Source organism: Aythya marila (genome assembly GCF_965140915.1).
Source record: "Aythya marila genome assembly, chromosome: 30".
NCBI lineage: Eukaryota > Metazoa > Chordata > Aves > Anseriformes > Anatidae > Aythya > Aythya marila.
This window is the reverse complement of record NC_139071.1, coordinates 2,324,260-2,446,236: the sequence shown is the minus strand read 5'-3', so window position 1 is coordinate 2,446,236 and position 121,977 is coordinate 2,324,260. Positions and strand designations below refer to the sequence as shown.

General features: G+C 56.0%; 3 protein-coding genes across 8 annotated transcripts; 1 reads left to right on the top strand and 2 right to left on the bottom strand.

Annotated features, from left to right (window-relative positions):
* The first annotated feature begins 571 nt into the window (after nt 1–571).
* TARBP2 (TARBP2 subunit of RISC loading complex) lies at nt 572–5,938 on the top strand. The gene is made up of 8 exons (XM_082781208.1): nt 572–760; nt 1,672–1,777; nt 2,604–2,687; nt 2,838–2,910; nt 3,727–3,844; nt 3,927–4,054; nt 4,785–4,974; nt 5,666–5,938. Exons 1-8 carry the CDS (start codon nt 601–603, stop codon nt 5,821–5,823), a joined length of 1,017 nt encoding a protein of 338 aa, XP_082637334.1. The 5' UTR covers nt 572–600; the 3' UTR covers nt 5,824–5,938.
* A 3,721-nt stretch (nt 5,939–9,659) lies between these two features.
* LOC309888751 (cyclic AMP-dependent transcription factor ATF-7) lies at nt 9,660–74,675 on the bottom strand. Of its 6 annotated transcripts, XM_082781276.1 has the most exons (13): nt 74,623–74,672; nt 70,534–70,642; nt 54,123–54,191; nt 30,266–30,362; nt 27,763–27,881; nt 25,071–25,205; nt 24,141–24,298; nt 21,694–21,793; nt 20,342–20,455; nt 19,157–19,303; nt 17,735–17,932; nt 16,094–16,202; nt 9,660–13,481 (listed from the first exon to the last, which is right to left on the bottom strand). In XM_082781276.1, the coding sequence occupies exons 3-13, from the start codon at nt 54,168–54,170 to the stop codon at nt 13,264–13,266; spliced, it is 1,443 nt and encodes a 480-aa protein (XP_082637402.1). In that variant the 5' UTR covers nt 54,171–54,191; nt 70,534–70,642; nt 74,623–74,672; the 3' UTR covers nt 9,660–13,263. The 6 variants fall into 6 exon arrangements, with proteins under 6 accessions (XP_082637402.1, XP_082637401.1, XP_082637404.1 ...); XM_082781275.1 differs by lacking the exon at nt 70,534–70,642 and having other exon boundaries at nt 74,623–74,675; XM_082781278.1 differs by lacking the exons at nt 70,534–70,642; nt 74,623–74,672 and adding an exon at nt 72,681–72,699.
* A 959-nt stretch (nt 74,676–75,634) lies between these two features.
* On the bottom strand, nt 75,635–77,805 carry ATP5MC2 (ATP synthase membrane subunit c locus 2). The gene is made up of 5 exons (XM_082781464.1): nt 77,744–77,805; nt 76,668–76,746; nt 76,355–76,417; nt 75,966–76,126; nt 75,635–75,871 (listed from the first exon to the last, which is right to left on the bottom strand). The coding sequence occupies exons 2-5, from the start codon at nt 76,701–76,703 to the stop codon at nt 75,757–75,759; spliced, it is 375 nt and encodes a 124-aa protein (XP_082637590.1). The 5' UTR covers nt 76,704–76,746; nt 77,744–77,805; the 3' UTR covers nt 75,635–75,756.
* Nucleotides 77,806–121,977: the final 44,172 nt, after the last annotated feature.

The window sequence follows — 121,977 nt, the reverse complement described above, 5'->3', positions numbered from 1 at the left end:
CCCGCCCTCCCTCCCTTCCTTCAGGGCCTGGTGCCCCCCCCCCTTTGGTGTCCCCCCCGCCCCCGTGGCCCCGCCTTTGGGTTCCGCCTCCCTCGGGTTCCGCCCCCCCTCACCCCGCCCCCCCCCCCCGCTGTCCCTGTCCCGGTGTCCCCAGGAGCGGCCACTCCGTGGCCCCAAGCGCTGCCACCCCCTCCCCGTGTCCCCCACCCCCCTCCCCATGCCCCCAAACCCCCCTCCCATCTCACCAGCCTTGTCCCCATGTCCCCAAGGCCCCGTCCCCATGTCCCCAAGCGCTGCCACCCCATCCCCACGCCCCCAAACCCCCTCCCCTGTCCCCCACCCCCCTCCCCGTGCCCCCAAACCCTCTCCCCATGTCCCCAAAACCCCTCCCCGTGTCCCCAAACCCCCTCCCCACACCCCCAATCCCCCCAAACCCGCTCCCCTGTCCCCCCATCCCCTCCCCGTGTCCCCAAACCCCCTCCCCATGCCCCCAAGCCCCCTCCCCGTGTCCCCAGACCCCCTCCCCGTGTCCCCACGCCCCTCTCCCCTCCCGTGTCCCCTGACGGGCCTGGTGGCAGCCCTGTCCCCAGCCTGGAGCAGATGCTGGCCTCCAGCCCCGGGAAGACGCCCATCAGCCTGCTGCAGGAGTATGGCACGCGCATAGGGCGCACCCCGGGCTACGACCTGCTGAAGGCCGAGGGCCAGGCCCACCAGCCCAACTTCACCTTCCGCGTCACCGTCGGGGACGTCAGCTGCACCGGTGGGTGGCCATGGAACCCCACGGAACCCCACAGAGCCCATAGAGTCCCACAGAGCTTCACAGGACCCCACAGAGCCCCACAAAGCCCCACAGAACCTCACGGCACCCCATAGAACCCCACAGCACCCCATAAAGCCCCACAGTGCCCCACAGAACCTCATGGAACCCCACAGAGCCCCATGGCGCCCCACAGAACTCCACAAAACCCCATAGAGCCCCACGGAACCCCACAGAACCTCATGGCACCCCATAGAGCCCCACAGAACCCCACAGAACCTCATGGCACCCCGTAGAACCCCACAGAGCCCCACGGAACCCCACAGAACCCCACAAAGCCCTGTGGCGCCCCACAGAACCCCACAGTGTACCACAGAGCCCCACAGAACCTCATGGCACCCCATAGAACCCCACAGCACCCCATAAAGCCCCACAGAACCTCATGGCACCCCTTAGAACCCCACAGAGCCCCACAGCACTCCATGGTGTTCCACGGTGCTCCACAGCACCCCATGGAGCCCCACGGCACCCCACAGCACCCCCTGGCACCCCACAGCACCCCAAAACTCCCATGTTACCCCACAGAGCCCCACAGCACTCCATGGAGTCCCCCAGGACCCCCCAGCACCCCATGGCACCCCACAACTCCCCACAGCACCCTATGGCACCCCACAGTGCCCCATAGCACCCCACAGAGCCCCATGGCACCCCCAGCACCCCACAGCACCCCACAACTCCCCACATCGCCCCACAGCACCCTTCCCCTCCCCCATACTCAATTTAGGGCCCCCCCATCCCATTTCCCCTGGTTTCCGGGGCTCCCCCGCTGCCCCACCCCATAACTGGGGTGCGAGAGGGTTTGGGGGGCCCCAAAAACAAGCCCACCCCCCCCCCCCGTGTCCCCCTCCCTATAGGGCAGGGACCCAGCAAGAAGGCGGCGAAGCACAAAGCGGCCGAGGTGGCCCTAAAACTGCTCAAGGGGGGGGACATGCTGGAGCCCAGCGCCCCCGAGGAGCCCAGGTTGGGGGGGGGCACCCCAAAAGGCTGGAGGGGGGTCGGGGTGCGGGGTTTGGGGGTGTTGAGCAAATGGGGAGGGGATTTGGGGGTGTCCAGGAAGGGGTTGTGGGGTTTTTGGGGGGGCTTTGGGGGTTTGGGGGTGTCCAGGAAGAGGCTGGGGGGGGGTTTGGGGTCCTTTGGGGGTGCTGGGCTAATGGGGTGGGGATTTGGGGTGTCCATGAAGGGGTTGGGGGGAGGTTTGGGGGGGTTTGGGGGTGCCCAAGGGGTGCTGAGCAAATGGGGAGGGGATTTGGGGTGTCCAAAAAGGGGCTGGGGGGGGTTGGGGGGCTTTGGGGGGGGTTGGGGTGCCCAAGAGGGGTTTTGGGGGGTGCTGGAGGGGGTTTGGGGGCGCTGGGAGGGTTTGGGGGTTTCTAGGGGGGGGTTTGGGGGCACCTGAAGGGAGTTTGGGGGTGCCTGGGGGGGTTTGGGGGTCTCTGGGGCGGTTGTAAGTGCCCCGGGGGGGGTTTGGGGGTCCCTGTGGTTGCCTGGGGGGGGTTGTGAGGGTCCCTGAGTGGGTTTTGGGGTGTCTGGGTGGGTTTTGGGGTGTCTGGGGGGGGTTGGGGGTGCTTGGGGGGGTTTGTAAGTGCCCCTGTGGGGTTTTGGGGGTCCCTGGGGTTGCCGGGGGGGGGGTTGTGAGGGTCCCTGGGTGGGTTTTGGGTTCCCTGGGAGGGTTTTGGGGTCCCTGGGTAAGTTTTGGGGTGCCTGGGGGGGGATTTGGGGTACACGGGGGGGGGTTCGGGGTTCGGGGGGGGCCGGCTCGGCCGTTAACGTGTCGCCTTCTGTTCCCAAGCTCTCCTTTCCCCCCAGACCCCCCCGTGGAGCCCGGCCCCGCCGCCGCCCCCCCGCCCCCCGCCGTGCCCCCCCCTTCACCCAGGTGAGGGGACGGGGGGCACCCAGAGCCCCCCCCCCCCCATCCCCCTGCACCCCCAGACCCTTCCGAACCCCCCCAAACTGGGGGTGAGTGGTTTGGGGGGGGGTTTAGGGCTGCCCCCCCCCTGACCCCATACCCCTCTGCCCCTCGTAGGGGCACCCCCCTGGAGGCAAAGGCGCCCGTGCCCCCCCCCCAGTCGGAGTGTAACCCCGTGGGGGCTCTGCAGGTGGGTGCTGGGGGGTGGGGGGGAATTTTGGGGTCGGGGGGGGCTTTCTGGGGGCTGCCAGCCCTGCTGGGGGCTGTTTTAGGGTGTGTGGGGGGGCTCCTTTCAGGGCTGGGTGTCCCCGTTTTGGGGGGGCGGTCCTAGTTTGGTTGTGACCGTGGATATTTGGGGGGGGGCTCGTTTGGGGCTGGGGTTTGGCCCGTTAGGGGTTGGCTACCCCCATTTTGGGACTGGTTACCCTCATTTTGGGACCGGTTATCCTCGTTTTGGGACCGGTTATCCCCATTTGGGACTTGTTTTCCTCATTTTGGGACTGGTTATCCCCATTTTGGGACTAGTTTTCCCCATTTGGGACTGGTTATCCCCACTTTGAGACCAGTTATCCCCATTTGGGATTGTTTATCCCCATTTTGGGACCATGTATCCCCATTTTGGAGCCAGTTATCCCCATTTGGGACCGGTTACCCCCACTTTGAGACCAGTTATCCCCATTTTGGTGAGCGACCGCATCCATCTGGGTGTGAGGAGCAGATTTGGGGCCAGCCATCCTTGTTTGGGACCACTTTGGGGTTGGGGGGGGACCCTTTTGGTGCTGCCCATTCCCATTTGGGTGCGCGTGTGACCCCCCGAGCCTCGCTGCCCCCCCCTGGTGCCCCCGTGCCCATTTTCACCCCATCTGCCCCTATTTCAGCTGCACCCTCTCCCATTTTCAAGACCGCAACCCCTTTTTTGGGTCAATTTCTCCCCGTTTTGAGGTTCACCCGTGCCCGTACCCAACCCTAACCCTTTCCCCGTGCCCCCCCCGTGCCCCCCCCCCAGGAGCTGGTGGTGCAGAAGGGCTGGCGCCTGCCCGAGTACACGGTGACGCAGGAGTCGGGGCCGGCGCACCGCAAGGAGTTCACCATGACCTGCCGGGTCGAGCGCTTCGTGGAGATCGGTACGGGGCCGGGGGGGGACCCCAAAAGGCCTGGGGGGGGGTCCATGGGACGCAGGCTCACGGTGTGACCCCCCCCCTGCAGGCAGCGGCACCTCCAAGAAGCTGGCGAAGCGCAACGCGGCCGCCAAGATGCTGGTGAGGATCCACAACGTGCCCATGGAGCCGCGGGAGGGCAGCGAGGCCGAGGTGGAGGAGGATCAGTTCTGCATGGTACGGGGTGTGGGACACCCCCCCGGGACACCCCGAGGGGTTAATGGGGTCGTGGGGGGGGAATATGGACACCCCGAGGGGTTAATGGGGTCATGGGGGGGGGAACGTGGACATCCCAAGGGGTTAATGGGGACATGGGGGGGGAATATGGACACCCCAAGGGGATAATGGGGTCATGGGGGGGGGGAAAAGGACACCCTGAGGGGATAATGGGGACATGGGGGGGGGGAACGTGGACACCCCAAGGGGATAATGGGGTCATGGGGGGGGGGAAGGACACCCCGAGGGGTTAAATGGGGTCGTGGGGGGGGAATATGGACACCCCGAGGGGTTAATGGGGATATTGGGGGGGAATATGGACACTCCCAACGGGGACACGGAACCCCCCCAAGACACCCCGAGGGGTTAGTGGGGTCATGGGGGGGGAGCATGGACACCCCAAGGGGATAATGGGGACATGGGGGGGAGTGTGGACACCCCAAGGGGGGCACGGAACCCCCCCAGGACACCCTGAGTGGGGCACAGAACCCAAACCCCAATATCCCCATGGCGGGGGGGCGCCCTGCCTGGGTGTCCCGGCAGCCCCCATATCCCTGGCAAGCCCCGATCCGGAGACCCCAAAAAGTGCCCCAAAAGCATCCCCACATTTAGGGACCCCTCCCCACGCCACGTCCGTCCCCGCGGGGGGGGTCCCTGCGGCCCCTGAGCCCCCCCAAATTTGTCCCCCCAGGCTGGCCCCCGGCTGGAGGGGCTGCGGGGCCGTGCCGCCGGCTGCACCTGGGACTCGCTGCGCAACTCGGCGGGCGAGAAGATCCTGCAGCTGCGCAGCCACCCCCTGGCACCCATGGGTGCTGGCGCCTGCGCCCTCCTCCAGGAGCTCTCCGAGGAGCAGAGCTTCGCCATCAGCTACCTCGACATCGGTGAGCGCCCCCCCCACATCCCCTCCTGCCACCCGTGGGTGCCCCAGCCAAGGCTTTGGGGTGCTTTGGGTGCTGCGGGAGGGGCTGACGGTGTCCCCTTTGTCCCCCCGTGTCCCCCTTTGTCCCCCCATGTCCCCCTGTGTCCCCCCATGTCCCCCTGTGCCCCCCGGTGCCCCCCTGTGTCCCCTTTGTCCCCCCATGTCCCCCTGTGCCCCCCGGTGCCCCCCTGTGTCCCCTTTGTCCCCCTGTGTCCCCTGTGTCCCCCCTGTGTCCCCTGTGCCCCCCTGTGTCCCCCTGTCCCCCCTTTGCCCCCCTTTGCTCCCCCATGTCCCCATGTCCCCCCGTGTCCCCCATGTCCCCCTGTATCCCCCTGTGTCCCCTCGTGCCCCCCTGTATCCCCCCGTGTCCCCTGTGTCCCCTTTGTTCCCCCTTTGTCCCCCTTTACCCCCCCGTGTCCCCTGTGCCCCCTTTGTCCCCCTTTGTCCCCCTGTGTCCCCTTGTGCCTCCCTTTGCCCCCCCATGTGCCCCGTGTCCCCCTTTATCCCCCTTTGTCCCCCCTGTGCCCCCATGTGCCCCCCTGTGCCCCACTTTATCCCCCTGTGTCCCCTGTGCCCCCTGTGTCCCCCTTTGTCCCCTGTGTCCCCCTGTGCCCCCCCGTGCCCCCCTCTGTCCCCCTCTGTCCCCCCCCCAGATGCGCTGAGCCTCAGCGGGCTGCACCAGTGCCTGGTGGAGCTGTCGACGCAGCCGGCCACCGTGTGCCACGGCGCCGCCCCCTCCCGCGACGGCGCCCGCTCGCAGGCGGCCCGCAACGCCCTGCAGTACCTGCGCATCATGGCGGGGGGCAAGTGAGACCCCCCCCCCCCGGCCTCACACCCTTCCCTCGGCGCCCCCCCCCCCCGCCACCCTCGGCTGGACGGACCCACGGACGCCCGGCCGGACCCACGGACGCCCGGAGCCAACGGGGAGACGCAGGCGGAGCCGGGGAGCTCCAGGGGGAGCCCCGCAGCCACCCCCACCCCCACCTCCACCCCCCCCCTCACGGAGAAAACCTGGACCCCCCCCCCCCTCCGCCGCCACCGACGGACACCCCGGTGGGCGCCCAGCCCCACCCACGGACACCCAGACGGACGCCCGGACCCACGGACGCCCCCCCCCCGTGGGCACCCGGACGGACTCTGGGACGCACGGACAGACGCACGGACAGACACACTCAGGCCCCAGACGGACCTCAGGGCCGGGGGGGGGGAAACACCCCCCCCCCCCAAAAAAAAAAAAACCACAAACTTGCCCCCCCCCTCCCTACGGGCGAGGCGGGTCCCTGGGCAGCAGCCAGCCCCCAGGAATAAAGCTGGGGGGTTTGTAACCGCCCCGCCTCGGCGTCTTTTTGGGGAGGGGGGGGCGCGGGATGGATTGGGGAGGGGGACGCAATTAATGGGGGGGGACTCTGGGGTGACACCAGGGCAAGCGGTGGGGGCTGAGCGGCGTCGGTTTATTGGGGGGGGGGCTGCGGAGCGACGGGCACGGGGCGGCGGCGCTGGCACAGCCCCACGGACGGACGGACAGACGGATGGACGGAAGGATGGATGGATGGACAGACGGACGGATGGACAGACGGACGGACGGACGGACGGACGCTCAGCGGCGGCGGCCGAAGCGCTGCGGGGTCGCCATGGTCCAGAACGGGGCTGTTGGAGGGTCCCAGCTGCGGGGGCTGAGCCGGGCCAGGGCCCCCGGCCCCCGGGGAAACCTGGACGGGAGGGGAGGGAGCAGCCGCTGGTACCCGCCGGGGGGACAGACGGACGGACAGGGGGATGGACAGGGGGACAGACGGACAGGGACGCGGACAGACGGACGGGGGGCACAGGTACAGAGGGTGACGGGAGAGCGGCTGGGGACAGAGGGATAAAAGGAGAGGGATGGGGACGGAGAGGGACAGACGGACAGAAGGGGATGGGGATGGATGGACGGAAGGGGACAGACAGAAGGGGACAGGGACAGACGGACAGAAGGGGACAGGGACGGATGGACGGAAGGGGACGGGGTTGGACAGATGGAAGGGGACAGACAGAAGGGAACAGGGACAATGTAGGGGATGGACGGACAGGAGGGGACAGGGACAGACAGACGGAAGGGGACAGGGACAGACAATGTAGGGGACGGACGGACGGACGGGAGGGGACAAACTCCGTGCCAGGGACGGGGCCAGGAGGGCAGGCAGGGACAGACGGACATCGGGCTGGACAGACAGACAGACAGGGAACAACCTGGGGGACCGATGGGGACACACACGGCGGGGCGGGGGGGCACCGACGGGGACAGACACAGCACACAGACGGACAGACGGACACCACCGGGACCCCTCGTCCTTTTCCTACCCCCACCCCCCGGTCCCCCCCGGTTCCCCCCGGTGCCCCCCGGTCCTCCCCGGTGTCCCCCAACCCAGGACCCCCCCCCCGGGACCCCCCCATCTCACCTCGGGGGCTGCAGGAGCGGGGCCGGGCTGCGGCCGGGGCGCTGCAGGGAGCGGAGCAGCGCCCCCAGCGCGGCGGGGCCGGGGGTCCCCGGGAGGGGCTCGGGGCCGCCACCGGGGGCACCGGGGGCACCGGGGGCACCGGGGGTACCGGGACAGGAGCGGGTGGGGGGCAGGACCCCCCCCAGCAGCAGCAGCAGCAGCAGAGCCGCCGCCGAGCGCGCTGCCATCGCCGCTGCGCCCCCCCCTCACCCCGCTTCGCCGCTTCTTATAGAGGGACCGGGGCTCGAGGACGGCCCGGGGGGGTCCCGGGGGACCTGGGGGGGGGGAGGATGGCGGGGATCAATCCCGGCCCCGCCGCTAATTAAAGTCATTTAGCAGCCGCGACAGCCGCCGCCGCCGGGGACGGGCTGAGACGGGACGGGCTTTGAGGTGGGGGGGGGGACACAGGGGAAGCGGCGGCCCCCAGCCCTCGGTTCCCGGCCCCAGACGCCCCCCCCCCCCGGTCCCGGAGCTGCCCCGGGTCCCTCCCGGACCCCCCCTCGACCCCGACCCCGACCCTGGCCCCCCCCGGCCCCCCCCCCGGCCGCTCTCTGCCGCCATCCCGTGGCCCCGCCGCGCTCCTGCAGCCCCGACGGGGCGGCCCCCGCTGCGCCGCTCCCCCTCCGGCCCCGATCCGGCTGAATTCGCCCCAAAAATTCCCTTTCTGGGGGGTAGGGGAGGGGGCAGGGCGGTTGTTCACCCCCCCACACCCCCCACCCACGCACCCCAGGCTGGGGAGGCGGCGCCCACCCGAGGGCCGTCCCCGAGGTCACCTAAAAAGTGCCACCGGGGAGGGACGGTGACACTGCTGGACCCCAACCCATCGAGGCGGGGGGGTCCCCACCTAGGGGGGGGGCCCGATGGTGGCACCCGGCTGCCACCCAAGCAGTGTCCCCCCCCCCTCAGGCAGCTGTGACAGCCAAGTGCCATCCCCAAGCGTCCCCCTCCCCTTACAGGTGATGCCCAAGGGGGTGTCCCTCCCCCCCCCGCACCCCGTGTGTCCCCCCCCCAGGGTGACACCGCGGTTGTCCCCAAGCAGGGGGCGGCAGCCACCATCTCCTCGGTAATATTTTAATGTTATATCTGCAGCATAAATAAAAGGCACATTACATGTTTGGTACGAGGGGGCAGGCGGGGACGTGTCCCCCCCCCACCGTGTCCCCCCCCACCTCCCGGCCACCCCCCCCTCCCACCCCCCCACCCCGGTCCCTGGGTCCCCGCGGGGGGCTGTGAGGACCCGCTCACAGGAGCCCCTGCGGGGGCGTCCCTGGGGGGGGGCCCTTGGGGGGGCTATGGGGGGGGGGGGGAAAAACCATTTCGTTGCATAAGGAGCTGCGCATCCGTTCAGGACGTTGCTATATGTCTATATAGGTCTGTATATACTCGTAGATATGCATTTCTTTATAGATACTACACCCTCGGGGTACGCTTTTTTTTTTTTCTTTTTTTTGGGGTGGGGGGGCAAGGGGGTGTTTTCCTTTTTCTTGGCTTTTTCCCTTCGTGATCGTCAGCGCTCGCCCTGCGAAGCAGCTCAGGGTGGGGACGGGTCCCGCGGGCACCTCCTGGCACGGGGCTGGGGGCTGCGGTGTCGCCACCGTCCCCGCGTGCACGAAATTTGGGGGGGAAACCGAACAAACGGGGCCAAAACCAACCCAATTCCCGTCTGAGCCCTCGGCTCCGGCCCTGAGCAGGAAGACACGGGGGGGGGTTTGGGAGGAAAAAGGCCCCGAGCCCCGCCGGCTGCCCCCACCCCATCACCAGCTGAACCCCATTCGGCCCCAGGTGGGGGCTGGAGATCCCGGGGGGGGGCCCAAAAACGCTGCTGCAAAGCTGGGGTTGGGGGCAATGCGTGAGACTGAAGGGGCACAAAGCTGTTTATTTTTAAGGCACCACGGCCGGGGGCTGGCAGGGGAAGGTGCACGCGCTCGGGGGGCTGCCGGCCCCCGGGTGGAGGCCAGAGCTCCGGCCCTGGGGCAGAATTTGGGTTCTCACCCCCTCCTGAAGCTGTCTCTGTGCAAGAGCTGAACCAGGAGGGTGAGGAGACGCCAGCTCTTCCCTTGCCTGTCCACACGGGGGGACCCCCTGTCACCAAAGGCCACTGACTTGCCACAAAGTCCGTCCTCCCAGCCGAAAAATCCCCCAAATCCCCCCAAAACCCCTGCACATCCCCTCCAGCTACCGTCACGCTACCCCAGGGAACAAAGCGCCTCCAAGCGATGCGGTTACAAAGGGGCTGAGCCCAGCAGCGGTTCAGCTCAGCAGGCTGCTTGGCTCCGGGTTACAAAACCACGCTGCCCTCCTGCTTTTTGGCAGCCAGGTTTTAATTAATTAATTAGGCAGCCCAACGCGTCCTCACGCAGCCGCTCCATCAGCACGGAGGTACTGGAAAAGCACGGGGGGGAAAAACTTGCTCTCCGTGTACCCGTTTCTCCAAAGACCCTGGAAATGGTCATCTCTTAAAAAAAAACAAACACCCACAACTCTTAAAAAAAACCCCTACAACCAACCCTGACCCTCGTGCTGGAAATGTGACCGGCAGCCCGGGTTCGTGACATCGAGCTCTGCTGGGCACCTTTTGCAGCCCTAAGAAGTGATGAACCTCTCCGTTGTGCCCCAAATTTATGGCTTGGGATGCCCGCCCATCGCAGCAGGATGGGAACGGAGCCTTGCCCCACTGCTTGGGGAGATGTTTTAGCTAAAGATCACGCTGGATTTTTTGGCTACCTTCCTCCTGAGGAGCTCAGCTTGCCTGCGGTGGGAGGATTCAGCTTTGTCCCTCCCTGCAGCCGGGGACACTGTCACAAACCAGGACCTGGAACCTGCTCCAGGACCTGCCCTGGGCACGGCTGAGCTCCGCAGGGTACAAGTACCAGGGTACCGCACCTGAAGGGGCACAGGACGGCTGCAACCCTGGTAATTAAATGAAAAAACAACACAAATGTTAAGGTCTCATCACAAACTTGTTCCCTGATGATTGCTGCCCAGGTCTGGAGCTTTACAACCTTTTCTTTTTTTTTCATGGCTTTCTGGGTCTGTTCAAGGCACTGCGCGTGGAGGGGAGCTGGGGTGGGGAGATGCTGGAGCTGGGCAGCAAAGTGGGGAGGCACAGGGAGAAAATCTGCAGGGCCCCCGCCTCACCTGCCAGGTCTGAGCGACCCGGGGGTGTCCGGTGATGCCACGAGGCCGGGATTTCAGGGGTTGGGGTGGTCACTGGTGGGGGGGGAAAGCCCTCCTGTGGGACGTGAGCAAGTTCCAAGCGAGCTGCGAGCTCCCAGCTCTGCCCTCACCACGTGCTTTTTGTCTGAGCCGGGTCACTTCGAGTCCCTAAAGGGAAAATTTGGGGGTCGGGGATGCTTCTGCACCCGACGCCAGCGCTGCCCTGGGCTCGCAGCCCCCCAGCACCGCTCTGTGCTCCCTCCTGCCAACCCCACCAGCCCGTGGCGAGGCCCCCGGCTGCTCCTTGCCTCAATTCCTCCTTTCCCTGCTCTTCAAGGCTTGGACTGATGCCGTTCCTGGACGGCGCCGCAGCGCTGAGCCCTCTCTGCAGCCTAGGAGGAGCTGGCGAGCCGCAGTCAGCAGCTCCAAGGCGCTGCGCACCGAGGGGCAGGGGCCCAGCTGGGCGACGAAGCCAATGTTTTACAAGACATTTTTGTCATTACAAGACGTTTTTTGTCATTACAAGACGTTTTTGTCATGCCTGCTACCCCTGGGCGAAGGGAGACGCTTTCGCTCAACGCTGCCCAAAATCCAGCGCAGGTTTTGGCAGGATGGGGCACAGGGAAGGGGCTGCTTCACCTGACCCCAATCCTTCCCGTGGGGATGTGGGACCTGCTGAAAACCCCATGGACCCTGCTGAAAACCCCGTGGGCCCCGCTCACAGCTCGATCTCACCGCAAAAACACGGCCTTTTGGGGCAGTGAGAGCCACGACACCCGTCTGCGGGCAAAATCCCTGCAGAAAGAGCGTTAGGGAAACAAGGGGGGAGCTGGGGGCTGCTGCGGGGTCTGAAGCAGAAGGGCAGTGGTTGAGGCCAGCGAAGCACGAGACGAGCAGGACAAAGCAGGGAGTGAGAGCAGCGGTGGAAAAAACCGAAACCGAGCCCAGGAGCTGGAGCTGGCACTGCTGAGAAAGGGCGAGGAGAAGCCGAAAAAGAGAGGGGAGAAGACAGAGCCCATCCGTGGGCAAACCAAACCACCCGCCCTGCCCGGCCGTAACGGGGCCGGGCGCTTTGCTTTGGGTTTTGCTGTCCCTGGGGACCTTCCAAGTGCAGGAAAGCCAAAGGGACGAATCGCTTTGACAAACCAACTTGGCTCAAAAAGTGGCGAGTGCGACCTGAGGCGGGCGGGAGCTCGGGTGAGGAGGGGGGCGAAGGGGTCCGGCAGGGAGAGACCCCCCCCCAAGGGGGAGGCCAGGAAGACCGAGGGCTGACGAGCTTTGAGGAGGGTTCTTGGAAGAGCCCCAGCACCCCCAGTGCCCCTTCCAGCTTCCACGAGACGAACTCCAGCCCACAAGCATCACCTGCCAAGGGCCAGCGAGGGCCCCGGGAAGCGCACACAGACCCAACATCGAGGCCGGCTGTTAGGCTGCCCTGGAAGCAGTACGAATCCTTCATTTGCTCTGGCTCGGAAGCATTTCGTGCGCCATCATCAAGAGCAGAAGACAATCGTGACGAAGAGGTAAAGGCCAGGCAAACAGAAACACCGCCGGGCGCTCCCTCCCCTCGGAACAGGCAACGATCCACGATTTAAGGCCACCATTCTTAAGGTTACGTGTCACGGAGACGATCCTCGGAACCGGAGGGATTTGTTCTCTAAGGCGTGCAGTGGGGCTGAGACGAGCAGTGACGAATTCTGGGGCTCACATTATCACCGGAGCTGGGGCAGCTCCTCCGTTCGCGTACCTCCCGGCTGTGTGGGTCCCCGCAGGTCCCCGCAGGTCCCTGAAGGCGCAGTCGGCGCCACGTTACCGTAAGGAAGAGCAAGAGCAGCCCCGGTGCTGCTAGAGCAGCCGGTGCCTGTCCATGCTGCTGGAGAGGCCCGGGGACACCTCCCGGGGCAGCACGAGCGACCGGTGGTTTGCAGGGGTTCGGCTCCGGTAACGTCAGCGTGCTCCAAAAGTGTCGCCGGCATCTTGCGAGTTCCCGCGAGGAGAGCGACCTCGATCCCTTTAACCTCGGAGCTCAAGGAGGCTTCCTCGTCCGAAGGTGCAATGTTTCAGGTAGCTAGAGTGGTGGTGGTGGTGGTGGGGGGAGAGCAGATGCCTGGAAGCAGCATGCTGTTAAAAATAAAATACACTGACAGCACGACTAAATGTCACAGCCTCCCAGGAGCTGCGTTTTCCTTTGCTGAGAGCGGAGGGCGAGGGAACGGGGAGGGGGGGGCACTGGGACGAGTGAGAGCGCCACGGGGATCCGCCGAGCACGGAGATTTAGTGTTAATGGAACTGAGAGCTGAAAGCAAACCATCCGAGGTGCTTTCAAAGTGAGGCTCCGCGTGTCCGGGTGGCTCCGCACGGTGCCGGAGGCTCGAGAACGCGCTCGGTGCGAAGCCGCCCGGCGGGGACGGGTCGGGCGCGCACGGCAGCGGTTCGGGGCCGGGATCTGTCCAGGCTACGCAGTGTCAGAAGCGCCATATAGCTGCCCTTAACTCACTTTAAAAAAAAAAAAAAAATAAAAGAAAAAAAAAAAAAATCCATCTCCGTCCCCACCGCTCGGGGACTCGGGGACGGCCAGAGTCCGCGCTTTGCTTCGCTCCGTGTCCCGCGCGGGGGCTGCGCCATCATCTGCCGGCAGACTGCGACTGTGGGGCCATGATGACGTGGGGCTGCAGCGGCACGGCCAGTTCTGTCCTTTGGCTCGCCATCTGCGTGAGCACCGAGGTGGCCACGGCCTCGGCCGCCGAGCGGACGCTGAGCCCGTTGGGGGAGGCGGTGACGGAGCTGTGCTGGATGACGGGAGCCGGGGAGCCGGTGGGCTCCGAGCTCTCCTTCGGGCTTTCTGCTCGAGGAAAAGGAGGGGAAAGGAGAAAAAAAAAGTGGTTAGAGAGAGGCTCTGCATGCCGATCCTGGTGGCAAGGGAGAGGTGATGGGATGGGAGGCTTCTGCTGCTGCTGCAGGGGCAGAAATCGGTTGGGTTTTACTTAACGCTCCCCTTTTTTAGCCAAAGCAGCCCGGAATAGAGGGGCCGATCCCTCCAGGAACCACGGCTCCCCCCACCAAATCGGGCACCCCTTGAGGCTGAGCCAGAGCAGCTGTTTGGCAAAAGCGGGCGAGGCCTGGAAATAAAACTGATTAGTCGGGCCGTAATGACCCAGCGGGCCCCGGCCCTCGGAGAACCCCCCCCCAAACCTCACAATATTCACGCCAGGAAGGCGTAAAGTGCCGGCTTCGCCCCGAGGATGGCAGAGCCAGCGTAACCTTCCTGGTAATAAATCCCTTCCCTCATTATAACAAATGAACTCTCCTACATCTTGTTTCCTGGCATGGTACTTGGTTCAAGGCCATTTAGCCCAGAGACGGAACGGTTCCTTCGGCGTCCTCACCATCTGTTGGGTGAGCGCTCAGGACCGCGCGCAACGGAAACCCTTCTGCAAAGGCACTCCAGCAGTTTGTTTGCCCGTTTTTTTTTTTTTACACAAATCACCTGGCCTGCTCGTTATTGTGCTCTAGAACATTAAAATCAATTAGAGCCCGTCACAAACTGTTGGCTTGCTCCATTTCTTCCGGGGCCTTGCAGGGGTACGATCGGAGGGACGGGAGGCAAACAAAAGCAGAGACCTTCCCCCGCGCCCCTTTCGGAGCTTTCCGAAACTTTGGATCCTCTCCCACCACCAGCCCCCCTGCGCCCAGGCAGGGCTCCTACGGCGGAGGATAATTTGTGACCTATCAAATGCCAAGGCGAGAGCAATCAGACCTCTCCTCTTTGGGGGTATACACTCATTATCCGCAGATGTCAGGAGGAAATTCCCTCCTGTGCACTTGGCGAGATGAATTACGGGTAAGATGCGGTCACCTTCCTTTAACAGAGCAGAATAATGGCAGGAGCCGGGATACTTCTTCCACGTCGAGAGGGTAAAACCCCAGGACGCCAGAAAATCAGAGGAGAGGTTTGCAGCCTTACTGGGCACGGGCAAACGTAGCCGAGGGCTCAGCTTTCCGCCAGGTGCGTGGATATCGCGCCCCTTTCCCCTTTTACCTTCCTTCCTGAAACCTTGGCGTGGCCTCTGCTGGCACGCCGAAGGATGCGGCTCAGCACAGCAGATCTGAAAACTGGCTTGGCGGTGAGAGAGAAGGTCGAGCGGAGCAATATAATAGTTTGGCATCCCCAAAAGGAGATTTACAAGGTATTACGAATAAAACAACCCGACTGTACATGAGGCAGCTGTAATTCCATCGAGGGAATCTGGCATTTTGGTTTAAGGGGCTGCTTAGTCACAAATCTCAATAATAAAAAAAGGCAGCCAGCGGGTGGGGGCGGGGGGGGTGCGTGGGGAGGGCGGCGTGAATTTTGTGTTTATTATTCAGCTGCGTGGCGAATTCCTATTACTGGAGCAGCCGGGCTGCGAGGAATAATAATAGGAACTGTAAACTTTGGAGGTTAACAGGAAAAAAATCCCGTCGCCTCTCCCCGTTATACGCAGAGCCAACACCTGTCTGCGAGGGCTGGGGACAGCGAGGGCTTTCACGACCACATCACTCAAGCTCTGAGCTCCTGTAATGAGTGAAAATAAAGCAGCAGTGCCAGGCCCCGTGCAGCACGTATCTGTGCCTCGCTGCGCAGGAGAAGAGCCCTGCAGAGACCCAGGAGATGGGAAGCAGGAGGCAAGCGTTAAGGACGCTGCCTGAGATCTTTGGTTTTGGGTTTTTTCTCCTTCTCTCCCTGCCTCTTGTCCCCTTTATCCAGGCAACGCCCGGGGACACCAGCATCTTCCAGAGGCTCTGCACAAACGCCACAGTGCGGAGCTGTTATTGCAGAGATGACAGGAGAGGCACGAAGGAGCCAGACGTAATGTTTAGCTCCGGGGTTGATTATAATGAAATAGGCAGCATAAAAAAAAAAAAAAATGAAAGAAAGAAAGAAAAAAAAAAAAAAAAGATAAAAAGAGGCCTTCTAACTTCCAAAGGCAATTTGATGTGAATTGCAGAGCACGAGATACAGAGCCCCATGATGTCATTTATAGAGTCTGGCCTTTCCTGACTCTGGCTTTGCTTGCAGAGCAGCAGGACTTGGTAACTTCAAAGAGAATTCAAGCTCCTGGCACGCCGCCTGCCAGAGACGCTGGCCTGCACGCCAGGGAGGAGCGGAGACGTGGATCTCTGTCAAATGCTCCACGCTACGGAGACGCTGAGGGAGATGCACTGCCTCCTCCCCCAGTGCTTTCACCCCTCGGCTGCAAGATCCCGGGTTAAAATGATGATTTGCAGGTCCCTCCCCAGCAGGACCCTTCCCGGTACGGATGCTCCGAGGCCGTACCGAGCAGGAGGCAGAGGAGCAGGGAGGTGATGGAGCAGAGGCTGAGATAAAGGCTCCCTTCCTGAGTGCCTTATGCAGGTTTCTGCTGGTTCGACCTACTTCAGGGGCAGCAGGGACCGGCAGAAGCCACTACTCACCGAGATAGCCCTGTGTTTTCTTCTGTAGTGCAGTGACGGGGCAGTCCTTGTGAGCCAGCAGGAGCTGCTTCAGTTGAGCAACTTCGTTCCTCAGTAGCGTGACTTCGTTCTGAGAAGGAAACACAAGCACGGGGGGCTGCATCGCTCACAGCCCTGCCAGCAGCCTCTAGCAACAGCAGGACGATAATTCACGTGCCCTGCAGGCTTACGGCTTGTTAGCTGCTTTGAGATGCCCGAGAGTTCCTGCTGACCAGCAGGAGAGCCCCTCAAGGTGTCCACCACTGAACCCTGGGCACATTTTTGCCCAAGCCCTCCTGGTAATGCCAACAGCTTGAGTCCAGCACGCTGCTGGGGATGGGGGAGAGCTGAACATAGCTCAGAGATGAGCAGACGCTGATCAGCTTGGGGCCATCCCTGTCCCTCTGGGGCAGCAGCCAGGCTACGACCACATCGGGCCATGCCAGGCTCTGGGGAACAGCAGAGCTCCTCCAAGCCCTCAGAGCCTCCCTTAGCTGTTTCGTCCGACAGGTGAAGGTGTTGGACCTTTAACATGATGTGTTTTATAGGTGAGGAATGGTGGCACAGAGGGAATAACTCACACAGAGCCCCAGCGATCTGCGGCTGTGCTTGGTGCTCTGGCTTTGCTAACCACAGAGCCATCCTCCCTCCCCAGAGCCTCCCTGCTGCCAAGGAGAGCAGTTAACTGTTACCCAGCCCGCTCTGTAGTCCTCTCTGCCTTCTCTCTGCAACTCCAAGATAACCTTTCCTGAGTCCCCGAGCCTTTCAGATTGACTTTGTGCCGTGAAAACAGGTCCGCTTCCCTACGAGCTTTGTGTAGCACATTATTCCCCTATTGAAATGTTTGGACAAACAGCTGAAAGTCAGGCAATTGTGTTTCAAAGTTGCCCAAGGAAACAGCTTCTATAATTATCTTGGGAAGAGAATAAAAATACCATGATCGCTGCTATTGAAAAAAATCCCGCTGCGTGAGTCACCAGCAACCAGGGGAAGAAAAAGCCCCGAATGGACACGAGTTCCATTTTTTGCAGACCAATCCTTGGCCAATGCTGAGTGCATTAACAAGGGGGCTAATTGCAAGTGAAATTCCGTTCAGCTGCCCGTGTTTGTAGATTTGCTGCATTTCTGCTCGGCAGGCGGGGGGTGCAGCCCAGAAAACCCCAAGTTCTCCCTAAAAATCAGCCCGGCTGCAGCTGCTAAGCCCCCTCCTCGCCCCTCTGCCAGGTCTGACGTGCAGGGAAGGGAACTGGGGCTGCTTCTGGCGCCCCTGTGCCAGCAGAGAGCTCTTCCTCGCGCAGGAGAGGCCTCAGCTCTGTAAATACAGCTGCTTCCTGAGGCCTCCAGCTCCCCTCCCGAGGCTGGCACCGCTCCTCGTGCCGCAGCGCCGCCTTGACGGGGCGAAGAGGCAGAGCAAGGGGAATGGGGGAGAAAGAAGAGCACTGAAGGGCTCCTCCGTGGCTGCTGGGAGTGAAATGGCTCAGAGGCAGCAATCCTGCTCCAGAGAGCAGCATCCAAACACCTCTTGGCTCCGCGGCACGGGGAAGACGTTCCCACCGGAGCGACCGTCCCAGCGCCGCCGGGCTGGCGAGCGGCTGCGCTCGGCCTCCCCGGTTACATACTCACGCTCAGCTGGATGTTCTGGGTCGTGAGCTCCTCGGCTTTCTTCTCCAAGGAAGACACCCAGAGCTTGCGTTTCTGCCGGCAGCGGGACGCGGCGGCACGGTTGCGCTCCAGGAACCGCTGCCGGCGCTCGTCGGGGTCTTCGTCCACCGTGCGCCTCCGCCGCCCGCCGGTGCTGGGCGTGGGCTGGGCAGGGGAAACCTGGAGATGGGGGCGAGGGGAGAGAGATGTTGAGAGGAAGCTCTGAGGCAGGCAGGTGGCTAACACAGCCCGGTGTAACCCGGTTGTTTCCACTAGGTTTGGTAAAGAGGTCGGATCCTGCAGCTGGAGCAAAAAGGGGGTTGCTTTCGCACGCTGCGGGGGGACCACGGGCAGCCCCTGCTGCAAGGGGGGAGCTGAACTGCTCTGTAAGCTTAAGGTGTGAATCCACCTGAACTCCCTGAGATCCCAAAAGATGTGAGGACATCAGGGGAATGAGTTAAATGCCAAGCTCCTTCGTGGAGATGCTGAGGGCCCGGCCAGCTGATGGCACGTAGCCGAGAGCAGAAGCTTCCTCCCTGCAATGCCGAGGAGCTGATGCGGTCAATGACCACGGGCAGAGCAAAAGGCACAGCCTTCCTCCTCATCTCACTTCGGAGACTCGAAAAGGAACTTGGTGTGACTGGGGAGGTGCCTGCACAGCCAGCTCCTGCTCGTCAGCCGGCGGAGGGCGACTTCCAGCTGCAGGGCTGGGAGCGCGCGGCCCCGCTCTGACGCACGGCCCCGCTCGCGGTCTCCGTTCGGGCTCAGTTCCGAGCGGGCAATTTGCTTTAAAAATTCATTTGGGTTGAATTTTCCCTGCACGTCTTCAGCTCCACAAGCTCTGGGAGGCGAGTGGCTGAAAAGATTTCGTCGCGCCGCACAATTTCCCCGTTTTATTTCGGGAGAACAAAGGAAAAGCCGGCGAGGGCAGAGGGTCCTGCAGGCACAGCCTCGGCGGCGCTTCTGCAAGGGCTCTGTAATTACACTGCCACCATCGGGGAGTGCAGTTACACTTCGGTACTCGCTGTCAGGCAGCATATGGATATTAAACTTTTGGAAGCCTATCTAACTGACAGAGCAGGTGGCGATCCTGATGGAGGGCTGGCATTTGGTGAGCTGGCAGGAGCCGGTGCAGTTGATTGCCTAAGAGGGGAGCATTTAACCCTAGTAATTGAGCAGGGAGAAGAGAGCAAAATATTCTTTCGAAACTCCAGACCTTGCCACGCAAATTAACACGTTGCTGAAGTTTTCTGCCTGGTGCTGTTTGAGAGCATTAGTGTTGAAGCGGCAGTGAAAAAAAAACAAGGTTTTTAACCCATTCTGCAAGCCAGGAAGCCGCAAGGTTTTCCTCCTCTTTCCCTGAAGCCCAGAACCCCCCAGCACGTAGGCTGAGCAGCAGCAGACCTGTGGCTGAGCTGGGGAGGGGGCGTCGGGGTGCTGGACAAGGATCTGACTCTGCTCCGGGCGCGCGGTCACCATCGTGCTGGCCGAGCCCACCACCAGGTTGCTGCCGTTGAGCGAGGAAGACGCCGTCAAGCTGGCCTTCAGCCTCTGGAGAAGGAGAAAACGGGACATCAGTGGGGGTGATCTGTGTGCCGTGAAGGTTTTATCCCGCTCCAAATCCCAAATGAGAGCCAGCCCCAAAGGCAGGCTGCAGGGCCCAGCTCAGGCCTGAGCAGGCAGGTGTCTGAATCCCAAAATTGCTCCTGCAGCTGGCACCAGCCCACCCGCAGCCTGCAGGCTCTGCAGGACCACGGGCTCCAGAGCCCCAGGTGCCTCCGAGCACCAGGAGTGAAGAGGGAAGGGGATGGAGAAGGACACAGGCACGACCATGGCCATGTCTTGCAAGTTCCTTCTCTTGGCAGCCACACACAGGGGAGCAGGACTGCTCCGTTTTGGGCCTCAGACATCGTTTAAGATTTTAAACTCCCAGCTCTGCCCATGAACCCTGCAGACACCCAAAGCAGGGCGGGGAGGGAGCGGCGACAACGTGGGGCGCACCGGGAACGGCGAGCAAGCACTGCCCTAGGAGGCAGCTCTGCAAATGCCCCCACCCCATCTCAGACCCAAAACCGTGGGGTTTCGTTGCTCTTTGCTCTGAAATTTAGGTTTGCTTCCTCCCGAGTTCGAGCTGTGGAAGAGCCAGCAGTGGAATTTTTTTTTGAATTTTTAAGGAGTCGACACAAACCCCATTACCGGGATCCTTGGATTGCAGCACAGCATCTCTCCTCTTGGCTCTGCCTCCTCCGAGCCCACCTCCAGCCCATCTGTTACCTTGGAACTGGAAGCGCCAGCTTTACAAAACAGCCGTGTTTAGGACGGGGCTGAGGTTTGTCTCGACAATAGCGTGTGCCTGCTCTGCCTGCCAGAGCCCCAGCGCTGATTAGTCTAATATTCCTGCTGGCATTTCCAACACCTGCTCTCGGTGCGAAGCAGCGCTCCGGCGGCTGCGCGGGGCTTCAGGCAAGCAGCAGCTCTTCAGGAAAGCCAGGGGGGGAAAAAGCCTCCAGACACCTTTTTCTGGAGGAGCCGGGGACGATGGAGGGACGTCGACGTGCCGCCCTCCCCGGCGTGTGTTTGGACACTTACCATTTTGGCTTCCGAGTGCACGGGGAGGCCCGACGGCGAGATGGAGCCGCTGCTGTTGATGGGAGGCCCGGGAATACCAGGAATGTTGGGCACCATGGACATGGGCCGAGCCAGCTGTCGGGGAGGGAGCAACACGCAGGGGCGTGAGAAGCTGCGGCGCCGCTTTCGGTGGCGAGCTCCGTGAGGTGGCTGCGTAATAACTCCCCAGCCGGGCGCATTTATAAAGCTCGACGCACGTTCAGCACTTAACTGCTGCCATCCGTTACGTCTGCTGTCACCGAAGGCCAGCAGCCACCCCTTTGGTGGCCACGCCGGCTGCTGAAGAATTGCCCAAGCCACACCAGCCCGGAGCTCGGGACAGGGAGAAGGGTGGGTGGCCCGAAGCCTCCCTCCTTTCTCTCCTTGGAAGGTTTTTCCTCACCAGAAAACGAATGCAGACGGAGAGGGAGGGAACGAGAACCCCTCTGGTTCTCTGCCCAGCTCCGCTGCAGAGCTGCAGCAACACCAGGGGTAAAAGCATCCCCTCTTCCTGAGCAGGGTCAGCCTCCTGCAGAGGCTAAAAAAAACCCACCAGGGTTTGCACTTGCGCTCACAAGCCGCTCAGGTACGCTGCTGCAAAGCTCTACAAACGCAAGCCTTGTTCCCAGCGAGCAGGGAGGTGTGAAGATGTTTCCGTGCCCGCGAGCTACGCCGAGCTGCCCGTGCATCTGCCTCTTTTGACGTCAACGTTCCCGTTACCTGAGGCTGAGGGTTTGGGCCATTACTCCCTCCGAAGCCAAAAGCCGTGCCCAGCAGGACGGGCAGGATTCACGCAAGCTGCCCGGCAGGGAGCTGAAACGCTCCGAAGCCCGACCAGCCACCCACCAGGCAAATCTGCTCATGAATTTTGGACCACAGAAAATTCTCTGCGTGCAAAAAAAGCACAACCCGCAAGGCTCATATTCCAGCAGCGCTTTAGCACGGTGGCGGGGCCAGGGTGGCTTTCCTGGCCTGCAAAGACCAACATGTTCCCTGCAAGCTCGAATGGTTTCAATTGAGGCACGCTGTTCCAAATGGAGGCAGCTAATCAGGGATCCTACAGTTCCCAGCCCTGGATCAATGGCATGAGCCATCTGTCTGGGCATGGCTTTGTTTTTTTCCAGACTTATTGCCCTCTAGTGTGATCGACACGTTATTACTACCTTGCCAGAGCTGGCCCCCCCCTCCTACTCCTCCTCTTCAAGTCTTATCTTGCACAGAGGGGGAGAACCATTTTCATTTTTGCAAAATGGGTCTGCCTGCACGTATTTGGCAGGGGGAAAAACTCCGTCCCCTCCTCTGCCTCGCAGAGCCGTGCTGGAAGCGTCCCTTACCGATATCACAGAAGGCATCTGCACAGGAGGGCCTGGGAGGACAGGCATGGTCTGCCCGTTCGGAAGCTGCACGACAAGCGGGAGGGAACCCGTGGGCGACCTGGGGAGACAATTCAAGCTCTCGTGGATTATTTCAAGCTTATCTTTCATCGTTACATCACCCCGGCAGCCCCACGAGCTCGGGGAGAGAAGCACGAATTCTGGTCAGCGAATCTGGGCCCATTCTCCCGTTCCTGCTCAGCCCCTGGCCAACCAAAACCCCACGGCTGCCAAAGCCTGGAGGTGTGCTGCCCACCTGAATGCAGAGAAAAACACATCCAGACGCTGCTGCCTGGGGCTGGGGCTCTCCAGAGCTGCTGCAGCCACTCCCTGGGGAGCCCGAAGTGCTCCAGCAGGCAGAGGGGTGGGCTGGGCAGCAGCCCCTGCCTCCTGCTCGCTTCTCAGCCCCTGAGCCACATCTGCTGGGCTCCCACGGCAGGGCTGAGCTCCCCATTAATGCTTCTGACTCTTATGACTCTGGAGAAAACCTCCTTGATATGGAGCTGGCGTGGGGCTGGTTCGTGTCTGCCTGAGGAATGGCTCTGGGGAAAAAACGGGGCCGGAGCCCATCGCAGCAGGCTGGGGAGGGGGCGACCCCGCCAGGGCTGGTGGTTACGGATGACAAATGCCCAGAATTTTTTCCCTGCCTCCGTCTCAGAGTGCTGCCAACCCCACCGCAGAGCCTGCGACCCTCCAGACCCAGCCTGCCCTAGGAAAAGGGAGGAAAAACCAGAGCTGCTCTGGCTCTGGCTGCCGGGGAGGGGAAGGAAAGGGTCCCTGCCAGAAAGGGCTGCTCCTCCTGCTCCTCCTCGCTTCACGCCGGCGCCGCGGGGAGCCGAGCGGAGGCAGAGCCGAGCCAGGAGGAGAGCAGAGCTGCTGGCAGCTTGGCTGGGGGGGGGGAGAAGAGGAATAAAAAAAAAAAAAAGCCCTGCTGCTGCCTTGCTGCCTCCTCCTCCTCCTCCTCCTCTGAGCCTGGGGAAGGGGGCAGAGGAGGCTGGGCTGCCTGCGACCTCGGAGGAAGCTGGCACGGAGTCGTAGCGGGGTGGGGAGAGGCAGGGAGCGCGGCTCGGAGCGGGGAGCTCGCCACGCCAATAACTCAGGCAGGAATTTTTAAGGCTGCCCTGGGACCGCCAACGCTCGGCTCTCATTCATTTCTATTGGGCATCCCAAATCCTCCAGGCTGCTCTGAAAAGCCCGGCCTAACAAGGCGAGTTACGGGGAGGTCACAGCCTCCCCTCCATCTCTGTCACGCCGACGACCCCACCACGTCTGCCGCGGCCCTAATGCAGGGACCCTCGTTAAAGCTGCAGCCTGACCCCCCCCCCGTGGAGCCTGCTTCAGCTCCGGGAGGGATCTGGCCCTGCAAGCTGCAAAGGGCACACGAAATCCCATTAAAAGTCCAGCTCCCCCCAGTTCTGATCTCCTCATGTCTCCAAGCGAGGGGGGGGACCCGGTGCCAAATGGCCCCGCGAGCCTCTGCCCGTGCTGGGTTCCTGGGGGGGGGGTTTAAGGCCTTTTTGGAGCCCCAGGACAATCACTTAACCCCTTAATGCCTCAGGACAGGATTTAAAACTTTCCGTCAGGAAGCCTGGATTGATGGTGCCACGGGGTCAGAGCGAAAACACACACAAAAATATGAAGTGACAGCCAAAAAAAAATAAATGGCCCGGTTAATGCAAGGAGCCAGCCTCCACCCAGGGCAATTAGAAAGAGGCCAGGAGCACGGCAAGAAAGCAGCATCCTGACACCACAGAATGGAAGTGGGGCTAAAGAGGTGTCTCCTGAGGGCTCATTGTCATGGGCTTCCTGCATCCTTCGGGCTCCTTCCCTTCATGTGCGGGGCCGGGGCTGCCTCACCGAGGGCTCTGGAGCCTCCAATCCCGATGGCGAGGAGGAGCAGGTCATTACATCTGCCGAAACAAACAGCTCCCGAGGCAGAAGCTGACCACGAAGGAGGCCAGCAGGTTGGAGCCGGGGTTACGCTTCAGCGGCCACGGCTGTCTGAGGAAATCCCAAAGCCATTAAAGGAGCAGACGATTTCCTAGCCGAGCTCTCTGCTCCGCACCAGGCTGGAGAAGCGAGCCGGGAGTCCCCCGGCTGGCCACGTTCCCGTCACAGACACCAAGCGTGGTGTCACCGTGGTTGGGGACCGGGCTTCATTTCTCCCCGCGGTGCTTTCTGCCTCGTTTCGTTCCGCTACGACAATTAGTTCCTGCTTTCTGCACTTCCACCCCATCCTGCTCGTGCAGGCGGCGCTGCCACGAGGCCCTAATGCTCGAGCAGGGGGAATCGTGGCACATCAGCAGGGCTGGCAATCAAGGGGCTTATTTAGGGACCTAATTAATGCCCAGGAAGCTTGACGGTGCGGGAGGAAAACCTCGGCGCAGGTCTCTGTCCTCCGTACTTACCCGAGCTGCCTGTTGGAAGGGGGAGCCTGGGTGATGACGGAGGTGGGGGACGGCAGCGTTGGGTGCAGGGGGTCGTAGCCCAAGTGCAGAGGCAGCGAGCCCGGGCGCACGATGGTTGGGGTGGGCGTCGAGACGATGACGGGCTTGGAGGTGATCTCCTAAAGAGAGGACCGAGGGACAAAAGGAGGAGTCGTGCTGTTAGCTGTCAGGCTGATAATCGCCCGGCTGTCCCTTCTAGACACCCTCTGATGGCTTTAAGGACATTTAGGGGCAATTAGGGGAATTTTGTGTCACGAATGGAGGGGAGCCACGTACCCAAAGGCACACTGAGCTGAAGTCGGTGCAGGGAACGGGGCAGGGAAATTCAGACTCCTACTGCCTGCAGCAGCCGCTGGGAAATAATCCCCCTCTCCAAAATAATCCCGAATCCTCTCCGAATTACCACCCCGGCCCCAGCCGGGAAATAATCCCCCTCTCTGAAATAATCCCCCTCTCCGAATCACCGCCCCCCGGCCCAGCTAACGTCCCTACAGTGGGAAGTTATTCGGATGGAGACCGTGTCACCCGGGCTCATCTCCTGCTCCCAGCCACCAGCCAAAGCCCCTCCGGGCACCAGGAGCCAGGCTCGGGGAGGATGCTGAGCTCCTGCAGCACTTTCTCCCCACCAGAAGAGCATTCCCAGTGTTACCCCAGGGCACACAGCAAGGTTTTCTTCATTAGCCAAATCCAGGCGGAGATTTAAGTGCAGGAAACGTGTATTTGAGGAGCAGGGGGGGGGGGAGGGAAGGGGGGCACTTTTCTCTTTGTTTCTCAAACGAGACGAGAACCTCACGAGCCCAAATCGCAGCCAAACGGAGCGGAGAAATGGCTCGCTTTCCTCCGGGGATGGAGGGAACGACACCTCCACAGGGCACACCGTTGGAAACTTACCTTCTCCTTGCTCTGCGGCGACGGCGGGTTAGAGGCAGGACTGTCTGGGGGGGAAGAGTCCACCTCCACCGGCTCTTCCTCCTTTATTTTGATGTCTGGGGTTGAGGGCAGAGACATGTCCAGGGCTCCAGCGCTCTGCGGGAAAAGCAGCCCCGGATCGAAAGGACAATTAGCTCACATTGTTTGTGAAACGTTCGGCCGGTCCCAGAGGAAGAACCCCGGCTCTGAGCCCCGGCCAAATTATTATTATTTATTTGTGCTGAAGGAGCAGTTGGGAGCCCGGAGCGGAGAGCGGTGCCGCGCCGCGCTGGCCCCGTCCAAACAGAGAGACGGAGGCCTAGGCAAGACGGTCTCTGCCCCAGATGGCACCATTTTGTGGTTTCTCAGTAACACAGACACGATTCTTTCCACTGGGCTCTTTTTTTTTCTTTTTTTTTTTCCCTAAAAGGGCTCCGCTAAGGAGAACAGGTAACAAAGCCAAACGCCTGCGAGTTACAGAAGGCACTTTCATTCACAGAAGAGCTGTAAAGCATTGTATAAATCAGCCTGAATTATTTTATTACCTGATTATCAAAAGCAAACAAAGAGCCATGCAAGTTATTAAATATCTATGAGCGCCCCATTAAAATAAAACCCAACCATATGCCTGGAGCTGGCAGCCTGCCACCCCCCCCTGGGTTCCAGCAGTGCCACGTGCCCCGTTTTAACCGGCCGGCAGCTTGCTGGGGACGGGACGAGGGCAGGGTGACAACAAGGTGACACCGAGCTCTTCCCTCCCCAGACCTAAAGGAAGAGAAGAGCTGGGAGGAGACAACGTGCCGGAGGAAGAAGCACTGGAGTGGGGACGACGGCCGCAGGATGGGCTCACAAATCACCCCCCTGGCTGGGGCAGGAGAAACTCCACCTCCATCGGCGCTGACGGCCGTTTGTCCGAGCTGCAATCCCTCCCGGTGCTTTGCTTCGCTTGCCCGAGTGCTGACAGCTCGTCCTAGCGTCTAACCTAAACCTCCCCTGCACTTTAAGGCTTGGGGAAGGAGAGAAAATTGCAGCGAGGGGGAGAATCCGGGCGGCTGCTCTCTGCTCGCAGTGATTTACGCAGGAGCTCTGCTCGGGGTCCCCGCGGTACCCGGTTACCTGCCCTCCTAAGCAGAGATGCTGCACTGGGAAGCACAAAGGAGAAGGGATTAACATGCAGGGAAGTTTCAAGCCGCTTAAAGTGCCTCCAGGGGAAGCCCCTGCTGTGCCTATGTTTTTAATTAACGTGCTGGTGTCGAGACCACCCTTGGAACCGGAGGACAAAACACAACAGCAGCGACTGGGCTGGACGCGGCCAAATGTTCAAAGCATCCCAGAAATGCAGCAGGCAGCTCTGGCCAGGCTCAGGGAGTGACAAGCCATCTGGGCCCGGGGCTCTCGCGTGTGCAGAGATTTTCGGGGAGGGATAAAAATGCTTTCCTTGCGCCCGAAACCACCCCCCAGCTTCAAGCCGCCGCGTTCGCCGGGCTGCTGGCGGAAATATTTTGACTGCAGTCATCCTAAAGCAAAAAAAAAAAAAAAAAAAAAAGAAAAAAGCAAAACATCCAAGAGCCTAAAGGGTCTTAGCTGCAGCTATTAGGTAGCGGAGCACAGGATATGGGTGGTCTTCCCTATAAAACGACTGGCTAGACTGTGGGCTGCTCAGCCATTTCTACGTGAAACCACAAACGAAAAGCTACCTTCTCCCAGCGCGCCCGGTCTGGGCTGCCGAGAACAAAAGGCAGGGAATTCAGAGCATAAAAATGCCCCGGCAAGGCCCTGCAGCATACCAATGAGAGAGATCAATTTCTGCTTTAAAGAGCCCTGTTATTAGGAGAGCTCGGGGGGGGGGGGGTGTGTGTGTGGGGGGGGGGAGACAGTTTTCGGTTTTAATTCTGAATTCCTCCGTTCCCCATCTCGGCGAAGATTTACGCGGCTCTGCTCCCGCAGTTTATTTCCGAGCAGCGCCGCTGACTGCGAGCGTATGTACATCCATACATCAATTTAGTAAATGTATGTGCCAGCCCCAGAGCCCGGTCCGCATCTGCTGCTCCTCCGATCCTGGAGATGGGGAGGGGAGTCGGGGGGGGGGAAATGTCCTTAATTAGCTGCTATCTGACGAGATCCCGTTGTCCTTCAGACCCGGGGTTGGCAGGGGCAGCCTGAATCGATACTGCTTGCATATGAGGGAGCTCTTTGTTAGGAAAAGCCTCTCTCCTGCGCGGAGCCCCTCTCTCTGTTTGCAGCTCAGGCGCCGCAAGAGCTCCGTGCCCTTGCAGGGAGCACAGGAGGAGCCGTCGGGGGGGGCCACGACTGTACCTTAAAGGCAGCAGCACCCAGGATCCCGATCCCCGAGGGCATTTTGCTCAGCCCCCGAGCATTTCATGGTCCCCATTTTCCTGCGTCTCCTTCCCGTGATTCAAGGCGTTTGGGGCACTGCCCTTTTTTTCATTTTTGGAAGCGAAAAGCCGAAGGAATAATAAACCGTTAAAACCCCCTCAAACTCGGGTTGCAGGCCTGCCAGCCAAAGTCACCCGAATTAAAAAAATAAAATCCCACGTTAAATCCAAGACCGTGCCGTGCCATATGCCTTCCATCAGACCAGCTCCATCCCCCCCAGCCCCGAAATATCACACAGCTCGCTTTTAGGGCAGCGCTGGCGGCCTTCGCCTCTTGCCTTTTTCTCGTCATCCTCCGCGGCTTTCTTGAACTCGTGCTCGAAGGAGCTGGCCAGCTCGTTGAAGAGTCCCACCTCCTCGCAGTTCTTCAGGAACCGAGTCGGGGTCGGGGTCTGATCTGTTCGGGAGGCAAACACGGAGCAGCGGTCAGAGAGAGGCCAGAAAATCCCCTTGAACCCCCTTCACCCTCTCCGGGGACGCCCAAAATGCGTGGCCTCTGCTTTGCAGAAGCCTGGCTACTTTGCTGTAAAGGTGTGTGTCGTGTCTGCGAAGCAAGTGACAACTCGGGAAGAGGGAAAGAATTTCTCCTTGATTTTGTCTCGCTGCTAAATGGTGCTGGGAAATAAATCACTGCGGCGAGCAGCGTGCAGTGATTTCGGTGAGATTCCTGCCCGGGTGCTGTCCCATCCCTCCCGTCCCAGGGTTTTGCCCTTCTCGGCTGAAATGTTACCACAAGGAAGGGAAAATAGCGGGGTTTGGTCTCCCTGAACGGGCAGACCTTTAAAACACGGAGGGATCGGAGGGGAAGTGGCCAAACGGAGCGGCCCCGTGGCCGACGCGATCGCGGAGCACGAAGGCGCATCCCGGGACGGGCGTGGGAGCGCTGCTCATCATCACTGCCCGAAGCAATTCCCACGGGGCCCGTTTTCCACCCTATTAACACGTCGAGTCGTGATCCCTCTGGCCATCGCCCAGGCCGTAAAGCAGGCAGGAGGCTCCCGGCGCTGCTGCGAGACGTGAGGTCGGGAGCCCCGCTACGGCAGGAGCCGGCTGGCCGAAAACTTGGCACGTTTGGGAGCGCAAAAGGGGATCCCCAGGTAATAAAGCCCAGACCCCCTCTGAGCACACTCTGCTTCCCCCCAGACCTCTCTTCATTAAGCTATGAAACTTCATCAACTGGAGTTCTCAGTGGGAGGCTGCTTTTGCAGGTTTTTTAGGGCTCTCGTGGCTCTTTTCGGACCGTTCCCCGTTTGGCAATGTCCTTCCGAGGAGTCTCCACGGTGCCACCGAGCGAAGGAGCATCACCTCCCTCGTCCTACCCGTGTCCCACTCCTACCACCAGGAAATACAGCAGCTCAGAACCCCAAAAGTGCATGTCCCCACCTAAATCCCTCTCTGCTGTAATGGGCGGAGGGGGACAGATCCCTCACGGCTCCCTTCAGCTCAAGGGACGCTGAAATCCTGCTGAAATCCCGCTCGTTAACGCGGGGGCTGCTGCCCTGGGCTCAGCACAAAGCAGGAGGGAGGGAGAGAAGGAGAAAACCCAGGGACAAAATGGTGGCTTTACAACAGGAGGGATGCTTGCGATAAATGGGCTCGTGCTGACCACAGCTAAATAGGTTGTTGGTTTGTGTTTTTTTTTTTTTTTTTTTTTTTTCCTTATTTTTTTTTTCTTTGTGATTTGACCTGGAGCAACCCATTGAGCAGCAGCCAAGAAAAGCTCTGCTGGGGGGGGGGGGGGCTCCATCAGCCCTCGCCGCTGTTCCTTGTGCTAAATCTCCCCCGGTTTCATCCCCACGCAGGGTTTTATCCTGAAGGGTTCGCACCCAGGAGAAGCAAAGCTGAGGGCTTTTCACGGTGGGCTTCAGGGGGAGACGGGGCTGTGATCCCCCTCTGCTCCCACTGCACCTCCCAGCCAGCTCCCCCCTGGGTTTACAAGCAGAAGGGAACCCACCCCCCAGCATCCTACAGACACAGGGGGCGAACTGAAGGAAAACTCATCTTTAGGAACCCAAAGACCCTTCGAGTTTGCACCCCAAAATTTTCATCATCAAATCCCGTTAGCCTGATCCCATTCGGAACGGCTTCTCCTTTCACCAGGGGGAACGCAAACCCCGCTCCATTTATTGAGCCCGAAAGAGGAGCCCGACAAGGCAGGAGAGGGTCTGTAAGTGGCAGTGATCTGCTGCCAGACAATACACTTTTTTTTTTTCTCCCCCCCCCCCAATCTTATAAAGGCTGCATTGACCGCGCGCTGCCAGAGCGCCTCGGTCGGGCTCTGCAAACGCGCTCTCGGCAGTAGCCGGAGCACTCGGCGGCGTTTTAATTTATTAACTGCTGGCCCAAAAGCTCAAGGAAATTGACACCTGGGCTGAGGGGAGGAAGCTGGGTTTGTCAGATTTGGTTCATCGTCCTCAAAGCCCAGGCAGGAACGTGAAAGACCTTTTTGTCCATAAATCTTCCAGGCTTAATAAAAAGGGTGAGAGCTTTTAAAAAAAAAAAAAAAAAAAAAAAAAAGGCCAAAAAAAAAAAAAAAAGGCAAACAAAAAACCCCCCACAAAACCTGATACCACCATAAAATAAAGAAGAAAAAAAAAAAAAAAAAAAAGAAACTTGGAAGCCTCTGGCTTTCCTTTCCTCCTGATTAAATGCAGATCACAAGAGCTTTTTATGGGAGGTAGGGACGTTTTTCAGTGCATCTGGTCCCCGGTATTAATCTTGCAGTCATGCTATATTAATGTGCACCATTTTCCGAGTTGGCCTGGATTGAGCGCCGCATACCTGCTATGATGACTGAGTCGGTTCGAGCGGGGCCGAATTTCAATGTCATCTCATGCTTGTGTTTATGAACCGCCAGGTGGTCCTCGTTTGTAAACCTCTGAAATGAAACAATTTAGAAAATGGTGAATAAATGCATTTTGGGTTTTACGGTACATCCTGCAGCAGGCTGGGGGGGTTGGAGGGGGGAGAGAGAGAGAGAGAGAGAGAGAGAGCCGCCCGGAGAGCGGCTGTAACACAATCGCTGCCGAGCGTTAAGCAAAACCAGAGCGGGACAGATTGTTGGAGAAGCGGGGTGTGAACACAGAGCTCGAAACCAAAAAGCCATTAGGCGGCCTTCTGGCGGACGGGGGACAAATATTTGGAATAATCCTTATTTTTTTTGTTGTTGTTGTTGTTGAAGTGGCGGGGCTGCAGCCGAGCTCGGCGACGCAAACGGTCGCCGCCGCGCCGCTCGGCGAAACGTGCCGCTCGATTGCTGGCTGATGGAGGGACAAATTAGGGGAATTAGGGGTCAATCAGCTTTATTTTTTTCGCAGCAGAGCTGGCACCAGGGTGGCCGTTCAGCCCCGGGGCTTTACGATGTGGGATGGACGCGGCTCTCGGTGGCGGTGCCGTGTCGGGGGGGGTGGAGGGGGGCCGCCCTTGGCGTGCCATAAAAACGCCTCCTGAAATTCCACCTGCGGCAGGATCGTGGGCTGAAAAAAAAAAAAAAAACAAAAAAAAAACATTTTTGGGCCGTGCTTTTGGGAACCCCGCAGGGCCGAGAGGCGGACAAAAGGGCTCGCTGCCATCAGAAGCAGGGGAGCGGGGACCATCGCTGCTCTGCGCCGCACGAGGCGGAGGGCGCAGGGGAGGGAGGCAAGGACAGAGTTAAAGCAAATAATAATCAGGAGCCGAGGATGGATTGCGCCTCTCCGAACAGACTGCGACAAAGCACGAGGCGGAGGGCACCGCACGGGCCGTGCTGCAGGATTTTTACGCAGCCAGCAGCCGTGCAGCAGCGGGCTGGCCGTATTTTTTTTTTTTTCCTCTCGTTTCTAGAAAGAGCTGGTGCCGCGGCGGAGAATTTCCGCCCTTTCCCCCGTCCTTTTTTTTTTTTTTCCTCGCACCACCCCAAAGCCACCTGTTTGGGTGGATTAGCTCGAGCGCGACACCCCGCTTCGCCCTCTCCTCCCGATGCTTATTTAGGGCTCGATTTTTTGCTCGGGCAAAGCCACTTTTCTAACCCGGGAGCTGCCACCTCGGTGCCAGCAGACATCGGGCGCCTCCGTGCGCATCCCATCCGCCTCCCCCTTGGGTACAGCACCAGGCTCGTTCTGCAAAGCAGCCTTAAAATATGTCACAACAGACAGGTCCATAAGGTTTTTGAGGGTGACTCGTAACCGGGGCTCGAATTAAAAGGGGTCAGAGCTTTTACACCCTTTCAGGCAGCTCCACAAAGAGGTTTTTGCCTGCTTAACCCCGGGTGCGCACGCAGCGGCTTTCCCGGTCACCTCTCCCCCGTCTGCTCTGCAGCTAAACCTTAAATCCCACTTCCCAACACTTTTGCTAAAGACCCCCACACACTTCTGCCGTGTTTTTTTTATTTTATTATTTTTTCTCCACGTTCCCAGCAGCTTCAGCAACACCTCGGCCCCCAGCTCCAGCCCCGATGTGACTCGTTTCCAAACGGGCGTCGCAAATCTCCGCGAACAAAGGAGAGGAGCGAGCGAAGCGCAGCCCCGGGGTGGGATTTTGAAGCCGCCGCCGCCGCCGTTTCGCCGAGGGAGCCCAAATTTTGCAGCCTCGTTTTGCGCCGCGCCATAAAGCGCTGGCGGAAAGGGGGGGGGGGGGGTACGTGGGGAGGCAGGGTTGGCACCGGCGCTTTGTCACACTTTTGGCCCAAAATACCGGCTGCCAGCCCCCGCTCGACGCGCTGACGAGCCGTTATCGGAGGAAAAAGGGTGGGTTACGGTAAGCGGAGGAGAATAAATCAGGATTTTTTTTTTCGCGAGGACGGAGGAGCAGCCGGTTCCCGATGAATATTGAGCAGGCAGGCGGCCGCTACGCAGACACAGGAGGGGAAAAAAAAAAAAAAAGGAAAATGAAGAAAATGCCCAGTTCTCCCATTTGGGCTTGTGCTAGGTAAAGAAATGAGATTTTCAGGGCGAGAAGGGGGTGAATAGGGCCACATTTCCCCCCCCCCACATCCTCCCCAGCAGCCCTGGCTCCAGCAAGGGGCACGTTTCAGCCCGGACTTGGCAGCGTTGGTACTGCTGAATTTATTTTAATCTTTCATTTTGCTCCGTGCAGGATTTTTATTTTTTTTTCTAGGGCACTTTTGCTGCTTTCGGCGCGCGTTACAGCTCTATTTAACATCTTTATGTGGTCTTACTAGCTGCGGAGCTCTCTCTTTCTCTGCACAGAAATGCTCACAGACACAATATATCTTTCTACATACATTTCCAAACGCCGAAACCTAGAGGCTGAGTCTGGCACTTCAGTTCTAAATCATGTCATTTTACACGGAGAAGAAAGCAGGGGGGAGAGCGGGGGAAAGAAGGAGGGGGGATAGGGGAAAAAAAAAAAAAAAAAAAAAAAAAGGGCGAATGAGTTAAAGCCACAGCACCGGCTTTAATATTTAATCTCCTTCCATCAGCAGCTGACATATAGCAGTGTTATTTCAGCCTGCTAGTTTGCGGGTGTCTGAATTAAAAAGAAGATGTGGGCTGTAAACTCTTTGGGGCGAGGGACAGCCGCGCGGAGCTGAGGATGCCGCGGCCGCCCCCGCGGCGTGCATCGGCCCCGAAAGCAGCGACCCTGCGAGCGGCAGCAGCCCAAAATCAGGTCTAAATGCCACCAACAGCCCCCATTTCAGCTCTTTTCTCCCCCTGTGATGGCTCCGGGAGCTCCGGCCGCTGCCTTCGGTGCGAGGGCTGGAGCACGCCGATGGCATTTGGGGTTTGGGTAAACACGGGGCTGAGTTTATTTACCCAAGAGGCAGTCTCAGCTTTTTGGAGAAAACAGATTTGAGGCAGATTAAGGCTGGACAGTCTGCATTCTTTACTCAACAGGCTGTGACAGCTCGATGAATAAGCGTGCTCATTTAAAAATCTTTATTTAATAGGGCACAATACTTCCAGCTGGAGCGACGTGCCATCTCTGCCAGAACAAGAGCCAGAGAATACACGCAGCGGGCTGAAGCCTGGATCTTCAGGCAGAAACATTTTCCATCAATTTAAGACGCAGGACATGAAAAACAAGGGGTTGCTTAGGGTTTCTCCTCGCTTCTGCATTTGTAAAGCCTTCGACCGCACTCAAACCGCGGGCGAATGGAGCACGGTGTGTCCCCTGACGCAGCCTGGAGACACAGCACGGGCTCCAGCCTGGCACAGAAAGCCCCCCGAGAGCTGAGATCCCCTGGGCTCTGCCTTCAGAGGCAAAATCAGAGCTGGATGTGTCCCATGCAGGATAAATCCCATGCAAAGGGAGGGTTAGGGAGCGCTGAACCCACCGCACCGAGCCCAGCGGCCAAGGTGCTCGCTGGTGGTAGCCACGGCGCACGAGCTCCGTGCCTGTTTTTTAACCTTGACACTCATTTTCGGAGATCACAACCAGTGGCTGCGGTGCTGAGCCAGCCACCTGGCCGAAATTCAGTTTTAACACAGACGGGGTGCGGGCTGCGGGCGGCACAAAGCGCTCCCCCGGCACACGCTCGGGAAAAGGAGGCTTTGCCTTGCAGAGAGCGCAAACCTTGGGATCTAGGAGGGGTGGGGAGCCAAACCTGGCCACATCAGGCTCCTCACGGGGCTGTTAACAGAGCTGCTGTTAAGACGGGGAAGCCCAAAGGCTGCTCCGAACCCTGGCACAGCAGCGTGGCTGAGACACCTGGATAGGATGGGAGACAAAAGGAGACAGCACGTGCCCGGCAGGCGCCGCGCTGGAGGGAAACAGCACGGGCTGAGCTGAGCAAAAAGGCACCGGCTTCCAAAGGAGCCACCCCAGAGCCCACCCTCGGTTCTCGTGGTGTGAGCATCCCACGACAAGGGGGCTGGGGGGTGTCTCGGGGTCTCCACCACCCTCTAAGCACCACCTCGGGGGGCAGGCTGGATGGATTCCCCCCCGTGCGCCCGGCACAGCCGTGGAGGTAACTAATGCAGGGTCACGGGTGCCCAAAGGTGAGCGGTGCCGGCTCTGAGCGATGCGACCCCCCCTGGTTCCCACGTGAGATCCAGGCTCCATCCCCCCCCATTTCCCAGCTGAGCAATGCCCACGCTAATTCCACCCCCCCTTCCCTCGCGCAGAGGCTGGAAGGATTAATTCGCTAATGCGCGTAAAGTGCCCGGCTACCGGAGTGATTCATGGGTTTTAGAGGCCGGGGGGGACCATTACAATTATCTGCCCCGTGAATCCCCAGCTGGGCCCGTTTCCAGAGGAGAGGAGGTGGCACGAGGCAGCGGCGGTAACGCGGCGAAGACTTGTTGGTTCGAAAGAATGCAGCAAGAGCGCGGCCACGCTGCCTTGTTTTACGCTTCGGAGGGACGGCACGCTGAGATTTCGGCCCCATTTTCCCTTTGTTTGTACCCCCAGGGGTGGGTTTTCCCCCAAAAAGGGCTCGGAGCCTGCCTGCTCCCATGGGAAAAGCTGGTGCCACGAAAAAGGAGCCGAGGGTGCTCAGTCGGCACCTTTGGCTGCCTGGAGAGCTGGCTTCAGTGGCGGCATCCTTCCGCTAGAGGAGGGAAGAGACAGCACCTCCGCCAGCCGAGGCCGAATGAAAAGAAGAGCGAAGGTTTACGAGCCCTGCAGAACAAAACCCGAGGTCGCACCCGGCACGTCCCCGTAGCCAGAGGGAGCCCTGCCCAGCACAAAGCCCTTCGGCAGGAGGGGAGCGGATCCTTTGCGGTGCCCTGATGCTTGTTCACGGCCCGGGCTCTGTGCTTGGAGCCCCCCAGCCAAGGTCACGGCACCCTGATCTGTGTAATAGAGGAAGGGAAGACTAAAAGGGGGGCAAGGGCTCATCTCCATGGCCCCACAGGCCAGGGAATGTCAGCTCAGCCCCTTGTCTCTCCCCCGGCACACCCGGCTCTGGCATTGCAGCGGGATGCACCCCTTTTGGTGCCCTTCCCAAAAGGCAGGGGCAGCAGGAAAAGGTTATTTCTGTTTTCCTGCAAAAATCAAAAAGGGCACAGCCAGCTCGATCACCTCAGAAAGGAGCAGGCTTGGACGCATTTGGGGCAAGATCCCCCTGCTGTTCCCCCTGCCCCCCGCTAAAACTGCATCGAGATTAAACCTTGCAATGTTATTTTTGGCTCCAGCAACTCCAGGGACCCATGTGGCTATATGCCTTTTGCTTTAAAAATCTGCTTACATCCTGCCCCGTGATTAATTCACGTTCCTTTCCTTGTTTAAAAAAAAAAAAAAAAAAAAAGAAAAAAGAAAAAAAAGAATAATAATCAGAAACTCCAGCCTGCTCACAGGGTGCTTGGTGTTAGGAACCCCGTCCAAACCACCAGCACAGCCTTTAACAGACGCTTTGTTGGGATTAGCATTGTGCAAACCACAACAAAGCTGCCTTCTTTTTTCCTTCTGGAGGGCACCGTGTGATTTCCCAGCTATTTTTCGGGGGGCTCGCTTTGTTTTCCAGCCAGTCATCGCGGAGGGGAGCTGCGCGGCAGCACCTCCTCCGCGTCGGCTCGCCCGCCCCGCAAATCCTGGCGTGGGGAGGAGAAGCTGGGAGCACCCGGCGGTGCCCAGCTTCTCCTCGTGCATTTCTCCCACCTGCAGCGAGCCGAGAGCCCCCAGCACGGCAAGGTCACGGCGACAACACACGACGCATCCCCAGGACGAGCTGCTGGTTTTGTCGTGCAGCAGGGAGCAGGCTGGAGGAAGGGAGGGGATTTTATGGGTTCGGCACGCTGCTCCTACCAACTCCCCATCAATTAGCTGCCCAGGTGGCTCCCCAAAGTTCCCTGCGATTTAAACAAAGAGTTAAGCAGGTCCTGGAGCCCGTCCCGTCCCCGTTCCTCCTTGGCCAGAAGGGCAGAGCATTTAACTGGGAGTAGGTAAATAATTTAATTTACATTTCTATAGCTTCGCTCATCCCAGAGGGCTTCTCATACACATGCCCCTCCGCTGAAATGCAGGTGTTGCAGCAGGGGGGAAGGCAGCAACCATCTGGCCTACAGCACACCACGTCGCGGCGAGGAGGGAAGCATTCGGCCAAGGACATACGGGGCAAATTCTTTAATAAACTCCGCATTCAACTCTCTTTCTTTCTTTTTTTTTTTTTTTTTTTTATAAATTTTAATCAAGGCTCCCGTGGCGGACGCAGCGTCTCCTTCACCTCCCGCCCGCTGGAGCTCAGCATCACGGCTGGGTGCAGACAAAACCGACCTCAGCCCTCCTGAACGGCCGGGAGCTACCTGCTGGGATGGCATCGAATCCACTGGGATAACTGGGATTCCACTGGGATAACTGGGATAAACGACCCGGCTCGGACACCGGGAGCTTTCGCTGTCGAACCCAAGCCAAAGAAAACCCAAGGGGTTTCTTTATAGGGCCCTGAAGGACCTAGAACCGACCTCTTCCCCTTTTTCAAAAGGGTTCTATGAGGAAAAAGGCAGAGGAGCAGCCGGGTTGCTTCAGACACCGCCACCCTTCTGCGGGCAGGGGCTGGAGCCATCGGCACAAAGCCCGCGGCGATGCACTGGTCGTTTCCTTCCACACGGTGGAGCGTTTTTAGCCTCGTTTCGCCGCCAGTGAAGGTTATTAAAACCCACGTATTAATTACCGCTGCCACATAACTTAAGAGGAGAGGCCCAGCGGTAATTAAGGGAGGTGAGCGAGGGGGTGGAGTTGCAGAGCGTCAGCGGCTCGGCAGCCTGTGCCTACGGATGTGCGCCTGCCCCATGGGATCCCCCAGATAGCTCCAGCGTGGACGTGAATCATTCTTACGTCCCCGGCTCGAATCCCAGCAGCACCACAGGTTTTCAGTGTGACCTTGGGCAAGCCATCAATTCTCCCCCTACCTACCAGACAGAGCAAATAAAAAGGGAAAAAAGGCACCATACTTCACGAGGGCGTTAGGAGAGGAAGCCGAGCGCGCACACAAGCACCGGGAGCCGTGCGAGAAGCACTGCAGGAAAAAAAAAAAAAATATTAACAAAGGCAATTACGGCGGCGCTCCCCCGGCTGTATTTCAGGCGGGGATTCATTAGGAGCTCGGCGTTTCTTGCTATCGCAAGAGCCGGGGGCCACAGACCAAGGAAAAGGGGCAAGGAGTGTGGGCATTCGGCCACGCAGAATTCCTGCCCTGCCCGACCGCGGGGCTGAGCTTTTTGGGGAGCTGGGGGGCATCGAGGGGGGAACGTGGTGCCCTGTAATTCCTGGGGCTCTGCCCTGCTGTGATTTGGAGGAAGAATCACGAACCCCCGGTGCTGGTGGTAGAGAAGAAAGGGGAAGAAAGGGTGAAAAAGGGAAAAAAAAAAATCCCCCCCCCAGTCCCCTCCCAAGCCTTCAGATCTACCACAGAAACCCAATCTGGGCTCCTGCCTTCCCCCTGCAAGCCTCTGCTGTTTACCAAGTGAGTCACCCTTCCTGCCTCGAACGCTCCCCAGCTCCTGAATGAATAATTTGGGAGCAAAGCCTCGTTCTCAGCAAACAAACAGCATCAGCAGCGAGCCCCGCACGACGCACGCAGGCCGGAGATAATTTATAGAGTGAAAAGAAAAGAATAACAGGAAACTCCTTCTCTGCATACCCCGAGAAACAAGAATGTACGCGCAAAAATAATTAAATCCGAACTGGAGTCGATTAATTTGTCTACAGGGCTGAGGATTTGTGCTCTGGGAGGCTGCACGGGGCTCTTAAACAGGCTCTGGACGGGGGCCAAGGCTGTCAGTGAGGCAGGGGCTCGGGGAGGTTTTGGCAGCAGGTGCCGCAGCACATGCAGCTCTGCGGGACGAGTTGCTCCGGCTTCCCCGCTCGCTGCCAAGCCGTAGATTTCAGCTGAGAGCTCGGCCTCGTTGCAAACCGAGCCCCCGAGCCCCGGGTGACAACGGGGAGCCCCGCGCAGAACGCCCGTCGCTGCACCTGGCGGGGACCCCGCGCCGCTCGCGCTGTCGGTGCCGGGAGGGGAGCTCAAAAATGCGGCGAGAGGGAACCCGAAAATGTGCTCGGAGGGAAACGAGGCAGCAGGATCGAGCTGAAAGCGGGACGAGCGTCTCGCTGAGACACCCGAGGCATGAGGGTGGGAGCGAGGAGCAGCCTGGGCACCGCTGCGGGGAGCTGTGAGCCCCGGCACCGTCGCCCTCCGTGGACTTACCCTTGGAGGAGCACAAGGGCAAGCCGTGCCGGGGGAGCAGGCCTCGAGCAGCGGGCTCCCATGGGTGGAAAACCCCATTTACCGCTCCGGACAGCCGGTGCCACAACTCCAATCCAATCCCCTGACGTTAATTTGGGAAGCAAATTCGGAATTGTTGGGAGGGAGCCCGCTGGGCTGAGGCTGATCGGAGAGGTTTGGCCGTGGTCCCCTCGCTAGCGCCGATCCCCTCCGCCGCGCTATTGTCCCGGTGCTGCAAGAAAGCCGGTCCTAAAAACAAAGAGTTAGCTCCAGTGGAAAAAAAGCGCTCATTGTGCCCGTGCGCCGCTGCTTGGAGGAGTCGCCGTGACTCAGCCTTGACCTTTGAGCACCACCACAATTAGAAGAAGGATGCCGTGCTCCCCATTCAGGGTTTTAACGCGCTGGAAGGTTGGTTTCCTTCAATTCATTCGCAGCACTGGGTGGGCGCCCACCCATTCATGCTGTGCGAGCCTCTCCTTTGGCTTTTTGGGCACAAAAACAGGGTGGTGTGTTGTTTTTTTTTGTGGAGCTGAGCTAGAACTGCTCACGGGGAACCTCTAACAGCACCAGTTCGGGGAGGGCATCACACTAAATGGATACAGAGGCTCGTTGCTTTTTTTCCCCTTTAATATTAGCACATTGGCCTATTTCCTCGTTAATATTAGCATTTCCTAGCTAGGAGGAAGAAGCTACGAGGAGGAGTGGATCCTCACAACCAGAGGAGCGTGAGCACGGCTTAGCCAAGCCTCAAGCGGAGAGGGACAAAAAGCAGGAGCCAAATTCAATTCTGTGGATCCTCGGCCACCCTGAGAAGCAGCTGGGGTGTTTTAGAAACGAGGCACAGAAATATGCAGGACCTGGCCCCTTTGTGCCTCCCGAGAGGTGCATGAGCTCCGTGGAAGCTCAGCAGACCCCATCAGCCAGCCGTGACATCCCCAAGCGCCCCAGTGCGAGACGTGGGACGGGACCGAGGGGTTCCCCAAAGCCCTGCAGTGACTCCCTCCTGGCCACAGATGCCCCACGTCCCTTCGGAGCACCCCACGCTACCCCAGCTCCCAGATCCCACTCTTGGGTGTGATTTCCCCCACAGCCAACCCATCCCATGGCACAAAAAGCTCCCTGGCACCAATCTCAGCACCACGGCGCACGAGAGCGCATCCTTTCTCAGCGCATCCCTCGTTCCCAGAAACAGCCAAAACCCCAAATCCCTCCTTTTCTAAGGGCCACGATAAGTGCCGAGGTGTGGCAGTAATTAAAAAAGGAGGAAGGCCAACGGCAGAAAAAAAAAAAATCCATGCGTTTGCCTCTTTTTGCCTCTCGGAAGAGCCACCTGTTTTCTCGTAACAGGTAGATTTATGGGCGTATTAACGCGGCGCTGCTGCTCCCACCCTGATGAGGTTCTCAGTGACCCTCTTCTCTCCCGAGATTTATGGTTTCTCGGAGCAGCCTAGTGCAGAGGGGTCGAACTCCAGCTCTTTGCGCCACTCCATCCCGCGCCCAGAGATCACCTGCGCCAGGGACCCGGATCCTTTCCCCAAATCGGCTGCAATCATTATGCAATCATGATGCCTGCAGAAGGTGCCAACCCTTCCCCAGCAAGTCTGTGCAGGCTCACGGGGAGCCAAATCTCGCTCTGCTCACGTTCTTCTCCAACTCCTGCCACCACCAGAGCTCACGACAGGGAGATTTCAGCCGCCTACACACCAGGATTATGTTTGAGGAGCGCATTAGCACGCTCCCAGCTCTCTGTGCTTGCCGGTGGACTCGGTGACCTGAGCAAATCCCCCAGCAAAAGCCCCTCTGTGCCTGCAGCAGGCTTCCCAGCTGCAATTCGTGCTGGCCCAGGGCTCTCGCTCGCTCCTAATTGCCTCCTTGGCTGCTCCCGGCTAATGGCAAACCCTTTTAACATTGCTTTCCACCTGCAGCCCTTAATAAAAATTAAGTGGAGAAACTCTTTGAGTGCACGAAAAATCAGGAGGGATGGAGGCGAGCATAATGCGAGCCGCGTTTCCCCCGCGCCGTTTGATCTACGGCCTCCTCCCAGCCCCGGCAGCAGAGCTCAGCCCTGCCGGGTGCCACCTGGGCGATGATTCAGCGGCGCAGAAACGCACAGCTGAGGTCACCAAAACCGCTTCGCTCGCACCCTCGGGGTCCCAGCCGTTCTTCCGCCCACCTTAGGGGCTGCCGTTCATAAAATTTCACACGCCGGCAGGGCGAAAGGCTTTGAATTTTTCCTCTAAAGCTCGCCGATGTTTGAGGTTTACGGCAAATGTCGCATAAAAGGGAGACCAGCTAGCACAGCGATCCCAAACGGCTTTTAATACCTGAAGCGTGGGCAGGAAATCTCTCCCCCAAGCACAGAAACAAAGGCTCGGGTTCATCCGAAGCGAGCAGGTGAATGAGGAGATTGCACGAGAGCCAGAGTTGAGATGCCGACAGGGATGCTGTGCAATGAAGAGCTCACACCTGCACCCTCAGCACTGCGAGGACCCGGCGACACGTCGCACGGTGACTGCAGGTGGCTGGGGTGGCAGCAGAAGGGAAAAAGCAGGAGCCTTGCACCAAAAAAGCAAAGAAAAGAGCCAGAAAAATACCCACGAGCGAGACGCTGGTGGGACAGGCTGCTCCTTGCTTTTAGCTCTGGCTTGGATTGCTTCAAATCCGGTCCTTTGAGTATTTATTCTTGTAAAGCTTTTTTTTTTTGAGACTGAGCTGCTCGTCTCCCTGCCTGAAGTCCACGTGAGGAGGGTTCAAGCAGACAAAAGGGACAGGCGATGCTTTCAGCCCCTGACAATCACCCTTGTGACCCTGAGCCCCTCGCCCGTTCCCAAACCCCGCTTCTCAGCCTAGAAGGAGGCACTGCCACATTCACCATTTGTAAATAACTTGAAGAAGTTTAAGAAGCCAAAAACGCTTTAACTGCCCCAAAGACAGACTGCTCCAACGTTTTGCAAGAACTTCATTTTATGAAATGGTTCCATTTAGCAGCCTTTACTGCTGAGATGAATTTATAGCTTGTTTTGCACTGCTGCAGAACTCTCCCACCCCATCCCCTACACACACAATTCTTTATTGTCTAGATGTTTACTCTCAGGGGGAATTTTAGGACTTTAATGTTTTTATTGTTTTAATCCGGCATATAAAAAAATTATTTGAGCTAAACAGCTGGTACAAGTGCTCGGGAAGTGGCGGTGCAGTTTCTCAGCTTGCATCATTAAGCAGGTGTTAAATAAACACGACGCCACGCTCCTCCCGAGATTTACCATCGCTGGAGATTTGCAGGGGACCTTGTGAGAACGGCGGGGATGTTATCAAACATCAGCCCAGCCTCTCCTGCTCCACGGCCCTCTTTATTTCTGCCAAAACTCCCAGGACCTGCCTTACCCAGGCTTATTCACCCTCAATCCCTCCAGCCAGCACCGCTAACTGGAGGAAGGGGCGAATCTCTCGAAGGAAAAATCCCCGTTTGCCACCTTCTGTGCACAAAGGGGACTTCTGCGGATTGGCCACGTGTTCAGGCACTCTGAAAAAACCCCAAAAGGTGCTTTTTCTTCCTGCCTGTAATGCGCTGAGATGCGTGCGCCAGTCCTTTGTGCAGCTGCAGCACCGCAGCCCCCAGTGGCAGAGCACCGCGGCGGCTGCCCGAACCCAGCAGTCCCTTACAAATGCTTCCTCCAGCATTAAGAGTGGCTAGAAATAAATGTAGTTGTGTTTATTGTGAGTTTTTACACCTCGGTGAAGAGCTGAGCCTCCAAGATAAAGGTCCTCGAGCAAAGCAGCAGCCACTGAGGGGAGGAGAGGGGCCAAAAATTAACATTAAAATTAAAAAAAAAATACAAAAAGCCCACCTAGAAATCCCTCCTACCATCAGCTCCGCTGCCGTTCTCTCATCTCACGTGAAGCAGCTCTGGAAAGAACCCGACTTTTACCATTGCTTAGAGCTTTTCCTACCCCTCCTTGGCTCTCCAGCGAGGCTCGGGGGGGGGCTCGCAAAGCGCACGAGGACGCGGCGTCCCCTGCTCGGCATCGCGGCGAGCCGCAGCCACGGCGGAAAGCCGCAGTCAGCCGCAGAGGGGCGGAGCGGCCGCCGCACAATGCCCGGCTCCATCCCGGCGAGCATCCTCGGAGGCTGAAATCTTTCCTCTTCTCCCCTCTTGCCAAGAGCCGGCTCCGGCAGCCGCTTCTGCGGGGCTCGGTCGGGTCTTGCTGGGCTCGGATGCAGGGTCCTGCAAAAAAATCGTGTCCCCCAGCACCTGGCTGCTGTTTAGGGATTGGGATTGAAGGAGGTCACGAGCTGGTTGGGTGCTACTGGCTCCGTGTGGGGTGTAAGGAGGGAAAAGGCGCCTCTCTTTTTTCCCCTCGTGACCCAAAGCAGGCTCCTCAGCACCGTTTTTGCTGGGGAAGGAGATGGGAGGCCCTCACCGAGTCCCCCCCCAGTTGTTTTTTGTCCTTAAATGACAGTTTCCCTGGATTTTATGCAAGAGGTGTGCAGAAAATCCTGCAAATTCGTGCACCTTTTTGGAGATGAAAGGCATGAAAGCAAGGCCTTCGTCCGAGCTGCGTGCCACTTCTGCCTGCATTAACCAGGGAAGCGTTAGCTGACCGCACAACACCACAACCTGCTCCTAAGCTTCAGAAATCAGCAGGCAGGTAGGAAGCGAGCCTCTGAACACCACCACCAAAACCCCAAACCAACCTGTCTGGTCTTCAAGAGTCTGTTTCTAAAATAAGGAAGTATTTGACCACAGAAGAGGCAGGAAGAATTCAATCCTGGGTGCAAGCTTGGACCCCGAGACCTCTCTCACTTCCCATGCACCTCACCCGTCCCAAACCTCCGAGCCCAGAGCCCTGCTTCACATTTGCTTTCCAGGGGAGCAGGGATGAAAAGCAGGTCTGGAGATAAGATGGCACGAGGTTAAACTCGCCGGCCAACGTGGCCCCGGGCAGCTTTCTGCCCCTCCCGAGCTCCAGAGCACCAGCAAGTTTTCAGATCAGTCTAATTTCAAGTTAATAAAAGAGCCCGGCTCGATTTATGGCCTCGTGCTAGCAGCACACGCCGTTTGCATTTTTGATATAGGGCGAGAGCTCTAGGTGAGGACTGGGCTGAGATTATTTTGTTCGGAGCAGAAACTCCGCGGCTGTGAAAGCCCCTTAAATCAAAACGAGAAGAAAGCATTCCCTGCAAGCCTGCAGCCAACGCTCCTTTGTGGGTATTTTTGCAGCCCCGATCATGTTCCCAAGAAAGGGGAAACCCTCCCTCCTCGTTCCCCCCCCCCCCCAACCTTTAAGAAAGTGGAAACCGCCTCGTAATCTGGGAGCAAACAGCAAGGACGGGGCTCAGAATAAAATAAAAGAAATAAAATAAATTGTTAGAAACCTGGCAGCACCTGAGAAACTCCAGATCCAGCTCAAGGAGCTGCGAGAGCCCACACGCAGCTCTCCACGGGGGACCTTTGTGAAAGGGTGAGAACCCTAAAGCCAGCTCCGAAATACCCAAAATACTCTGAAATACCCAAATGCTCGCCGTCAGTGGGCACCCTGCTGAACCTGCACCCTTGGGTGCTGCGCAGGGGCCGCTTTCCAAGCAGGGGGATGTTCTCCCACGTTGTCACCCACAGACATTTCTGCTGGGGACTTCCCCTCCTGCTCTGCTCACGTACGTGGCATCGAATGGCCCCAATAAAAGGGGGCTCCGAGCCAGGATGTGTTCATATTCATACGTCTATAATGTAGATGGACGTGTAGCAGACATGAATAAATATATATGAGAAGAGAGAGGGAGATCCTGGTTCCTCTCTCTTTATATTTTTACCCCTGAGTTTGCCAGTCGCCTGTTGAAAAGCAAAGGGCTCGGCAGCCCAGCCTGCCCTGGAGATCAGGCTGGGCATTGCTCAGCGCCCTTCCTCTCAAACACCAAAGGTGAAATCAAGTTTTGGGCAGCTCCAAAGAAGGTTTTGGCGCTGCCCCTGAGCCCTCGCCCCCTTCGTGGCGGGCAGGAGGGGCTCCCTTTGGAAGCGACCCACCCCAGCGCCGCAGCTGAGCGGTGGGTGCGCTTCGGCTGTGATTTGCGAGCGGTTTGAAGGATCCTCTGGGACGAGAGGTGCTCCAAAAGGGCAATTAGCTCCATCACTGGCTATTCCGCTGCAACACGCCACGGGTTTACTGGTTGCGTGCCGCCTCATATACCCCGGCTGATGCCAAAATGAACAAGGATGCTAATGAAGCGAGCGGCGAGCGTGCCCGGCGCGGCGGCGGATGGCTCTGCAGCACGGCTCGTCCTCCGCCAGCCTTTTTTCTTCGACAGGACCCGCACGAAAGCCGGCTGCTGCATATTTTAAGGCGTTATTAGGCAGCCCGCAGCCTCAGCACAGCATCTCCGAGGCGGCAGAGGGGAAGAGCACGCAGCTATTTCTTCAAATCCAGAGGTGCTATTTCTTCATTTTAATTGCTACAGCAGCCAATATGGCCAAGAAATCCTATTAGGGCTTTTTTTTTTTTTTTTTTTTTTTTAGAATAGGCGTTCACCAGAAGAGATAACTCTAAGAAATGTGAAAGCTGTTGCCAAATCTCATTGCGTCTCCAGCCTGAGAAGCCAGGGTCAGCAGAGATTATTATTTTTTTTTTTAGAAAATCAGAAGTAGGAAGGAACTAAAGCAAGTTTCAGTTACTCATCTCCTCTATGTATGTTAAAACAATTCATTTAAAAAAAAAACAACTTATATTTAATTGGATTTGAGAGGTTTTTAGAGAAATATGCTCTAAAGCCTCATCAAGCACGCCCAGGGCACCTTCCAGAGACCTCTTGCCAGTCCCCCCCTAGTGCTGCACACGCAGGAGGACGCTGCGGTAGATGAAAACATCCAAAAACAGCTTCCAGATAAATTTTGCTGCAGTGCATGCCCTTTCTAGCAGCCGCCTCCCCCAGTGGCCTTAGGCACCGGTGTCCCAAGCCCTGTGCAGGAGGGAAAAGCTGCTCTCGCCCACCCAGCCCTTCACACGTGGCTGCAGCCGCAGAGCAAACCCTGGGGCTCTGGCGAGGAGGGCGAGCAGCACGAGCACGCCTGCAGCATCTCAGAGCCTCCCCTGCAAATGTTCCCAATCCCCAGGTGCCTCCTGCCAGTCGTCCTCTTCCCTAAACAAAGAAGAAAAGCCCCACACGGAACACTTCGCCCCAAAAAATTCGGGTGGAGATCTCACGGGCTCTCAGCACCACCACTACATCGCAAGGGCTGCACCAGAAAGGGGTTTGGCAGCAGGGTTGAAGCCAGGAGCTTACTGGCAGGCAAAAAGGATGCCGAGGAGAAGAAATCCAGGGGGAGAACGCAGAGGACACCCTGCAATAACCGTTACTCTTCCCTGCCTGGTGTCACTTTGAAGCCTGCCATGTGCCATGACGGGAAGCGGGTGTTGCAACGCTCCCTGCACCCCTGGCACTGCAGCAACCAGCCCAGGGTTATTTTTAAACCGTGGGGAGGGTGCAGAGGGGAAGAAAGGCAGCAAAATAGAGGAATTAGCCAGTCCAAGAGAAGGCGGGAGTGGGGGGGGAGCAGGGATGAAAACCAAGCCCGGGCTGGGTGGGGTGACAGCTGCCCCGTGGCACCGGGCCAGCACCGGCACCAAAAGGGCATCGGGGAGGACGGCAGCGCAGAGCCACGGCATTGCCCACGCTGCAGGAGGGGAGAAGAAGCCTGCAGAAAGCCCTTGCAAAAGAAAAGCCTTCCCTCCTCGTCCCTGCAAGGCTGCCTCTCCCTGCTGCAGTGCTCGTGGACGTGGAGGGCTTCCAGATTCGTCACCCGTGCTCTCCGCAGCGTGGCCGCTGCCCAGAGAGGATTTGGGCACGGGCTGGGGGGCACCAAAGCGGCCACAGCACTAAAAGACAGCTCGTGCTCAACACCAAACCAACCAGAGGGGATGCAAAGACGTTTTCTTGCGAAGAACAGAATGCCAGCACGTCACGTTATTGAGAGCTGGCTCTTTGGCACGGGCTTACGTGGCGCTTTCTGCGCGGCCGCGGGGTTTGCGCAAAAGGTCCGGCGAGTCCTTTGGCATCCAGGCTCTTATTTAGAAACGGGGGATTTGGAAAGCTGTCCGGAGCCGTTTCCATCTGACAGACAAGTGTCTGTGTCGGTTCAGCGCCGCGCACGTGCTTCAAATGCAAAGCAGAAGTGGCACTGGCAGAACTGGCAGCGAACCCCAGCCGGAGGAATGATAAAGATTTTAACTTACAGGAAATGCTGCTATTAAATAATATTTAAGTCTTAATTATATTTTAAAACAGCCATTTTATAAAAAAAGAAGTTCTATTATAGTGCTTTTGTAGTTAAAGGTCTGTCAACATTTCCATTTTAAACCTTCATTTCTAGGGGGTTTATAATTTGGTCATAAAAATTCATTCTAGGCTGGAACTTGGCATACAGGGGCTCAGCCTAGGAGCAATATTTTTTATTATCCAATTTGGTTTAAATTGGTTTGGCCGTTTTTAAGTTATAGGAGTGTAAAAAATAAACGTTTACTGGTTTCAGATGCCTTCTCAAGCTTATTATTATTCAAAATTAGCTTTCCCCTCCCCACCTCCAAAAATACCTTCAGCAAGAGGTGGGAGATATCACTTCGCTCTGCCGACAACACATGAGTTACAATTCAAATTAATTCCCTTCTTTTGATGCTAACAACCTCAAGAGTTACTATAACCAAGCACTACTTTGCCACAGACCCATTACGCACTGTAAATGCTCAGAGATTTGTGCAGCATCTGCCATTTTGTGCCTGCTGTACAGGTACTGCAGCTGTAAAGGCCTTAATTTGAAATAAATAATTAACTCGGGAAGCCTGCACTCCTGGAGAATAATGGAAGACCTTTAACCAAGATGTTTCTCTGCAGAATTTTATTTCAGCTGTGGCAGCTTCAAATAAAAAGCTGCAGATGTGAAGCAGGCAGGCACATACAGCTAGGAATTCCTCGCCACGGAGCCTCAGACATTTCCTTGGATTTAAAAACCAGAGGAGAAACTCTAGTTTATGGCTCAGCTCTTCAAATCACTCGGGTGCAGTAGGGACACAACATAGACGTGACTTCGCATGCTAAGTGCAGACGAGGGGTATCTGTGCCCAAGCATAACAAAAAGCTTGGAGAATTATTATTTTTCTTTATCCTGGCTCCATCGTTAACATCCCCGCTTTTTCATTTTAATATTTGGCTGGCACACAGGGGCGTCAGCCTCAGCTCAACCTCACCAGGCTGTGACCCTTTAGGGCACGCAGGGGAGGTCTCTGCAATGCCTCCAAGGGCTCAGAGACGGATGGGAACTGCTTCCCCGAGGATCCAGCCCCTCGTTTTGGTCCCTGGGTGCCCTGTGGCGTTGCGAGGTGCTTGGGTCACCTCGGGCAGAGACCCGGCGTCGGTCCCAGCACGGAGCCCCAAATGGGGAGCTTGTGAGTCCTGCTCTTGGCTTCCAGCTCTCTCCAGTCCTGTCCAGCTTCTGTGACTGCTACCATCCACCCTGCTCCACAGAAGCTGCTCTCCTGCTTATTAAGGCTCTGATTTCCAAAGCCGTAACGGCTCCTACCTCATTAAATCGGGGGGCGTTAGGAGCCGGGATTCTTTACGAAAAACACCCTGTGCCTGTGGCCAAGGCTAGCCCCACTCAGTTCCCGTGCCAGGACAGTAACAATCTCGATGGGAGGACGGGGTGTCATAACTCTGCTTAATCACCGTTTAAATTCCTGCTTGCTCTACCAGCAGGTAGCCAATTGGGCTGAAGTTTCTCCAGGACTCGATTTTAACCCTCCGAGTGTCTCACGCAGCTCGTCTGCCTTCCCTTCCCGAGCGCCAGGAGCAGAGTCTCAAGAGGCAGGCCCTGAGGAGGCTGTTAAATCAATGCACAAATATTTCTTTCTGTACGTGCTCATATCCAGAGCAAACACCTCCGTGCCCTGCGCACGCGTGGCCCCGGCAGCAAGCTCCAGCAGGGCTCACACACCCCTCTGGATCTCCTCCTCTGAGCACCAGTGGCTCCTGGCCCCTCCGAGGCAGAGAATATTTTCTTACCTTGCTTCACCCTATAACGGGAAGGACAAAAGAAGGACGGAGACAAAGCCAGCCTTTGGGACTGCCGTGAAAGAAAGATGCTTTGCTGTAAAGCAACGGGCACGGGCACTGCCTTCCTCTCACCTCTGGGCTGCTCTGCGCACCTACCTACTGGCTCCTCTACATTATTCTGCCTCTTCCTATCACACCAGCTTGTCCTGACTGATCTGCTTCCACCGAGGACCTTCAGCCACCGCGACACCTGCAGGAACAGGGACAAGACTCATTTCTCCTAGCAGCAGAGCTGGGATAAGGAGGCACCAGCACAAACCACGTCTGGGGCTGCCGCCAGCATCCATCAGTGGGAGGCTGTGACTCCAGGTCCCAGGTCACCCGAAAGTTTGGAGCACGACAAGGAGCACTCACCGCTGGAAAGCTGCTCGGAGGGTCGTGCTTTGCCCCCTCTCTGTACCAGGCCTGGTATAAAAGGGATCATCTATATTCGTTTGGATTATACAAGCTCCAAAACACACCTTAGCTTCAGTTCCGCATTTAACCAATCGCCGGAGCCATTTGTTGCCTCGTATATTACAAAGCAATAGAGATTTAAGGGATAATGGTCATGGCGGCAGAGTATACAAAGCAATAAACTGCTTTTGAGGTTGGTTAAATGCCAAGTGATGCTGAGGCCTCAATGCCATAAACATTATTTCTATTATATGACAAGATAAGAGGATACAATAAACCACAAAGAAGAAAAATCATTTTCTGGCCTCGTGAAAGTTCTGGGCTCTGCGTTTCTCGGACACTGCACGAGCATCACCTCAGCGGCGTGGGTTTAAAGGGAATAAATTGTTAAATTAAGGGGGGGTTTAAAAAGCAAACGATTGTTTGAGGAAATGGCCTGTATAACTGTAGTGCTGGAATTAGGACCCGAGCGATGATTTGTGTCACTTATAAAGAGGGGAATGGCACCGAGTGGGGAGGCAAGGGCCAGGCAAAGTCTTGCTCCCAGTAGAATATATTCAGGGTTATGGGCCCTTCATTAGTTTGGGCACCAGGAGCGGGCAAAATATCTTTATTAATAAAGATGGCCCTCTGTTACGACGCTTCATAAAACCTCCCGCATCCAGCGCTGCCCAAGCCTTCAGGAGAGGTTCTGCTCCTCTCCTGGAGTTGTCGGAGAGGCACGGCCATCCTGCAGCATGCACAGCACCAGCTTTCTCTGCCCGGATCAGGCTCTAGGCACAGTCAGAAGTCTTCAGCACAGCTTTCCAAGGGAGAAAACAAACCCAGGCGGTGAGCGACTTCCCCCTGCAGCCACCAGATCACAGCAACGAAGCAGCACGAGCCCAGCCGAAGCCCCTGCTTTCCTCCCAGACCTTTGCTCTGGATGCCTTCAGCATGCTGGCCGAAGCTTTAATTACCCCGTGTTAATGAGTCAGAGCTGTATCATTACCCAGACTTCGTTAACACCTTTCAACTTTAACGGCAACGCTTTGCTTTACAGCTCACCCTCGGGTTGCGCCAAGGCTGTCTTTCATCACTCAGAGTGTTTTAAATGGGATTAGGAGATTTTGCTAACGATTAGCAGCGCGCACCACCTCCAGATTAGTTTCACCCAAGGTGTTCAATGAAAGCCTGACTCGGGGCACAGCTCCATGCTTCCCTTGGGTATTTCGAGGCAGCAGCGCGGGGCTCACGGCCCCGTCGAGGTGCAGAGGGGGCTAGGGGAAGGGGGCCAGGGAAAAACGTGCCAGCTGTCCTCTCGGAGCAGATACCGGCTAAATGACCTTGAGAAGAATCCTCTTTAAAAGCAGTATATGCGGCGCATTTAGGAGTCAGCTGTGTCGCAGCAGCCTCGCCGTTGGGAAGCGATCGCATGCAGAATCCAAAAATAACACCATTAAAGACCTAGCAACCAAAACATGTTTACGTGCCCACTGAAAGCCCACTGCTTGTGATGATACGGGAGGGCACAGCAAGACCTGCCCGTCTATTTTTGGTGGCTGCTCCCCCTTCCCCCTCCGCACTTCCCTGAAAAATTCGCTTTATGGCCTTCTTCTCCACATAGAAGGGACAAAGGGAAAGCAGAAAAGAGGCAAAAAGCACTGCAGACAGGGCTGGTACTAGCTATAGAGGGGAAGAACCAGCTAATGATACAAAGGAATTACACTGAGAAGCAACAGATTTATTTTTTTTTCCTTTAAACCGAAGTGGGAAAATCTCCACCGGCTTCCCAGTAATTGCCTGCAGTCTCCTGTTCAAATTAGCCTGGCTCTGCTCTCCCTTCTCCCGTGACCTCCCACGTACTGTGTGTCTCAAAGCAGCGTTTGCAGGAGGCAGATCACTGATTTTAGGGAGAGGAAAAGGATTTTTGATTTCCCTGTGCCCGCTCCCCCAGCTGATCATAAAGCCTGAAGCCCATCGCAGCCTGCTCAGGACCACGGTGGCATGGGAAAAGGGACTCCCTGTGCAATGGGAGCAGCCCACCAAAAACAGATCACACCCCTCAAACAGGGAAATACCCAACAGAGTAGAATCTGCAGGGACCAAAACATGCCAGCAGGTCAGGCACGGGGTCAAAGGTTTAAAGACAGAGAACAGAACAGAGGCATTGGAGCCCAAAAACGATGACTGTGATGACCGAAGAGGCAGAGAAGCTCAACAGCCAACGGCACCCTCCCTTTCCAATGTCTTTCTTCCTACACAAGATGCACACAGAGGTCTTCAAGGATCAGAAAAAAACCTGCAAGGAAGTCTCCTCCAGTGCCAGCCGCAGCCTGGCTCATTTTTGGGCTGGGAAACGTCCTCCTGTGCTTTCAGTGATAACACACTGTTTGTGCGCTGGGGTGAAAATCAAGTTACCTTCCAAAAAGCTCAAAACTCTGCATCCTGCCGACTCTCACGGGTGCCAGAGGCATTCAGCACCAGTAGGAAGGTTGGGATCCTGCGGATTTCACTGCCCCTGACACCTGTGTTTGAAGACAAGCGTTTCAATCTTTAGGAAACAAGGGAACGAACTGAGAGAGGTGCAGCCACCTCTGACCCTTATTAAGGCTTCACTTTAACATCAGTCCACACGAATAAGCCATTTTTGATGGGATGATCCACGGCGGCTTGTCGAGGGTCAGGTTTTAGTGCCAAAAGGCACCACAAGCTGCTGGGGAAACAATGCAGCACGTGCTCGAGAGCTCAAGCCCTGCAGACAGCTGCTGGCAGCCATCATCCCCCCAACATCGAATATTAAAAATAAATCCAGATCTGAAGCAGCCAACTGCACTTCCCTGTCTGGCTCTTCTCGAGGATCCAATTTTACTCCACTTGTCCACCGAACACTGATTTAGGCTGATCCTTCCACCATCCTTCCAGCTGGTACTGCTGCGTTTTACTGGCGAGCAGAATTTGTAAAGGCTCTAAAAAGCTTCAACATGAAGCTGATGCAGAGAATAAAGGACAAAAAAAAAACATGCACGCAAGATACTAGGACTTGCAGGGAGAGGTTTGGGGCTCTACGTATTTAGTTAGCCCAAAGGACCGTTAAGGGGTGACTTGACCTGTCAGTAAACACCCACAGACATCAGACATTTGATAGAAAGGATTTTCTGTCTAAGAAACAAAAATTAATAAGATCCACAGCCTGGAAGCTGCAGCTGAACAGGTTCAGACTGGAAATAAGGCATAATTTTTCCTTACCAGAGAGAGCAATTAACTATTAGAACAACTTAACCGAGGGCTGTGGTGAATTTTCCATCACTGGAAATATTTTAAATCAAGCTTGGATCATCATTATTTAATACATGCTCTGGTTTGAACAGGTATTGAAGGACGTTCTAGGAAACTGTGCACGAGGTCAGGTTAGATCACAATGAATCATACCGGTATGAATTACCCGGATTCTAACATTTCAATATTAACATGAAGAATTGTCAGAATTACCCATAAGCAGCAGTCTGGAACAGCGAAAGGAGGAAGCAACCACCTTTATATGTCATTTGTGGGAGATTGTGGGAGATTAAATTTAAATACATTGTTGTTTGCCTTAATTGCTTGTTTGAATCCGATTTTAAGGTTGTATGATTGAAGTGCTCACATCATTAAGTGCTCAAATACAGCTAATACATTTTATAAATGACTTGCACAATTTCACAGGCAAAGAAGTTCAAGATAAAAAGCAGCTTATGAAAAAAAAAAAAAAAAAGGAAGATCACCTGCAACGGATAGAAAATGCTTCAGATGAGACTAGTGCCAGAATGACCAAAATGCTAAGGAGTCGTAACTGTGTAGTTTTTTTTTAATATCCCCAGTCCCCAAGAGTTTGCAGATGAGGTTTTTGACCCATTTCTGTGCTGTAAAAATAAATGCTTCACGGTATTCACATACAGTCTCCAAAGACATGCCCCGGGGATGCAGAATTATCTTTAATTCCAATTAAGAGACCCACAAGAGGCACTAAAGGATTAAATACCCCAAAGAATCGCGTGGGGGACAGGAGTACCACCCTGGGATCGGTCAGACCTCCCAAATGCGTCACAGCCACAACAATTTGGCAACCTGGCATCCAGTGGTTGCAGACAGGAAAACGAAGTGCTTGTAGACCACTTACTATCTAATTAAAACCCACAGTTCCCCTCTCCCTCCACCCTAAGAGGTTCAAATGCTTTGGAACAGACAAACCCAATTTTCCTTGGACTCCGTACAGTTCTGTATTTCCACAGAAGCCCCGGTTCCTAATAAATCCCATTAAAACGGCCCCAACAGCGGTTGCACAATCCCCCTGTCCCTCCCGTTACTATGGTGGGAAAGGTACCAAGATGCTACGCCACCGAGAGACCCCAAACTGGGCTTTGGGAAAGCACTAATTTCATCAAAATTCAACACAAAGGTGCCTTCCCCAGCAGGCACGCCGACAAGAAGGGTCCTTTTGCTGCAAAGGGGATGTGACTCATTCAAGGATAATCGTTTGCCCTAAGAAAGCCAGCAAAAGTTTTGCAAGGCCGTAGCCAACCCCAGCAAGTTGGCCGTGGAAGAAAAAAATTCACAATGGGTCTTTTTTCTTTTTTGGCAAGCCCAAAATAGTCCGTGGCAGTTTGGGGTTCGCATAACACGAACCATCAACTGTCACATTCTCAGCTGCTTTACAGAATATGCCACAGCAGCTAACTCATCCTGACAGAGAGCGAATGCCTGTCCTTTGGTTAAACAGCCTTGAAAGAAGATGAGCAACGTTATCAGAAAACATTAACGGGAGATCAGCATGTTTCCTCTGGGCTGTGTGGGTCTCAGGGAAAACACCGACAGAATAACAACACGCTGCAGAGCCAGGCAGCTTTCATTACTTTGGAGTGCCTGCACTTGCTCATAACCTGGATTTACACACTGCAAATCCTCTGATCTGATTACCTCCAGTGATCACGTAAAACACCGGCTTTAAACTCTTTGCCTCAGTGATAAAACAGCCACTTTGATTCACAACGACACATTCACAATAAAGTATACTGTAAACGTACCTGTCCGCAGCCGGGGGCATTGCACACAAACGGCCTGTCGTCTCCCATATTTCATGCAGCTCAGCTAAGCTGGGGAGAAAGAAGAGAAGAGGAAATTGTTAAATAAGCTAAAAAAAAATATATATATAATATTAAAAATCTCAAGAGCAGAAGCAGCCCTCTGCAGGACCATCATTAATCACAGGGAAGGAGGATCTCCTTGTGCCCTAGATCGCCATCAGGGAAGAGAAATTAATCCAACCCGAGTTTAAGTAAGGTTTCGGAGGGCCTGGCTGATTTTTCACGTACAAAGTGGAAGAGGCAGCGTGGCTGGAAGGGCTCATTGGGAACCGTGACAGTGCGACAGCGCGGGCCACCGGCCAGGACACGAGCACTTGTCCATGCCTGGGCTCCCTCCATGGCCCCACCAGCAGCTCTCCGGAGGGCCCGGCCACTTTCTGCTCTCCACGTCTCAGTTTTGTAGAATCACAGAAAGGCCTGGGTTGAAAAGGACCTTAAAGATCATCTAGTTTCAACCCCCCTGCTCCAGGCAGGGTTGCCAACCACTAGAGCAGGTTGCCCAGAGCTGCATCCAGCCTGGCCTTGAATGCCTCTAGGGATGGGGCATCCACAACCTCCCTGGGCAACCCATTCCAGTGCCTCACCACCCTTTGAGGGAAAAACTTCCCCCTAATATCTAAACTAAATCTCCTGTCTTAGTTTAAAACCATTCCCCCTTGTCCTATTGCTATTAACTCATATAAACAGGTGTTCCCCCTCCTGTGTGTACGCTCCCTTCAAGTAGGCCGCAATGATGCTCCCTTCAGGTACTGCAAGGCCACAATGAGGTCTCCCCAGAACCTTCTCCAAGCTAAACGAGCCCAATTCCCCCAAGATTTCCTCAAAGGAGAGGTACTCCAGCCCTCTGATCATCTTTGTGGCTCTCCTCTGGACCTGCTCCAAGAGCTCCACATCCTTCTCGTGCTGGGGGCCCCAGGCCTGCACGCAGTGCTCCAGGTGGGGTCTCACAAGAGCAGAGCAGAAGGGACGATCACCTCCCTCTCCCTGATGGCCACCCCTTTTTTAATGCAGCCCAGGACATAGTTGGCCTTCAAGGCCAACCTGCTGGCTCATGTCCAGTTTTTTGTCCAGCAGGACCCCCAAGTCCTTCTCCACAGAGCTGCTCTCGAGTTCTTCACCCAGTCCATGTATTTCTATATATTTCATCCCCTGCAGGACAGGGACAACGCTCGTCTCTCACAAATTGGTGCCCAAGCCCAGCAAAGATGCACAAAACATCCCAATAGCCACAGGTGGAGGGTGTCAAGGCTGCTGCTTCACCCTCCCCTCAGATTGAGGGTAGGAAGCACGGACACACGAGCAGAGACGGTGACAATCTCCAGAAGGAAAAAAAAAAAAAAAAAAAGAAAAACGCACAAGCAAGAAGCGAGCAAATAAATCCAAGTCCTCTCTACGTACAAGTTATATTTTCAATGGGAGAGAGCTAAAATTTGTCATTTAATTAATTAAGGGATTATAGGAGTGGTGCTCCGTTTTACAAGGCAATAATCTGGCTCCCTAGTGGGTAAACTACAAGGCTGGTGGCAGGGGTAGTTTATCACAGATTATAGCCAAGGATAACAAAACACTCAGTCCTATTATGCTACAAGTGAAGCTATTCTTATTAATAATAATAAAAAAAAAAAAACTAAGAGTAAATAAAGTAACCCCCACCACCTCAAATTCAAGAAATAATGGTTCCCTCCACCCACTGATATTTTTACAGCAGGATTTTAAAAAGCCATAATAAACCAAATGCTATCTCTTCGGGGGGTTTACTGCACGAGCACGTTCTGGCTGCTCGCGTTGCTTCCAGCATCTCCTCCTCCGAGTTCAGCGCTTGGCTCCAGCCACGCATGTCAGCCTGCTACAGCCAAGAGCAGAAACGAAACCAGACCGCGGCCAGAAGGCATTCACGGAGACACAGGCTCTTTTAGCCAGCCTTTTGCATTTCTAACCATGAATGCATGCACGCACGCACGCGCCGAGCGGCGGCGGGAGGGTGGGGAGACTTGTTATTTTTAGGAGCTATATGAGAAAGTGTCCGAAGAACGCGACTTCATGGCACAGGGCGAGCGCATGGGCTGCAGAGAACAGCCCCCTTTTGCTTTTTGTAAAAAAAGACACACATATACATCTTGCTTCATAATAAAAAGGCTATTTTTCGATGCTTACAGCTGAAGTGGGTGGCGACACGAGGCGGAATTCCCCACCCCGAGCCCTGGTTCGGCCACGGCACAACCCAGCAACAACCAAAAGCTAGCAGCAAGGAGCTGCCAGCCCTTCTCCCCCAAAAGGGAGAGACGTCCACGACACCAGGCCGTGTTTGGATTTATTAAGCAAAACGCTAGGGCCTGTGCAAACACGGGCTCACAAAGGATAAATAGCCCTCTCACAAATGTAACGGGCGAGCGGCCAAAACCTCCCTAGCACAGGGCAAACTTCACAATACAGGCAATGAACACGGCCAGGAACAGCCCAGCAGCCCCCCAGAAAAGCCCCCAGGACTGGGATGGGGCTGGCAGAACTCGAGGGTGCCACCAGCCCTGTGCTAGAAGATTAAATCCTGACGAAAGCCAGCCTTGAGGTGACCCAGTGATATGGGTCTCAATGAGAACTCGTGAAAAAAGAGGAGTTGGCACCATCCTGAACTTCCCCCAAGCTTCCCACTGGGTAGCTTGAGTAGTGGGTGTGCTGAACCATTGCTTCTGCTGCTAAACAAGCAGGGACCTCACCTGCATCCTTCCACAACCCACTGCATCTCTTCCAAGTGGAATTGCTTTGGTGCACCTGCTGCATCCTACTGGAGGTAACCCAGCAGCTGCCACCGCCTGCTCCGAAGGCACAGAGAAGCCCAGGGAGTTCTACATGCAAAAGCAGCCTCTACCAAGGAGAGACGAGGAGGTTAAGTGTTCCTGTACCACCGAACCACTGCTCAGATCAACTCCCTGATGCTGCAAAGAATGAAAGCAGAAAACTCTCGAAACAGATTTTATCACCAGCACTTGAGGTCCAGAAGGATCGTGTCTAGACCTTCAGTTAGTGGTGCAGAAAGCTGCAAGCTGGAGTCAAGAGACAGGGCTCGAGCCTTTACTACGGAGTCCTAGCAGAAGGTAACCCAATTAACACTTTTTCTGTAAGAAAATAACAAAAATCAGATCAGACATGAAGGACACATCAGCTAGAAAACTACTAGTTATTTTACTGTCTGTGTAGCACAGCAGGTGGTAAGACTCCTGTATAGGGATACAGACCAACTGAAGGTCCAACAACTGCTCTTTTGGGCAGTTTTGGGGCTTGTTTTTCCCCTCTCAACAGCCAATCTTCCTTTGTGCCTGTCTTCTTTGCCCATAAGGGACAAGGATGTGTCCCACAGCACTCGGCACAGCCAAGGCTCCCAGGAGCTGCAGGCAGCGTTGTCCATCACGCTGGAGGGAGAAGAGGCATCGCTTCCAGCCTTCTTAGTCTGCATTTAGTCAATGACACATGCAGGCTTCAACAAGTTGTTTCCTGCCTCCAAAGCGAGGGGCACAAGTTTGCACTCTTGGGGGCTCCTGGGTTAGTGTTTGAGCAGCACTCTGGGGGTGTAAATAGCAGGGAGCATCCTGAGAGCTGGCAACACGAGAGCCTGGGAGCTCCTCCTGGAGTCCTTGCAGCCAGGTACGCCAGTGATGAGGTCTGCAAGACGAGGCTGTGCCGTCATGCTTAGAGCCTGCTCCCCCCAAAAACCTCAAACCTCAATTCCTCTGCCAGTCCACACCGCAGTCAGCAACCGTCAGCGATGACGATGCTCCAAGGCGAGAGCTGTGGCACAGAGGAAGCAGCGAAGTCACCGAGCTTTGAAGGAGAGTTGCAATGCCCCTTGCTGTCAGAGGCAGCCTGGTGCTGGAAGACTTTAAATTGCCCTCGAATGTTTAAGCTCCGGCATGTGGGATGAGGTTGGGGATGGATTTGTTTCATCAACAAACAAAGCTTATTGTTCAACACGTAGCATAATTATCGCAGAGGGAGACTGCTGTATTTCGCAGGGCAGCTGATGCTGTGCTGCTTTAATTAACACAGGTCAGGGATCCGTCCTTACCACTGTCACTTAAGCAGCTTGCTGCCTTCCCCAGTAAGAAAAACACAAGGTAGGCAGACCCCGAAGTTCGTGCTTCTGATGCAGATAAAAGCTGTTTGAGAAGTTAAAGAAATGGATCAGCTGTCACTTCTCGGGGTTTTGATAACCCGAAGCGAAACAGAGGCAGGAAAACAAAACAAAAACCCAGCGGCGTTTCAGGCTGCCTGCCAGCTCCTTCTGATAGCATAACAAGCAGCTCTATTAAAAAAAATTGGGGACTAACACGCTGCAAAACCCTCAGTTTACTTGATCTTGCAAAGTGTCAAGAGGATTCACTCATTCTTTACAGAAAGATTTAGCTGCTCGTTCACTACGGAATATGACTGGTATGTACATACATGTGCTCAGATTTATATCACATTTAGTCAGGATAAATTGCTTCAATAAATTCTTTTCTTAAGAACAGGCAGAATAAGCAGATGATTGGATACTGGGAACACATTCTCATCCCTCTTCCTGCAGCCGCGGGACAGTATTTCACTGTTTTGATGATTTTTAGCATGTTGGAAACAGCAAGGGGAAGCAAAGAAATGCAGACAGATTACTGAAGCGTGCTTCAAAGTTCTGTCAGCACAGACCTGACAAGCAGCTGCCGTCTCATGGAAGACTAAAAAGACACTTTCTAGCAAAGGCGACCGCGCTCCACGAGCCCGTATGTGTTTTTCTCTCTCTGGCATCACTAACTCACGCTATATTTGCATGCAAATAACCTCCAGGCTGTCTGCAAGGAAGAAGTAAACCCAAAGCCACACTTCACAGCAGTCTCAAGTGTGTGTCGTGCTGGTAATCGAGCACCCCTTGGATTTTGCACAGGGTGTTTAAGAGCACAAATTTTCTGAAGAGTAGCTGGTACAGAGCAGCGCTCTCAAGGGGAGCAACTCCTCTGCAGCACGCACAGCAGGCAGAAAAACAGAACAAACACGAGCTTTGCTTCCAGGGCTGCACCTGCCCTACAGCAGACCTCATTCCCACCTGCAGTTACAACTTGTAATCCCTCACCAACTTGTAATTCCTCGCCAGAGCAACTGTAGAGGATGTTTGCAAAGGGGCCAAGCACAGCCAGAACAGCCACAACTCCACCACTTCTCCAGCGCCGCTTATCCACGGGTGTCAGCACTGACAGAGCAATGACGACTTTTTCCTGAAGTTAATCTTGTTCTCTGTTCATCAGGGACATCGCCTCTTCCTCCTTCTGGCAGGGAGATAAATGAGGAGTATTACGTGAAGTGGCTCGGGGCACGCCAGGGCTGACATCAAGGTGACACAGGAGGCGCGTGCTGCGATAGCGCCCGAGAGACGAGGGGCTCTTCTGCATGAAGTAAGGCACAGCCCTTGTCCTATTCCCAGCTCTGCCACTGCTTTGTGTGATGATCTTGGGCACCCCGCTTCCAAGTGCTCCACGGCCTGAGAAAACGAAGCCTCGGGAGGTTAAACACTTGGCCACGCAGGCTCCGTTTACTCAATTGCTGCACAAACCGTGTTTGCAGGGCATGGAGATGTTTAAAGCTGTGGTTCCACAAGGAAATCGCCCACAGAGCCTTTTGTTACTTCGGATCCTTCGCTGGGAGGGATTGCATGCGTTTGTAAAAGCAAAAGCAATCAAGTCACAGATGATGCATAATAAAGCTAAGGATTTTGTACGCGCTGTGCTGCAGTGTGCTTTAAATGTCCACTAACACGAGAACATTTTGGACAGCCTGAGGCCTTACTGATAGCAGAGGGCTTCCATTAAGTTCTGAAGAACTAGGAGACATTGTTTTGGAGATGATTATTGGTCTGATGACGAAAGAATAGGAGACGATCTACTTGATTTTGAGGTTTTGGAAAATCTGAGTCAAGAGTGTGAACGCGGCGATGCAGCCACCACATCACTTCTGTGTGCAGCACGCCAAGCCTGCTGCAGATTGCCTAATAAATAATTCCGTCAGCAGACCCACCTGAAACTTGCCGGGAGAATTCCCTCGCGAAGAGTCGAGAGAATTAAAAAAGAAAACCCTCAAACAAATCAAAATATCAAATTAGCACCTACAGAACTCAAACAGCACAAAATCCCCTCAGAACCGTTGAGGCTCCCTCAGTGACAAATCTATCACGGGCTCAACCCGGGCACGAGAAGGCTCAAAGCTAAGACAAAGACAGCAACTCACCCCTATAATGGCCTTTAGGAACCCTACAGGCTTTGATTTAGCTGCACTGAAGAGGAAGCTACTTACCACTTTCGAAGCATTTTGTCCTCTTAAAGCTTAAACCCAGCAGCAAAAGGTCTCAGTGTTTCAGAACACGTACTGCAGATGAGAAGTATTTAAAGCTGTGTTTTAATTAACCTGGTTCCAATGCCTGCTGTGGGCAGGCTCAGCTGTAACCCAGGCTAGCCGTGAGGATCCCTGCTCTAGGCAAACCCCTGCGAAGGGAAGGCAGACGGGTGGGAGTGAAGAGTTTTGCCCTCAGCACCAGAAGCTGCGGATGGAGAAACCTTTGCCAATTCTGTGCTGCCAAAGCACGTTGGATTTCGGAGACACACGACCACGATCCCCATCATTTTGGGGATGGAAAGCTCCACGGGCTTTCCAAACTGCTGCTTTGGAGGTTGCTTTGCTCTTCCCCTTCCCTGTGGCTCTGCTGAATAACAAGAGGAGGCGCTGGGATGGGAAGCCCTCCTGCTCTTGCATGTAAATTTTTCCTGAAAACAGGAAAATTCAGCCTTTTCCCAACGAATTTCTCCATCACGCCTGCTGCCCACCAACATCCACACGTCATCGTCACAGCCCCATACCACTTCCCTTGCTAAGAGCATCAGTAAATGGAGATTACTACATTTACTACATGTATATTTACTCTACATTTACTATATATTTACTTGTAAATCCCTGTAAGCACTAACAAAAAGTGGAATTTTTGAATTCAGCAACGAGCCACGATCGAGGTGGGAAGTTCCAAAGAGGTTAAAAACGATGCCTGTGCTCATACACAGAAAGGATGACGCTGAGTATTTTAAAACACGCATTTTACACACCTAAACGAGCTCTTGGTACTTGCTGGAACCTCTCCTTCCCGCCCAACTCAATGCCTGAACTGCCCACCGGGTCCCCTGTTCACGAGGAACTCGACTGGGACACTGGTCTGGGGAGAAGCTAGTTTTGCTTACCTCAGTAATGAAAATTTCCACTTTTTTTTTAAAGTTTAAATCTTCCTACATGTATTAAAGTCAGCCCATATGCTGCTTTCCCCCTGGTATATCAGTCCATAAACCCAAGTAGTCCCAAAGCACGTTAACTAGCCCATTAAGAAAAAAACTAAGCCCGTTATCCTAGTCTAGACAGACACCTAGGGGTAATATTTTAAGTCCCTTACAAGGGATTAGATGTACTACATGCATCAACAACAGCAATGAAAGACCAGCCTTCCTGAAAAGGATTTCCCCCAGGACGCGTGTTGGCACCTCGCGGAAGCCATTTTAAAAAAAAAAAAAAAAAAACCTTCCATTTGGAAGCAGTTTAGGGAAAGAGGCAAAAAGCAGGATGCAGGTTTTCGAGCTCACGTTGGGCATTCGCCTGGCCCTGCATCCTTCCACGGGCACTAACCTAGCTCCAGAGAGGCTCAGGGTTTCTGAGCTGCGCCTGCAGCCACGGGACAAGTCCTGGATTTGGTCGGCAGCACAAGCCTGATGCCACAAACGGCTCGAGCCGGGCTCTTCGCCTCCTTTGATGTTGTTTCCTGCAGCCGGGCTTCCACAAGCACAGGTCCCTACAAACATCCCGCGTTCCTCGGGGCGAGCGCAACGGCCCCAGCCCGTGTCAGGACGCAGGTAGGAGCGGCGCGGCGTCTTGTAAAGCTTCCACGGACCTGTTCCAGCTGAATCACCCACAAGCACTTGAGGTCTGAAAGCAGTCGCGAGCCAAGATCTGGAGCTCTGAGTCATGCCTCCTCTGGTCTGCAACAGTCACGAGCAACCTCAACCACGAAACGAGATGACAGCCCCCCAGAATCCTGCTGGTCCTATTTCCCCTCCCACACCCAGCTTCTCCTACAGACAGCACCTCCTGCACCCAACACTGGCACCCCCCCAGCTCCCACCACCCAGAAAATATATTTTTTGGATCACCTCAACCCCCATATCAAAAAAAAAACCACCACAAAACTCGTCCTTAAATCTGAAGATGAAAGAAACGCCCCGGCCACTTATTGCTGAACGTTGGGGGATAGAGAGAGAACGAAAAATGCTCTAAAAATAAGGCCCTATTGTTGTACTTGCACGTGACTATTGTTATTGCAGGAATGCTTGCGCCCAACACTCTTACATCTGTGTCTTGCAAGACGAGCTGAAATACTTCAAATCCCAGAGAACGCTCGGGTGGCTGCAAAAATTGTTCTGCTTTGGGTTTGCCAACACAGCCCCGCAGCACAGCTCCCTGCTCCAGCAGGAACGAGCTTCCTTGTACACCAACACGAGCGCATTTATGGTTTATTCCCATAAATCATACGGATAAACTTTACATTAATATGACCACAAAATTAAAGCTCGAGGTTGCACCAGCTATGCAACAAAACCAGAAGAGCTGCAGAGCTACCTCCTAAAAATAGGCTGAAAGTGGAACAGAAAACAAAAGCAAACGGCGTGCTCTGCTGCCACAAGCCTCCCTCTGCCACCACGTACTTGCCTAGGAGGTGAAGAACGAGCAGGAAAATGCTTTAGGAGGAAAACTGCTGCAGGCAGGGACATCAAGAGGCACCAAGAGAACTGCCCGTAAGTCACGAAAAGGCAGTCAGGGAAAGGTGCAGTGCAGAAACAAAAGGGCTCTTAGCTTCCAGCAGATGAACGCGCGCCCAGGTACCGTGGAGCATCCCTTGCTCCACATTGCAGCCGTGCAGGAGTTTACCCACAGTTATTTTGCAGCCTCCAGTAAAAGGTTTTGGTCCCCCCCACTGCGCTCTTGTGCCCCTCAGGCTTGCAGCCTCTGAAAGAATGAACGGTTGCTCAAGTGCTGCAGTGAGAAAAGGGGCAGTTTAGGAAATTTCAGCACAGTTTAGGGAATTTTGTTTGAAAAGTCTGCCCAGAGTTATAGATACGGTGGGAGGGGGGCGAGGAAAAAGTCAGACAAACCAGGCAGGGGAACTGTGCTGGTGCCTTGGCTTTGGGAGCTGGCACCACGGTGGCACTCAGCACCCCAAGAAGGCTCTCACCAGGGCTCCAGAGCTCCGAAATTTGTCTGTTTGCAAGGAAAAAGAGGGTGCCCAAACAGTGCAATGCAGCCTGGCACAGGTTCTAACTGTTTGGCTCTCCCAGATCAAAAAGCACCCTTCGCAGTCAGACCTAAAACTCATCATGGACGTGCAGCAACAAGCCTGAGCAGAGGTGCAGCTAAAGGTAAGGTGTCTTTCCACCGACAGGCAGCACAGAAAACCTGTTTGCCATCGTCCCAGGCTGTTAAATAGGGCAAAGAGTTTTCAAGAAGGGTGGAGGACCCGGAGCAGGCTGCAGCTTCTGTAAGAAAATGACAGTGCTTAGCCGACAGCAGCAGCAACAGCAGCGCTGAATCCAAAACGGTGCTCTTATAATAATCCCTACATTTACCAAAAAAAGAGGAAAAAGGCTTCTCACAGAAGGCTTTGTCAGCTGGGATCACCACGAGGAACAACCCGGGTACCAGTGCTCGGAGGGCCAGCAAAGGCTGCCTTCTGCCTTCTCCTCCATCACGGCACCGTGCTCCTTGCCGTCCTGCTTCTGGCACGCCGGCTTAACGTGAGAGGTAAAACAGAGCTAGGAGTTAACTTTTTTTTACGAGACTGAGCTACATGGGATTAATTCTCACAGACTAATGAGTCACAAGGCCATCCCAGATCAATTTGGGTAACTTTGTTGAGACCTGGGAGCTATGCCAAGAGCATTAACAACCAGAGCCACGATACAAACAAGCCTATTCAAACACAAATGGGGCTCAAGACACTAGCCCAAGCCCCAAGGACAGGCAGTACACTGCTACTGGGAAGAAGAGATAAAACCACAATAAACTAGATTATTATAGATGGCTGCACAGAATCTGTGCTGCAGCATACATCTTCCTACAGAGGAATACACAAGATCGCAGGCGGGCTCGGCGCAGAATCCGTAATTGCCGCTGGGAGCTGGAACGGGAAGGGGGGAAGGTTCACAGCAATCAAAACCCAAACTGCTTTTGGATAAGGACGAGGGAAAGAAAGTCGGAGCAAGATGGCCATTTCTGCTCCGCTATCCAAACGAGAAGGAAGTGCAAGGCACTGCCCCAGGCTTTCAAAAATAGTAAGAGATTTCCCACTAAAATGCAAGGAAGGAAACATGTTGCTTTGAGACTGTTCCAGGAAAGGCTCTTTATTATTTGTCTAAGTGCAGTCATTAACAGCTCTCTGCCGCGAGTTTCCTGACCATCAGAATGAATATTCGGGACACCGGGCTCTGCTTGGGTTGGGATCAGCAGAGTCACAGAGGCAGCAGCTCCCCGAAAACGCACGGAGCGGGTCCGATCCTTCCCACTGCACTTGGCTGGGGTTTGGTGTTGGCATTCCCCACGCGACCCTGGGTTAACACCCAACAGTGCTGGGATGATGCACAGCACCACGATCCACTGTAAGGTGCAATGAAGTGAAGAGGTCAAGCTCTTCCTTTAAAAAAAAAGGGAAAAAAGCAGCATTTCACCCTTAGATTTCCACGTTCAGCGTCAGCCCTACGAGGGAGGCAGGTTAGGTGCCCAACCTGCCCTCAGGCCCTTTCCAAACTCAGCTTGGCCCCTAATCCCTCCTGGGGAGCGGCTGCTGACTCTCCAACTAAATGAGGTGCCTGCAGGGATTTAGGAAAGCAGCTCCTTCCACACCCTTGGGTGCCCAGATCTCCGTTTGCCTCTCTGTCACCGCCTGCTCTCCACCCGGAGGCATTTCGAGAGCTTTTCGGTTTCGCAGGGAGGCCCCCAGCAAGCTGAGAGCTTGCAGGCTGCTGCGAGCCCTCGGCTTTGACTTCGGAGTTATTTTGGGGTGCGAGGGAAGGAGCGAGAACGTCTGCTCTGTAACCCACCAGCTAAAAATTGGCAGCTGGGAAAGAGCGCCAAGAGCCGATGCTGGAAGATCTGCTTCGGAGGCGTAACGCCCCGATTCTTCCTGAGCCTGATAAAGCAAACCCAACTGCATAAACGTTGCAGGAACATGGGCAAGGAACTGGCTGGAGGTATTTCCAGCAGACACGCGGTATTTAAGAAGTCATTAGGATTGAACCTACATGCAGGGTGAAAGCAAAGTCCAACCACGACCCTTCTGATTGTGCCTTTTTGGGCGCTCAGCAGTGCTTGCAGAGGATCCCCTGACCATGAGAGTGTCCCCCCGGTACCAGGGAGGCTGTTGAGGTGATAAAATCCAAGATGCACGGCTTAAATCCTCGCTTCTTGCCTGCAGGAGCCTTGCAACAGCCCTGGAGCCGCAGCGCTCCTGCGAGCATCCTTATCAGAAGCACGACCTTTCCTACCAGCCGTGAAGTTTGGCCCCAAAACGACTTAAAGAGCAGCTATCAGCACGACGAGGAACAAATTAACAGCCCGGCTCCAAACAAGGGGTATTTCCACGTGCTTTCGGGAAGGGGTCAAACCTCACATGAAGCAAGAGCCACGAACCAGAGGCGTCCTCCTCCTGACACGCAGGCGATGGGACAGGGAGGCACTGGCGGCGTCCTGTCAGACCCAAAACAAACTCCAGCAAAAGGATTAACGCGGGCCCCAACCCAGTGCATCAGCCACAGCGACCTAGCTGAGCCTAGAAAAGCTTTTCCCCGTGGTTAGATCAACAAACCCCCTCGCTGGGAGCTCCAGCCGGCCACGACGCCTTTTTTCCCAGCCCAGCTTCCACCAGTCCTCCCAGCTCGCCCTGCTTAAAACTCTCACAAACAGCAACGGGTTCCCAGTTACCATAACAAGAAGCTTCCTTCGGTAATATTGCCTCCAGGTTGGGGTCTGGCAGGAGAAAATAAAAGGAGCCTCAGTGTCCAAGAGCCTCCTGGTGCTGGCCAACCTCTAGATCAGATCTGACCCAGCCTCTGCCTTGAGTGTGAGGTGTTGGAGGAGCCTGCACATCCCCGGCACCACTTGGGGAAGGACCCCAGGGTTTTATTCTAGAGCTGCTGAAAGGCAAAACCAAGAACCAAAAGCTCGAATCCTCTCCGGGCTCCCTCCTGCTAGCGCCAGGCTGGGGCACCCCAGGGTGCAGAGAGCTCCCGAGCGCTCCTCGGGGTGGCTGTTGGAGGTGTGAGGGGGGTGAGACTTCCCCTGGCTGCCAGCACGCACCCTCCTGCTCCTCTTTTTGGAGGTAGATTCCTGCAGGATGAGCAGCTGCTGCTCCTCAGGTACCCACCGCAGCTCATCCCGGCCAGGCGCTGCCAAAGCAGCCGCAGCTTGGCACATCTTTGCTGTCCCAGCAGCAAGGTTTCTCTAGTTAGGTGCCAAGTACCAGATTTCAGACACAAAGAGGCATCTGGCCAGCGGGTCTAGGAGCCTTTGATGAGCACAAAGCAAAACCCAACGTAAACCAGCAAGTCAGCAGCTTCCCCAGGCAAGACGATGGAGAAAGATCATCTCTACCCCACGACCCGATTACTCATCCGCCAGAACTGCGCTTCCCCTTCCAGTTTCTGGAGAAAAGGAGGGCTCTGCAGAACATCCCTAAGGTGTTTGAGTTCAGACAAGAGGCAGACCGAGCTACAAGAGCCCAGCAGCACCCAGGTGCTGCCAGTTCCTCATCCACTGGCTGCTCCGGGACCTCCTCCAGCACAGGAGGAGCTCCTCCAAGCCCCTGCCAGAGATGTATTTGTACCAGAAAGCAAGATGACAACAACCTGAACATGAATCCAGAGTGATAACAGGCGAGGGCACGCTCGTATCCGGAGCTGAGCCAACGTGGCACGGCACAAACCCTCCCCACAGTCTCCAACATCCGAATTTTCCCCCCTTCACGCAACCAAGGGAACCCTCGCAGCCTGCAGAGAGATGCTCGGAACTGACCACCAGGCAGGGAAAGGTTTTGGCATCGCCTCCAGCAGGCTCAGGTTCGTGGCACCGTCACACAGGGGGAGCAGGAGCTCTAAAAAAGCACACGGGCAGCCTCGGGATCTCGGGTCGCCTCGTGCTCCTTCATTAGCGGCGATACATCTCCAGCTACACACGTCTTCACAGCAGGGACAACATATTGCAAGAGATCTACTGCGGGAGAGAGAAATAATTCAAGTTTAAGAACGGGAGAAAAACCTAAGAGAGCCACTGTTTCTTACTGAGCAGGGATAATTACAAGAAAGCCATGACAAGCCTTGGAGAGCACGTTGTTTTATCGAGGAAATGCCTAAGTGACCTAGAAACTGAAGTCCCATTTCCTGAAATTATTTATCCGCTTAAGAGCCCGCGTTTCAACGAAAGTGAGAAAGAAAAGCTGTCGAAAATGGGACTTGGGAGCCCGAGTCAAACCTGAACAAATTCTCCCTACGACTGCGTGCGGATGGTTTTAAAGAGATCAAAGTCAAGGCGGCACGGAGCCGAGAACAGGGGAGCCTCTTTTGTAAGCGACCACCTATGGACAAAACGCTCGCCCATGAATTAAAATAACTGGAACAGCATCCGAGGGATAGGGGAGAGAAAGGCACGAAGCGCTCGTGTGCGCCCGGGGTCATAAAATAAAAATATTTTGTCCCACCTGTTATTATTTATACCGCACGCGGGCATTTCTATTTTTTTTTTTTAGCATTCAAAGGCACACACGTTTTACGGCGTCATTATTTGATACGCGAGCCCGAAAATCAGAGGGGAGCAAGAAATATTCCAAACGTGAGCCAGGTCTCGGAGTTTGGGCCGTGGCTGTGAGCTGTTTCGCTGGAGCTGCCTCCTGCCCGAGGAGCGAGGGCGTTTTGGTGGCGAAGAAAGCAGTGATTTCCCACAATTTTGCACGACTCAAGAGGCGAAACCTCACAGGGATGAGGGATGCAGAGCCCGAATTGCTGATCCCACAAACTGCTGTGCCGTGCGTCACAGGGAGCTCTCCGAAGGCAGAGGGAAGGCAGCGGAGGGTGAAAGGATGAAAAACACCCACGTGAAGAAGAGAGAGCACTGGTGAAGGATCCCCTCACCTCCACGTGCTCGGAAAATGCCACCAGCATGCTCGGGATCACCCAAAATCACGCTGCATCACGTTGGCCTTGCAATGGCTGTGTTGGAGCCTGGAGGATGAGCCACGCTCATTCTACAAACCCTGGTGTGCCATACACAGGCTCCCCAACCCCTCCCGTGCACACAGGAGCTTCCCCAGCCCCATTTTCACAGAATAAATCCACACCAGGCTGTGGGATGCTCAGTAAAGTCCCTGCTTTCTCACTTTATGTCCCCACGAGCCAAATCCTGCAGACCTGGTGCCCGGCTGCCATCACCTCTGGGTCTCGTCCCCCTGTTCTCCTCGTCTGCTTCTGTTTTACCCCCACCAAAAACCCAAAGGAGCAGGGAAAGAACGGCCGAGCCGACCTTCAGACCCCGCTGCAACAACAGCAGGAGGTGGGAGAAAAACTTTACCTTTCATTAACAAGCGGATTAATTGGCAACGCGATCGCCATCCCCTTCCACTCAGCAGCAGCCCAACCTCGCTTTCAAAGCCTGCAAAGGATTTCCAGCGCCTTTGGCTGGGGCCACGCTCAGTGGCACGGCTGGAAACGGAGTCTGTTTTAAAAGCTGCCTGGTTGAAATAATTGCAAGCATCATCTGCTCGGCGACCGGAGCGTTTGTTCCCCGCGTTTCAGCAGACTCAGCACCAGCAGAAGTATTTGGCAGAAAAACCGAGAGCCGTGCTCTGCTCTGTGTCAGGTTTACTCACTTTGGAAACGGTTGAAGGGTGTAAGAGAGCCCCGGCTGGTTCCCCAGGTATAAATACACTCCGCTGGGTATTGCTTATTCCCCAGCACTGCCAAGTCCACCTCCAGCCAAGTCCTTAATGCACTGAAGTTTATGAAAGGCTATTTTTTTTTTTGTTGTTTTTAAATATTATTTTTAATAGTAACAACGGTATTCGGAGCAAGGTCTCTGCCAGCCAGGGCTGAAAACATCTCCAAGAAGCGAAAGAAAAAAGGGGGAAAAAAATAAAAAGCGAGCTGTGTGAGAGCTCTGCCAGCAGCAGCACTGCAAGCGTGGCCCTGTGTCCCCAAAAGGCAGGGAAGCGGTGAACCCTGCAGCTTTACCTGAACTAAAATGCGAGCATTTTGTACCAAAAGAGCTGGAGAGTCCCTTTTTTGGGAGAAAGGGGGAAAAACGCCTTCACACAGCTTCTCCTTTAGGGTTTGCTCGGTCGCATCACAAAGAGAGCTCAGATGCCAGCCCCGCAGAGAGTGCACGGGGAAATCCCTGCGGCGGGTGCAGAGAAATCCCCATGCTCGTCCCCTGCTCGTGTTTGGGGACAGAAGAGGAAAGAGGGGGCAGGAAAATCACCACCACCACCCCGGCCAAGCGTGCAGAGGGCTCAGAGGGAAGAGGAGCCACCCCAAAAGCTCGTCCCACTACGTGTTTAGCCTGCGTCAAAACCCAGCACAGCCCTGGTGAAACCACGCCGCCTTGGAGCTGTTCGAGGCACTGAATTCATCACGTTTTGATGAAATGTTGAACTTCAGCGTGCCTTAAAAAGCAGCACGTGCTACAAAAAGGCCACAGCCTGGTGGGTTTCTGTGTTAGAAGAAACCTGCCAGGGTTTCTTTTGTGCCAAGGAGGTGCCAAGCGAGCAAGGAACCTCTCGGAGGATGAAGCTGAACTTCAGAGACCCAGTTACACCAGAGTCCTAAACCAACCGCAGCAAAACGCACGGCAAGAATCAGCCCCAAAGAGGGAGAACAGGGACCAGAGGAACATCAGAGCTTGGGGACACCACCCTGTGGGGACACAGCACCTGGAGAAACAGCCAGGACACCACAACCCCGTCCTGCAGCGTGCTCAGACCCACGCAGCATCATCACCTCCAGCCCCTGTGGCTCCTGGGGCCGTGCAGGGGTAAACCCGAACCTTTTAGGGCTGGGCAAAGCCACGAAGAGAAGCAGAGGAGCGGGATGAAGGGACAGCGACTCGCTGCAGGCTTCCGACGGGACACGACGGGGGGATTTGTCAAAGAGATGTGAGAAATCTCCCGGTGTGAGGCGTGAGCATTGTGACAAGCGTTGTGCTCAAGAGGAAGAGAGGCTACAAACGTGTTTTTTGTTTCCTTCCCTACGTGCAGCTTCCTACACACCTCCAACAAAGAGCTGCCGCTTGCTGGCTCCCCAGGGGAACCCCGTCCCCGTTCACGTCTCTCTGCTCAGCCTCCGCTCCTCAGCGTTCGCCCATTGTGTTACGAGTTCCTTGAAGCCAAAAAAACAAGAAACGGGATTATTTTAACACAGGGTGGGGAAAAAAAAAGAAAAAGAAAGAAGTTACAGGAAGCAACAGGTCCCTAATCCTGCAGGTTTGTTACAAAAAGCATTTTCTACCCATGCTGGAAAGCCCTCGCGAAGAGCGAGCGGTGTTCGGGTGCTGAACACTTGGAGGAGGAGCAGAAAATCTGGCCTCATTTCTAGGTGCTAGAACGTCAACCAAAAAAATAAATGAGAAGAGGCCCAAGACAGTCAGGAGGATAAATAAAACCAAGCAGAACGCAATAAAGCATCCCACGTGACGCAGCAGCAAACGAATCCAAACCCGAAATCCAACCCAGAGATCCTCTGGGCTAACACCCGCTGCAGAAACCCCCACGGGGGCTGCCAGGAGCCCAGCACGTTTCACTTCAGCCCTTTCAAAAGCGTTTTCAGCACGAAGAGGCAGCAAAAGGCGCTGGGCTAGGATGGTCCCAGCTGGCCCGACCGCTGCTGCACGCCCTGGAAGGGCTCCTGCTGCTCCCAAGCACCTCGTGGCGTGGTGCTGGTGGATGTTGCCGGCTCAAGGAGGCTGGAAGAGGGACTCGCTTCCATCCCCACAGCGTCCAGCTGCTCTCGGAGCTCCCCATCTTCCAAAAACAGGCCAAGGAAACCTCCTGCCCGCCCCACGCCACATCCACAACCCCTCTTCCAGCTGTCCTGAGATCGTTCACCGACATCCCAAAGGTTTCGGAAGAGGCATGAACAAAGATGTTACCGAGAAGTTCAGATTCCTGAAGTCCTTTTATTTTTGCCAGCTCCTACACCACGTGTCTGTGGGATCACCGCCGCTGCAGGATTTGTGCCACGCGCTTCCCAGCTCGCCTGGACCACGAACTGCCCCTGCTTAAGGACGGCAACGGCGCCTGTGACGCACCACGACGGGCTGAGCGACCAAAAGTGAGACCCGGCGGGGCTCAGCACGAAGTTTGCTTTCACCTGACACCTCCATAAATCACGCAGGGATAAAAAAATCACAGCACTACACGCGTACGGCGTGAAAGACTGGAGAAGACCGGACAAGAAGGGACCTCGAGGAGGTAAAAACGCGAGCGAGAAGCAGCGAAGATGTCAGAAATACCCTTCGGCAGGGGAAAGCGAAGTTAGAGGGAAGGCCAAAAAGCAAGCGGAAGGTTTAACTTGATCCCAAAGTTGGCAGAAAGCTTCTCCTTCTGCATCCTCCGAGGAGAGGCAGCGCCCCGAGCCCCCGGTACGAAGCGCCGAGCTCTTCGGTAGCAGGATATTGGCAAATTGGAAGGCATTCAGGAAAACAAGAGTTCAGCAGCTGGAGGGATTGATTTACGCGGAAAGATTAAAATAACTGGGCGTGGAGTCGGGCCGAGCGCTAAGTAAGGTGGACGGGATCATTTTTTTTTTTTTTTTACGGGTAGTTGACAGGCAAGCGCCAAGAGGCAGAGGAAGCGTTTAGCGTGCCGCAATTAGGCATAACCCAAGGACTGGCACCCAATTAAGGAAATTCACGGCGGCGTTATAAAAGTTCTCAAGGAGGCGAGGTCCGTCGGGTCCCAAAACAGCCTCTTTCTCCCCAATTTCCAGCTCGGGGCTAGGAGCAGGAGTCAAAAGTCGCCGCCAACCTCGCGCCTCCGCCGCTTTTCGGTTGGTTTGTTTGCAGCTCCGAAGGCAAACGAGCCCGCAAAGCAATTAAGGTTGGCACCGCTAATTGCCCCGCTCGGGTGACGGAAGATAAACACCTTCAAGGAACGAGGAGCGGGGCTGTTTTGAACCCTCCTCGCCTCCCCAAAACCCGCCTGCTCCAACCCACCTCCCACGCGGGGTTATTCCTTCCCCCCAAGAAAAAAAAAAAAAAACCCAATCCAAAAAAACCTCGGGCAAAGCCCGCGCTTCGGAGCCGCCGCCGGATTCCCCTCCGGGACCGACCGCATCCCGGAGCCAAACTATTTTGCAAGGGGATCGCCAAAAAACCAGACGATCCCCTCGGCTCCTCGCCGCCGCACGACCTCCCTACCGTGGCGGGGGGGGGCAAAAGAAACCGGGCACCGCTGCCCCGCCAAGGCTCCCGCGCCGAAAACGTCCCTCGAAGGGGCCTGAGCAGGGAAAAGAGCGAGAAGTTCCCCGGGAAAAGATAACGGCGAGGGCCGGGCCGGGCGGGAGGAGCTGCGCAGAGCGAGGTTTCGGTGCCCCAAAATGTTTCACCCCGCATCCGGACGAGCTGAGATCTTTTTTATTATTATTAGTATTTTTTTAATTATTATTATTTTCCCCGTTGAAGCTTGGGGAGAAGCCACACGGACGGTTTTGGGCTCATGAAACAGGTCGGAGCCGCGCTCGCAAAGCCAGGAGGGAGCCGCTGGGTGAAGTCTCGCCCCGTCCACACCCTCCCCAAACTCGGAGCTCCCCAAAAAGCACCCCCCCCCAGGAGCCCCCCCCCAGCGCCGCGCCAGGCCTGGGCTTTCTCCTTTCTGCTGCTCGTGCATCTTCCTCCGCGCCCTGGGGCTCCCTGAGCCCCCCCCCAGGAGGGTGTGGGGTGGGCTGAGGGTCCCCAGCACCCCGCAGCCGTACCCCAACGCCCCCCAGGTCACCCCCACGGCTTTTGGACACCCCCAGACCCAGCCCAGCGCCCCCCAGGGAGCCTCGAGTTAAGCTCAGGCCCCCCCACTTGGGATGGGGGCGCAGGGCAGGGGTCCCCCAGCGCCTGGGGGGGTCCCCACAGGACCCCTCCCATGACTCCGCTGACCCTTGGGGTCCCCACGCCCCAGAACCTGAGGGTCCCCACACCCAAAGGCCCCCCCCAAACTCTCCAAGGAGCCTCCCAACCCCACATTTTCCCTTAACCCCCCCCTAAAACGTCTCCAGGGCCCTACCTGCCAGACCCCCTCCCCTCAAAGCCCCCCCAGATCCACACACAGAGACCCCCCCCTCCGTAACACCCCAACCCCTCACCTCCCGCCCTTCAGCGACCTCTGAGGACCCCTCCCCAAAACCTGAAGCCCCCCCAAACCCTGAAGCCCCCCCCCTATTCCCAGGACACCCCACAAGGCCCTACCCCCCCCCCAAAGCCCCCCAGCACCCCTAACCTCCCCCACCCCTTAAACACCCCCTTTAGCTCCCTGTTTCCCCAACCCAGCCCCCAAAACCCCCCTCGAATTTTCCCAGGACCCCCCCCAAGGCCTCCTCCTCCTCCTCACAGCCCCCCCCAACCCCCCCCCGTACCTCATAACCCCCCCCAAAACCCCCTAAATACCCCCCTAGGGCTCAGTTTCCCCATATCAGACCCCCCCCAAGGCCCCAAATTCTCAGGACGCCCCCTGGGGCCTCCTCCTGGCAGCCCCCCCACTGCCCCCCCATACCCCTAAATCCCCCCCCCAGGCCCCTAAATCCCCCCCCCCAGGCCCCTAAAGCCCCCATACTCCCCCTAAAGCCCCCCCCCACCCCTAAACCCCCCCTTTACCCCTCATTTTCCCCCATCCCACCCCCCCCGTCCCCCAAGTTCCCAGGACGCCCCCACAAAGCCCCCCCCGTACCCCAAATCCCCCCCCCCCCCATGGGGCCTCCCCCCCTCAGGCACCGCCCGGGCCCCTCGCAGCCCCTCCCCTCCCCACGGCCCCGCCCCCCAAGAGGGGCGGCACAACCCCCCATTCCCCGCCCTCTCCCCCCCCCCCTTCCCCAGCTTCCTATTGGCCGAGCCGCCCGCCGCTCCGAGCCGAGCGGCGAACCGATTGGCCGGCGGGCCCCGCCACTCAGCGGAGAGGCGGGACGAAGGCGAACGACGGAGGGGGGAGGGGGAGGAGGGGGAGCGGCTGCCTGAGGAGAACTCGGGGAGAGTTGGGGGGGGGGGCGGGGGTCCCCCCTCCCCCCCTCCATTCTCCGCCTTTCCCGGTTTCACCCCCCCTCGCCCCTCCCGCCGCTCCCGGGGCCGCCCCCGCCGGGCTCGGTGCCCCTCCGGTTACCTCCGGGAGGGCCGCGCCGCCGCTCGCCGCCTCCGGGGCCTTGCGCTGGCTGCGGACGCGCTTGGGCCCCCCCCCGGCCCCTCCCCTCCCCTCCTCCTCCGCCCCCTCCCCTCCCTCCTCCTCCTCCTCCTCCCCCCCGCCCCTCAGCGAAGTCTCGCGAGATCTCGCCGCGAGGAGCCGCCGCCGATAAGGGGGCGGGGCTATGGGGGAGTGGGCGGGGCGTGAGGCCACGCCCCTTTTTCTCCTCAGGGGAGGCGGCAATGGGGATGTCACGACAGGGAGAGCGGTGTGATATAGGGGATGTCGCGACGTGGAGGCTGTCGTGACATGGGGCATCGCAGCACGGAGGCTGTCACGACATGGAGACCATCGCGACGTGGAGGCTGTCATGACACGGAGGCCATCTGGAGGCTGTTGTGACATGAGGGATGTTGTGACATGGAGGGCGTTGGGATATAAGGGACATCGTGACATGGAGGCCATCGTGACACAGAGGCCATTGCAAAACAGGGGTTATCGTGACACGGGGGACATGGTTACATGGAGACCATCACAGCACGGAGGCTGTCGTGACATGAGGGACATCGTGACATGAGGGATGTCATGACATGGAGACCATCCTGTCACGGAGACCATCATGACATGGAGGCCATCACAACACAGAGGCTGTCACGACACTGAGGGGACGTCATGACATTGAGAAGATCATGCCATGGAGACCCTTGCGACATGGGAGATATCACGACATGAGGGACATCCCCACAGAGCCCCCAGCCCCAAACAATGGGTGCCAGCACCCGTGGGGCACCCCCAGGGTCACGACCCCGTCCCCATCCCCATGCGGGTGTCCACCCCCCTTGTCCCCCCCCCACCCCAAGGTGTCCCCAGGGAGGTGGCAGCGGGGCCGCGACATCCCCGGGGGGTGGGTGGGCGACGTCCCCCCCCCGGTGCCACCCCGGGGAGGTGACAACGCGCGGGGCCGCCGAGGAGGCACGCGGACACCGGCCCCGTTATCCAAACCGTCTTTATTCCCGGGGGGTGTGTGTGTATAGGGGGGGGGGCAGGGCACCCCCTGACCCCCCCCAAATCCTCCCCTGGCAGCCATCGTCCCCGGTGTCCCCTCCGGTGTCCCCGTCACATGGCGAAGAGGATGAGGAAGGCCACCATGAGGCAGAAGAGCCCCATGGCCTCGGAGAGGGCGAAGCCCAGGATGGCGTAGGAGAAGAGCTGCTGCTTCAGCGACGGGTTCCTGCGGGGACAAGGGGGGGGGTGGGGGGCCACGCTCAGCACCCCCCGACCCCATAAAAACCCCAAAACGTCCCCAAAAATATCCCCTTCCTGACCTGGCGTAACCGATGATGAGGCTGCCGAAGACGGTGCCGATGCCGGCCCCGGAACCGGCCACCCCCACGGTGGCGGCGCCGGCCCCGATGAATTTGGCGGCGGTGTCGATGTCGCGACGGGCGGCGCTGGTGGCGACGGCCCTACAAGCGCCCGGCCGCGCCTGGGGGGGGGGACACGGGGACATAGGGACATGGGGGGGGGGACACGGGGTCATGGGGACACAGCTGGTGGGCGGCATTACCCCCTCGTGCCTCAGTTTCCCCCCCCCCCCAGCTCCTCGCACCCATTTTTGGGGCTGTTTTTGGGGCCAAATCCCTCCACGTGCCCGTTTTTGGGGTCACCACGGAGCCCCCCCCACCCCATTGTGTGTCCCCCCCCACCCCGTTACCTGCTCGGGGGTGCTCAGGGGGACGGAGAGGGGCTGGCACAGCACCCGCGGGACCCTCCTCACCTGCAAGGCACGGCCACATTTTGGGGGGGGGGGACACACACACAGAGCCCCCCCCAGGGGTGTGTGTCCCCCCCCCGTGTCCCCCACCCCAAAACCTGCTTGGGGTCGGGGGCACAACACCACCTTTAACCCCCCCCCCCCCAAGCTGAACGCCTCCTGTAGACTTCGGGGTGGCCCTAAAAAGGCAAAAAGTGTCCCCAAATGGCCCCCCGCCCCCCAAAAAAAGCCCCCCCCCAATGACCCCACTCACCAGCGCGGGCGCGACGACCACCTTGGTGCAGAGCATGGCGGGGGCGGGGGGGGAGCGGCCTCCGGAGCACGGGGGGGTCCTGGGGGGGGACAAAGGGGACAAGGGGGGGGCACAGAGGGGGGGTGGGACACGTGGCTGGCACTGGGGGGGTTGGGGGGGGACAAAGGGGGCACGGGGGGGGCACGGGGAGGGCGGGGGGGGCACGATCTGGGCCTGGAAAGGGATTTGGGGGGGGCTGAATGGGGTAGGAGGGGTGAAACCCCAAAGGGGGGGTCACCCCAAAATGTAGTGGGGGGGGACCACAAAATGTAGTGAGTGTGGGGGTCACCCTAAATGCAGCGTGAAGGGGGGGCACCCCAAAAATGCTGTGTGAAGGGGGGGTCAACCCAAAATGTAGTGGGGGGGGCACCCCAAAATGCAGCTTGAAGGGGGGGCCAACCCAAAATGTAGTGAGTATGGGGGTGACCCTAAACGCACAGTGAAGGGGGGGGGTCACCCCAAAATTCTGTGTGAAGGGGGGGCACCCCAAAACTCAGAGGCTCACCCCAAATGCTGTTTGAGGCCACCCCAAAACGCAAAGCAAGGGGGAGGGCACCCCAAAATGGGGGGAGCACCCCAAAATGCAGTGAGGATGGGGAACAACCCCAAAATAAATTTGGTGGAGGTCGCCTCAAAATGCAAGGGGAGGGGGAGGAAACCCCAAAACGCATGAATTCGCCCCAAAACGTAGCGGGAGGGGAACAATATTCTAAAATGCAGGGATTCACCCCAAAATGCGGTGTGAGCTGGAGGTCACCCTATAGCGAAGGGAATGCATCCCAAAACGCAGTTTGAAGGCGAGCTGACCCTAAATGGCCGGTTTTCACCCCAAAACGCAGTGTGAGGGGGAGGTGACCCTAAATTGCCGGTTTTCACCCCAAAACGCAGCGTGAGGGAGAGGTGACCCCAAACCGCAGGGGCTCGCCCCCAAACTCCCCCCAAACCTCTCCGGGACCCCCCCCAGCCCCGTGCGGGCCCCCCCCGCCCCTCTCCCCCCTCCCCTCCCCCTCCCGGTGCCCCCCCCCCGGGCCCCTCACCTGGCGCACCGGCGGCGGGCAGGTCGCGGGGGCGCCGACTGCGCAGGCGCGACCGGAAGCGCGGCCCGGAAGCACCATAGAGAGGGAGGCGGTGCCGCCACCTAGAGCGCCTCCCATTCCAGGCACGGCGCCACAGCGCCCCCTGCGGGCCGGGAGGAGGAGGTGGCTGCGTGCACCCGGGGGGGCGTGGCCAAGAGGGGGCGAGGCCAGTATGGGGTGGGGTCAAGGCGGGGGGCGTGGCCATGGGGAAGGGGCGGGGCGTGCTTGGCGCCCCCTGGCGGCCAAGGGGAGGAAGTGCACCAGGGGGGCGTGCATGGGGGCGGGGGCGTGCACGGGGGTGTGCACGTTTGCACGCGTGTTTGCACACGTGTGTGAGTATTTGCACGTATCTGCGTGCGTGTGCACACGTGGGGGAGGTGTGTGCGCATGCGTGTGCAAATGCACGCGTGTGTGCATGGGTTTGCATGTGTGTGCAAGCTTTTGCGTGCATGGATTTGCATGTGTGCAAATGTTTGCACGCGTGTTTGCGTGTGTGTGCTCACATTTGCATGTAAACGCACCTTGTGTACGTGTTTGTACATATGTATGTGTGCATATGTTTGCGTGCATGTTTGCATGTACGCACAGCTGTGTGCATATTTACACGTGTGTGCATGTATGTGCACATGTGTGCATGTGTTTGCACATGCGACTTGTATTCTCACATGTTTGCATGTGCATGTACATGTGTACATATTTGCATGCATGTGCATGTGTGTGCTCATGGTTTTGCGTGTGTGCATGTGTGTACATATGCTTGCAAGTGTGCACTTGTGTGTACACATGTTTGCACGTGCATACACATGTGTACATGCATGCACATATTTGAATGTACGTGCAAATGTTTGCATGCGTGCATGTGTGCACATTTTCATGCGTGTGCTTGCACATGTGCCAACGTGTGCACACAAGGCAGAGGGTTGCATTGCTGTCCTTCAGAGCGTGTGTTTGCACACGCGTGTGCACGGGGCTGTAGGGGGGGGTGGCTGGGGCTGTGTCCCCCCAGGGGCTGGGGGCGGTGTCCCCACAGGCTGGGCCCCCCCCGGGGGTGCTGTGGGGGGGGGGCAGGGCCCAGCCTGGGGCTGTCGGGGGGATTTATGGGCAGCCTTAATGCGGGAAGCCGTAAAGCCCGAGCGCGCCGCTATTAATTAAATCATTGTTATAATTAACTTTCATTAAAGGAAAATCAATAGCGAGGAGCCGGGCTGGAAGGAGCCCATCCATCCATCCATCCATCCCCCTGGCACCGGGGGGGGAGCACCAACCCCCCCGACGAACCCAATTCCCCCAGATTTTCCCCCAAAACCCCCATTTTTCCTCCCACCTTTTTCCTCCCCATTTTTTGGTTATTTTTTTCCCCTTTATTCCCTGATTTAAACCCCGGCTCCATTTTGCTGCTGACCTTAACGGCTTAAATTAAAGCGCAATGTTCTCTGCTCCCCCCCCCCATTCCCCGGGGGGGGGCCAGGTCCCCGTCCCCCCCCCCCCAGCCACCTCTTTAATGTCCCCGGAATGGCTTTGACCTTGCGATTAACGGCAGGCTCGGCGCAGCCACCGCAGTGTGACAGCCCCCGCCGCTGTGCGCCCTCCCCCCCCAAACCCCATTTTGGGTTGATTTCTGGGGAAACGAGGAGCAACGGGGGAGGTGGGGGCGGGTGGGGAAACTGAGGCAGCTTTGTAAAATCCTGGGGAGGGTTTGGGGGGGGGGGTTCAGGTGGTGTTGTCCCCCCCCCCCCCCAACACCAAGGTCCCTGGCCCTGTCCCAGCTCTGGCGCAGTCGCGGCCGCTGCTGCATCCTAATGAGGCACCGGGGTGGGGACGGGGACACGGGGCCGCTGTGTGTGTCCCCCCCCCACCTCCCCAAGGGACCTGCACCCCGACGGGTGGACGGACAGACAGACGGACACGTGCTGGGGGGGGGCTGGCAGGGCTGGGGATGGACAGACGGACGGACGGATGGATGGACGGGAGGATGGGTGGGCAGGGGGGTGCAGGACATGGGGACAGGGGGACACGGGGACAGAGGGACAGAGGGACACAGGGACAGAGGGACATGGGGACGGACAGACAGACAGCTGGAGGGGGTGGGGGTGTGATGAGGTTCTACTGGGGGGGGCCACATCTGGGCACAGCTGGATCCCGGGGGTCGATGGCACCGATGCGCACAGCTGGATCCTGGGGGCTGGGGTCGCATCTGGACACGGCTGGATCCCCGAAATCACTGCCACGGCCGGGCACAGCTGGATCCCGGGGACCGGCACCACATCTGGGCACAGCTGGATCCCAAAGATCGGTGCCACATCTGGGCACAGCTGGATCTGGGGGTCGATGGCACATCCGTGCACAGCTGGATTTGGGGATCGGTGCCACATCTGGGCACAGCTGGATCCCAGGGATCGGTGGCACCGCTGTGCACAGCTGGATCCCGTGGGTTTGTTGCCCCCCATCCGTGCACAGCTGGATTTGGGGGTCGCAGCCACATCTGGGCACAGCTGGATCCCGGTGCCGGGGTGCTTGGGGGGGGTCCCCGGGGTGGGCTGTGGTTTTGCCACGGGAGGGTAGAGGGCAGTGGCGGTCCAGCGATGCCAACACCGGACCCAATTCTGGACAGGGGGTGACATTTGGACAGGGGGTGACACCAGGCAGGGGGTGACACCGGGCAGGGGGGTGATACCAGGCAGCGGGTGACCCCCCCAGGACCCCACATCTCCAAGCACAGCAGCACCTTTGGGTGCTCCCCACTCCCTCTCCCCCCATTCCCTCCCCACCTTCACACCACCCAAATTTACCCCCTCAACCCCACCCAAGGGTGGCACCGAGCCCCCCTGGGGGGGGACACACACTCACAGCCGCCCGGTGCCACCACGTCCCCCCCCCCGGGCCTGAAATACGGCCCCATAAATCCGTGCCCCGCGGCGGCTCCGTGCTTAATTAGTCCCTGGAAGGACGTGATTCAGGAGAGCCCAAATGGGATGGCGTCATGCGAGGCATTAAAACGGACGGGGATCGGTGGCTGGCGAGCCAGGAGATAAAAAAAAAATAAAATAAAACACGAAGGGGGAGGGTTTCGGGGGGGGATTTGGGGTTTTTTTCCTGCTCCCCAGTGATGCGGGTGAAAGGATGGGGGCAAATCCCGATGCACCCCCAAGGATTTGGGGTGCCTGGTGTAAAATCCTGCCCTGCCACCTGCCCTGTCCCCAAATTGTAGGTGTGGGCTCATGGGGGGGGGGGGTTGGGGTGCGATAGGGCCCCAGTGGGACCCCCAAATCCCCCCCTGACACCTTCCCGAGCTGCTCCAGCTCCCAGCCGGCCACAGCGGGTTTCTTTTATTATTTATTTATATTTTTTTTTTACGGGCTTTTTTTTTATGACAAACTTTACTTTACGTTTGACATTTAAAAGCTGATCAGATCTTCCCTCCAGGACAGCAGGAAATGGAGATATTTATTGGGGTCTCGGCGACGCCGGGAGAGCCGCGAGATTTACTCCGACAGCGCGGCCGGATCATGGATCTCGTCTGGGACGCGCCGGGGGTGGGGGACAGCGATTTATCGGGGGCTCGGGGCTTGTTTTACCCCCCAAAAAAAGGGGTTGGCAGGAAGGGGATGAGAGCCTGGGCTGGTTCACCCCATGCCCTGGTCCCATGTGGGGATTCTCTGGTGGCAGGTTTGGGGTTGTGCCGGTGCCGGTGCTGCTGTCTAGGAGGGAATTAATTTTTGGGAATTAGGGTTTTGGTCTCTCCACGTGGCTCTGAAGCTCCTCTTTGCCCCCCCGGTGATGCTTTTCTTCCTCCCTGCCTGCCCCTCGGCTCGCTGGTGTCCCCCACCTGGGGACAAGCCCGGCGTTGTGGCAGCATTTGGGACCTGGGGACGTGGCCAGGGTCAGGGGTGCTGTGCTGGAGCTGGGGACAGGACTTAAGGAGCGTGTTTGGGACCTGGGGACGTCACCTTGGGTTGGGGACAATGCCTCACACCAGGAGTGGTGGCTTCAGGGGGTGCCTTGGGCCAAGGAACAGCACCTGGGACCTGGGGACAGCGTCTTGGGGTGGTCTCTGGGCACATCTCACGGCCTGGACCCGCGTTTGGTGCCCAGGCTGGGGACAGCGCCCCCAAAACGGGGACAGGAACGGGGCTGGGGGACAGCACCTGGAGCTGGGACCAACCTCAGACCTGGGGATTTTGGCTCAACGCGGGGACAACACCCGGAGGCTGGGGACACACCGGAGGCTGGTGCCCATTTTGGGGACACGCCGGAGGACACCGGTGGCATTTATGGGGACGGCTCGTTTGGGGTGGGGGGGGGACAGGGGACACGGATGGGCCACGTGCTTCTCCTCTGGCACCAGACGATTTATCACGCTCGCCTCCTTGTGCCAGGGCGGCGTTGAAGAGTCCGCCTCGTAAAAAGGCACAGATAAAATATTATCGCCGCCTTCCCCTCCGCACGCCGGGGAGTTTTCTGCCTCTAACGAAGGAGTTTGCCCCCCCCGGGACATCCACATCTTTATTTGCTGCTTCTTGGCACAAATATTCCCGGGGGGGGTGGAAATTTTAACGTTGCTGCAAAGCCACAGGGGGGGAAGCTGCTGCAGGGATGGAGCTGGAGGGGTGCTGAGAGCATCGGGGGCTGCGGGGTTGGGGTGGGCTTGGGGCTATGGGGGGGTGAGGGGGGATCAGGAGGGGGCTGGGGGGGGTTGGGGGGGTCGGAGGGGGTCCCCCCCAGCCCTCAGCGGGGTTTTTTGCCCTTTGCTGTGCGAGCGAGTTTGCAGTTTTGGGGAGAACCTGGGCACGGCCGCCCCCCGCCCATTGATGGGGCAAGCAGCGGGTCCAGGGCTGCAGCCACGGGGTGGAAGTGGTGACGTCATCGCTCGCCTCGGTGATGTCATCAGGCGTCTGAAGAAGCCCGTGACGTCAGCAGCCCCCCCCGACCAATCGGAGGAAGGCCGTTGGGTCTCTGGACCAATCCAGCCTCGCCACTTCAGCCTGCCCCAACCAATCCCGGCTGGATCTGACCCCCCCCCCCCCACCCGCCACAAAGCCCTGGGGTCCGAGGTGAAATCTGGGGAGAAATCCTCCCAAATTGGGTCCGCTCCAAACCCAAACCCTCTCCCGGTGCCCGGCAGCACTGCGAAAGCCGGGTTGAATTTTGGGTTAAAAACTGCTAATATTGGGACAACGACCCCAGGTTGTGAGCAGAAAACCTCGCTTTTCCCAGCCGCACCAGGAAAGCGGGGCTAAATTTAGTGCTAAACACCCCAAAAAAGGAGCAGAGCCCCCAGCCCCCCCCCAAGCACCCCAGCAGGCTCATCGCAGCACCCCCTGCTCCCCCTTGGGGGGAAAAAGGGCGATTTTGGTGCTTTGCTTTTCTGAAAATGCAGCAGAACACAGCAGAATGAGCTGCCCCCTTTCCATTGCCCTTCTTTTCCTTTTTTTTTTTTCCTTTTTCTTTCCCCTCTTTCCTGTTTCTTTCCCTTTCCTTGCCCTCTTTCTTCCCTTTTTCTTCCCTTTTTCTTTCCATTTTCCTTCCCTTTTCTTTCAATTTCCTTTCATTTTTCCTTTTCCTTCCCTTTTCTTTCCCCTTTTTTTCCCTTGTCTTTCTCTTTCCTTTCCATTTCCTTTCCCTTTCCTCCCATTTTCTTTCCCCTTTCTTTCCCTTTTCTTCCATTTTCTTCCCTTTTCTCCCTTTTTTTTTCCCCTTTTCTCCCTTTTTCTTCCCTTTCCTTCCTTTTTTCTTCCCTTTTCCTTCCCCTTTCCCCTCCTTCCCCCCCCCTTACCCCATTCACTCCCCCCCATTCCCCCCCCCACAAACCCAAGCCCCCCTATACCCATGCAACCCCCCCCGGTGACCGTGCAACCCCCGCACCCCGAAGCACCCCCCTTATACAAGCGGGGGCCGTGGTCCAGCGGTGGGGGGGGGGGGGGGATGCTGCGGGGATGCTGCGGGCTCCATGGCGACCGTTGCCGGGGCGACCGCCCCCCCCCGTGCGCCCCTCGCAGCCGGTGCGGGGCCAGCGAGCGGCGGGCGCTGAGCGGGGGGTCCCGGGGGGAGATTGATGGGGATCGATGCGGCGGGGAGCGGGTGAGTCACCGGCGGCGCCGGGCTGGGGCTGCGCCAGGCCCCACGGGCACGCGTGTGCGTGTGCGTGCACGCCCAGGCACGTGTGTGCACGCGTGAGCACGCTGGGCTCGCGTGCAGGCGTGTGCTTGCGTGCAGGGGGTGTGTGGCTGGGGGTGTGCACGTGTGTGTGTGTGAGTGTGCAAGGGTGTGCATGCGTGCACATGGTCTGTGTGCATGTGTGTGCATGCATGCGTCTGCATCTGCAAGTGTGCAAGTGTGTACATGCATCTGCATGTATGTGCACGTGGCATGCATGTGTCTCCAAGTGTCTGCACAAAAGTGCGTGCATTTGTTTGCATGCAGCTGGGTGGGTGCACGTTTGTGGGTGTGCACGTGCGTGGGTGTGTGCATGCGTCTGCATGCATGTTCGTGCACCTGCATGTGTGAAAGTGTGCGTGTCTGCATGTATGAGCCTCCATGTGTCTGCATGAGAGTGCATGCACTTGTCTGCATGAGTGTGTGTGCATGTTCATGTCTGCGTGTGTGCAGGTGTGTGCATGTGCCTGCATGTCTGTGCATGTGTCTGCATGTGTCCACATGCACGTTCATGTGTCTGCATGTGTGCAAGTGTGTGCCTGTGTCTGCATGTGTGTGCACGTGTCTGTAAGTGCCTCCATGAGTGTGCATGCATTTATCTGCATGTGTCTCCATGCACGTGTGTGGATGCGTGTGCATATGTGTGCATGTGTCTATGTGCAAATACACATGCTTGCATGCATGAGAATGTGCATGTGGGTGTGCACCAGAGTGCACGTGTACAGGCATGAGTGTGTGCGTGCATGCGTGCCCATGCACAGGCACACAAGTGCATGCATGGGAGCGTGTGTGTGCACCATGGAAGCGGGAATGTGTGTGCACGTGTGTGCACGTGCTGGGATGTGCATGCGTGTGAGCAGGCAGGTGAGTGTGCAGGAGTGGGCGTGCCCACGTTGGCTGTGTGCATGCACGTGCCTGTGCGTGTTTGCACGCACACACAGGAGCGTGCATGCATGCAGCTGTGCAGCCATGTTTCCCTTGCAATTTACGACCCCTTCTTCTCCCCCCAGGACCCCCCCGGTGCGTGCACAGAGGGGCACACGCGAAGCTCACCCCAACTCCGCTCCCAGGCAAGCCCCAAATATGTTTCCCCTCCCCCCCGCGTGCACCCCTTCAGGGCCGTGCTCATCCAATGCACTGATTTTGGGGGAAAAATCGGGGGATTTGGGGCTCTGCTTGTCGCTGCTGCTCTTCGAAGAGCGGGGGGCAGTGGAGGGTGGTGGGGAGGGGGGGGCGAGGGCTCGGCTCTTTCTTCCTCGCCTGCTCTCTGCACTGCACCACGATGCTACGGAAAATAATATCCCCGCAGCGGCGACCGGGAGAACATAAAAAAATGGGAAAAAAAAAAAAAAAAGCACGGGGGGGGGGAGAGGGGAGGGGGAGGCAGAGCTGGAAAGGTCGTCCGCGGCGCGCCGAGCCGAGCGGGGGGGGGCTCCCTTAGCCTTGCTGTGACCCCCTCTTCCCATGCACCCCCATCCTGCCCTACAAAGACCCCCCCCCCCCAAAAAAAAATACCCCTTGGAACACCCCCCAAAAAAAGACCCCGTGCTGTGGGGTTTGGGTGCCCACAGCTGGGTGTTGGGGGGGGGGGCAGCATCGTTTGGGGCTGAGTGAGGAGCGGTGATTTATAGGCACGGAGCTTCCACCCCCCCCCCCCAACGCGCTATGAACCTGCAACAAAAGGGGGGTGGCGGGGGGGGGCTGGAATCAATCCGGCGTCTTTTCACCCAATATTTGCTGCCGTTCCTTTGTTCTCGCAGCGGAGGTCTCAGGAGCCGACGAGGCTTTAACATTTTCCCCAGGTTTTCAATTTTTTTTTTCCCCTTCTCTTTAAGAGATTCTGCCTAAAATGGGATTTTTTTGGGGGGGAGTTGGAGGCAAAAATAAGCCCCCAAAATGGAGAATTTGGTGCTGAGGAGCAGATGGGGAGCGTCGGCTGCTTGGTTGCACCAGAGCAGGAGCAAAAACCTCCAGCAAGGGGGTGTGGGGCCGTGGGGACCCCCCCTCGTGGGTTTTGGGGTCACGCTGCCCACCGGGGTGCTCAGAGGGGGGCGACAGCCTCACCCCACTGCTGCCCCCCCCCCCCCAGTCCCCATCCCCTGCATTGGGTTGGGGATGGAGGGGAGATGAGCATGGGGTGGGAATGTAGGATGGGGGGGGGGACGGGATGGGGTGGGTGGGGGGTTGTGGGGTGGGTGGGGAGCTATGGGATGGGGTGGGGGGTTGTGGGGTGGGAAAATCGGTCATGGGATGGGATGGGATGGGATGGGGTGGGATGAAGCTGAGTGTTATGGGGTTGGACACAGGCACCCAAGGGTGCCCCCCCAGGGAAGCGATGCAGGATGAGACCCCGAACACCCAGGGAAGCAAGGCAGGACAGGCAGCCCCTAGAGCACCCAAGGGTGCTGGGGACAAGTGGCACGGGACAGGTGACACCGCCAGGCCCCTGCCCCTGCAGCCTAGGGCCTGAAATGGGGGGGGGGAGGGGGCAAAACCCCACCGAGTCCCATTTTTGGGACAATTGCTCCACCCTCCGGGCTCGCACAGGAACGCGGCGAGGTGGCCGCCCCTCCTGGGAACCCCGGACCCCCCCAAAAAAAATCCCAGTGTCCCCAGTTACGGCACGAGCCCCCCAGTGCCCAGCTGCTGTGGATTCTCTGATGGCTACTAAAGGGTTGTGCTCGCCCCGTTGCTCCCCATGGGGCACGCTGGCTTTTTGCCTGATTCCCCCCCCCCCACGTTCAGCCTAATCAGCAAATCCTGCGTTTTTCTCTCCACCTCCCCAAATTTAGCTAAGAAAAAGCCCAAAATACATATATATAAATAAATAAAGGGGATAAAGCTGAGGTTTGTAGGAAGGGGGTGCAGCGGGGCTGGTGGAGCCACACGCTGACCCCGCTTCTGCCCTCACCCCCAGCTCCACTTTTGGGTACCCCAAAGGCAGGGCTGAGGTTTTGTCCCCCCCCCCTTCACCCCAGGGCAGCATTTTGGGGGAGCAGCGAGTGCCCGGCCCCGCAGCCACCCCGGCCCTGCCTCTGAAGCCGAACGTGCTGAAAGTGAGCTGGGAAATGGGATTCGTTCCACCAGCCCCGGTGACAAAAGGAAGGGAAAAGAGCCGCCAAATCCGCTGCAAAATGAATATTTAAAAGAGAAGGAAACCCATTAAAACGGCTTCATTTTTATTCCCATTAGAGCCCATTAAATCAGCGCCAGGGCAGGGCGGCTGCAGGAGGGAAGAGGGGGGGGACACAGCCCTACGTGGTGGGGGATGAATGTGGTCACCAGCTCCGTCCTGGGGGCACCTGCAGCAAACTCAGCCCCCCCCCAGGCACCTCCTTCCCTCCCCTGCCTCAGTTTCGCCATGTGCAGGACCACAGAGGACACCCAGCTGCCTCCCTCTCCCCCCGTTTTCCCACCCAAGGGTGAAATTTGAGCGTGGGTTTGGGGACATCAAGGTGCCTCGGGGTCGGGAGCTGCATTTCGGGGCTGGGAAGGGCTCCCCAAAACCCCTATAACATCAGGGCTGCATGCTATCGAGGTTTTGGGGCCACAGTGCCAAAGCCAATAACCCCAAAGCTCCCCCGTAACGGTGCCAAACACCAGGACTTTGGGCACTGTGGGCAGGTCGTAAAGCCGACATCAGCACAGCAGCAAAATGGCCGGGGAGACCCATTTTGGGTGGAAAATGGGCAAAATGGGCGGCGGGGGGGGGGGTGTTGTCCGTGCTGCAGTCTCATCATTCCCTGCGGGAGAGATGCTCGGAGGCGTCCATGCTCTGGGGACCCGCTGCGATGCGGATCCTACTGGGGTGGGTTGGGGACCCCAAATGTCCCCCCCGAGTCCTTCAGGGCGCCTTGGGGACCACTCTCCAGCTCAACGGCCGCCACCTCAGCCGTGTCTACCTTGAAAGTCGAGGAGCAGCCGAGGGAAGGTTTCCACGGCAACCGCAAAAAAAAAAAAAAAAAAAAAAAAAAAATCTGCATTTCTCCATTTCGGGGTAAAGGCTGCAATTTGTATGCAGGCGGGCGCGCGGCGCCTTTGAAATTCAAGCAGAAAATCAAAAAGGCGAAGGCAGGAGCGTAGCTGCCGGGTGATTATGCGGGAGGTGGGAGAGCGGCGCGGCCCCGCTGTTATTTAGTGCCGTCCCCAGCGAGGCTGAGCAGGGACGGGGACGGGGACGGGGACAAGGTGGCGGGGACGGGGATGGGGACAGGGTGGCGGGGATGGGGACAGGGTGATGGAGATAGGGACAGGGTGTCGGGGAGCTTCAAGGGGATGAGGTGAGGGGATGGGGAGAGAAGGAGAGGGGTGCAGGGGAGGGGGAGACGCACAAGAGGTGCCCAAGGAGAGAGGAATCCTTCCTGTCCGTCTGTCCTTCCCGTCTGTCCGTCCTTCCCGTCCGTCTCTCCTTATCCCCGTGCCCTTCCCGTCTCCCCACGCCGTCTCCCCATCCATCCATCCTTTCTCTCTGTCCTTTCTCTCCATCTGTCCCTACCCACGCAGCCTCACGTTCCACGTCTCCTCCCCATCTGTCCTTCCTGCCCGTCTGCCTCTCCTTTCTGTCTGTCCTTCCTGTCCATCCATCCATCCATCCATCCATCCATCCATCCATCCATCCATCCATCCACCCCCTACCCATCCTTTCTCTCCATCTCATTATCTCTCCTGTCCGTTCCGTCTGTCCACCTGACCTTTCTGTCTGTCCGTCCTTTCCACCTCCCCTTGCCATCCATCTAGCCCTCCCGTCTGTCCTTCCTACCCGTTTATCCATCTTTTCTACCCTTCCTATCCATCCTCCTATCCTTCTCATCCATCCATCTGTCCTTCCCATCCGTCTGTCCTTCCCATCCGTCTGTCCTTCCTATCCATCTCCCTATCCCTCCCATCCTTCCTTATCCGTCTGTCCTTGCTCTGTCTGTCCTTTCCATTCCCCTCTCTCCACCTACCCTGGATGCCCAGGACCAGCAGGGCAGACCCTATTTACCCCCTTGCCCTTTTCCCAGTTCCTTTGTCCCCATCCCAGTATCGCACTGGTGCCCCGCTGAGTCGGTGAGCTGAACCGGCTGGGCACCAACTGGGGAGGGCAGCGCCAGCCTGGATGGGGACACAACGACCAGGGATCACCTCAACCTCCCCCAATAATGCCAGGGAAGGGACAAACCCCACAGAGGGGTAGGGGGGGTGACGCTGCAGCCCCCCGGGGTGACGCCATCGGGGGGTGACGCCGAGCTGGGGCGTCCCCGGTGCTGGCAGCGCGCGGCCCCGGGAGCGCGAGCGGCCCCGGCACGGCGGTGATTTACGGACGGCGGCTCCTCGGGAGACATCTGCCTCTTGTCAGGGCTTTGTTTTAGCGCGGGCGCTGCGGTCCTTTGTCCTCGCCGCGCTCCCCGACGGCTTTGTTTTTCACCGTTTTTTCCTCTTCCCGCTGCGATTTTCCTCCTTCGGTCTTGGGGTGGCCGGCTTGGGGACATGGGGACGGAGCAGCGGGAGTGGGGGCTCGCCTTGCTTTGAAGGTTTGGGATGGCAGTGGGAGGCAGCCCAGACCCCAAGGAGAAGGGCACACGCTGCCTCCAACCCCGTTCCCTTCATCCCCACGGTGCAGCTGTCTGAGGGGGTCAATTTGGGTTAGAAACACCCCAAAATGAAGAGCCTCTGACAGCTGCTTGGACAAAATGCCCACGAAGCAACATCCACGTCCCAGACAAGCACCCTGACATGGGTGATGGAGGCACCATGTGCACACATGTGGCATTTCCCTCCAAGGCTTCAAATTTAGCGTTTTTTCACCCAAATCAAGGGATGGGCACTGCTCACCCCGCAGGTGCCCCCCAGCTGCTGCAGCCTTTTGGAGCTCGGATGGAAACCAGACGTAGGAACAAAACGTGGCTCTCCGTTCCCTCGCAGACTGCCCCATCCGCTGGGGAGGGATGTTCCATTTTTTCCCCCAAAAACAACATCATTTTCTTGCACCAAACCCTCGCCAGCATCTCCTGCAGTGGCCAAGAGGCCAGACCCCGCAGCGTGTCCCAGGCAGGTGCTGAGATAAAAAACCTGGAGGATGCCGGTGGATGCAAACATCCCCAACCACTCGTTAGCCATCTCCTTGCAATTATCCCGACTAATTAAGTGGCTCTGGGAAATCTCACTTCCTCCAGACTGGTGTTTACTGGTGGTCAGCAGTTTTTAACACACACACACTCACACACACCATTTCCCCCATTTTATATTGGGGTAGCCCTGATTGAATGAAAAATAACCTTTTTTCTCCCAATATTCCCCAGAAAAAAAATATATACATATATATTTCTCCATCTCTTTTTTTTTGGGCCTGGGTATTTTAGCTGGAAGTACCAAAAGACTGAATTTTGGCCAAAAAACATCAAACTTGACCATTTTCAGCGTCAAGGCAGGGAAACATTTGGGAACATCACTGGGAGTTTGGGTCTGGTTCCAGCACCTGGGGTATTTCCAGCCAAAAAAACACAAAATTTGCTATGGGTGGAAGGAGCAAGAAGGGCCACTCTTTGCTCCCGGTGCCTTTGGAAGCCTCTCAGCTTTTAGGCTGCTGCTTAAAACTCCCCACTCCACCAGCTCTGCCTTGCCCAGGCTGCCAAAGCCCCCAGAATCCCAAATATTCACCCAAACGCCCGTTTCCTCCACCTTTTTCAGCATCTGCCTGCACTCCCCGCGCCGAGAGGAGGGGAAAGGGCTGCGGTGGGAGGCTGGCTCTGTCCCTCCAATCCATCATCTTTATTTCCTGTTGTAACTGACAAATTGTTCTGTATTTTATATCGGATCCCTCCAGGCAAAGTGGCTGTGGGATGTGCTTTTTTTTTTTTTTGCCTTTTTTTTTTTTTTTTTTTGGTATTACCTGGGAAAAGAAAAAAAGAAAAAAAAAAAAGCGGGGTCATAAAATGAAATAATAATAAAAAAAAAAAAGTTAAAATAGTCCGAAAGAACAGATACGGTGGTAATGAGCACCGCAGAGATGCTCGATAAACCCAAGCAGGGCTGCAGGGAGAGGGGAATAAAAGCGATGGGAAGGCGAGGGGAAAGGGCAGAATCCCCACCCCCCTCAGCCCCTTATTGCTTCCAAAAAGCTCTGCAGAAATTTTCGGCACCTCCGATTATCATCATCAGGTGCAAACACACCCCAAAGCCACTTATTTCACCCTAAACCAGCCCCACTTGCTCCCTAATTTCAGCTGGGAAAAGAAAGAAAAACCTCCTTGGGAAAAGAAAAATCCTGATTTTTTAGTTTTTTTATTTTTTTTTTAGTGCGAAGCTTTGATTATTCTCCTTAAAACGCCGTTTCCGTCAGGATTTTAATTGTCTTTGAAAAGGTCAGGCGCCGCTCCTTCCCGCAGGTTTCATTTCAGTTTATTTATTTGCCCCTGGAGGAAAACCGTGCTGGTGGCATTCCGCTTGAAAAACCCTCTGCTTTTGAAAAAAAATAATGTTAATAAAATTAAAAAAGAAAAAAAAAAAAGAGATTCTTTTTTATTATTATTATCATTCTGAACTCCTTGTATCGCTGGTTCTGAGTTTTGCAGGGGAAAAGAGGAAATCTGCTTGGCTCTGGGCTACCTGCAGCGCTCCCCCTATGGCATATTTTTCCCCCAAATCCCTGCTTTTGCCCCATTTTATGGAAAGGTCATTAAGCAAACCTCAAATCCACCCCATTCACTGCAAAACCTGGGCTGGGGCCAAACCTGGGCACGCACTAGGATGGCTGGGCTCAGCACTCCTTTCCCACCACCCCAGCCATGAGTGAACCAAAATAGCTGATAATTGCCCCCATTTTGCATCTGGGGCTCTTTTTCATGCTATCCAAACCCAGCGATGGGCTGGGGTGCTATTTGGGGTGAAACGAGCCCTTTTTAGGGATGGGGATGGGGGATTTTGGTGGCTTTCAGCAGCCGCACACCACTGATGACACCCATATCCGAGGGCAGGTGAGAACCTGGGGGACACTCAGAATAAGGTGGCTGTGCTGGAAAAGGCCCCCCCAGGAGAGATGTCCCCCCCTGGGACACCCGTGGTGGCACTGGGGGAGGGGACAGTGGTGACTCGTGGTGGCGGTGGCAGAGATGTCCCCGTTTTCCCACGGCTTGTAGGGTTGGCAGCTACAGGGTGGCTTGTTTGGGTCTAAAAAGCAGCAAAATGGTTGTTCCAGGGGAAAACGAGTAATCCTGCAGAAAGCTGTTAAATGTAACCCACGTGAATATGGATGTGGGGACCCCAAAGAAAGAGCCCCCAAAATGTGGGGACCTCGAATCAGTGGATAAAGAGCCCCACATCCTCCAAAAAGGGGGGACCTCAAATCGGTGGCGAAGCAGCCCCATATCTCCCAGATTGGGGGCCCCAAATGGGTGGAGGAACAGCCCCACACCCCCCAAGAATGGGACCCCAAACTGGGAGAGAAGCAGCTCTGCTCCCAAAAAGACCCTCCCAAAAGGGTGCTCGGCTGAATTAACAACCCCCCTCCAGCCCCCGTGCAGCTTTTCCCAGCCTGAAGCCCCCCCACCATTGTCCTGCCTCTCCCCAAAAGGGTTTTTTTTTGGGGGAGGAGTGGGCAGAGGGCAGAGGAGAGGAATTAAAAAAAATCCACGAGATGAGGCAGAGGCAGAGCCAAGGGGATTTGGGGAGGGGGCTTGCTTGCAGCCGCGGGGGTGGCAGCGCTGCTGCAGCGCAGCCGCCTCCAGTCGCGGTTTTCCAGCCCGGTTATCGACAGGGGGAGCGATGTCTCTGCAGATCCGCAGCCTGCACGGCCCGGCTCACCCAGGGATGCTGCTGAATTCCTCCCCCTCTCCTTCCTCCAGCACCCCTGGGTGCTGCGGGCTCTGCTCTGCCCCCTCCCAGGCCATGCAGAATTGTTTTCTTGGGGAGGGGGTTACATTTCCCTGTGCTTTGCACAATCACCCCGAGGGCTGCTCTGGGTCATCCTCACCAAAATCAAACGGGTTTGAGCCAATTTTTGGCTGTGTTTAACAGCAGGAAAAAAGAAAAAAAAAAATACCCTCTAAATCTTCCCAAAAGAGACAGCTGGGAGCAGAGGAAAGAGCACCGATGCCACCCGCAGAGGGCTGGAGCACAACCTCATATTAGACACTAGAGAAGCCAAGCAGAAGGCAGCGAGCCCCAGGGGGGCAATTCCAGCAAATGAAGCTTTGCACCCCGGCCAAATCCTGCCGCAGGTGCTCTCCGAAGGGCCAAATCCTGCAAAAGCTTCCTTCGTCTGCAGAGGAGCATCACCAGCTGAAGCAGGAACGGATTGTTTTGGGTGAAGAAAAAAAAAAAAAAATTAGAGTAGAAATAAAAACCACAAAAGGCTGAAATCCCCCTGTGATGAAAAAAAAAAAAAAAAAAAAAAAAAAGACAGAAAACCTGGCTAATTATATTTTATTTGCTGCTCAAAAGGAAAACGGCTTGCTGCAGGCAGGGAGGGAGCGGGGTTTTTAGGGTGCCTGGAGGAGAATGCAGCTCCTGAGGTTTGCAGGAGGGTTTCGCCTCTGCAGGGCTCATTTTCTGGGCAGCAAAATCCTGCCTGGGCTCCGCCAGTCGCAGCTTGCTGCCGTGCCGGCCCTGCGGGTGCTGCAGGCCGGGCTCCTTTGTGCGCCCTGAGGGAAAACCTTGGTGCCCTGCTTGGGTTTTTTGCAAGGGTGGCGAGGCCACGGGGCTGATGCTGAGCTTTGCTGGGTTTGGTTTTGCACTGGGGGAGCCTCCACGTCTTCATTTATTTTTGCACCACGGGAGCACCCCCGTTTTAGTCTTACTTTTGCATATCCCCAACTCCTTTTCCTTTTCCACCATGGGATCCTCTGAGTGTGAGCTCAGCTTTTGCACCAGGGAAGCGTTCCCATCTCCAGCTTTGCTTCTCCACGCGTGGAGCATCCCCCTCTCGGTTTCACTCTTGCACCACGGCAGCATCCGCAGCTCAGCTCTGCTTTTGCACCACAGGAAAACGCTGACCTTGCTTTTGCTGTTGCGTGAAGGAAGCATCCCCATCAGGTCTGCTTTTGCAGGAGGGAAACACCCCTGGCTTGGTTTGGGTTTTGCACCACTGGAGCCTCCCCATCTTGGCTTTGCTCTTGCACCACTGGAGCATCCAGCCAAGAGCTCGCCCCACGCCACCCTCTCCAAGACCTCATTTGCAAGAACTTCACGTGGATGCCAAGGGGAAAAAACTCGAGGAATGATGCAGGGAGAGGACATTTCTCCTTTTACTCCATCCTGAACTGTGCCGGCCCCTTTCCCCGTCAGCTGGGGCGCGTCGGGGCGCAGTGGTGCCTGCAGCCCCGGCCTGTTTCGGCTTGCTCCCTGCATATTTTGCGGATGTGTCGGCAAAGCTCTGCCTCCCTTTGGGGCTCTGCGAGGCACTGGAGAGAGCAATCTCCCCCTCCTCGCATTCCTGACAAAAGGCAGCCCCCACCACGGCCCCTGCACCCAGAGCAAATTTCCCTGCCTGCCCCGAGTGGGGTCGGATCCTGCCTCCGGTCCCATGGTTTGCAGCCACTCCTATAGAAAAGCATGGGACAGGCAGAAGTCTGCCTGCTTTATATATATATAGATATTATTTCTTTTTTGCAGGAAATTTGAAAAAAAATAAATAAAACCAATGAAAATAAATCTGCGAGAGGCCACTGTGCAGCCACGCAATCGCCCCATTTGCCTCCGCATTAACCTGTAATTAACGATGTGATGAAATTCAAACAGGTTTCATTCCGTGGAAAGTCCGTCTCGCCTTCCAGTAAACTCTGTATTGGTTTAATTGGCTCTAATTTACATGAAAACAATTATCAACCGCGTTCTGCCTTTGGAAAGGGGTTAGGAAAGTGATGGAAGTGTCTGGAAAAAGAAAAGGCTCGTGAATCACCGGCCCCGGCAGCGCTTCCCCAGCGCGGGATGCGGCTTTGTGCCTCTTCCACCGGCCGCTCCCGGTGCATAAAGCCCAAGATGTCTCATTAGGACAGAAAAGGAAAGGGGAGGCTGAAATAATGATTTATGTTTTGTCTGGAGTGAGTCAAGGCTTGGTTTTAAGGGGTGTCCTGATGGGCTGGGAGATGGGGAAGCCAGGCCCAAGCATCACGGATCACCGAAGAGGATTTGGCTGAATGAAGCCAGAGTGAAAAAAAGCAGCCTCAATCCCCACGTCACCCTAAAAGGAAGAAAATGAAGTGGAAAAAACTAAAATCAGGGTTTGCCCACAGTGCCAACACCGCTGGTGCATCCCCAACCCACCCCCACCACCTCCAGCCTGGCCTCACCCTCTGCAGAGAAACACAACCCTGGAAACCACAGCGAAGAGGCGCTTTTTTCTTCCATTTTTCTTTGCAAAGACCAATAATAATAATAATAATAATAATAAACTGCAGAAGACAAAAATAAAACCCTAATCCCATCGGCCTCCGCCGGGATTTCGGGGCGCGGGGCGGGCAGCCCACGGGAGCGCAGCCACGTGGCGGCGTTTCGGCGCGAGCCGTAAATCACGGCCAGCTGCTGAGTGGGGAAAGCAGAGGAAAATCCCTGCGGCAGCTGCGGTCGGAGCCGCCTCGTGCTCGGGGCCACCGGGAACGGGGACGCCTCGGGGTGCTCCAGGCTTGGGGACGCTCAAGGACGTGGCCGCTCTTCGCACGGCTTCGGCGAGTGGGTGGCATCGCGTGGCTGGCGCATCCAAGAGCTCACCCCCAGGGGGGTTGTTCTGGGGGGTATTTTCCAGCAGCTCTCGCTCTGTCCGGTGTTTCTTCAGCTCCTAAATAATTTGGGAGCATCCCAAATAATTTGCAGCATCGCGCGCCTTGCTATGCGTGCTGTGGTCACTAGATGGGGAGATAACAGCTTATCATGAGCGCAGAGCTGCTGCCTGCTCCTGCCCGGCTGCTGCAGCTCCTCCGGCCCCGCAGAGCTGGGATTTGCAGCCCCGTGCAGAGGGATGGGTGCTGGAGATGCACCCAGCACCCCTGCAGCGAGGCAATGGGCACCCAATGGGCACAGGTCCCCAGTGCATCGAGTGGGATGGGGGTTGTGGCCCCAGGTTCTTCCCAGCCCCGAAATTCTGCTGTTCTCAGGGATGGGGGACAATGAAGAGACCCTCTAGTACCTGAAGTCTTGCCCAACACCAAAACCCAATGAGAGAAGCTGCAGCAGATGCGATGAGGGCTCTGTCAGCAGTGCAGCACCCATCTTTCCTCCTGGGGTGGCAAGGAGGACATCGAAGGCACCGAACACACAGAAGAGGACGCTGGAACACAGACCCCAACCCACCACCCCTGTTAAGCCCCCCTTCTTCTTCTCCCCATCTCCTGCAGACCACGAGGGTCCCCAAATCAGGGCGCTGACCTCTCCTGGCTCCCCTCCACCCGCTTACAGCAGCCAGAAGTGGCAGGTCCTCAGCGAGGAGCTTTGAACAAGCGGCTGCAGCCGTATCTTCCCGGTGCCGTGAGACTCCTATCTCGCCTCCCCAGGCATGAGTTATAATGTGCAATAAAAAGAAAATCAGTGCATTGATGCCAGTTAGTGTGACTAATCCAAGACCCAGCCTATTAACTGGTGAGTGGAGCATCCGTCTTGGCTCTCATTAGAAACTCAGCCAACTACCCAGGGATAAATCTTTCAGCGCATGTGGGAGCGCAGCTCAGTGGTCAGAGCATCCAGGATTCCGAGGATTTGCTCCTGGAGCTGGATCCAGCACTTTGAAGGAGCCAAAGTGTATTCGAGATCTGGTTGTTGACTGAGGGATGCACGGTGATGGAGCTGGGTGCCTGGATCCTGTCCTCAGCTTTGGGATGGGAATGATTGGGCTGGTGCAGTAGGGGAAAGGATGCGGTCTTGGAGAACTCCAGGAACATCCAATACAGATGGAGGCTGGGAAGGGAAACTGAGGCACAGAGAAGTCAGTTATCACCCATTTCCATCCCATCACTAACAACATCCCATCACCAACAGCATCCCATCACTAACAACATCCCATCACCAACAGCATTGCATCACCAACGGCATCCTAACACCAAAGGAATCCCATTGCCAACGACATCCCATCACCAGCACCACCCCATTTCCAGCACCATCCCATCACCATCAGCCTCCTGCACCCTTCTCTGAAGGACACGGCGGCTCTGCCACGGCACAGCTGCTCCTGCACGTGCCCTTATTTGCTTTATCTTCAGCTCTCTCCATTAATCTTGGCGTGATTTATGGAGGTGTGTTATTTATCTTTTTCTCCCTCCTTTGCCAGGCTGGACTGGAAGGTCCACACCTTTTTATAGTGCAATAAAGCCTGCACAATGAAGACGATTTCGTGAGGTTTTTCCAGCCACGGGGACATTGCAGGAGGGGAGTTGGTGACCTGGGCCACCACAGCATCCTATGCGTGCTCATGGACGGTGGTGTAACCCATCTGAATCTCCTCATGGAGACTTTTGGTGTCATCTTGCAAAAGGTTGCAGCTGGCTGTGATGCAGGTGGATGTGGGCTCTCGTGCCTCAGTTTCCCTCCTGGCCCTGTGGATTTGGGTGTTGCAGTTTTACCAGTGGGGACATCCCTCCAAATTCAGGCTGATGTGATGGGGAGAGCTCTCTGCTCAGGAATGACCATGGTGGTGTGGCTGCATCCAACCCATCCCAAAACAACAGAGCTTCAACTGGACCTGAGCTGCACTCCCTTAAATTCAAAAGGCCACCAGAACCCCTTCCTCCCTGCAAAACTCTGCCTCCGAACCCCACTTTTGCCTCAAATTAAAAACCAAAACAAACACCACCAACAAAAAAAACACTATTACATTTGCTTCCAGCCCCAGCGATGGTGTAGACGCTGGCTTCCAGACGACCAGCACTTTACAGGAATACCTCCCTATTAAGCTGCCAGTGCCAGAGCTGCATTGTCCAGATGGGTTGATTTAAAAGCACCTTATGGCTGCCTAACATAAAGTGATCGTCTACCAACTTAAGCTAAATCAATAGAAAGCAGGTTTGAATCAATTTGAAAATACCCAGATCCAGGGCCTGGGTGTTGTAAATCAATAGCAAAATCACACGGTGAATTAAATGGGTGCAATCTGGAGGAGAGATGGTGAGTTCAGATTTTTCAGTGCATTTCCGAGTACTGAGAAGAGACCATGGTTGGTCTCACCTCACTGTGGTTGGGTTTGAGAGCCAACACAGCATAGCAGGAGGTGTAAAGGGACCTCTGGTGCCTCCATGCCACCTTGGGGACCCACGTGGGCTCCTGTGGAGCCTCTTTGGGGTATTAAAATGGGATCAGACAGCTGAGATTCCATGCACCAGCAGTGTTTGAAGGGAGCCTGGAGGAATCTCAGCCAACCCTGGACCGTTGGAGATGGCCAAGACTTGAAGATCTTGGGGATGGAGATGCCAAAAATGGAGCTTGTCCACCCGTCCCAGGGCTTCCACCCTCCCTGTGCAAGTATCAGGGGTTGGGCTGGGGCCAACTGAGAGCACGAGGACCTTCGTGGTGATTCCTCTGGCCTGATTTCAACATCATCACAGTGGCATGAGCTAGAGGATGCTCTTGGCCTAGACAACAGAGTTGAGAATCAATGAGGTGAGACGCAGCCAATCCATCTTGGCCTTGGACAATGTCCTCGTGTCTCCAGACCTCACCGTTGACCTTGAATTGGCCAAGACTCCCAACATTTTGGGAGACTTTTCAAGTCACCTGCACCTTGTGGTGCCCTGCTGCCCGTCACCAGATGTCCTCCTGGAGGACCTCAATCTTTCTGGAAGAAAATCATAAAATCCTGGGCTCAGAGGTGTTTTCACAGCCCCCCCTTTCCCACCCATGGCTGGGGCTGGGGCCGGCGTGGAGCGGTGTCTCTGCGGGGAGCTGGCCCTCGCCTCTTGGCCAGGGCTCATCTGGCACGGCGGTGTGTGAGTAGTCGCCTTGTCGAGGAGCTGGAGCCTCTCCAACCTGATGTTTTTCATTTCATTTGCAGCTCCTTGCCAGCATCCGGCCTCGCTGGCTCTCCAGCAGCAGCCGACCGCAGGGGGAGCGGGTGCAAGTCAGCTGCTTCGTCCTGACCGCTGCTGAGCGCCTCCCATCCTGGGCTACCCTGACGATGGGTTTCCCCATTGCCTTTTTTTTTTTTTTTTTAATATATTTTTTTCCCATAAGTGTGGCCCGGGCAGGCTCTGGAGGTTGAGCTGTGTTTTCTGGATGGCTCTGGTGCATCCCTACAGCCACCAAAAACGTACGTAACTCTTGGCATGGTGCATGCACCATGGGTCCAAGACATGCCAGGGCTCAGGGTCACTCTGCACCTCTGTTGGCCTTGGGGCTACCACAACTGCTCCTCCTGGCACCTACACAACTGTGGCATCAACTCATCTTGGTGGCCACAAGCCACAACTGGGAGTTCCGCAGCCAGGCTGGCTCCTGGTGGCCTGGAGACCCCACAGGGTCGTGTCCATCCAGGGTAGGACCACAGACCATGTCCCCACACCCTCAGCCCCTCGTTAACGTCAGGGGGATTGATGGGGCTCTGGTCTCACCCCAAATGCCCCGACCTTGGAGGACCGGCCGTCTCACATGGCCCAGATGATAAAACGATGCTTGAGCACTGGCCAGGCACAGGCTGCCTTATCGCTGCTGCAGGCTGGGTTGTTTGGGGCTATTACAGTAGCATACTGTACCGTGATCGCTTTATAAGGATGGATGGTTAGATAGAGATAATAAAGCCCAGGAGCATTAAATCTTTGCAAGACACCGGCCACACTGCCTCATCCACCAGGCTGAAAAGGCTATATATGTTTTTCATAATTTGTAATTACTTTTTACAGTTCTCTCCCATAACTCTGTCCATCATCTGGGTCAAAATATACAATGTGTGTGGGAGGAAGAGTCATAAAAACGTGAAAACAAACAGTTTGTCTTCGGGGAGATTAACGCACAGTTAAAAGACCCATTTTAACACCCTCTCCATGCCGTCAGCCAATTAGCCGATATAATGGGCTCCACTTGATATTTTAGTTTTATTTTATTTCGCAACAATACCAACATGCTTAATTGCAAACACATGATCCCTAATTGGCGGTGGTGTCATCCTCGAGGTATGCGGTTTATGCAAGAGAGCCGCGATTTGGGGCTAATCTGGAGGAGATTGGGCAAGGGGATTCTCTCTGAAACTCAGCCATGAGAAAATTCCTCCCTGGGTAGAACGAGGTCCCCGAAGGGCAGATGCGGTTTGTTGGGTTCATGGTGAGTGACCGTGGAGAATGGATGGCTTTGCAGGTTCTCTGATGTCTACAAAGGGTTGAAGGTCCTCCTTTCAGGCTCTTTCTTCTCTCCTCTGCTGGTTGCCATGAAATTTGGCAGATCCGGGCATCACTGCCTAATCCAGTTGGTATTGGCCTCCAGGTTCAAAGCTATTAGGTGACACAGACACACTCAGAGAACAATTGCATAAATAGCCATTTTCTCCCCTTCACCTTTTCTCTTATTCTGCTTTTAAAAGCAATTATGTCGGAGGTGTCTCTTAAAAAAAAAGAAAAAGAAAGAAAGAAAGAAAGAAAGAAAGAAAGAAAGAAAGAAAGAAAGAAAGAAAGAAAGAAAGAAAGAAAGAAAGAAAGAAAGAAAGAAAGAAAGAAAGAAAAGAAATAAAAATGTAGCCTCCTGCCTCCCTTCTGTTCTTTGAGAATCCCTTAAAAAAAAAAATTGGAACTGGTTTCCAAACATCCCATTCATGGGAGCTGGAAAGGGGCCACGCTTGGCTGTTTCTTGGCTGCAGACGGGAAGATTTGGGGCAGAACATCACGGGTTGCGTTTGGGCTGGCGGGGAGGGATGCTGCTACAGAGCGATGGGGGTAGGGAAAAATTTTGCCCCCAAGAGAGGAAGCTGAAAACCATAACTCCTCCTGAAAGTGATATTTTTGGAAAGTTGGCCTGGTCTGGTGACGCTGGAATGCGGCTCCTCGCAGCGAGTGACAAGGAGGAATTATGCTGGGACAGAAGCTGCCCTTTCTTCGCCTTCTTGCCCTGCTCACAGTGGGCTGACACCCGTTTATTTTTTCAGAAAGGGGTGGCCCTAGACCCTTCCCACCCCTACAAGTGGTGGTTTTGCTTGGGGGCAGCTTCATCTGGTCCCATGCAAAGCAGTGACTCTCTTGTCCCCATCTCCAGCCCCACATCCCTCCACTGGCCATGGGGAACCACTGGCTCCAAGTGAAGGGGCCACTGACAGCGTGTTTCCGCCCTCAATCCCCTTCTCAGGGGCTTTTTGCTATAGATTTCTGTCTTTGTTTTGGATTAAGCCATCCGAGCAGCCCCTGAGTAGGACAGATCCTGGATTTTTCTCCTAAAAAAATCAAAGCTGATCACTGGCTCCCAAATGCCTCTCCCAGTCTGTCCAGTCTGGGGCTCCCACCCATACTGGAAGGACTGGGGTGGAGAAAAATGGCCACAAGGGACCTTGGGGAGCAGTCGTGGTCCTGAGGCACTGATGAGAGATGGGGGTTTGGGATCCTCGCTCCTTCCCATCCTGCAGAGCTCTTTTGCCAAATGGAGGGGGGGTTTCCCCAGTGAGGGCTGGGGTTGTCCCTGTGAGGAGGATGAGAGCGCGGCAGGGTTGCAGCTTAGAAAGAAAAGGGGGGTGGGAAATAAATGTTTTGAGCATATGGGAGAAAAAATTATATACATATATATATAAGCACATTAGGAAAATGAAAGCGACTGGTGACTAAACTGCTTTGGTTAAACATCTGCACAGTGTTACGGACACGGCACTGTCTTCAAACCAGACACGCTGCTCCGCTTCGCCTCTCCCAGCTTGTGCGAGCCCTCCTCGCTCTCCCGCTCGGCTCGAATGAAAGTAGCAGCTTTTATAAATAGCAGCTGAGAGGTCCTGGATGGGAATTTGCCTGACTTAACAGTCCTGTATTTAGCCCAAGCTTTGGCAGCTCCTGCGGAGGGGAGTGGAGCGTGACCTGCCCTCCCCCCCCCCCCGGGTGACGTGATCCCAGCCCGCCCAGGTGGTGGGAGGCGAGGGGCCGGGCTGGGGAATGGGCACATTTCCATCTCAGCACCCTAGTGGCACCTCCTGGCCACCCCTGGCCATGACCTATCTGCTGGGCATCATCATCATCATCATCATCATCACTGGGAGCTCACCATGGAGCCAGGAGGAAAGGTGAATTTTGGCTGGGTCACCTCTCCCTTCCCCACCAACGGATAATTTAGGGGGCTGTAGATGAAATGAACACCTCGATGCCTGTTGAGATTGATCACAGGCTGAAAGAGGGGCTGACAGCAGGTGAAACCCCATGGATGGTGCAAGATTTGTCCCACCTGGAGGGAGCTTTGGCTCCCCGATCTGCACCAACATGGACATCGCGGGCACAGCCAACCACTCCAGCATCCTGCTAGGATTTTGGGGAAGGACCACGGCCTCGGAGCAGCCCCGACCTCCCGTCGAGGCAGGGATGCTCTTGGTGGCCAAGCAGCCACAGAGTGAGCCAAGGAGCTGCTCGGATCCAGCGACTCCAAATCTGGCAGCGGCTCCGTCTGCACAAAACTTCTCACTTGGCTACCAGGCTGTTTTCCATCCCGGGGTTATTTCTCCAGCTCAGTTCATGTTTATAGTGGATTAACCTGCTGTGAGGAGCCTAGGTATTATTTATGGCTAATTATTGGCATTTGGCTGGCTGGGAGGATGGAAGGAATACGATACTGCGGTGCTTACACGGCTTGTTCCAAACTGCGTTCGGCTCCTTCGGCTGAGTGTGCGTGTTTACGATGCCAGCTCACGTTATTTTCATTACCCCCTCTCCACTAATAAACTTTCGGATGAACCAGACTTGAGAGGAGCAAATCCTTTGCAGAAGATGTTCTGGTGTCTTTCCAAAGACCCGTTGTTGAGAAATCAAGGGCGCAGCCGCACTCCGGGACGTAAGGAGTTCAGCTGCGGTGGATCCGCCGCATTTGCATTGTATTAACTCCGGCTGCCGGCTGCCAAACGGCGCGCTCTTTGCATCTGAAAATAATAAGGCTGCGGGAATAATAGTCCTAAAGTGAATTTTCAAAGCATCTTTTAAAAATACCAAGGCCAGGCTTGTGCTTATGCTCAGGGCTGCCTGCGTGGTCAGAGAGGGGGCAGATGGGTGGCACCAAGGGCTTCAAAGGCGGGAGGAGAAAATGTCCCCACGTCAGAGTTCATGGAAAGGAGAGGAGCAAGAGATAACATTCTGCAGACCCATCCCTGGGGCAAGCAGAGGGGATAAATTCAAAAATGCCAGCATCTCGAGGAATTCAGTGGACAAAGGAAAGTGATGGTTTTCTCTACTGGTGGCTACTGCTAGGTGGAAAACTTGTTCCTTTTTGGCTGGGAGATGGACAAAAAGGTAATTCATCCCTAGGGATGGCAGCAAGTTGATGCCAGGCATCTCCAGCACAGCTGCCTCCACCCCAAGTCCCCAAATCCTGCCCCAGACCATGGACTGATGCTCTGGAAGAGGCGTCCTGCAATGAAATATTGACTGACCCAAGGGCAAAAAGTAGGAGCAGTGAAACTGGGAAGCTGGATGGGATCAGGACTGGTTTTGAGCTGTTTTTTGAGCTCAGTGGATGGGGAGATGTTGCTCATGCGGCCACACAACATCAGGGAGGGACAGTGGCAAGAGGCTTGCTGGCTGTCATCCTTGCCACCCAGCTCTGCTGCACCCACAGTGCTGCTGGGTGCTTTTTTGCCATTTATTTGGGGTGAGAAAATGCCCCATTTCCATGGACACGACCTCTCCTACCAACAGAAAATCCACAGCTGAAGCAAAACCCTACAAGCACTATGATATGGGTAACTGAACACGGGAGGATTTGGGGATGGGTTAGCAGGTGACCAAGCCACTCTGACAATTTCTCCATCTCCTGTTCAATTTAGTGCGGGGTCACGAGGTCCAACAAAGGCAAGTGACGTTCTTGTCCCCACTGAAGCCAGATGGCAGCGCATCCCCTCTGTGCCTGGACACCCTGGGAGTATTTTTAAGCTCTGGGTTTAAATGTTACCTGAAGACCCTGGTGGAGTGGATGAGCCCTTCGCGTGATGCTCAACTCCCAGCCCCGAAGCACCTCCAGCCCCAAGCTTCCCTGCTCCGAGGGGGGATGCGAAGGGTGTGATTTAATGACAAAAAAGCTGGTTTTTAACTGATGTCATCATCCTGCTGACAGTCCTGCCTGCGGCTGGTGGCTCCTCCAGCTCCATTCCTTGTGGATGCATCTTCCAAAGCGACAAATCGAGGCCTTGAATGGGTTTTTAGGGAACGTCCAATTTGGTGGCCACCAAACCAGCATCATATGGAGGTCCCGCACCTGCACATGGTGGGTCCTGGGGAATCCTCCATCCATACAAAGATGAAGCTGCCGTGCCCCTTCCAGCACTCCCCACACATTTCCCATTTGCATCGTCCCCCTGGAGAAGATCTTTAGGATGGAAGAAGATTTTCAGAGGTCTGGGCAAAGAGGAACCCTATGACCTCCAAGGCCACGCTTGCCTCAGGCAGAAACCGCTTTTTTGTTCCCCATGCATCAGCACAACAAAATTCTTTATTGCTGCACCTCGCTGAGCAATTTTTATTTATTTCTTCAAAATCTTAAATAAACCTGTTTTTTAAAAGTACCTCTGGAACAAGGGAAATGTATTATTATGGTAATTGTCTTGTGCTAATTATACTTATTACTATAATAACCGTTTTGTTGTCACACAAATAAAGTGGATTACATCATTTGTAAGTGCCAGAGGCAAGTGATGGCTCTGGAGCAGCGAGCAGGCGAGTTATGCGGGTTTTCATGCTTGGCTTGGGTGAGATGGCTTGGGGATCCAAAGGGAGCTGATTTGGGTTTCAAGGGAAGATGATTTGGGTTCCAAAGGGAGCTGATTTGGGATCCAAAGGGAACTGATTTGGGAACCAAACAGAGCCAGTTTGGGATTTGGGATCCAGAGGGAGCTGATTTAGGATCCAAATGGAGTCAACTGGGGATCCAAATGGAGCCGGTGGATCTGTTGGGTGGGGAGGATGAAGCCTTGAAGCCTGCAAACCCCTCTGAGGTGCCATCAAGAGGTGGGTGACGAAGGCAAGGAGAAGGGAAGGAGGGATGCTGCTGCTCCTCTGACGGTGCCCTCCTGCTGGCCCTGGTCACCTCCCTCATCCTCGGATGGATTTTGGGTGCTATCAAGGATGCGGCAGCAAAACCACCCCTACCCAATCCACCTTGCAGCCTCTCTTGGAGGCAGCGAGCCCGACGCCACCTCTCCCTCCGTGAGCCCCCTGTATGCTCCGGGGCTGGAACCCCGCGGCCGGGGAAAGTCCCGCGCGGGCGCTGCGGGTCCTCGGCCCCGCTCGGCTCCGCTCCTCGCCCCGGGGCCGGCGGCGCCGACGCCTCGGCATGCTGCAGCAGGTCGGGCGCGCCCGCCCAACCAGCGTGAGCGGCTGGGGAGGCGCCGGCCGCCGTCGGGGTTTTGGGGTGAGTTTTGCACAATTTGGGTCCTGCAAAGTGCTTCGAGTCCGCCCTCCCACTCCTCCTTCACGAATTGTCCCCAATTTTCCCCTTTGCAGCCCAGCTTTCCTCTTCCAGCCTCAAAAAAAAAAAAAAAAAAAGCAAAGAAAGAAACAAAAAAAAGCACCAAGCCCCGAACAAGCAGCTCTTCGTTTTCCAGGCCGTTCGATAAAAGGAGGTGTTTTACCTTTTTTTGTGCGTGTGCGCATGTCTGTGTGTGTGTGTGTGTCTCCTTCCTCCTCTCCCTCTGATGGGCCCCTGGAGCTTATTTTACACGAAAGCAACACAGGTTGATGTATTTTTAAATGGCTTGATTTTATCACCCTGCTTAATGATTTGTCGCGTTATTTATTAGACAGTGTGATATCCAGAGGGATTCATCGCATTAACGTATAAATAATGTGGCAAATAGTTCAATAGAGCCATAAAAAAGGGGATTTAGAAATAAATTGACCTATGTTTGCTACATGTAAACGAAGGTGGTGAATGATAATGTGTGTCATGCCCTTAAGCGTGAAAAATGGGGGCCAAGAATAAATCAGAAAGTTTCTTTAGCATGTAAAACTGCCAGGCAAAACCAAAAACCCCGAAGTTTGGGGATTTTTACCCCTTTTTTTGTCCCTTTGCTCCAGCCCTGATGACGTTTGGATGTGGCCGCGCATCTCCTGCAGGCTCGGAGGTGCTCAGAGGGATGCGGGTCCCTCCCTGCTGGGAGGTTTGCAGGATCCGGCACGGCACCTCCGCAATAAATAAGACCCCGCGTCCTTATCGACGCCCCACAATGCTGATTAAAGCAATAACCCAAACCGCTCCGCGTTCCCACGCTGAGTTACGAGTTCACAATACCGCCTGATGTTGGGCAATAATTATTTTCGAATCGGGTTTTTCCTTGCCTGGCCAGCCCACCGCCTCCGAGGCAGACCTGGGGAGCTTTTCCTTCTGATGGGGGAGGCAAAATCACAAAATCCAGCACCGGGGTCAGCCGAAATCCCGCCAGCCCCAACCCGTGCACAGCTTTGGCTCAGAAACGCAGGCACCATTGCCTGCCAGAAAGATATCTGATCTCGGCATCGGTGCCAAATGATTTTATTCCGCAGCTGTAAGACAGATCGCTATTTTTTCTCTTTTACAACGTGCTACGGTTTAATTATTTAACACCATGGGGGTATGCAAGATGACACAGACAGTTGCGAGGGAGAGCGCGCCAAGCTAATTGATGGATGGCCCCGATGAAGGATTGACGGTGGTGCCAAGCAGAAGAGGAAAAGGGAATTTTCTGCTGGTGTCACGAGGCATCACCAGAAGAGTGGGGAGAAGAGGTGGGCACCTCCAGCTGGGCTCAGCACCCCCAAAACCGTTAGCCTGTTTGCACCCACCCACCCTGGACTACGTGCCATCGCGTGGCTAATTGCAAACTTTGGAGCTCCCTGCTTTGCAGAACTGTTGTTTGCAAACTCCAGGCTCCATTTGCAAAGTTTTGCAAAAAAAAAAAAAAAAAAAAAGGAAAAAAAAGAATCTTCCATGCTCTTGGTAGGGTTCTGCACTTCCTGCCTCAGTTTCCCCTGATCCCCTTCGTAAAGCTGCTGTTGGCGGACAAGGGGAAGCTTGTGGATAAGAAGAGATTAATATTGTTAGCACTTTAGAGGAGCTTAAGGGCGTTGGGTAACCGATCTGTCTGCAAATTTGCTCCTTTTTTTGTGCCAACAGCAGCTCCGCAGGGCAGTCATTATCTCCCGACCGGCTTTGCTCTCTGCCTTGCTTCTATTAACCCCACCAGCAAACCCCAGCCTCCATCTGATTTGGCACTTTGGGCTCCTTTGCGAAGTATTTATTAACCTTGTGCAGGGGATGGGTTTTCCAGCAGGGAAATGCATCCGTTAGCAAACATTTCTTTCCTTTTCCCCCTCCTGGCTGCCTCCGGCTCAGTCTGGCTCTCGGAGAAAAACAACCCTCAGTGGCCAAACCTTCCCAAAACCCGGAGTCAGCTCATGGAGCCCTTCCCGGAGGAGGAGGGCAGGATCCCCGGGCTTCCTTCACGAGGAATAAACGCTCATTTTAGTAGCCAATTTGATTCACTTTTCAAGGAACAGGTTTTCATGCTTTGTGCATTTATTTCCTAATTTTATTATGCCATTTAATTAGATCATGCACATTGGTTTTATTGTTAAAACATGTCCTTGTTTTCTTTATAACTGGATTTCATGGCACTACAGGGACATTTAGGAAAATATCACATTCCAGCATCGACCGTCGAAATCAGACCTAGATCTGAACGGAGCTGCCGGCTCGTAAATCTCGCCCCAGATGGAAAAAGCGGGATATTATTCACAGCGTGCGGAGCGCCGGTGGTTCCGGGAAGGGCCGCGCACCCCCTCGGAGCACTGAAATTACAGCCCGAGGAGGGACAGCGAGGAAGGGCACCGAGGGGTTGTTTGCAGGATTCCTCTTTACGGGCTGATAACGGCCGGGGGCTGCCCCCCCGAGATGCTGAGCTCTGCCGATGGGAAAGCTCTCCGCTTTCTCCTCTTGCCTTTGAGGTCTTCTCCTGCCGAGGAGCCGTTTCCCACGTCCCTTGCAAAAGCCATGTGCGACCCAAGCGGGACGGATTAGCGCGGTCTTGAAGGGGAGCTGGGGAGGAAGGGCGACTTTTCTCGCCGTGGGTCGGAGCAGATGGCTGGAAGCGATGAGGAACGGGGTCTGGGAACTTCCCCCGGGATGCCTGAGAAAGGGGAAGGGAAAAGAAAAAAAAAACGAGGAATCCGCAGATTTTTAGACACTTGATCAGATGGTTGGAGGTTGACTACAGGAAACTGAGAGCCTGGGGCTTTGTCTGCGGGTTCCCGAGGGCTGGGGGCTGGCGGGGGGCTGGAAGGGAGCCGGCGGGAAGCAGAAATCAATTAGTGCTGGGGAGAACTTGAGCCGGTTCAGACGGATCCATTTGGAGGAGGCACGCAGCGAGCGGGGCCGGGCCGCGCTGCAAATCATTGGCGAGAGGCACCACACGTCCTCGGCTGTAATTCATGGCAGAGCGGGTCCCATCCTGCCCCCTGCATCCAGCCCTGGCTGCGAACCATGTGGTGGACAAGCAGCTTTTGTAGGCTCAGCTTGCTCTGGAGTTGGTCACCGAAAGGTCTGGTTGACGGGTGCCATTTGGGGTGCTCTGCCTTGGAGGGGATGCTCTGCACGGGGACGTCTTCACGCGTGGTGCAACCTGCCCTGGCCTTGAGGCCAAATGGGGTGAAAAGGGCTTTGTGGTGATTGCTGGATGCTGGGACATCTCAGCTTCTTCTCTTCTTTCTTCCCGCTGCCAGCACCCAAGGAGACGCAAGGAAAAGATGAGGGCAACCAGGTCTGGTGGGTCAATGGGAGCAAAGCAGAAGACTTTTGGTGCTGGAGGGATCTGGAAGGGAAAGGAGATACTGGGAAAGTGGCTGCTCCTTGGGAAGATGCCCCCAGGAAATCACATCCCATTGGAAATTAGATTTGAAGCACATGAAGACAGTGAGCACGGTGACCCAGCAATCGCACTGATTTTCCTGCAGCTCTTCCTCCAAATGGTTCCCATGAGACCTGGGGCCACGGGAAGGTCTCTTTTCCAGCCTTCACCCCATCCACGGCTCCTTTGCCTCCAGGAGCCTGGAAAACCGGAGCCCAGAGCCAACACAACGTGCCATCGGCACCTTCAGCCCCTCTGATGCTTCATCCCCTGCAATAAACAGAGAGGTTCATCACCTGCCCCCGGCACAGGACCCCTTTTACAGCCTGCTGCAAACCCCATGGCTCGGGACACATCGGCCCTGATTTACACCTGCAGAAACAGCCAGCGCCAACGGGGTGCAGGTCCTGAGCCCCACAGCAGGCTGAAGGCACCCGCAGCATCACCGCTTCAGCTCCAGCCGGGATGGATTTGGCCCAACTCGTTTAAAATTCCTTTCTCTGCACACGAAACCATTTTCTGCGAAGTTTAGCCTTGGGGAGATTTATTTCCTTGTTAGCTCAAGATTTTCCTATTAGCCCATCTCAAAGAAACATGGCTGCATTTTCTCCAGTGCACCAGCTGTTGTGCGAGATGCAGGTACATATTACAGCCGTCATTAAACGGGCTGTCATTCCTAGCTTCCTAATTACCGTATGAATAGAGAGTAGCATGAACAGAGCGGCCGATTGTTCCACTGTGACTTACACGGGGAATCAAAAATGGAAGATGCATGCACTGCACTCGGGTCTTTTCCCTTCGAAACCTAATTGGAAAGGAAACTCGAGTCGGATCTGGCCGCCTGCGTAGCGCCATGCCTTGTTTTTCAAGAGGGTTTTGCAAAAAGGAAAAGCCCCCGGTGTGCTTCCAGCCTCTCCCCCTCCTCGTTCCTCCTTTCGTTGGTTTGAAACGTGTAATTTAACAAAGCAGCACAACTGAAAATGAGGGAGGACAAACATATGGTAAAGTGGATGCAGGGAATATTCCAATAAGCAGTAATATACTGCGAAGATGTATCCTGGCTGCAGTCAGCAGGTTTTTGGTGGTTTTATGTGTGTGGGTTTTTTTGTTGTTGTTGTCATCTTTGGGTGCTTTTTGTTTGTTTGTTTGCTTTTTTTATTATTATTATGTTGTTTTTTTTTTCATTAATAGCTCCATCCTTTGTTGCAGGAAGTCATGGTGTAGTTTTCCACAGAAATTTCTTTTTTCAAGCTCTTTCCCGTGAATAAATAAATAAATAAATAAATAAATAAAAATCAGCATTGCTGCACCGGGGTCACAAAGAGCCCATCGGCGAGCGGCAGCACGCTCAGCATCCAGACGCCCTTGATTTGCAGCACCTATTACTGCCATTTTATAGACTGGTGAAGGAATAAAAATAAAAACACAACAAAGGACGGCACAGAGGTACCAAGGGCTGGTCCTGGCAAAGGGAAAGCCGAAGCTTTGTTCAAAATGTGATCCGAAAATGAGCTGAGACACAGCCAGCGCACAGGCTTGTGGTGCAGGAGTGACACCTGCAATCACCCGGGGTTCTCTGCTGTCTTCGGCACCCACTTGGGCAAGGTCTAGAGGGAGAGTTTGCTCGTGTGTGGTTTGGATTTCACCACTGCCAACCCACCCGGTGTCTGGAGATGTCTTAAAGCGTCCTGCCTTGTGGGGCCGCCAGCTGTCCGTGAATGTTGCACCCCTGCTAGGGAGCGAGGAGCCCTCGGGGTCTCCTCTGCTCTCCCCAAGCGCATGAAATTTGGGAAAAATGAGGTTTGGGGTCTCTATCTGATGCAACCCATCCTGCCCTTTACAGGGCAATTTTTATGCTGAAAAGGGAGACAGGAACTTCACGGCATCCCCTTGAAATCATCAGCACATCAAGGTTTTGGGACCCCAGAGGGGCATCTCTGTGAGGTGCCAAGGGAGGCCAAGCAAGCAGACCTCACCAAGACACCTCTCATCTCATCCTCTCCCACATCAGAAGGACAAATTGACCTGGTGGCACCACACCAAGGGTCCCACGAGGACAGCGGATACCCGGTGATGCTGCAACCACCGGGCTGGCCAGGGAGGACACAGGAGAGCCCGGCCTCCACCGAGGAGGCCACATCGAGGTGCAGTGCTCCAGCTGCTCGGGTTCTATCGACCGACCCCGTCCCCTTCCCACCTCGCCAGAAACCCCAGCCACGTTCTCAGGATTAACCATTTCCAGACATCCCCACCTGCAGTCAGGGAGGGGAAGCACAGCACTAGCTGGTGGCCTCAGCGAGAAATAGGGCAAATCTGGAGGAAAATGGGGTTTTACAGAGCTGAGGGGACGATCCAAGCAAGCTGCCTACGGAGAAGTGGTGTTACACCTCCTGGAGCCCTCAGATGGAGATACGAAGGGTTTTTCCTGAAGGTGCATGAACCTGTCTGGGTGAAATGGGATGCGGGTGGAAAACCATCATGTGCATCATTCCCTGTAGAGTTTGTTTTGGGTGCAAACGCATTATGGCACAGGAGGTGTTATAGGCTAACGGGATGTGCAAGGTCCAAGCCTGCAGCTCGTGGAGGGTAACATCAAGGCAGAAAAGCCAAGGAGCTCATTAGGGCACAGACAGTAGGACATGAGACCTGGGAATGATGCCGTTCCTACACAAAAATCCCCCAAATGGGTTGCTCGCCATCAACCCCAGCCCTTTTTTAAGGGGAGATGAGCCCCTTTGGACACCTTCAGCCCCACAACTCATCCTGATGTTGTTTCCTGCTCCCTTCTCCTCCACCCTGGACCAACACGACCCCACAAAAAGGGGGCTGTGGAGGGGGTCTTCCCCCCCTCGCCCCGTCTTTGTTCCTCGCCAGCTCCATCTGCCCGGCTCCCCACCTGAAGGCAGCGCGGTCCCTCTGTGGCATCTCAACGCGTTGCCGTGGAAACCGCAATATCCCGACCCGAGGATGATGGCTGGGAGTGGGAAGGGAACAGCAGGAAACAGTTTCCATGCAAATATCCGTTGTAATAAAAGGCCAATAAATAAACAAGCAAAGGAACTGGGGAGGAGAAGAAAAGGGAGGGGAGGGGGATTATAAAATGGAATAAAAAATGGGGCGCCGGCTCGCGCCTGAGGAGCTCGTTACCTGGAGCTCGGCACGTAAACGAGCTTTGTGTTAATTGTGGCTTCGTGGGACACGTTGGCAGAGGGGGGGCGTTGGACAGGGGTTAATGAGAGACCCCGGGGCTCACATGGTTCTGAAGGGTAATTAGCACCAGGCCCTAACGAGCTTGGCAGTGTTGGGGTCGTGGCAGGCAGGGATGGAGGGGAGAGGTCCTGTGGGGCGCAGGCAACCCCATGGCTCATGTAGGGGGTGGTTTTGAGGCACCCCCATTGACCCAAAACCACCATCTTTCCCCCCAAAATGGACCACCTGGGTTTATATACCCTGGGATGGGGCAGCACGGGATTGGCTGGGAAGACAGGGTGGTTGCAGGGGATTGGCTGGAAGGAAAGCTAGGTGGCAGCAGAGGATTGGCTGCGAGCAGAGCGAGGTGGCAGCAGGGGATTGGCCAAGAACACAGCTGGCAGAGCGCGATTGGCCGAGGGCTCAGCCCCATGGGGGACCCAGGCAGGATGCGCCCCCTGGGGTGCCGCAGTGGGGCAGGGGGCTCCCAGCGGGAAGGGGGCACCAGAGGTGGGCTGCGACCCCAGAGCACCAGAGGTGGGCTGCGACCCCAGAGCAGGACGCGGCCCCTTTAGGATCTCCTCTTTGGGGCACCCCAAAAAAAAAAAACACAAAAACATAAAAAAAAAAAAAAAAACTAATTTTGGACCCAACTGCAGCAGCCGTAGCGGCGGGGATTACCCCGCTGCAGCATGTGCCAGCTTGCAGCATCCCTCGGCTCCGGAGCCCGCACGTAGGATATCGTGCAAGGGGAGGGAGGAAGCAGGAACGTGGCTGGCCTTGAGCAAGCCGCGGCCCCCGCGCCTCAATTTCCTTGCCCGAAATGCCAGGACGACACCCAAGGTGGCCCTGGTCCACTGGGGGCACATTATTTGCAGGCCTGACTTCGGCACCGTAACCGTGTCCCCCATGGGGGTTTTGTTGGGGTAATTATAGTTTGTGTAAGCGGCCACACCTATAACCGAAATAGCTGTGACCGAGCCCAGTTTGCGTGCAGATCCACCAAAACTGGGAGCCCCAAGAGGGAAAGAAACGCAGAGAGTGTTTTTGGCGAGATGGAGCGTTTTTGGTAATTTCGATTTCCATGCAGAAATACCGACTTGGGTCTGAGTGGAGGAAAAGCAAAGCGAGGTCCCACCGTGGGGTCCTTCTCAAAGCTCCGTGACTGCTACCAGGAACCCAGAGACCACGGTGATGGGTGCCCATGGCCGAGCCCAGCAAGGAGCAGGAGTGACGGGGCCGTATCCTGCCGTAGCTGCCCGATGTGGCCTGAGCTGTCCATGCAGCATGGCCAGGGCTGTTTGAAGCACCAGGGCTGGTCCTCATCGGTCTTTCAGCTGCAGCCTGCTCAATGTTCCTGGTTCCCATCATGGGTGATGGATGGAGCATCGTGTGGGACCCAAAACTTGGGGATTTCTCACCCCAGCAATGATGTCTGCACCCCTGGGTGCAAGCCCTGAATGGCTGCTCACTTTTGCATATCCCCGATGGATTTGGGGCCTGGAGCAGCATCCCTGCCAGCCCCAGGGCTTGCGTTTTGGAGAGCGGTGGCACCCAGCTGCCCTGCCACCAGGGGCTCCTGCGGGTAGGATCTGGCCCTGGCCTCCGTGCACAGAGGGGACCCCTCTGCCCTCCCTCCCCCCAGACCACGTATGTTCCCAAACCTCCGATTCCCTAATTTTTCCTTTTAAAAAAACCATTAAGGTTATACAACCACATTAGATGTCTCCTGACGGACAAGAAAGGACACGAATCCAACCTTTCATCATTCCCACCCCCAAATAAATCCAGACAAGGTTCCTTTGTAGCAGCTAAGCTGAGACACCTTAACATTTCCCTGCTAGCAAGCTCCAAGTTTCTTTACTCACCATATATTTCCCCTGACAGTTTGTACAGATACTTAAGACACCATATAATTATCATCACAGCTAAAAGGCAAGGGGTGATTTATTTGTGACAAGCACCACCTTTCCGCGATGACGCCATTGACACTTACACCGAGGGTTTTTTTGGCGTGGGGAGGTGCGGAGATGCAAAGCTGGGCTGCTTTCTCCTCCGTCGGCAGTTTTTTTCCCCAATGCTCGTCCTCTCCCCGCGGGCACTTCGCTGCCAGACGCCCGGATCCGGCCCCGGGACCGTCCCCACCAGCCCCAAGGCTCTGGAGGGTTTTGGATTTCGGGGCTTGCCCCATCGCTCGGGCCGGCGCGAGGCTCGCCGTCTGCACGTCTTTTTACTCTTGGCGTGTGAACAATGCGTGCACTTATCTCAGTACTTATTTAGTGCCCGGCTCCACACCCTAAAATTGCCTGATTATAGCTTTCGGAGCCTGTGTGATGCATTGGGTTAGGCAAACAGATGTGCCAAGCAGTCTTGTTGAAAACCCACATCCAGGCAGCAGCTTTCAGCTCTCCAGGTTGTTCCCTTTTTTTTTTTTTTCCTTTTTTTTTCTTTTTTTTTTTTTTTTCCCCTCCTCTCCCTCCCCCTTTTCCTTTCAGAAGTAGCTCTAATAATTGCCTTCATATTGCTCTCAGCGAGGGAAGGGCTGGGGAGAAGCACTCAATGGTTCAGCCACTTGCCAGTAATTTTCTCTGCAAGGAATGGGCCCCTCCATAGCCAAGAACTCATGACTCTTTTGCCTGGTTGTCTCCTTGCCTAGAACAAACCCACCCCCTCGCCTCCTCCCAGCCTCCTCCGCCAACCAAGCCGCCAAGGCGTCTCCTCTCCACTTGTGACCTCTTTGGGTGCACGTCTCCGCACGGCATGATCCGCATGGGGAAGGCGAGCAGGGATGGGCACGGTTGGGGCCTTCACCATCCCGTCCTCTACCTCTCTGGGGCACTTCCTAATCCCACAGCCACCCCGAAAGGGCTTGAAGGGAGAGCATAATGTGTCGGACCTGGCGTGGAGAAGCATGGACCAAGAGGTCTTTTGCTGAACCCCTGCCACGCGTCGTGAACTTGTCCAGTTCTCCTTTTGGAGCCGATGGAGACAACTAGGCACCTTGTAAGGAGCATCTGGGCCACTGAGATGGCCAAATCAGCACGGGAGGAGGTTTTTAGGAGAGATCCACTGATGATAAATCCTTTTGTGACTGCTGATAGACAAGATGAAGCTTTACCCAAGAAGACAGGCCGAGATTTGATGGGAGTCTCTTGGTTCCTCCAGATCCTCCTCCTGACCCCTAACCCTTCATGATGGGAAACCTCCACCTGGGGAATGAGAGACCTGAGCTGCCCAAACTCAACCGCTGGGCCCCCGGTGTTGCTGCTCACATCGGTGCAGCCCATAGCCCCACTTTGCTCTTAGGAGCTGCTCTCAGGTGCCCGTAGCTGAGGTCTTCCCACCTTTATGGCCCACTGGTTGGGTCCTTCCTCTGAAGAGCATCTGGTCCCCTCCATGGCCCATACAAGAAGCCTGGGAAGAGCATGTCACTTGGGGACACCTTCCTTATGGATCTCTAGGGTTATACCAGGTAAGTCCCCAAGCACCCGACTGCAGTGCCCACGTGTAGGTGCCTTGGGGTCCCCGAGACATCTCACAGAGCAGGATTTGTGCAGATCACCCACAGCTTGGCCCACTGGGGACGGGCTGGTTTGGCCCATGGGCAACAGCGTGGAGGGACCCCAACCCAACGAGCCAGATGCCTGCCCACCCTCACACAGGCTAGCCCTGTTCCCACCCCAGCCCCGTCCCCTGCCCCAGTAACACTGGGCATGGAGAATGAGGGTGGTGGTGGGTGACGGATTCTCTCCTCCTCCCCTCCAGTCGTGCCACCAGCGCTGCTGTTTCCTAAGCTGATTTCTCCCCCCTTGCTCTGGGAAGCCACAGCTTTCTCCCTGCCTCTGCCACGCTGATCCTAACCCTGCCTGCCCTCCCTTGCCCACTCTCACGTGCAGCGACGGGCTCAGACTAGCTCCTCTCCCAGCAGCAGCTACCGCGGCTTTCTGAGTCACCCCCACGTTCCCGCGTGCCCCGGAGAAGTCGGGATTGCAACCGCTCAGCTCAGCGCCTTCGCCGCCTGTTTGCATCACCAGAGTGGCGAATTAATTCCCTCGGAGTGCTGAATTAAGCCTGTATATCCCAGCTTAGCTCCAGAACAGATCTCTTCCCTGCCCCACCTCCTGCTGATTCTGAAAGTTATTTAAAAAATGTCCTGGAATCAAACCAATGTTTTGTGGTTTAAAAAAAAAAAAAAAAAAAAAAAAAAGAGATTAAGAAACAAAAAGATTAAAAAGGGAAACTACTGTGCTCCCTGCCATTGCATCAGGGCGATGCCAGACTGTTGCACATGTTCGTGTGTGCAGCCAGCTTCCTACAGAGATGCATAAAGGGGCAGAGTGAACCCTGCTTTGCTCAGGGTGGCTGGAGCCACCCCATGGCCCATCGAAACCCTGCGACATCTGAATTTCAACTGGTTCCACCTGACACAGTCAATGGGGAAGCACACACACGCAGAGGACAATTTATCTGCGCTATCTTGGGTACCGATCTCCAGTGATTCACCCTCTGCAGGTGTCTCTTCACCTTTGACTATAACGGGAGCCTTTAATATCTCAGCCTTTATCAGAGACAGGTCCTACCTGTGCATCCACTTTTGAGCACTTCTTTCAAGAATGATCTGGGGGACAAATAAAGAAAAATGCTGAGAATGATCCAAAGCCTAATGAAACACAGCCCTGCTTGTGCAATCCTTGCAAGAACTCCAGAGAAGAGGAAGCAGAAGGAGCAGACCTAGCTGCCTCATGCAAAAGTTTTCTGCAAAGGGAGGAGTAAATTATTCCCTCTGTCTGCTGGGAACAAGCAAAGCCATAAGCTCGAGCAGCATGTAGCAGGATGAATACCGATGCCAGCTATTACACCATGGAATTTTTGGTGGGTTTTCCTATGATTACACTACTTTACAGGACTGTGTCTACATTAACACTAATCAAAGCCCAATATTAAGCTCTCTACGAGGAGCAGGTGATCTAAGATGGCTTAGAACTGGGCTACCAAAGGAGAGCCTTGGAGGTCTGATAAACAAAACCTCTCATTTTGCCCTTTCCTCAAAAATAAAATAAAATAAAATAAAATAAAATAAAATAAAATAAAATAAAATAAAATAAAATAAAATAAAATAAAATAAAATAAAATAAAATAAAATAAAAATGGGGCACTTCTGTCACTTTTAGTTCAACGCCTCTTGGGAATGACCTGGTCTCAGTTGCATTGGGTGCTACCCAACATGCACCACAAAATGCATTCGTCATGCCCCACTGGAATAAATTTGGGAGTACAGACAAGGCCCACCTGAAAAAAACCCACATTTTCCCCAAAGGGCTCAGAAACAGATGAATTATGGACAGAGGTGGCGGAGAGGAGCCAAGGTGTCCTGCACCCCACGCCTGTGGCTTCATGGAGAAGCCTCCCAGCTCCTGTATTGTTCTTGGCCCCAACATGATGTAGCTGCAGGCCCACGCAGTGCAGGGAACTGCAGGCTGCACGCATTAAATTCGCCCTCTCCCACAAGCTCTTCAAAAAAAAGAAAACACCCAACCCCAGAACAGCAAAGGCAAAAGCCAAGGAGAAAGACCTTGGGTGGCAAAACCACATGTTTATAGCCCTTAGGCTTTGACAGATCGTTGGCTTGAGAGCACTTCTAGTTCCAGGGAAGTAAGAGGCAGCCAGCTCCCAAAAATATGTCATTGCCAGCATTTCGAGAGACACATTTTTGGCAGGCCAGTCACGAAGACAGGCCCCTTGTCACCACAAAGTGCTCATCGGCTTGCCCACATGTCGACAACGACTTCTATGCTCCCCTGTCTTCTCAGAGGGTTTTCCCAGTGGGAAGGGTGCTGGTCCGTGGGCGTGCTGCAGTTTGTGGTGGAAATGCTCCCTGTGTGCAGGGAGGGATGCCAGAACCTGAGCCCACGACCATGTTGAGTCATTGGATGTGGCAAACAACCCGAGCATTCGGCCTCTGAGCAGGCATGATGGTTTTCTGCTGTGTTTTGGTCACCCTCAATGGAAATCCTCGTCTTGTCCGCCTGGTGTCAGAAGGAGGCTGCAGAGAAGGTCAGGGAGGAAGAGGAGGCGTGAGGTCTCCTGAGTCCATGCACTCTGGGTGACCCAAAGGAAGAGAGAGGCATGGCTGGGGATGATCAGAGGGCTGCCTCCTATGTGGGACTTTTCTTCTGCATCCCTTCTAGCCTGTGAAGGTGAGAAGTGCAACTCAAACTCAAGACACTGCAATATGCTGGTTCGGATCTGCCCAGAGCCCTTCTGCTCCCCATTTCTGAAATGATGCTTAACAACTCTGGTTCTCCTCTTGTTGCACAAGCAAAAAAGCAATCTTCAGCTGCAGGAGCTGTGTTGTCTGCAGGTTTCACATCTGCAGAGCAGGGATGTGTCAAGGAGAAAATAACGCAGACTGACATGTAGGCAGCGGGAGAGGATTGGGGACATCAGAAAACATTACAGGTGGGTGATGTTCCAAGCTGGAATAAAATAATGTGGGAAACTGGTGGAGAAAGATGAAGAAAAGGGATGGGCAGAGAGGTGGGTGGATGGATGGATGGATGGATGGATGGATGGATGGATGGATGGATGGATGGATGGATGGATGATGAAGCTCCTACAGAGCTGCTGGATTATTTGCACCAGATTTGGGGTGTTTCACCCCACTTCTCCCTTTGTCATGAGATAGACTCTATGGTGGAAACCACTGCTCACAAGTAAGATTTCCCAAGGGACTTTCCCAAAATTTCCCATCCAGGGAATGAAGCAGAAATCAAGCAGGGCATGCAGAGATGGGAAACATGGCCAACTGGCCCTGAACCCTTCTGGTCCAGCCCCCTCTGCAGAGGCAGGGAAAAAGGACCAAGGATGAGAAGGGGTAAAAGAGACAGAGGTGGCCAAATCCTGGGTTTGCGGTGCACACGGGGCTAGCTGTGACTCCAACAGACTCCTGTTGCATCATCCCATCCCATCCCATCCCATCCCATCCCATCCCATCCCATCCCATCCCATCCCATCCCATCCCATCCCATCCCATCCATCTCCTTCCAATACTGCCTGTTTCATTTTAGTCTCCATCCAGTCTCCTCTCAAGACTGGCTTGGGCCAAGCCATGAGCAGCCTGATCCGAACCCATAGCTGACCATGCTTTGAGCAGGAACTTGTCCTAGAGACCTCCTGAGATCCCAACCAACCCAAACCACTCTGATCTGGCCCAAAAACACCATTATCCGACCCTAATTCCCTAGAATCCCTGCACACCCTACTACACAATCCTACACCGCAGTGTGAATCCAAGTACACTCCTCGCTCTCTGCAGGGGCTGTTGCACAAGCAATGGGGTTAGCAGCATGCGAGGCACTAAATGAAAGGCGCAAAGTCAAGTCCTCATCTGGCCCCCCCCGGGCAGTTCGGAGCCATCCCAGCCCCAGAGGCTCGATCGCATCCTGAGGAGAGCCTGGCACGGGGCCCTGCCTTGTGGTCGTGATGGGCTGAATCAGCTCAAGGCAGTGCTTCTCCCGACATGCCTAATTGATACCTTGGGTCCAAGGTGTCATTAAAACGCTTGGATAATCGCTACGGCTACAGAAGCCGGACTGTCAGTTTAGGGAGGGTGATTAATGTTCCCGAAATCCAGCACGGGGTGTGGGCACGGGGCAGGGGGGTGCAGGGGCTGGGGGCTGGGGCAGCCCAACGGGGCCCTCCTGGGAGGGACCCTGGGGTGGGGGCGTCCCCAGCGGCTCAATCCTGGCCCCTCCAGCCCGGCCGGGCTGCGCACACCGCTTCGGCGCATGATGACGACCTCTTGTTTAATCTTTTTTTTATTAGCATCAAACACCCGGAGTCTTGTAAGTACATGTGTTCTCCTATTGACGCGAGGGAGCCTTTGATGCTGATTTACAGCAGTGAGGTGCAGCTGATCCATAATTGTACCCTAAAAAAGGGATATTAAGGCATTAAAGGCATTTCTGCGGAGCCAAGCGATCTGCTCCCCCATTTCTGCCACTGTCCCACGACACTTTACACTGCCTCTCCTGAGGAAGAGGATGGAGCCACCAGAGATGTGCCATGGGGTCAAACCACCCTTGGCTTATGGAGACAAGTTGCTCCTCCAAATGCCGTGTCGTTGAAGGTGAAAACTCCACCTGTGAAACCAAGAAAATCTGGGTAACCTTTGTTTGGCTATCCCCAGCAAGGGAAAAATAAAGCAATTAAGTCACGTAGTGAGGAACAGGGAAGGAGGAGGCTGGAAGAGACCCTTTATGCATCATCTTGGGGCGTACGGGCTCCTCCGGTTCCTCGTGCCTTCTTGATGGGCTGGAGGCATTGGCAGCACCAGAAACAGGTCACTGCCGCGGTGCTTCTTGGCAAAGAAGCCTCTGCCGCTGCTAAAGAGGCAGTTTGGTATATAGGCCACAGAAAGCAGAGTAGATTTAGTTAAAGGCATTTATTTTCTACTTAGCACCAAGTGAAACTCAGTGGCAAGTAGGTCACCCCATAGTTTTCACGTTGGCAATTGCTCCGGGACCTGCTGGGCTCTCCATTTTAGGAGAGGTTTTTGGCAGCACCTGTCTGCACCCCGGCCCTTCCCCAGGAGCTGCAGACCCCAGATCTGGCCCCTCACCAGCCACCAGTGATGCAGAGGGACATGGTGGCTGGTGGGACACGTCCACGTGTCCGTCCTCCATCACTTGGCACAACCCTACCTGTGCCCACATTCCAGCCTTAGTCCACCAGGGCTGTGCCCCAAGCAGTTAAAGCCCAGACATGGGCCTGATCCACTTGTCCTCAGCATAATTTGGTGTCCCCAAGGAGAAAAAAATGCCCCAGAGGATGACATTTCTGGGTACATGGGTACCATGAGAACCCCTTTGGGGAATCTTTGGTGTCTGTTCCCTGTTCAGCCAAGAATAACCCATACCAACACACCTTCACCCACTATATCTTATTTCAAGGCCCTCTGACACCTCTCTGAGCAAGCAACGAGCTGGTGTACAGATGGGGAAACTGAGGCACAAAGTGACAATAAAACTAATGCACAACAGGGCTGTGGGACAGCATCCAGCACGGTGCAGGGTGCATCAGGGGCCGAGGACGGGTGAAATTATGTCAATCGAGCCAGCCAGCTTCCCAGCTCCTTTAGCTATTTCTTCTTATTATTTTTTTTTTGTTCCTTTCCACCAGTATTTTTCCCCCTCATTTCTTCCAACGGGTCATTTACTGAGTCAGAGATCCCCCGAGCGATGAGCTCATGGAGCGGCTGGCGCGCGGCGGACCCGGGGACACGGGGACGTGCCACCTCCTGCCGCGCACCGGCCGCCCGCTCCGGCATCGGGGGCGACCCCCAGCCAAACCCCGCGGGGCCGAGCCTCACCTGGAGGCGCCGAACCCCGCGGCTGCGCCGCTGCAGACGGCTTCAAGCCGCCTGCATCCGAAGGCGGCAGATTTACAACCGCCCTGCCGTCATTCACTGTCAAATTAACAGCTGAGACACAACAGCAGAAAGAGCCTGCATGCTTCCCTAGTCCTCCTTCCTAAATTTTCCCTTTTCCCCCCATAATAAACACACCCCCCTGGGTTGCCCCTCGTCTCCCCAAGCTCAAAGCAAAGCTCCTGGGGCAGGAGCATCCCATTTGGGACAGCCCATCCGTGCAAAGCCCCCCTGCCTGAGCCACGCCAGATTTATACCGGCTTCGAAACATAAATGTCAAGTGATGGGGCTGCGTAAATTATTTTTAATAAGAATAATGCCGCATCTCGCTGGCATGTTAATACATATATTACCCATGCTGAGCGCAGAGGGCTCAGCAGGATGCTGAGCATTTAATACACTTGTTCGACGTGCTCATCCGAGGGAAATCGGTGTCTCCCATCAGCAAAGCCCCACACACGCAACTCGTGTGGGTGATGCCTCATCCCTGGGGCT

Excerpts from the sequence above, each read along its gene's own strand:
- LOC309888751 (XM_082781275.1), bottom strand. The coding sequence starts at position 54,170 with ATGGGAGACGACAGGCCGTTTGTGTGCAATGCCCCCGGCTGCGGACAG. Across the intron at positions 17,933-19,156 it reads CCTCCCCAGCTCAGCCACAG|GTTTCCCCTGCCCAGCCCAC; the intron begins GTCTGCTGCTGC and ends CCCCATCTCCAG. Across the intron at positions 16,203-17,734 it reads CCCAGAACATCCAGCTGAGC|AACGAAGTCACGCTACTGAG; the intron begins GTGAGTATGTAA and ends TTTCCTTCTCAG.
- ATP5MC2 (XM_082781464.1), bottom strand. The coding sequence starts at position 76,703 with ATGCTCTGCACCAAGGTGGTCGTCGCGCCCGCGCTG. Across the intron at positions 76,418-76,667 it reads TGGTCGTCGCGCCCGCGCTG|GTGAGGAGGGTCCCGCGGGT; the intron begins GTGAGTGGGGTC and ends CGTGCCTTGCAG. Across the intron at positions 76,127-76,354 it reads CCCTGAGCACCCCCGAGCAG|GCGCGGCCGGGCGCTTGTAG; the intron begins GTAACGGGGTGG and ends CCCCCCCCCCAG.
- TARBP2 (XM_082781208.1), top strand. The coding sequence starts at position 601 with ATGCTGGCCTCCAGCCCCGGGAAGACGCCCATCAGCCTGCTGCAGGAG. Across the intron at positions 3,845-3,926 it reads CGAGCGCTTCGTGGAGATCG|GCAGCGGCACCTCCAAGAAG; the intron begins GTACGGGGCCGG and ends CCCCCCCTGCAG. Across the intron at positions 4,975-5,665 it reads CATCAGCTACCTCGACATCG|ATGCGCTGAGCCTCAGCGGG; the intron begins GTGAGCGCCCCC and ends TCCCCCCCCCAG.